At 42.9% G+C, this 144,179-nt stretch overlaps 1 protein-coding gene across 3 annotated transcripts; it reads left to right on the top strand.

Moving 5' to 3' along the window:
• The first annotated feature begins 85,919 nt into the window (after positions 1 to 85,919).
• Positions 85,920 to 132,840, top strand: FHIP2A (FHF complex subunit HOOK interacting protein 2A). 3 transcript variants are annotated; one of them, XM_045024531.1, is made up of 17 exons: positions 85,920 to 86,115; positions 94,135 to 94,213; positions 96,078 to 96,247; positions 99,598 to 99,702; positions 100,060 to 100,182; positions 105,328 to 105,600; positions 106,463 to 106,659; positions 107,922 to 108,036; positions 108,149 to 108,225; positions 108,329 to 108,521; positions 110,004 to 110,173; positions 111,108 to 111,251; positions 113,972 to 114,062; positions 115,641 to 115,784; positions 125,887 to 126,027; positions 128,309 to 128,412; positions 128,498 to 132,840. In XM_045024531.1, exons 1-17 carry the CDS (start codon positions 86,071 to 86,073, stop codon positions 128,601 to 128,603), a joined length of 2,277 nt encoding a protein of 758 aa, XP_044880466.1. In that variant the 5' UTR covers positions 85,920 to 86,070; the 3' UTR covers positions 128,604 to 132,840. The 3 variants fall into 3 exon arrangements, with proteins under 3 accessions (XP_044880466.1, XP_044880467.1, XP_044880468.1); XM_045024532.1 differs by lacking the exon at positions 85,920 to 86,115 and adding an exon at positions 87,276 to 87,338; XM_045024533.1 differs by lacking the exons at positions 85,920 to 86,115; positions 94,135 to 94,213; positions 96,078 to 96,247 and adding an exon at positions 96,460 to 96,548.
• The last annotated feature ends 11,339 nt before the right edge of the window (positions 132,841 to 144,179 follow it).

Genomic DNA, 144,179 nt, shown 5'->3' with positions numbered 1-144,179 from the left:
TGCACTTACAATCTCATAGCAAACATTGCTAGTTAGACAAATTGGAAAGACACTAGAAGGGGCAATCGGCTGGAAGGGACAAGCCTGAAACACTAAAGAGAGCTTAGTGCTTGAATGCTAGAAGCACAGCAAGACTGCTCTTGATGAGATTAATCTAGAAAGATTCTTATAATGCCATATAGCTATTTCTGCACCGGGAGGCCATCTTATTTATCCTGGCCTCCAGCTAGAGCCTATTAAAAGTTATTTCATTAAAACTGTATTACTAAAAGCATCATGTACAGGATGCAACCCTGGACCAAGAAGAGTTCGTATTGCAGTGATTAGATAAAGCCATGTAGTACAGAGTCCTATAAAAATGCATGAAGATTGTGTACTATTGTGACTTCAACTGCTGCCTCGGCTGCTGCCTCACTGAAAGGATCAGGGTATTAACTGCTGAGGACCCTGACAAAATTATATGTTTTGTTTCAGCTAAATAAGGCAGTTGAATATGAAGGCCTTGCAGGCCTCAGAGATGTCCATACTTAGTCCCTCTGACACACAGTAATATAGACAGTTGATTTTCATAATCGGAAATGTACAGTACCAGAATTAGACTCTTCCCCACTGGAAGAGAGAAAGGAACGCCGACCTTATGGTTTACTCCCCCCTTGATCCACATTCACGTGTGTTTATATTAAAACTGGGTGCTTGGAGAGAGGTCTTGCCGAATCAGCTGCCCTTTCTTTTTTACCTGCACTGTGGAGGAGGCGAAATGGGAGCAGCATCCAGTGGCTCTCACATGGCTGTTCCAATTGCTCAGTGCTGGCGCACGACCTAGTATAAATCAGGGAGCATAGATGCTCACCTGTGGTTAAGTGCTTCCCGCTTTCTGCCAAATTTTCAGGTGAAGCGAGAGGAGCACTGGTCAGGATCCTACATGTGGCCCTCAGGAGCACATGGTCTTGAGCACCACAGGTTGAGTATCACTGATTTCCAAGCCAGATTTGGCCATCAGATGAGAATGCCAGGGTCTTATGGAAAAAGTAAATGGAAGCTGCTGTCTCACAGCAGGGGCCTTCAGAGACCAAAGCTATGTATGTCTGGGGAGCGGAACAACTGATGGAGTGGAGACAAAATGATCCCTGAGATTATGGAATGAACCTAACTGCTTCTCTCATGCCAGATTCCATCAGACCACCCGGTCTGACATTTAGCACTTTGCTCTATGAGTAGCTCCACTGACTTCAATGGCAACTACTCACTGAGTAAGATGCCTTATAGCAGTGGTTCTCAACCAGGGGGTCCGCCAGGCAGGACCAGTGTTAGACTTGCCAGGGTCCAGGGCAGAAAGCCAAATTTCCACTGCATGGGGCTGAAGCCTGGGACCCTGAACAACATAGCTTCACGGTGCTCCCTGTGGCATGTGCCCTGGGCAACTGCCCTGGTTGCTACCCCTTAACACTGACCCTGGCTTTTATGTGCAGAAAACCAGTTATTGTGGCACAGGTGGGCCGTGGAGTTTTTATAGCACGTTTGGGGGAATTCAGAAAGAAAAAGGTTGAGAACCCCTGCCTTATAGCATAAGTGAGGTGGAGGAATCTCACCCTTAGAAAAGTGTGGCCTGTGCCCACTCTAGCACGTAGGCTGCAATCCTTCTCTACACCTCTGCCTGGACAGAATGGGTTGGAGGATGAGGATCTGATACCTTCCAGCATACCTGTGCCACAGAAAGCAGAATTTTGTATGGGTGGATACATTATTACAGTAATCCAAGATGTTTATGTGTGTCCTAAATTGAAACAATCAAACCTCAGGTTGCTATTACTGTCACTGGATTCCTTCCTCCCCAAACTGCTACCAATGACTTTCATTTCTCTTTTTTTTTTTTTTCAATCCTATACCCGTGGCATCTCAGCACTTCTCTCCCCCTCATCGTCAATGCAGTTTGTCTCCTGCCAAGCACTGGCAATAGTCAGGATGCAGTCTGTGTTCTCTACACAAGAAACAAACATTTTTGGTGACTCATCCAACCCAAACAGATCAGAAAACAATTCTGAATACTGGCCTTTTGCCACCACTGAGAAAAACTTGTTGTGCAGTTTTAGGAGCAGAAATCAATATTAACCAATGAGATTTGGCTGGCACTTGACTTCATGTGTAGCAAGCCATTTATACACAACGGATGAAGACACCCACACACTGATTCTATTAATTTTTATCGTGAGTTCCATATTTGTTCCATGACAAACAATGGAGATAGTAAAACTATCTGACAAATGGGCAGTCAATAAATGCCAGGAAGGGCAAGCAGCGGACTAACTCAAGGTCAGCTGTGTTGCTTGAGAATACAGCCCAATACAGAGATGCAACCTCCAAATGGAGTTTGCTCTCAGAGGTTTGGAAGGCAGGACACCACCTACGATACATACACCTACGCTGGAAATTTAAATCCTCCTTTCCAGTCTGCCTGAGTATTTGTTTATTCCCTACAAACAGCTTTATACAGATCACAGATTCTAGGAAGCTGAGTTTCCAGCTACCTTTGCTGTAGAGTCACCACTTTTTTCAACTTGGAATTAATTCCAGCTTAAACCTGATTTATTCCTAGGTTTAAATTCATCATATACTTAAAGGTTAACTTCAGATTGTTCTCGCAGCTTCTCAATGCCAGGAAAATTCTCCTACTGATCCCTTCAGACTAAATTTACAACATTCATTCCATTTACAGTGGTCATTCCATTCCCAAGAATCCAGAAATATCTTCCTCCCGAGTGTTACCCACCAATTTAGAGCCTCCTTAGTCCCAGTGCCCACTCCTAGACCCCCCAATTTATGAGAGATCAATTTGTGCCAGAAACCATGAGGTCTGATTTTCTTTATCACTGAAATCTCTTCCTTTCTGTCCTCCCTCCAGTCCATGCAAACCATGACCCAAGAGGCACCAGGATCACTCATCCAACCACCCCAGTTCACGTCCTAATGATCTGACCATGCCACCCTCCTTTCAATTCCTGCACTGGCTCCAGTTATCCAGCACATCAAGTTTAAACTTTTGTTCCACTTCTATTATTAACTTATTTACATTCTAGCAGTTTCTAGAAGCCCCAGTCAGAATTAGGGTCCCCACTGTCCCAGATGTACAAATGAAGAGTAAAAGGCAGTCCCTGCTTCAAAGACCTTACAATCCAATTTGTTCTTAACTAAGTAGTTGAACAAGCTGTACTGCTACAGAAAAACATTCTCACTGTTCTTTAAAACTTGGGCCATGTCTACACTACATAGTTAAGTTGACTTTATGTAAGTCGGCATCAAGCCTCCAATTTAAGCAAGTTGATCTTGCCTGTCCACACTACACTCATTGTGTCGAGAGAGTGCATCCTCACTAGCAGGGCTTGCATTGACACACAGCACTGCACTGTGGGTAGCTATACCATAGTGCACGTAGCTGAGTGGAATTTTGGGTTGGGCTTCCAAGGCCTTCCATTGATGCGGGTGGTTATGGGAACCATGGTGTTAGCCTCCCATGATGCACTTACCTCTCTCCCTCCCTGAAATCAATAGGAAACAAACCAAGCCTTTTTTGCACCTTTTTTCATAAGAATGGGTTATCTGCGCAGACGCTATAGCACAATAAGCATGGACCCCGCTCAGCTGTACACTATCGTTGTGAGCATTACAAACACCTCAAGCCTTATTCTGCAGGATTTACACAGCCGATACGGGAGCTGCTTTGCAGAATAATGTGACGCCATGCAAGAAGCCCTGCGGAAGACAGAGCGGAGCAATTCGCAGTTGCTGGAGACAGTCACGCATCACCTCGACACGGTGGGCTCGGGAAACAAGCACTGACTGGGGGGACAGCATCGTTATGCAGCTATGGGATGATGAGCAGTGGCTGCAGAACTTTCGAATGCGTGAGGCCACTTTCCAGGAACTGTGTAAAGAGCTTTCACCAACCCCAAAGTCCAGCAATACTAAATTGAGAAGTGGCTGACAGTGGAGAAGCGAGTGGCAATAGCTGTGTGGAAGCTTACAACCCCAGACTGCTACCGGTCGGTGGGGCACCAATTTGGAGTGGGTAAATCTACTGTGGGATCTGTTGTGATCAAGCTTACAGGCCATTAAGAGACTTCTGCTAAGAAGGGTAGTGACTCTGGGCAATGTGAAGGACATAGTGGATGGCTTTGAAATGATGGGGTTCCCTAACTGCAGTGGGGTGACAGATGGAACACATATCCCTATCTTGACACCAGACCACCTTGCCAAAGAGTACATAAACCAAAAGGGGTACTTCTCAATGGTATTGCAAGCACTTGTGGATCACAGGGGCTGTTTCACCAACATCAGCGTGGGATGGCCGGGAAAGGTACATGATGCTTGCGTCTTCAGGAACTCTGTTCTGTTTCAAAAGCTGCAGGAAGGGGCTTTCTTCCCAGACCAGAAAATAACCACTGGGGATGTTGAAATGCCTATAGTTATCCCTGGGGACGCAGCCTACCCCTTAATGCCATGGCTCATGAAGCCATACATCAGTAGCCTGGACAGCAGTAAGGACTGGTTCAACCATACATAGGCTGAGCAAGTGCAGAATGGTGGTGGAATGTGTCTTTGGATGTTTAAAAGCTCACTGGCATTGTTGCTTACTAGGTTAGACCTCAGTGAAAACAATATCCCCATTGTTATTGCTGCCTGCTGTGTGCCCCATAATATCTGTGAACCAAAGGGAGAAAAGTTTCCACCAGGGAGGGGGGTTGAGGCAGATCGCCTGGAAGCCAATTTTGAGCAGCCAGACACAGCGGGGCAATAAGAAGAGCACATCTAGGGGCTCTGCGTCTCCGGGAGTCTTTGAAAACCAGTTTCAGCAATGAGCCAGAGTAATGTGACACTTATCTGTGTTGTTCCTTACAAAACTGTCCCCTCCATAGCATTTTCACATCTGTAACCCCACCCCCACCATCTGTTGAATGAATAAAGAGCCTTTTCTCCTCAATCTGTTAAGTTTTACTGAGCACACAAACACACAGAGACAGCAAAGAAAAGTAAGATAGCCTGGGGCAAAGGGCTGATAACAGTATGGGGAGAGATACAAGGAAAGCTGGCTTACAGATGCACTGCAATAACAATCAAAGGTGTGGGAATGAGCACCTTCTGATCCTTGTACCCTTCCCTGGTGTTGAGTGCAAGGGATACCAAACTCCCCACCCACCACCCACCCCACCTCATAAGACTTTGGGTGAGCAGGATGTAGAACTGGGCAATGATGGCAGCAGGTTCAGCATAGGCTGCAGAGGGACTCTAGCATCCAGCTGCCTTTCTTGAACCTCAACATGTCTGGTTGCTCCTTCTTAATCTGCAGCATCTCTTCCTGCATGGCATGTTCTTGTTCCCTGCATGCTCTCCTGTCCCCCTGTCCATGTCCAGGTTCTCGGACAGTATAATCCTCCATGCTCAGAGTTCTGTCTCTGAGGCACGCATTAACTCACGGAACAAGTCCTCCCAAGTCTTCTTTTTACACCTTCTAATCTCGGAAAGTCTCTGTCCCAGTGTGAAAGATGTGCCAACAGACAAGGTTTCAGCTGCAAGAAATGCAAAGCACAAGGGTAGCACTAACAGTGCATACACTGTTTCTGATGCAAGGTTAATTTTTTCTTTATTAAAAAAAACACTCCTCAATACACTTCACTGCAAGCCACAATGTAATCACAGCCGTTGGCTATTGCAAGAGTCAGTTTGCTGCTCCAGCCATGGTGAGTAAGACCATGAGGCATGGGCGAGAGGTCTTGTGCTGCTGCTTTTGTGAAGACATCCTTGAGATCACAGGTTGGAACTTGAGAAAATCCCCCTATCTCCTAGCAACCTGGATGGACAGGCTTGAGGACAGGCACCAGTGTAAAGCCCCCCAAATAGTTTGTTTTTTACAAAAGCAGCACCGGGTTAGGGGGGAAGGGAAAGAAACAGGAAGCCACACACACCCCTTTTTTTTTCTTTGCTGCTTGCAATACATAGTGATCCCTTCAACTACAACCATGGCATATTTGGGAAAGTATGGTTGTGTGACCCAGATTTCACCAAATGGGGGGCGGACTACTTGTTGAATTGTTTGTGGTTTAAGGGCTAGCATTGAAAACTTATCCCGTTTCCCCTAGATGACCCTATGCAATATCATTCTCCTGAGCACGACTGAGGCGGCAAGGGAGCAGATGCTGCAAGCATCTGGGTACAGACCTGGTCCTTATGCTGCAATGCTGTGTGCTGCAATGATGCCAGCAGAGTTAATACTGGAGAGGCGCGGGAAAGTGTCCTACCGTGGTGGATGAAATAAAGCAGCCCTTCCCAGAAACTTTCTGCAAAGGATTGCAGAGTACCCCCATGAAAGCTTCCTAGAGGTCTCCATGGAAGATTCCTGGGCCATCCTTGGGCACATAAACAGTCTTTTTCGGAGAGCACTCTCTGCATAGCTGGAGTGGCCGTCAATACCTACTACACCTCATTTTTTGTTCAAATTAAACATAAAAAATAATAGCATGTAACCCCTACAGTTTGACTGGAAATGTGTACTCATCAGAGGTGCCTTCCCCGGCATCACGCTCCGCTGCCAACTGGTCCTGTGAAGGAATGGGTTCCAGGGTTAAAACCAGTTCTTGGCTGCCAGGGAGAATGGATCCTCCGCTTGCCTGCCTCACATTCTCCTCCTCCTCCTCTTCCTCATCAACAGTGTCCTCCTCATTGTTGCTCGAGGTCTCCCTGGGCTCCTGGGAGGTATCAAGGGAGCGTTTTGGGGTAGTGGTGGGGTTGCCTCTGAGAATCACATGCAGCTCCTCATACAAGTGGCATGTCTGTGGGGCAGAACCAGAACGACTGTTCATCTCTCTTGTCTTCTGGTACACTTGCCGAAGCTCCTTTATTTTTACATGCCACTGCTGCGTTTCCCTGGTGCAGCCCTTCTCCCCCATGCCTCACGCAATTTTGGCATAGATGTCAGTGTTTCTTCTGCTAGATCAGAGCTCTTCCTGCACAGACTCTTCTCCCCACACAGCAATAAGATCCACCACCTCCTACGTACTCTATGCTGGAGCGCGTTTGCAGCCTTGAGTCTCCATGATCAGCTGTGCTGGTGAGCTCTCCGGGCTGATCAAACAGGAAACGAAAATTCAAAAGTTCCTGAGGCTTTCAGAGAGGTGTGGCTGTTTCCTGTGTACCTGGCTGATGTACGGTGGAGTTGAAAGTGTTCTCCAGAGTGGTCACGGCAGAGCACAGTGGCTGGGACACCTCCTGGAGGCCCATTCATTCATATTATACAACACAGTGTCTACACTATCCCCATGTCAACCCATGGATGTCGAATCAAGCGCTACGCCTCTCATGGAGGTAGAGTACTGAAGTCGACTTTACAGACCACTTAGGTTGGCGGAAGGGACTTGGTAGTGTAGACGCATACATTATTAGATCAACTTAACACGGCTTATGTTGACCTAAGTTTGTAGTGTAGACCAGGTCTTAGGGACTGGATGGCTTTGGGAGAGGATGCATATTGGAACCTACAAAAGTTTTTTTTCTCCTGCTGATAACAGCCCACCTTAGTTGATTAGTCGCATTATAGTTGGTATGGCAACACCCATTTTCTCCTGTTCTCTGTGTATCTATATCTTCCTACTGTATTTTCCACTGCATGCATCCAATGAAGTGGGTTTTAGCCCACGAAAGCATATGCCCAAATAAATTTGTTAGTCTCTAAGGTGCCACAAGCACTCCTCATTCTTTTTGCTGATACAGACTAATACAGCTACCACTCTGAAACCTAAGAGATTTAAGCATCTCTGGGAAATAAAGTTACCGGGAGGTAATGAAAAGGGAGATAAGAGGCATATCTTGGGCAACATTTCATGACTCCAGTGTAGGCGATACTCTCTGGTGTGCTATTGCTGAATAATAAAGACACTTAATTTAATAACCGCTGAGATGCACATCCCAGGCCTGTTTGTACTGATAACACTTGTGTACAGCTCAGAGGAAAGAACTTCAGATTCAAATAAGAGAGAATTTACCTTGGGGGTGTGGGCATATGATTCCAAAGCTTTTCTTAAAATAATTCTCACTGTTCTGAGCCCTTTACCTGCAAGTATAGCATGAACTGTCTCATGCAGAGAAGCAGTAAGGGCTTCAAGAACTGGCATTCTCAAACATACATGGGCTTCCCTCGTTGCCAAAACAGTGACCTACAGATTATGTTCTGGATTGCTATATTGTAGACTCTGATGTAGAGGAAAACTGCTAATTTTTCATGTACACAGCACCTTTCACAGGCATCAGGGTGTTCTAGAGAATAAACATACCACACCTAGAGCTCACTGCATCCACCACTGATGTCTTGGCACCCATTAGAATGGCATCAGAATCACTACCCAAGATTAAAATTTCAGGGAGAATTTTGGGAGGCAGAAGGGAATTAACCACATAGGAATTTTATCGGCACATCATGGCTGCTTATAAACAACCAGCGCAGATCCCAGAGTACGGGTGTAACACTCACACCTTAATTGGTGGGCAGCCCCATTCTGCACCAACTTCAACTCCTTATCATCTCCACAATAGCTCTTTACGTTACATTAGTCAAGACATGAGCACAGTCCAGTCTCTGCTTAGCAACTGAGACCCAAAGGGGTCTTTTTGTTATGTGTTTGCATAGTGCCTAGCACAATGGGGCCCTGATCCCTGATTGGGGCCCCTAGGCAGCACCTTGAGACAAATACACAAATAGATAAATGTCATCACCATCGTATTCCATGGCAGTATGACTATGGAAGTAGATCATGCACATTGGTCCAGGAGGAGCTGAGACTCATGTGGAAGCGAGAGTGATTAAGAAAACGCTACATGTTCCTTAGAGTCACCCCATGATGGGGGAAGCTGGCACTGCCCCTTTCCCTGATCGGAGGATTAAAAGGAATCATCTCTGGGGCTATAAAGCTAGTAGTGCCCTTCACCAGCACAAATTCCATTAACAAAAAAGGAAGGAAAGACCTGTATTTTAGGACAATGTTGGGACTGAAACACAAATAAACACGCTCCTCTGACTGATGGAGGAAAAGGAGGAAATCTTTACCAGAATGTTCTGGAGCAACACTTGCATAACAACATAGGAACAGCCATACTAGGTCAGACCAATGGTCTATGTAGCCCCGTATCCTGTTTCTGTCAGTGACCAGTGCCAGACGCTTCTGGCAGTTGGAGATTTAGGGACATCTTTTTTTTTTCCTGAGGCCTCTCTCCTCCCCCACCCCGCAACATGATATAAAAACTCCACGGCTCACCAGTGTGCCACAACAACTGGTTTTCTGTATATCCAGTAGATTAAAAGTCAGGGCCGCCATTAGCGGGTAGCAAGCAGGGCAATTGCCTGGGCCCAGGCCACAGGCCCCGCATAGCTAAGCTGGTCAGTCTTCGGCTTTGGCCTTGGATGGTGGGGCTCAGGCTTGGGCTTCAGCTTTCTGCCCTGGGCCCCGGGGACAACACACAGACGACCTGTAGAATTCGTTGCCAGGGGATGTTGTGAAGGCCAAAAGTATAACTGGCCCTGCTCTCTCATTTATTTTGGTGGCCGCCCTGAAACCTGCTCTCACACCCCCATGCCCCAGGAGGCCCTGGAACCCTGGTTGAGAACCACTAACCTAGAGCATAAGGTTGCATCCCTGACCATCTTAGCTAATAGCCACTGATGGAACTACCCTCCATGAACATATCTAAATCTTTTTTGAACCCAGTTATACTTTTGGCCTTCACAACATCCCCTGGCAATGAATTCTACAGGTCGCCTGTGTGTTGTGTGAAGAAGTACTTCTTCATGTTTGTTTTAAATCTGCTGCCTGTTACTTTCATCAGGTGACCCCTAGTTTTTGTGTTCCGTGAAGGAGTAAATAACATTTCCTTATTCATTTTCTCTACACCATTCATGATTTTATAGACCTCTATCATATTCCCCCTTAGTCGTCTCTTTTCTAAGCTAAACAGTTCCAGCAATTTGGCGGCGGGACCCCAGGCCCCCTGAATCCTCTGGGCGACCCTGACTCACAATCTTAGTAAACTCTTAGAACTCCCAGAGTATGTGGGGCTCAGGGAGGCACCAGGCTTAACAGAAGAGACGCAAAGAGATGTAGGGTTGCACTGTGCTACCACGTGCCCTTATTGTGCGTGCCAGAGGTCAGTTCCCTGACTCCAGAAGCCGCAGGCTACACAAGCACTCCCCTCTCAGCCTGCACTGGCTCCACTGTCCCTCTACACATAAACTCCAATGCCCAAGCACTTCAAGCATCCCCCTAGAGTGTCCAGTCTCTGTTCCACTAGACACTTGCAGAATTCACAGATCCGCTATTCCCAAAGAAACAGTACAGCTCAGGATCACCGCTCAACCCACAGCACTTAGATGGGTTACTTGTTTTCACTATGAAAAATATCAGAGGGGTAGCCGTGTTACCCTGGATCTGTAAAAAGCGACAAAGAGTCCTGTGGCACCTTATAGACTAACAGACGTATTGGAGCATAAGCTTTTGTGGGTGAATACCCACTTCATCATGCGTCTGTTAGTCTATAAGGTACCACAGGACTCTTTGTCGCTTTTTACTATGAAAAGTGTATTTCACAAAGAACACAGACTCCAGAAAAAGCGAGTAGAATGAATAGACACAAATTGTTACATAGAAAATAAAATCATAACATGCTTTCTAGAGTCTGATCTTCACTAACAAGCCATTTTCCTGTCTCATAAAGGACAGCTCACCCGAAGTTTCCTCCCAGCGTTCAATAACCAGACAAGACAAGCTAGCTGGCAGGTTGTCCTCTCGGTGAAGGATACCAGGGTGTACCGCTGTCCCCTGAGATAAAGTTCCAACCATCCACTGTCTTCATTTGTAAAGAGGGTACCCCCTGTTGCTTGTTTTTTTCCTGTAAAGAATCTCCCTTGGAGGCTTTGTAATCACTAGCTTAGCTCTTTGCTCACACTGTAAATAGGCCTTCATTGTGAAGTACACAATACTCAGTTTACATGTAGCCAGACATGCAGATAAGAATGGCCTGACTCAAAGAAGCTTGTTTATCACCTGGTGACCAGTCCCAACTCACAGGCCTTAAAAGAGTTTTCAGCATATATGCATAACTCTTTACATATTGTCACAAATGACTGTAGTATCAGTATGACACAACTTTTCAATAGAGAACTTACATGACACCCTCTAATAAAGTATTATGCAGAGATCAGACCCAAGGGATCCCGCTAACCTTACACACATCTGTGCCTTCTGTCAGCTGGCACCAAGAGGTCCCTGGGACTCACAGCTGCCATTTCTAGACTCACTATCATCCTACATCACTTCTGTCTTCCTTCCGCAACCATCAGAACAGCTAACACCCATTGCTTCCAAGTACACTTCTGTTAGAGCAGCCATTGTCTTTACTCAAGATAAAAGCTTATCTACATTACTGTTGGCTGTTTGGTGGAGTCCCAATCCAGATGTCTTTTGCAGTATAGTATTATAGAGGAGCGGGGTTGTTCATGGTGCTTCCCACGAATCCCAGGCAGTGAAAACTTTGCAGCACTCGGGAATGGCAGTCCCAGCCATACAGCTAGCGGCAGTCCCCCAAGAAGCTACTGCTGAACATGGCTGTGAGTTGGTGAGGAGTGATCATGGTGCCAGAAGTGAGCTGGTTCCAGGACTCTGCATAAGAAAGAGAGGCAGCAACAGCAACTGAAGCAGCTGTCAGGCCTCAGTCCGAGGGCGATCGAAACTGAACACTGTAGATGACTCAAATTGAGATTTGAGCTGGACTTGACAGCCCTCTGCGTCTCATGTGCAGGCGAGATGGGATGATTACTGAACAGGCTACTAGCAAATGATTCAAAAAAGCCTGAATTTTACCGAAGCCTCCAGAGCTGGAGATAGGAACAGCGATCAGGCACCAGTCACTGAGGGTTGCTATTTTCCTTGGTAACTAGGGTTGCCTGGTTTGGGAACTAGAATAACCAGTTTTGACAGCTTACTCAGCCCTCTTGTTTCCCCCTAAATCCTGAATACGGTTTTTAATAACCTGCTTCCTTCAAACAACACCACCCTTTCTCCAGCCAACACAAAGCAAGGAAGTTACATTTCTCGAGGGGAACAAAGTCAGTCACACCGGAGGCAAAACAAACAGAAAAGAAACCCCCACTCCCTTTGCTAAGCCTCTTCCTAAGATTTTCTATAGAAAATTGTAAAGTACATTCACCAATAATTCCTTGGCATTAATGCCAACAAACTTCCATTAGATTACAATTTTTAAAAGTACTCTGCACTCTGACTAGTTTTACAAAAAGGTTAATATTAGTCCAGTAATCTTATATACTTATATAGGCTTGTCGAGTACCTTTCTTTTAAGTACCTTTAATCCATAGTGATGTAAGTACCAAGTCCACTGGAAGATAGTAAATATGCATTGTGCCCTATGAATCTGGTACATTAGTAACCAATGAAGCAGTGCAGCAATGCTCCATATTAAAGGCCACTGGTCAAGTGATTGATCTGATATTTACCTGCCTAGCAAAAGGTCTGCACTGCAATTCTGTGTTAACTGCAGGTTTCTCTGTGCACTTGCAACCCAGAAGAGTTTAAGACAGGGGTTCTCAAACTGGGGGTCGGGACCCCTCAGGGGGTCACAAGGTTATTACATGGAGGGTCATGAGCTGTCAGCCTCCACCCCAAACCCTGCTTTGCCTCCAGCATTTATAATGGTGTTAAATATATTAAAACGTGTTTTTAATTTATAAGGGGGGTCGCACTCAGAGGCTTGCTGTGTGAAAGGGGTCACCAGTACAAAAGTTTGAGAACCCCAGGTTTAAGACTCCAGGGACCAAGTTGTGCTGTCAGTTACAGTGGTGAGATCCCATGGAACGCAGTGGGATTGCACCAGTGAGCAAATTGTGGGGGAAAAGTAGAGGGTCCTTAGTGAATGTTGATGGTCTGGAAGGCAGCACCGAGTGAGGTGCCAGGGTAATTCTTGGCTGGCTCCTTTGCACTGCCAAGCTGAGCCCAGGTCAGCTGGAGCAAGATTGTCTTCTCCTCTCTACCCCCCTGCTCCCTCTGCCCCTGCGTCTCCCATACCCCCACTGCCCAGGCCTCCCCACCAGTTACCCCACTTGCTGCTCCTGCCCCTCCTCCCCTACACATTATCCCCTACCTTCTGCCCTGCCTCTTCACCACCTGTTACCCCCACCTTCTGCCCCTCCCTCCTCCCCCACTCATAACTTCCCCTTCTGCATCCATCCAACACTCTCTACTTCTCCCACTGCACTCTTGCCTCCCACTAGGTCTAACACCCCCTCACCATCTCTAGCCCTGTCCCGACCCTGTCTCTGCACCCCTTCCACTCTGACTCATTCCCACCCTACAGACCGCTCCTCTCCAGTGCAGAGCTCCCATAAGAGGCAAGCCAGGGTCTCTGCCCCCCTCATTTCCTGGATCACCTCCCATTCTCTGCCCTCCCCCTTGTAGGCCCCCTGGTCCTCAACCCACCCTGTCCCTTCTTCCCCCATCTCTTCCAATTCCTAACTCCCCTCTCCTATCTCTCTCCCCAGCACATCACTGGAGGAGGAATGATCAGGACGGGACACAGCAGGACTGCGCCGATCTCAGCTGAGTGCTGGCCAGGGCATCAGGCAGCGCCGCTCAGTTCCTGCCAGGACAAACTGGCTTCTCTAGACAGCTTTGGAGCCTAACCCAACTTTGCCTTAATCTCAGACAAATCAGGGTTACTGAAGTACTGCATTGACTAGTGCATGCAGTCTGTAATAGCAAAGATCCACTGAAAATTAAACAGACACCTTTGCTATTCTTAAATTACGATTCGGACATGACCAATGTCAACATCAATTCCTAAACCTAGCAAGCTTGACAGCAGCCTTTTTGAGTTACAGTTTAATAACTATAGTTAAAACAGGGGCTGTACTAACAGATAAATTCTGTGTAAGGGAATTAATTTTATGTTCACCTTTCTCTAGCCTCGTGTTGTTCTCTCTGTCCTCAAACATCTTTCTAGTCTATTGTACTTCCTGTCAGGTCAATGGGCAAGAAAATAGCTCGGAAGGGCTGACAACAGTATTGTTCCCAGATGGATTTTCCTGAAGAAAAGAAAAGAAAAGAAAAGAAAAGAAAAGAAAAGAAAAGAAAAGAAAAGAAAAGAAAAGGAGCTGGGGCAGGGGAAAACTATAGTTGGTATGAAGCAGCCATAAGAAAAAAAAATACTATTATTTTCCCCATTCAGTTGTACTCCACTGGAATTACTATCAGAGTGTAAAAGCTTTTCCAAACATGGAAGTGCACCAAAAATGTTTCTGACATTATTAGCTTCAAACTCGCTTATGAGCAGAAGGGCTGCAGCATGCCACAAAATCATTCACACATTTCACCACACAGACAAAAATGAAACTGCACCATAGCCACTAACCCTCCCTTGGATAAGGAGAGCGGAACACTGGCTCCAAGGACATGTTGCTGTCCTCTCACTACCCAGAACCAGTCTCTTATTCAATAAGGGATAAGCACTTCACATGCCCACTGTGAGCAAGCTTCACCTACCCAGGAAGAATTTAGAAGAACACTAGGCGATTCAGACATGTAGGCCATAATTCTATTAATTGCGCTTTTCACTATGTGTTACGTATATAGCACTGTAGGTATAGCACAACTGGACAGCTACGCCAAATATGACAAGTTCCCTGCCTCCAAGGGCTCGCACTTTAGGCGCTCAGACTGGTACAGCACAAGGCAAGTAGGACAATATAGTGCAGGAATGCAGTGGCAGGTGGTCAGTGGAACTGGAAAACACAGACATTCAAGACACATTCTATATATGAAGAATTCTTGGTTTATATGATTTAAGACATTCTGGGTATCATCTCTGAAAATCAGGCACTAGGTGCCTCAAGCTGGGCACCCAAAACCTGAGGCACTTAAAATTAGTTGGCACTTTTCAGAATGTAGGCCAAACTGCTTCAAATCCAAAAGTAAAACTGGAAAAAAAGGAGAAAAAATGGTGTTTTGCAACATTCCCTATCAGTTATAACAATTTTACAAGTAATAAAATTTGGTAACAATTTTTCTGATGGAAATGCAACTTTCAAGTGTCCCTTTAACCTCTTCTGTGCTTCAGTTTTCCCATCTCTAAAACAGGGATACTGCTACTTTCCTATCTACCCACCTTAGGATTTTGTATAGTGCCACTTACAATACTATCTAAAGCACCAGAGCATTTGAGCTTGCTCTAATGAGTGTTGTGAGACTTAATGTTTGTAAACTACTTTGAGATCTTCAAAGGGAAGACATGATAAAAATGCAAAAGAATTCTGTAATGTCAGACAGATGGATGGACTGCAGATTTGAACAAATATATAATAGTATTAGACACGATACTCGCTATATGCTTTACAAGAAAAGCACTAGGGGAGTCACAATTGTTTTAATTCTGAGCCACCAATTATTAAAAAAAAAAAGTCAGTAAGTGGCAAATCCACTACAATCTTTCTGGAAGGAAAGAATGCCAAGCTGACAAAAGCACTGTTTAATATCCCAGAATGTTTAGGAGGGGGATTCTGTGGGGCTGCAATGAAGTGCATTCTAACATCAGAAAAGAAGACCTTAAAAATATGAGCATTAGAACTGTACATCTTCATTCATATGATATGATTTTTTTTAGACATGATAGATGACTTTAGTCACTAAAGGCACAAAGGCCCATAAGCAATATCGGCTTAATTTAACCCGACAGCCCAGAGTCCGTAGAATCATCCTCAGCCTTCCTGTGCTTTAATTCCCTAACTGAACCAATCTATTCATTCATTTAGTGGACTTTTTTCCTTTAGGACTCATGACATGGTTTTACATTGGTTTGCTTTGTGATCTTTTAAAACTTAACTACATGTTAAAATATTCATTGGTGCTTGCACATCTGAACACATCAGTGACAAATAAAACAGCTTGCAGAAGTGGCAGATAGTTCACAGGTAATCTTCAACATACACAGCTTTAACAGAAGTCAGCAGGCTTTTGAGTTTACACATGGAAACACTATTTCATTAAAATAAAACGTTAAAATATAGTTAAATAAAACGTTGGGAGGGGTTACTCTGAGAAAGTTGCAGAAAAATGCTGTTTGCATTAAAACTTCTTTAGTGGAAACTTCTGAATGTTCTGCACACTTATACAACCTGTGCTGCAAAGATCCTTTCTAAATGATACCTGGACAGTTTTCATACCTTTCATCTATGACAATGACTCAGAAGCCTAAACTGGAATAATGGAACATTACACTGACACAAAGTGATGAGTAATGAACACCAAGTACACTGTTTTTCTCTAATGCACTAGATCTAACTCCCAGCTAAGCAGGCAACTAATGAATCTTTGACTACAATCCACTTCTCCATCTCTGTCCCCAAGCCGCTTATTTATCTACTGGTGCATTTTGCAAAGTAGTGAAGAATTACTATTCAATAAGGATTAATTTTGCATGTACATGCAAAAAGAAAGAAGGCAGAACTTCCCATACCCGCAAAGCTCATTAATGTATTATAGATTTTGATGGAATAAAGACAAAATCTCAGTTCTGGTGCTAGTTATAATTAGCCATGCCAAAAAGTATCCAGTTCAGACATTTTACATACACTTACAATGAATTAACTCTTTCAGTCCCAACTGTCCTGAGGAGTTGTTCCTCTGTTGCTAAGTTAGAAACAAAATGCAATGACAGGAAGTCAGATATAAAAGCATGATGTAATCTTCAAAGCACCATTCATCCAAGTGGATCCCAAAGTGCTGTGCAAACTATTGAAACAAACAAAACTGAACAAAATTATTTAAACAATCACCCTAATCATGCAGTCACTCTGTGAGTGGCACTCCCATCTGTCCTTATATAAACAGAAAGCCACTTCACCCACCACAAAAATGCAATCACCCCCCTACTCCCCTATGCAATGTTGTAGCTGTTCAATAGCACACATCAATTTTATCCATCACTTTAGGACAGAAAGTGAAGAACACTATCCACTTGATACAGAGGTGGGGGTTATGTAGGATAAATGATAGTGGAAGTAACTTCAGAAGTAGGTATATAAACATGTCCTTCTCCTCCCCCTTCTTTTTACCTAATTGGTAAAAGTTGGAGAGAAGATAACCTAAATCAGTGGTCCTCAATCTTTTCGTCTGGCGAGCGCCAGACGAAGGACCGTGGCAGCGGTGGAGCACCCGCCGAAATGCCGCCGAATTTTGGGGGCATTTTGGCAGCGACGCCTCTCGATGACGTCGCTTGTCGGTGGCAAGTGATGTCATCGAGAGGCATCACCACCGAATTTCTGTGGCGTTTCGGCAGCGACGCCTCTCGATGATGTCACTTGCCGCCGACAAGTGACATCATCGAGAGGTGTCACCGCCTAAACGCTGCAGAAATTCAGCAGCATTTCGGCGGATGCTCCACCACCGGCCAGGACGCAGGTGCATTTAGATGCCCCCGCGGGCACCATGGCGCACACGGGCACCGTGTTGGGGACCCCTGACCTAAATCCTCTGTAATGCATAATTTCCATAGCCTTTCCCCTTCAAAGGAGGGAAAGCACTCCCATGATCAGAGGTAAGTCTACATTTCCAATTCAGTTAGTCCATCTCTAGTGCAAGCAACATTATACAATCAATATGCAATAAAGCCTATGCTGACACATGCACTGATCAGCAACCAAAGGCAAAGGAGGACAAATATCACATTACACAATTCCAACAGGATTTATTTTCTGAAAATTCATATAAACTGAAATTTGCTTATGTATTTTTTATTTTTTCTAAGCTGTTTCTACCTTTAAATTGATTGAGCCTTGAAGTTTAGAATCCTGTTTTAGAGAATTTCTCAATATCGTTAACAGAATTCAGGCATTGCCCAAGAAGATGTGATTCCATCAATGAGATATACTGATTTACAGTGACATACCTTCTGTCCGTACCATACAGAATCTGATCGTTTATTATATACAGCATTCTTCATACAAATGGTGACAAAACACTGTGCAGCCCAAATCCATCATAAGCTAGAAGAAGGTTTAAAAGGGAGGACTACAAAGAGAGGAGATAGCTTATTGGGTCAAGGGGTGTGTAGCGGGGTGGCTACCCCGCTCCTAAAATAGAAGGGGTTAAAAGCAGCCCTGGAGAGGGCTGTGCCTGGGGATGGCTGATTGGGGAAGCAGCTGGGCCACGCCTCAATCAGGCCACAGCTGGCCTGTATAAAAAGGCTGTGAGGCAGAGGCCCAAGAGAAGTCTCTCTCCAGGCTGGGAGAGAGCAGGGCCTGGCTGCCTGCAGAAAGAGTACTGGGAGTGAAGCAGGGCTGGGGAGAGCCAGAGGAGCAGGGGAGCTCCAGGCTGGCAACTCCTCAGGCTGCAGGGCCTGGTCCAAGGACCATAGGGTACGCCTAGACTACCCGCCGTATCAGCGGGTAGCGATCGATTTCTCGGGGATCGATATATCACGTCTCATCTAGACGCGATATATCGATCCCCGAACGCGCTCCCGTTGACTCCAGAACTCCACCAGCGTGAACGGCAGTAGCGGTTGACAGGGGGAGCCGCGGACGTCAATCCCGCGCCGTGAGGACGAGAGGTAAATCGATCTAAGATACTTCGACTTCAGCTACGCTATTCACATAGCTGAAGCTGCGTATCTTAGATCGATTCCCCCCCATGTGTAGACCAGCCCATAGAGGTACTGGGAGGCAGAGGAAGGCAGCAGGTCCGAACCCCCTTGCCTATGATGAGTGGCTTTTACACTGCAGTCTGCCCCAGTGAGCAGGGGCTTGGTGATGACTGGAGTAGCCCAGACTGAGGCAAGGTGGGGATTAGAGGGTTGGGGGTTTCCCAGAGAGGGGAGACCCATGGAGACTGGCAGGGGTATTGCCAGGGGGCAGCCCCCCGGTAAAGGGGCACCGGGTCCAGGAAGGACACAGGGGCCAGAGGTAGCGGGACACCAGCCTGCAGAGGGCACTCCGAGGGCTGGAGAGCTAATTCCCTGAGATGACCAGCAGGAGGCACCGCAGGGGTGAGGCCCGCACCTTTACAGGGAGGAAAGAAAGAACTGGGAGCTCAAGTGAAAATTCTCCAGCTATGATCAGTCACGGGGAAAGGACAGAAAGGGGGCTAAGACATTAAGAGCAGGTGGATATCATGGATGAGCAAAGGAGGAACTTACTTGGTCCTCCCCAACTAGAACCAAATATTTACGGTTAATGGACTTGATCCAAAGTCCTTTCAGCCAGTGAGAATGTTGGCATTGTGAGACACTGGTCATTATGCAATCTCATTGTTAAGAGTCCCAAGCACGATGGCTTCCACCACCTACCATGAAAGGCTGTTTCACAGTATAATAATTCAGATATTCAGCCTCGATTTTTCCCTTTATTAATATCACCCCTTATTCCCAACCTAACCTTAGTTATGATCCTCAGTACTAAACCTAGCTATACAAAATTGGTTTATACCAGCTAACATTTGTAGACTGATTTCCCCAACTAAATCATCAGTTGGCAAAATTATATTTAGTTCTTACAAATCTTTCCTGGGAAATCAGCCTCTGCCAGCCCTCTAGTCATTTTCTCACTCTTCTCTGAAGCACTGAAATGATGGATGAAAGTTCACACTTTCCCATCACTGGTCCCATTTACATCTGACCCTCTTCTTGTGACAAAGTAGCTATGCAAGATGATTTTACAGTACTGGCAACAGACCCCTTAACCTTGCATGGGCATGAGGAATAGCAGGAAGCAAGTCATCCAAACTGGTTGGCAGCTGGAATAAAACTAAGTGGCCTTGAGTGATTTGTTACTGTACTACTGAGGACTATAACAGAGAAGGTTTGTATTTGTTAGACTGTCGTACCATGGGGTTATTTCCTTTTTAGAGATGGGCCCGAACCTTGAACCTACATCTGAACACCACCAAACAAGGGGGAATTAAGACCTAGATCTAAACTTCTCAGCTCCAGGCCCATTTCTGGTTTTAAGGTTGGGCTGCTAGCTCTGTGCTTCTAATATTTTAGATATTATATTCAGATAATCAAGGACACATTCCTAATGTGTCAATGTTTTGGGGGAACCAAAATGTAGGTAGCCATATATTAAACATTTGAATTTGGTGTAAAAGAGATTTAGGGCTATTAAGGCTGAAAATAAAGAAGTTCAGCCTGGATATTGCATTACTTCTTTAGGCTTAGGTGAAGCTTTCCTTTGGAGGCAACATGTATATTTTCCTTTCTCTTCAGAATGCTACAGTGTTCCTAAAGGCAAAGGAAGATAATCCCCAAAGGGCAGACAAAATCATCATGTTCTTATACTTGCATGTATGACGACAATTTTACATTCATCCTCAAAGCACTTTGACTTCAATAGGTGTTCTCCCTAAGAAAAGAATGCAAGATTGGACCTATATGCAGGAATAATTTTACAAAACACTGAAATGAAGCTATCCCTGAGGTGGAACACAGGAGCTATGTAACACATGTGGCAACAATACAGAAGCAACGTAGTATCCCAATGAAACAACCCAAATAATTTTGGTAGGCAGAACAACAAATTAGAATTTCAAGAAAATATCAGGGCTAACAGCTCTATTCTTGAAAAAAAGTATCACAGGAAACGTAATGGCCATAAGTGAACAAGACTTCAGTTATACATCTCAGTTGAAATGTAGCTTCAAAGGACAAATGGAGAAAAGAACAAAAAAAACTTTGAACTTGTCTGTTTCATGCGCTGGTTTTTGCAACCTGTGAGGTTATTTGACAATGGCACATAGACAGCCCAATGAACTACTGAAACTGATTTCTCTTCTATCTTGCAAAGGCTGAGAACTGCATACATTATCTTGTCAGAAGACAAGTTTGAAACTGGTTATAATATTCTGGTATAATGCAAAGAACTGATGCAAAAAGAGAGGTATATTTAGTAGTGCAAATTTCACACAAATCCCCAATGAGAATTCTCCATCAAGACTCCTCATCATGCTCTAGATCAGTGGTTTTCGACCTGTGGTCCACAAACCCCTGGTGATCTTCAGACTATGTCTAAGATTTCCAAAGGGGTCTGCACTTCCATTTGAAATTTTTTAAGGGTCCACCAATGAAAGAAGGTTGAAAACCACTGCTCTGAAGTATACTAGCATTATTTCAGTGACTTTAGTATGAACGCCGTTTGTCATGCTCTCATCAGAGAGGACTGACTGTTGAATGGATTACTGGAAGCTTGCTTGCACCCTGGACTGAAAAGTTCAGAACACCTATACAGTGTTCCACAGGACACTACATAGGTCCAAAATAATAAACAGGAAGAGTGACATTTTAAAAAATAAGCAATAACTCCAAGCACCTGGTAGGAAAAAAGGAAAAGGAAAGTATTTTTAAAATATATACATTTAAAGGTCTCATGGATTTTAAATGATGTTCTTAAAATAAAAAGCAAATGCTTTTCCCTTTAAGGTACTGAGGATACAACATACAGAGCTCTTTAATCAAATTAAAATATTATACTGAAGGCTATTCTTCTAAGCCTGCTCTAGTGACAAGTCTTATACATTCAACATGACACAAAAAGCGCTTCTGCAACAAAATATCTTTCCAGGATTGCTCCTTTGTGATTCACAGAGAGTTCCTTAATCTTTTGAGTCTCTTGTGGAAAACGCTAACATGAGAATGATGGGTGGGAGGGGAGATACTGGCAGGCTAATCTCCCAAAAAAAGCATTGGCCTGGACAGGCTCATTATCCTGTTTGTGGATTTACCTAAGGAAAATACATCTCAGGTTTGCACAGTGTGAAAGGTATAAATATCATGGCACTATGTTAATTATTCTACAGGTCTCTAAAACAGCTTATGCCCTATTATTTATTACATCCATTGCCCTAAGTGTAATAAATATTTTGCCCTTAGATACATCTTCCTTCTGAGGATCTCAAAGAGTTTAATAATAAATTCAGCCTCGCAATGCCCCCTGTGAGGTAGATAAGCATTATCATCCCCCATCTTACAAATGGGACACTAAGGAACATAGGAACCACCACACTGGATCAGACCTAAGATCCATCTAGTCCAGTATTCTGTCTCTGACAGTGGCCAGTGCCAGATGCTTCAGAGAAAGGTGTAAGAACCCCACAGAAGGCATATGTAGGATAACGTACTCTCCACAATAGGTCTCAGTCTGATCGTTTAGAGATTGGCTTTAGCCCTGAGGCACAAGGTTTAATATACCCCTCCAAAAATGTTATCGTTAATTATAACTCTGGATATTTTTGATATCCATATAAATGTCTGATCCTTTCTGAATCTTGCTAACTCTGTGGCCTCAGTGACTTTCTCTGGCAATGAGTTCTACAGCAAATTACATATTGTCTAAAAAAGGATTTCCTTTTCTCGGATTTGAATTCCCCACCTTTTAAACATTATTGAATGTCCCTATGTTCTTGTGTTATGAGGCAGGGAGTCAGAAGCTCCCATCTACCTTCTCTACCATTCATTATTTTATATATTTTTATCATGTTCCCTCTCATTCATCTCCATGCTAAGATAAACAATCCCAGTCACTTTCATCACTCCGCACAGGACAGTTTTTCCTGGCCCTTGGTCATTCTCATCACCCTTCTTTGAACCCTTCTAGTTCTGCATCACTCTTCTTGAGATGGGGTAACCAGACCTGCACACAATATCCCAGATGAGGCCAAACTATTCATTTCTATAAAGGCATTATAATATTTTCTGTATTATTCACCTTCACATTCTTTATGCATCCTAACATCATCCAAAAGTGACTGCAGCTGTACATTGAGCTGTCTACAATGACACACAACTCCTTTGCCTCAGTCGATATGGTTAATTTAGAACCCTATCCGATGTATGAGCAATTCAAGTTCTTCCCTCCAATGTGCATTACTTTGCATTTATCAATTTTAATTTAATTTGCCCTCAAGCTGCCAATTCGCCAGCAATGTTTTGGTCCTTCTGAAATTTTTCAGTCTTCTCTGGTCCTGACTAACCTATATAACTTTGTAGGTTTTACTACACTGGTGCTCCCTCCTCTTTCCAGAGCATTAGTACATTGATTTAACACCACTAGACATACCTATGAAACCTTGAGAACTCTGCTGTAAGCTTTAGCCATGATAAAATTAGCCATTTAATCTTACTCTTTCCTTTGTCTCCTAGCCAGTTTTTGATCCGTAACAATACTTTGCATCTCACCCCTGGACCAGTTAGCTTCTTTAGCAGGCTCTTGTGTGGGACCTTTCTGAAGGCTAAAATATATCAACAGGTTCTCCTTGATCCACTACTTTACTGACACATTCAAAGAATTCTGAGAGATAGTGAGACAGCATTTTCTTCTGAAGAAACCACGCTGGTTAGATCCCATCATAAGGAACATATCGATTTAAGGGGCTTCTCAAGGTCATGTATGAAGTCCACGATTCAGCCATGAACAGAACCCAAAGGGAACGAAGGGGTGAGCTTAAAGACATCTTGCCATTTTATTTACATGGCAGCAACAGCATCATGAAGTAGATTACAAATGAGAATCACTACAGTAGACCATCTCAAGCTGTTAAAGTGTACTTGTGCCTTGCATAACTGCCCAGTCAGAGCCTTTGGGAGTGCAATTACACAGTCAGCTCATATAGGCAACCTAAAAAGAGTAGTCACCTAACAATACATCTGAAAGATCTTAACTCGAAAACAGAGTATTTGAGTCACCATGGAATCAAATCTTTAAAGTATTTTCTGCTTCTACTGTAATTCCTACCCAATAGTAATAAATCTCTGATAACAGCTGCTAAAAGCTTTATATAGTATTTGTAGGTTGTAACCAAGCTCAGTATAATTTTAATCTATAATTATGCATTATCAAATGCACAACGCTAGATAGGCATCATTGCAAAGGCTTAGCCAGACTCTGTTCTTGTTGATCATACGAGAGACGTGTGGCTGGTGTGAAAATGAAATCTTCCAAAGTATCACTTATAAAGAGGCAGTACGGGGAAAAGCAGGCAGTCCCACCATTCCTTGGTATAACCTTGGGTAGGGAAAGCATTTGGGAGATTTTCATCAACCTGTCTTCCGCAGTAATGGATCCCAACACAATACAGGCGAGTCTCATCTTATGTGGGGATTCCGTTCCGCGGTTAGCACGTAAAGCAAAAAACGCATATAGTCAAAATTACATTGAGTTGAATGGCAGGCGGAATCGCCCGCACTACAGGTACAGTATTAAAATTATTTTTCTCTTTTTTTTGGTTTTTTTTGGTTTTGCCGACCACGTAAATCTGAAATCGCGCATGTTAAATGTGTGTAAGATGCGACAGACCTGTAGCAACTGGAGCTAAGCTGATTCCTCACTCTTCCTTCCCACAGGTTATGATTTCAGCAGCAAGGGTGCAAATTCATTGGCATTCATGGAGTTACTCTGGATCTGCACCAGTATAACTTGAGATGAGAAACTGACCAAAAGTGTTTTGATCATCAGCGCAGAATACTATTGTCATTTTGGGTGTTTTAGTCTAAGCAGCTGGGAAGACGGAATAACCCAGTCCCAGCCTATCTCCTGTATTACCTGACTTCTGCTAAAGAAAGCACTGATTAAAGACTATTTCCCAATTATGTTCTTGTATCTCTGGGATATTTACAGTTTGTCCATTGAACTGAAGAGGTAGGAGGTAACTATCTTTGTTGGAAAGCCGAGATAGCTTCACACTGAATAATAAGGGTTTGTCTTCCTCCCCCACATTAACTGCATTTTGTTTTGTGCAGCATTATGCAATGTACTGTTGTAAAACTGCCTTCCAGCTCAAGTTTCCTTACCCCATAGAGAGAGAGAAACTCTTACATTTCTGTCATTGTCACTGAAATTATGTGTTGGCAGGAAAATAGGACAAGTCAGCTGGAGATTTCTAGGCTGTAATGCCAAGAGGACTGAAAGAAGCAAGTTAGTGTTACATGTGTGTGAGACAGAGAAAGAAGGAAGACTGCACAGGGCTAGACTGTTTGGCCAATATTAGGGACACAGAGATGGTTCTTCCTTTCTCCTTATCAAGATATGTAGGAGCCCGGGGGTGGGGGGAGAACAGCTCCCTCCCTCCTCATTGTAATATATACTACAGAAATGCATCATCATCAATAACAATAACCTCCCTTACATTTGCTGCTTCCTGGGCCGCAGAGGCTGGATAGATATAAATCCTGGATTTCTTTGTTTAAATTTTTTATCTAAATGCTGAGAGTTTTTCTGTCTTCTATTTGGAGATCAGCTGCCTGGTTCTGTTCCTCTAAAGCAGTGTTTCCCAAACTTGGTCTGCTGCTTGTGTAGGGAAAGGCCCTGGCGGGCTGGGCCGGTTTGTTTACCTGCCGCATCCGCAGGTTCGGCCGATCGCGGCTCCCACTGGCCACGGTTCGAACCTGTGGACGCGGCAGGTAAACAGACCGGCCCAGCCCGCCAGGGGCTTTCCCTGAACAAGCGGCGGACCAAGTCTGGGAAACACTGCTCTAAAGAAACACAACAGAGTTGAAGAAAGAAAATAATTCACCAACAGAGAAGCAAATATATTGAGTCCCTCCCCTCCCTTCCCTTCTATATTTTCACAGAACCTTACTCTCTCCTCACATGGTATAATGTGTAAATTAAATCGTTCTAAATCAGTCATTCACTCCTCTGGATAGGCCCTACACATTCTCTGTTGTGACTTCTCAGGGCCACAGAAAAAGACTTTCAAGGAATTACTGCTGACTCTTTCTCTCCCAGGCCACTTGTACTGTTTGTGACTATTTGAATTCCTGGAGGTCAGCACTGCTCTTTGTTTCTGTAATAGTTACATACAGCAAAAACAAGGAACTCTGCTGCCCACATAAATCACACTGCCAAACCACAGGAGTAATCAATACACTGGTCAGCAGAACGTTCTGTCAATTCACTAGGATGGGAGGTATGGTACATTTTGCACTAGGGAAAGAAAGAAAGGAAGGAAGGAAGAACCAAGGTGACTGCCAGAAACAATTGCTAGAAGCTGTTTTGGTGCTGGTGGTGGTGTAAAAAGTTTGAAGTTTACAGTCAAGGAGAAAGAAATCTCTGTGAGTATTTTAAACTCAGGCTCATTTACAGGGCCAGCTTTAGGCCGATTCCCCCGATTCCCGTGAATGGGGCCCCAGCGCCCGGAAGAGGGGCCCCGCAAGGTAAGGCCCCAGAAGACAACTGCTGCCGAGGAAGGACCCTCCGCCGAAGTGCCACCAGAAACAGTGGCAACCGATTGAGCTGTCGCCAAATTGCCGCTATCTGTGGCGGCAGCTCAATCGCTGCCGCTGTGTTCAGCGGCATTTCGGCGGCAGCTCTTTCAAATTGGGCCCCGCACGTCCGAAAGCCGGCCCTGTTCATTTACCTCTGTCTAAATCCTCCACATGCAACCATCCACGATTCATATTTGAAGGACAATGTGTGGCTTAGTGCAATGCACACTAACTTACTTTCAATTAATATAAAATCAGCTTCCTCTACCTATTGTGCTAAATAAATTTAAAACCCTGCCTGCCTCAATAGTTATGCTAAGAAATTATCTTGATTTGTGGCTATGTTACCATCCATGGACTTTAAATAGCTTGTGACTGTAATGCATCAATTTCAGCTTTGAGTTTTTATGGAAAAAATCTGTAACACTGGAGTTATAAATCTCTTAATTCTAATTTCTTTTATAAATCATGGTGAAGACATTACAGCTAAGCACACTTAAAGGTAAAGCATCACTTCAGGTCTCAAATCTGGATAAAGTTAGTAAAGAAACTCATTAAAAATAGGATTTTCAAAATTGATTTTCTATGTATTGGGCTGGAGTGGACAGACTTACAAATATCTAAAAAGGATACCAGGTATCTTTTTCACAGTCCTTCTCCTAAATACAATTAATCCCAGTGAGTGCCTCTGATGTGATAGTATTCCCTGAAAAATAGCATGTCTCCTTTAACCGGACTCACTATATATAGACGCATCAAATTGCATTTCAAGGAAAATCACCAATTTTTTCAGCACACTTATCTGATGTGCTTCTAATGCAGGCAGTAGTATACAGGTTTGGTTTTTTACCAGTCCAGGGAAAAGTTTAATTATTGAAAGTAGCAAGACTGGTTGACCTACCAGAATGACCTACCTCCAAATGTGCAGCTAGTTATAAACCTTCTAAATTAAACCACTACCAAGGATGGGCAATATTTGTTTTAGATAACCACGTTGATGGTGTCCTCTTAAAACACTGATGTTAGACAAGGTACTTTAGGCTACTTCTACACTATAAGCCAGGGATTCCCAGCTTGTGTTCACATAGGGTAACTCGACGAGAGCGAGCATGAGTATAGATAGCGGTATAGTCACTACCATGGACAGTAGCAATAGCAGCAGCAGTACAGCTTATTCATACCCAATAGGTACTCACAGGGTTCAGGCAGGTTTGTACTCGGCACTGCCCGTGCTACAGCAGCTACACTACTATTTCTGCTTGCTCTACCAGTGCAAGTACGTGTACGTGAACAGAGGAAATCGCACCCCTAGCTCTGAGTGTAGACATAGCCTTAGAGACAAACTCACTGCACAGGAGGGCCCTGAACTTGTAAAGCTGTACTGACCCACGCAGTCCTAACTCACCTAGGAGTCCCACGGAAATAATGGAATTAAGAACACCGATAAGGTTTGCAGGATCATACAATTATTATGAATTTATATTCGCTGCACTCGCACATTGCACAAACGCCATGTTTTGACTGCAATCAAATTAATTCTGTAGCTCCAAATTAACCCCTCCTTACCTGAATCAGGCTAGAGAATAATTCCATTTGCCCTAAACGTGCTGGCATAAGGGGTGTGTGAAATAGATTAAATATGGGCATTTCATGTTTTACTCTGTCTGCACACGCATCATCATCACTGTGGAAAAGGAATACTACTGCTCCCTTTCAGGTTCAGCATCAAATCGAGAGACAAACACTGGCCACAATTCAGCAAAGCATTTATACCTGTGCCTAAATTTAAGTACATGAGTAGTCCCATTGGCTTTAAACCTCAGACTCTGCTGAACTGGGGCCCAAATGCCATTGCAGATTGTTCTTCAGAAGACAAATTATGTACATCTTTCTATTGATCAACAGAGACCGAGGTCATCAGCTGGTGTAAACCGGTGTCACTCCTTTGAAATCACTGGAGCTAAACCAATGCAGCTCAGGCCCGGAAGTATTACCAGCCTTATATTTAAGAAACGGCTTGCATTGGTTCAAGCTGATCAGTGAGCAGTACTGGGAAAAGCAAGGAAAGCTACATTGAAAGTGACATCAATAGAGCATGCAAGCTGCCCCTAAAGCCATGCCTGAAACAAACACAATGCAGTTTGCTGGAAAAGCCACTGCAGACATTTTCAGTTTACCCCTAATGTGATCTAGCCCCTGCACCTGTTAAATGATAAAAGTCAGTATGAAGACATGCCACTTTTGCAGAGTTTGGGGTATTTTATAATTTATTGGGGGGGCGCACACACATCCCTCACAAAATATGAACAAAAACAAAACTGTGCACATTAATATTAGGATTACACATACTGAAGTGGCTCAGAAAGGGTTGGGTTGTTTTTTTTTTAACACAAGGCATTTCCATTTTTCTACTGCTATTTGTAATGAGGGCAAAGAAAGGAACCTTCTCCTCTGATTCAGCCTGGATGATTAATTACACTGAAGTGGCAGCAGTGCTGCAGCTGTGTTTGCCAAGATAGCATCCTTGGGACTCATAATTAACTCAGAGGACCTTCCAGTGGGAATCAGGGATGAATAGTATGAGTGTTAACTATTAAATCCCCTGCAACTTTCAACACCACTTCAGAATCTGCTTGTTGGTTCTCTGAGCTGCTTGAGCACTCCTTCTCTTCTGGCTCCTGACTAAAATGTGTGGAGAGGCAGCCAAAGCTCCAGGTACTTTGCTGGGCTCACAAAAAAACCCAGAAGAAAGAACCCTTGGAACTAAGACTGCATTTTTGTTACCGCTGTGTTTCACTGCAGCTGGGTTCAATGTACAGCTTTCCCCCATTTCCTTCATTTAAGCAACAAAATCATAGGCAAAAAGTCCACAGCTGAAACCTAAAAAGTGAAGTGTCTACCCCCCCCTTCAGATCTGTCATTCTTGCAGGTGAGTGGCTGTAGTACTGGCTATAAAGCACATCAATACTCATTCCCTTTGTCTCCCCGACAGCCATGCTGTTACTAAATCCTGCCAGTTCTGCCCTAGCAGTCTCTCAAAATTCATCCCTTCTGCTCCATTCCTCAACTAAAACCCAGGCCCCAGTCACCTCAACTATTGAATCCACCTCCTTGACTCCATCACTTCCCACAAATCTATTCTTCCTGCTGCTATAAAATTATCTTCCTCACTCACTGGCTGTGCAGATCTGACCTGGGATCCCTTTTCTGAATTCCCATTTCCTTCCACTTCAAATACCTCCAAGGCCCTGCACAGCTCTGATCTTTCCTAGGTCTTATCTCCAACTGCCCTATACATCCCTCATTCGCATCCTATGGTCTAGGAACTCAGCACCTAATTACTCCTCTAGAGTCTTCTCTCCCACAGCGTTGACAGCCTGCAATGCATCCCCAATGGCTCCGTGTCCTGTGTGTGTCACCCTCCTGTTTTAGAGTTTCAGATTTTGAACCCCCAGGTCTCCAAGACTGAAAGTCGACCACAGAATTTCCACTCATCACAAATCAAAACCTTTTTAAGTCCCTCAAACACAAAGTCATCTGGCTCCCACTCTACCTAATGGCCTAACATGCATCATGCTGCAAAATCAATGCAGCCATCAGCCTGGGCACGATCAGGTGTTTTTCAGCTCAATTTCCCAGAGTCATTTTCATTATTAAAAGCTTTGAAAAATCATGCTTGCCTCCGATCAGCCCACACTGCCAGTCTCCATCTCCCATGATGTTTTCAAACAAGTACTTTTGTGCTCTCTCCCTTGCTGCAGCTCATGCTTGAGGCACTCCCAGTAAACATCCACAAAGCTACCTCATTGCGCCCCTTTAAAGTCCTTCTCAAAACTCTCCTTTGGCATGATGCCTATAAAAATACTTGACAGCAGTTACACTGCTGGTGTGCGCAGACCACTTCCTAACATGATGACTGATGTTGTCTCATTGTTTCCTTGCACTCCCCCACTTTGCCAGCATCCATCTGTTGTCTCTTGACTTGTACTTAGATTCTAAATTCCTTGCGGCAAGGAAGGTTCTCACTCCACCTTTTCTTTGTGTTTTTACAGCACCTAGCACAATGGGATCAGGATCCATGACAGTGATTCCTTGGCATGACAATAATTCAAATGACAACATGATTTTTCCCCTGAAAAGTCATTTACATGACCCTCAGCCTTCTTCATAGTCCAACAGAGCTCCCACACTTCACAGCATTGTGCATTGTTATTGCATTACCTGAAGTAAGAACAGGACAGCTGCAACTTCAGGAGACCTAAAAATACAACCAACTAAAATGGTACCTTTTCGGCTATTTAATATGCTTAATGCTAATCGTAACCTGATAAGGGCAATTGGCAAGAACTGCTGTTTCAGTGGAGTCACCTTGTTATTTTCTGGGCATCTTTAAAGTCCATTCAGAGGAGAAATAGATACATTTTGAAACAGAATAGAAATCAGAGGGCAGCTACATGAACTGGAAGAGGTGTGAAGGAAGAAATGAGGTGAGGGAGAACCTCATTAAACTAAACCTTCTACACAGGTTCTTATACCGCACTCATCACCGTAGTATCTAAGTGCCCTCAAAGAGCACATTAAGCAATGTGACTAACAGACTCACAGACTTTAAAATCAGAAGGGACCATTATGATCATCTAGTCTGACCTCCTGCACAGTACCGAATCTCACCCACCCACTCCTGTATCAAACCTGTGTCTGAGCCACTGAAGTCCTCAAATCATGGTTTAAAGACTTCAAGATGTAGAGAATCTTCCAGCAACTGACCCGTGCCCCACGCTGCAGAGGAAGGCGAAAACCCCCCAGGACCTCTGCCAATCTGTCCTGCAGGAAAATTCCTTCCCGACCCCAAATATGGTGATCAGCTAAACCCCGGGCATGTGGGCAAGACTCACCAGCCAGACACCCAGGAAAGAATTCTCTGTAGTAACTCAGATCCCACCCCATCTAACTTCCCATCATAAGCCATTGGGCATATTTACTGCTAATAGTCAAAGACCAATCTCATTATACCATCCCCTCCATAAACTTATCAAGCTTAGTCTTGAAGCCAGATATGTCTTTTGCCCCCACTACTTCCCTTGGAAGGTTGTTCCAGAACTTCACTCCTCTGATGGATAGAAACCTTCATCTAATTTCAAGTCTAAACTTCCTGATGGCCAGTTTATATCCATTTGTTCTTGTGTCCACATTGGTACTGTGCTTAAATAATTCCTCTCCCTCCCTGGTATTTATCCCTCTGATATATTTGTAGAGAGCAATCGTATCTCCCCTCAGCCTTCCTTTGGTTAGGCTAAAAAGCCAAGCTCTTTGAGTATCCTTTCATATGGCAGGTTTTGCATTCCTCAGATCATGCTAGTAGCCCTTCTCTGTATCTGTTCCAGTTTGAATTCCGTCTGTTATTTAAATTTTTCAGGCATTAAGCCTCTGAAGTGAAACAGTTATATATTGTTTCAGTGAAGAAAAATAAAAATAAAAATATGACATTGTGATACTACAAAATTGGACTCTCTGAAGTTGCCTAGAAACAAAATATGTTACACAGGAATTCACAAAGGAACAAGTCAGCAGCCATTTCAGAAACCTCAGTACAGTGACAGATTAGCATGCAAACTATCCACTTCAAAATGCTCAGCATAAGATGATATGTCCACGTCTAGCTGTTCATGCGTAAAGAGACCGATTCTGACACTATTAGTCATGATGACTAGTATCTTAAATACTAGAGTCCACTGAAATCAGTGGGACCCCTCAGACAGTAAAATGTTACTCATTCTGATAATAACATTGGAGATGGCCCTAAAATGACCCATCCAGACTAAAGGATTTATTTATTTACAGTAGGAATGATTCCATTTTCCCTAGTCCTTACACAGCTGTGTAATGACTAATCATTCGGAAAAAACTTCAAAGGTTCTATGTACAGAACGATCCCATAAGCCTTTGGGATTTTATTTCTGAAACAATTCGCTCCTAATGACATTCCAAACGTCAATGAGTGTAGAGGCTAACACTGTATGCAATGTCAGGGCACAACTGGCTAAAGTGATTGCATTTCACGTCATTGAAAAACTGTATAATTTTTTAAAATGGGGCCATATATAGCAGGTCATATTTATCAGTGTGTTTAGCAATGTTCAGAATAAGGTTTAAGTGGGATTTAGGGGATACGTAGCCCTTGGGCTAACCCTGTGCAAAGGGGTGAATTATACCCTTAATGCAAACACTGCCAGACCCTTTGCACTGAGGTACACAGGTACTAATGAACAGTCAGTACTGCATTATAAATCCAGGCTTTTGCTTCCTTAAAAGCTGCCATTTGGTAGCCCAGTCAGCACAGCTTCGTTTCCCTGCTTCCTGAAAAGATGGAAAGACAATCTGCCACAGCATCTTTATGAAGCAAGCCTCTCTCTAGCTAAGAACTACTAGAAAATACAGCGAGCACATAGAGAAAAGGGAGTGCTTTACTTTGGACGCATTTATTTAGAAGGCAGAGACAGCTTTTTGTCTAAAAAAATAAGCTGGCAAGAAAAACACTGTAAATTTCTTTCCCTCACCTTCCCCTCACCTTCCCCTCATCTTCCACCAGAGCACTAGCCAATCAACTGAGGGGGGAAATTGGTAGCTAATAAAAGCCTAACCACAGTCGTAAGCTGTACACCAATGATACACCAGAGAGCAGAATCGAGCGGGTCTGAAGTTGTGTTTGGATGACCTTCAAACCCCATCTGCTGAATTGTTTTTAGCTTCAAGTTTCAAATGTTAGCTGGCAATAGATCATTGTGCTAGCAACACTTAGGCAATGAAGGCTCCTGGATGTTCTCTATTTACATTGGTTTTAGAGGAGAAAAAACTGAGCTGCCTCATTAAAACTGTAACCTGGAAGTGCACTGACCTTAGGGGAAGTGATAGAAAAGTAAATCAAGTGGGGTTAACCATTTAATAAAGGAGGGCATGGCAACATTTCCACAAAGTACAGCATAACCTCAAAAATAGACCACCGACGGGTTGTCCCTTCAGTTTGCCCTTTGGGTTTTGTGGTATATCAGCTATTGCCTCAGAACTAAAATAAGGAGAAAATGCTCTGCTCTTAAAGTGCCATTCTATGCCGAAAAGGAGCTCTGTAAAATTGCCCACTTATATTTTTAGACAAAAAGCTGAAAACTTGTCTTTGCCGTCTAAATAAATGCGTCCAAAGTAAAGCACTCCCTTTTCCCTATGTGCTCGCTGTATTTTCTAGTTCTTGGCTAGAGAGAGGTTTGCTTCATAAAAATGCTAGGTTCCATATTTATCTATCAATGTGCAGATGGAACTGGGTCTGTTACAAGTAACAATGTAGTTTTCAAACTACCATCCCTTCAAACTCCACCTTGGATTGGAGACTCAAACTGTGCTCACCCATCGCCACCAGTAATAACAACTTTGCTGGCTAAACACTGGCCTAATTTACCCTATTATCTTCAAAGTTTCTCCTTTCTTATACTGTACCAGGCCAGTCCTGAGCGATGCAGCTAGGTCAATCTCATTGTTAGGTGTAGAGCAGGTCTCAGGAAAGTTAAGACAAAGTAACTGAGGGTGTGAAGTTAAAGCACATTAAACCCCTGTTTAAACTGCAAGTTATGGGAACTAAGTTACAGTGTACTAAATACACTTTACTGCTGAGAGTGTCCACGATGGTTTAAAGCACTTTAATTTATGTGCTTTAACTTCACACCTTTAGTTATTTCGTCTTAACTTTGTAGTGTAGATATGCCAGTCTCTCTCTCTTCCCTACCTGAGGCCACTCCTAGGGCGAGTTGATAGATGAGGGGAGGAGTCACAAAAGCAACACACGGTAGCAGATGGGGATGGCCTGAGCCACAAAGTTTGGAGCCGAGGACACATGATCCTATGTGAAAGTAGTTTAAAGAGGGAGGAATACAACTTCTTTCAAAGCAGTGAGATTGCAGACTGAGGGCTCATCTACGCAGTGCTTTAGTCCACACCAGAGTAGTGCAAATTTTAGTCTACGCTCGTGTGATGTCTACTAACTGCCCGTGTGCACCCTACTGGCATATACTAAAAGTTCCCTAGTGCACATTAATGTTGTTCTGTTTCAAATTGTACTGTGTTAACACGGACTAGGGAACTTTTAGCACACCAGGAGGGTCCATACAGGCCAGCTAGCATGCAACATGCTTTTGTAGACTAAAATTTACACTCCTCTGGTGCAGACAAAAGCATCATGTAGATGATGCCTTAGATTTACACCTAGTGCTGCCTTTGTCGTGGATGGTACAGAGACTTGTTGTGGACTGCTAAGGAAGCCACACAAGGGAACCAGGCTACACAGCTGTCAGAATGGGAGGGCATCACAAGGGCTAATGTGTGCTCTGCATTTAGGCCTGGATCCTGGAAGATGCTGTCACCTCAGATTCCACCGAGCAAGCAGAACACCCATTTCTCCTGGGAGTTTGTCAGCTGCCTCCCACACCACCACCCTCTGTTGCCTCTGAGAGTCCGAGGATCAACACACACCATCCCTCTTCACCCGCAACTGGCAGTCACTCTGCCCAGGATTAAAACGAGGCTGCATTTGCTTTTGTACAGTATTTCTGCCATGTTGGGGAGTCATCTCCAATACGGACTCCCTGGTGGGAAAGCTGTGGCAGTATGGCTCCAATGGGACAGTCCCAACATGTACATGTCAAGTCCCGCTCCCGGGCTGAATGACTCCAGGACAGCATTTGTCCCAGATTCCCTGGGGTGCCGCTCTGTGCCATGGAGAGGGCGGGGCTCCTGAATGTGTCCTGTTTTTGCATTTTGAAAAGGTGGCCCTTTGTACCTCTAGCAGATCCTCCGAGTTCCACACAGACCTCCCCCTGTGGGTTTTTCTGCAGGGGTCTGAGTGATTGCAATTTACTCCTTCTAACTGCAGATGGCTCGACTTTCAGACAATGTAGCACTGGCAATGACTTAGCCAGTTTCAGACAAGTACCAGATCAATCCAAACAAAACACCAGGCAGTCTTTCCAAACTTCTGTTTGCATTCACTTTACTCGTAAATTACACAGAATGCCCCACCATTGTACCACAAGGCTACCTTATAGCTGAGAAAGCAAGACAGGATTTGTCCAATAATCTGTACAGCAAATTGATACTTGAAAACCCCAATTCTACCCCAGTGTAACTCCACTGATTTCACTAGATTTACATCAGAGATGAATTTTGCCCCTCGTTCCCACGTTGCTCCATTTTACACACACAATTAAGGCATGTGACTAAAGCCCTGCTCAGCTCCAGATGGCCAAATGTCAGATAAATTAGAATTCAGCCATTGCCAAATCTCTGCTTAAAAAAAAAAGAAAGAAAAAAGAAGCTGGGGGTAACCTGAATTCAGCCCGTGCCACTTCCAGCAGCTCCCATTGGCCCGGAGCAGCGATCCGCAGCCAGTGGGAGCCGCGATCGGCCGGCCCTGCGGACGGGGCAGGTAAACACACCAGCCCGGCCCGCCAAGGGCTTTCCCTACACACGCGGCAACCCCTGTTTGAGAAACCCTGACTTTATGGCTCTTGTCAGCTTGCAGAAGCACATTTAAAGCAGAGGTTATTTTCCAAAAAATCACTGAAAGGCAGAAGGCTGCGGTGTTACTGGCTGATGTATGGATTTTTCATCTGCATAAAACTTGGAGATGCAGGGCCAAACCTTGCTCTCAGTTATAGCAGTGAGAATCCAGAAACTGTCATCAACTGCAGCCAACCTCATCATGCAGTAGCTGATTAAAATCCCTACATAATACATGGACAAATTAGTAGGAATCCTCAGGTTACTGGCAAATTGACAATAGGGCCCTCAGTGATGCAAAAGGAGCAGACTTCAATGCAGTCAATAGAGCTACTCCAGAGTGACATTCAGAGCAGATTTCAGAGTAGCAGCCGTGTTAGTCTGTATCCACAAAAAGAACAGGAGTACTTGTGGCACCTTAGAGACTATCAAATTTATCAGAGCAGAATTTGTCCCATGTTATTCTGAGGGAGGAAGGCTGGTCTTTTGGTTAAGGCACTGAACTGAATTCATGAGATGTGGGTTCAATTCCCAGTTCTGTCTCACCCTCCTGTGTAAATCATATGTGAGAACTTACATACAATGGTCACCTTGCTCTAGAAATAGCAAAGAGATTCAAACCTATGTTCCAGAATGTGTATGACCATCTGAGAAGATGTAGCATGGTCTGCTAGATAAGGCACGAGTGGGTATCAAGATAGCTGGGTTCTACTCTCATCTAGGGCACTAAATTGAGTATTAACCATAAGTTAGCCACTGAAACTCTGCTGTGCCACTGCTTCCTTATTTGTAAATGGGGAATTCTTAACTATCTCTGGGAAGGACTTGGATACACAGCACTTTTCTCCTGTGGGTAACATTGCTTTTCCTGCATCCCTTAAAGCATATTTGATCTGTGTAGTTTCTGAATCTATAAATGTAACTAATAACCATATACATTTATTTCTCATTAAAATGTTATATAAAAATCACACACAAATTAGTTGGGGCCCTCACTGTGCCAGTGAATACATATACAGCAAACTAACAGATTTTAAGGAAAGTCTGCAAAATAAAAGTTCAAAGTGAACAGCTAAACTAGTTGAACCCTTATCTCTAACTGCACAGCACGTTAGAAATGATCACACCATTCCAGCTCCCACAGTTCTTCAAATCATTACCCTAAAACTTACAAGTCCAACTTCAGCTCTCTGGATTTGGCCTGAGTGGAGTTACTCTACATTTACACCAATGTAGCAGAATCCAGCCATTGCAGCCTAACTCATTTTCAGAGAGCTCTGTTACTTGCAGAAAGACCATTTGTGCTCAATGTATTCTCTGCCCATTACTGTCACTTCCAACTGGTCATTCTTCAGCCAAGAAATAAGTTAGATTTTCTATAAGAAATAAAAGGCTTGCTAATTATTTGCTCAAGTGCATAGAGCAGGAAAGACCAAATTGCTGTGTCTGTCTGACCTCCGGTATTCTACACTACTATGCTCTGGTGTCTCCAACATACAGCTATTGATTGAAGCACGAAGCAGATATGACAAAGGAAAGTATTCCATTTAGGAAGGCTTTTAGCTTCAGTTTCCTAAAGGAAATGCAATAAAGCCTTCAGAGGGCCAGGTATAACACCTCCCAGCAGGAAGGCTTTTCTGTCCAGTCCCTCACCGGAGGATGGGTTTAGCTTCCCCTCAGGCTGCAATGTCCTTGCACTCTTCTTCTCAGAGGGGGAGTGAGACTGGAATGGGGCACATGCCTCACCGGAAGCAGGAGCAGTTGGTATGGGAGTCCAGGACTTCCTGCCCCACCAGGCTCTGACCCCAGGCTCTATGAGATTCAGCAGTGCCTGGCACCCTGAAGTGCTCTCGGAGATACCTTCCCTGGGTCCCTTCCTACCACTGTGTCTCTGCCACGGCTCCAAGACCAATATAAGGTAACTAAAGAAAAAGAAAAGCCAACTAAACCATCAGCCCCAACTGGGCTCAGCATGCAGTCCAATGTCCCAGAGGGAGGCTTCTTCAGCACCCTTATCCAGGACCCATCAGGACAAATCTGTCTTCCCCCCTCTGACTGAGCTCTGCTGCTCCCTTATAACCTTCCTCTCCAGCTGGAGCATGCTCTGTGGGTTCAGAGGGGCAGGGCTACCTGGGCCCCATATTGTCGTTTTAACTCCTTCAGGCCGAGAGTGGGGTTTGTACATCCCATCACAGGAAGAGAAGCAGAAGAAAGAAAATGATTCTGAACTTCTGCAATGTTGATACAGATATTGATACACTGTTGATATTTAGAGTGATGCGCTTATTGAACACACAAACATTAGCTTTAGACAATCGTGGATGCATCTGCATTCAAGTCTTCGTATCAAGTTGCCTCACATTACAGGAGTCTAATTGTTGGACAAAGGGGGAAATGAAGATTAATAGACTTTAGCAGCCATCAGTTATTCCATTCCACGCTGCATATCATTGCTTGAGTATAGAATAGAAAAATCAATGAGGATCCTCACTTACAGAAAGTCCAACCAGACATATTAAAATGTATTTTAAACGTGCATTCATCCTCTCCTCTTGGTGCCTGTGCACTTTACTTCCACAGATGTCAGACATTAATACTGCTGGAAGTAAGAGAAAACTCTAAGAGACGTTAACTCTGTCGATGATACATTTGCCACATGATGCATTTCTATGCAACGTCTATGTCCAAGAATTAGACCATCAAGACACACCGGGAAAATGGAGCTGCATAGCAGGAGTGAAGAAAAACATTTTAGGAATATATCTGTTAAGTCTGAAGCTGTTAATAAAGTCATGTGCAATCATCATTTTAGCATTAAAGCAGCAGTGATGGTAATGGTGGGTTATCCAGTTCTGATTATTCATGCTGATTTATCACATTATCTTCCATTTACTAGAGCTCACTATATATTGTGCAAAAAAGAATAACTACTGTATGATGCCCCTTCTCCCCCCCAAAAAAACAGCTTCTGGCTGCATCTTTCGGGTTATCATGGATGTTAGAGATGGAGATCATCCAGTCAGAAGATCATCGAATCCCTTCCTTGTGAGCCAATGAAGGACTGTCCCTTGCAGTATGAATTCACCATGCATTCAGCAGTGACATTTTCATTCAGTTTTTCTGCAATGGCACAGATTGTGTTGCTTAGTACTGAAGTACACTCATGAGCATTGGAGCCACTCGATCTTATTCTAATTTAATCATTTCCTCCGGAAAACTTAAAAATTAGTAGATTTCTTTTCCTAAAGCCATTACAAGGATTCCTAAGAAAAGTTATTTCAGAATACAAAAGAACAGATCATTACACATCTTGAGGCATCAAAAAAACAAAAAACAAACAAACAAACAAAACAAACAAAAAACAAAACCAATCCACACACAATTTAACTTTCTTTTTAAATCAGAGACTTACAGCACATTTCACTAGATAAATTGGTCCTGATCAAAATACTCTCCAGTCCTGTCTCTCTTATTCCAGAGCAGCTTCTCTGTATTCAACACCAATTCTGGTTGTGTCTCTAGAAATTTCTGCTTCCAGAAGGACTCTCACATGCCTTCCCTCCTCCCTTTGCTTCAGAGCCTTCTCTTACTTGCTCATTCTCTCACTGCTCTCAGGTATATACACACACACACACACACGTTATTTCAAATCTAAAGCAGTGTAAGGGAGATCAGAATCAGACCCACTATTGTCAAAGTTAGGGTGACCAGATAGCAAGTGTAAAAAATTGGGATGGGGGGGGAATAGGTGCCTATATAAGAAAAAGCCCCCAAAATTGAGACTGTCCCTATAAAATTGGGACATCTGGTCACCCTACTCAAAGTATGCAAAGCCCTGAACATTTGCTGGAAAGTTTCAGATATACACATAGGTTTATCCTCGGGACTCCATTCCATAAATTCTCTACCGCTATTCTCTCACATGTACACAGACATCTCTCATTCTCAGAAGCTCAGAGAATAAGTTTAAGATTTCTTCACCCATCTTTCAAATGTTTGCAGTCAACACATAGATCTTCTTCCCCATGTTTATCATTCTTCAATTATTTTCTATAATAATTGGAGTCTATCTATAGATAATCAACCAAAGAGTTGGAATTTTTGTTGTTACTACGTCGCTGTAATTCCTGCTTCTTAGTTTCAGCCTGCTGCCTAGTGAATTAGTCCATATAAAGAGTCCCTTCGGCACCATTGCTAATGTTTTCTAAAAATACTTCCAGAGCATCATAAATAGCAAGCTGGATGGAATTCATAAACCCCCTTAGGGGACAAAGTCTTTTTGCTTCTGATAACTATGGAGTGGGGCTAATGCATGGAGCATAAAATGCATCTTTCTGCACTGGTTTGTTTGGTCTTTTTTTGTCTTGCAGAAAGGAAAAATGTGAACTTCTAGCATCCGCAAAAGCTGTCTCTAGGGGGTTGCTTTTCCAACAAGTCATACAACCTCTCAAACCTTCAACATGACAAATTCAGTGGGATTTATCATTCAAAACACAGACCAGGTCTTATCAAAGGAAATTTCAGCTCTCTCTGCATACTTTATAGTACTAGATAGGAAAAAGGACAGAATAACACATAGCATTTTTATAGTGCTTTACACTGCAGCGATCTGCAGAAACATAAATTTACCCTCAGAACCTTCCTCCCTGGTAGATCTCCCTGGATATTTCTAAACATTCGTCATCACACTATCTAGGTGCTGAGAAGGTAGGTAAGGATGAGTTACTATGTGAGCATAACATAAGGAAAACACACAGGCGATCCTTCTCTTTCCACTCCACTTTTCCAGTTCTCCACAGTGAAATCTAACATTGACCACTGTATTACTCCAACTTTTTGGCTGTTTTAACTGTTTAAACAGTGGGAACTTCAAAAGCACCAAAGAAAGTTATCAGGACTTGCGCTCTTGAAGGCACTGTGGCATTTTTGAAAATCTCAAACCATCACCAGAAAGAGGTTTTTTACTTATGTGTTTCTTTTAGTTTTAAAATAGCTGTGCAAACAACAGTTTGGGTTTTTTTAGTTTTTTTGGGGGGTTGGGGTTTTTTGTTTTTGTTTTTTGGGTTTTTGGTTTTCTGGCATTAGTGAAGAAACAATTAGTTTTGAGTTGACCCAAAAACAAACTATTTCAGTGAATCAATAAATTGAAAAATAAATTGTTTAGGGTCAAAAATGATTTGTTTAGATTCTGTGAAGATTTTTTTAAATTTTTTTGCATTTTTTTAAATAAAATTGAAAGAAAATTCCAAAACAAAAAAGTCAGAACATTGAAGTGTTTCACTTTGAAAATGTTGTAACTTTTGGAATTTTTGTTTTTTCAAGATGAATAATTTAGCTAAATCAATATGAATTCATAAATTCATATATTTTTTCCACTGAAAAATTTCACCCCAGCTCTAGTTTTAAAAATAGAAACTGTGCAAATAACTCATCACTCTCCAGTTGCTACTGTGAAAGTTAGATCAATATTAGCTTTCTGCATCTATCTTACGGAGGTAAGGCCAAAGTCTATTTTGAGTTAAATCAGTCATCATTTAGAGTAACTCCATCAAAGCCAGCAAAGTTACGCTAGATTGACTCCAGTAGAACTCAGAACAGAATTGGCCCAGAAATATCAGACAAGATTCTTGACTGTTCAACATTATTTTAAAAATTAAACCAGTTGATAATGTATTGCATTACTGGTCTCCTGCTCTTCTTCTCCAGAAATAATAAAGTTTTAAAAATAAAGGTGTGATCAGAACTGTTTTGTTTGAGGGAAGACAAAAATGTCACAGCTACTCTACATAAATGACATCGTCATTAAAATTCTCATAACTACACTGTATCAGTGTAAAGAAATATTATAATGCTATTATGGCAGCGAAAGTAAATTAACTGATATTAATTACTTATAATTTTAACATGCCATTATCAGATAGATAGAAAGGCTAACATGCCAGATAAGCTTTTTTTTTTTTTTTAATTTAAGCCTTTTTTTGCAGGAATATATAATCTATTTATCCAGAAAGTTTATGGGTCTAAGACGTGAAACTCCTAATGTGTATCATGTATACATACATAATACATCCTCTCTTGTTTAGTTCAAATATCAAAACAGCTGGTAATAGAAAAGAGACAAAATGTTCCAACATTTTTGGACTGAGGTTACTTCAGTTCATGTTACAGAGATCCTTAAATCTTAATCAAATTCTTTTCTCAATTATTCTAGCTTTATCCAGTATTTTAGGAACAAAATAGGGCACATTTTTGTTTTTTGTTGTTTTGTTCTTAGCATCTGTCAATTCAACTATGACTGAAGTTTTATAACTCTTCTTCAGAGATCAAAACCCCAGCAGTTCTGGATTGTCTCAGATGTCTGAACCACTATAAATATTCAGTTTGAATAACCACATTACTTAATATTCTTATTGTCTTCTCAGAATATATTTTTACATGTAACCTTTTAAAAAAAATAGCTTGTCTTGTTCAAATTGTTAAAATTCCAATTTCCATAAAAAAGAAAACTATTCTATAGCAAAAAAGAACTTTTCCCTACCCACCTCGCACTGTTCCCCGTCTCTCTCTCTCTCTCTCTCTCTCTCTCTCTCACACACACACACACTCTAATCTGCACGGAATGCCTGTATTTTTACTCATGAGAGGAATATTAACAAAAATAAGTAACAGGTGACAATATGACAAGAGGTCAAACTGAGCACAATTTCAATGAGGTCCAATCAGTGTTATGCTTTTATTCATTGTTAAAAAACAGCAGAGAAATTTATAGATTTCTTTTATGGGAGCTAGTAATTCTACTGCTTGGATTATTTTAAATTAAAGAAAACAAAACCCATTTGATTTCACATATTGCTAAGATCCAGTTCATCTTCTGCTTACATTCTTCAATCCTCTCTCTTCTTTTATCAGGCCTCCAGGTATATTCATGTCCAAATGCAAGTGTTGCTTTCCGACAAACACTGTAAAATTACATTCTGAATAAAAAAAGTGGACCTAAATATTTTGCCAATGTTCCTCCCAGGAGAGAACAAGTGTCTGAACACAGACACACATGCTAACATTTCACTTTCACACATGCATATGGCTGAAGAACTGGAATAAAGGAGTCAAGATAGCCCTGTAGCCATCAACACTTCAACAGTACATCAGATTTCTTTAACAGACATGAAAACATTATTATTTGAAGTGTGTCTGGCTGGATTCCCATCCACACTCAATCTAACTTTAAGGAGATTGTTGGCTTTAATTATTTAGATTTACAAGAGACAGCCACCATTTTGGTTGACACACCAGGAATCAAGCCAGGGATCTCCAAAGCTGTAAACATGATTCTCTAAAGCTTGAGCAAAAGAGGAGACAGATTCTGGCTGCGGCAGTAATAGACGAGCATTCTCTGGATCACTCATCAACAATTGACTAGGAAGGTTCGGACAGTACATCTGGAGTTCTGGTGGACCAATCAGGGAAGCAGTTTTCCTTCCACATAACCAAGGCAGGAAGGGTTTTTCTCTCTCTCACTTTCATTCCTCTCAACTCGCTAAGTCTAGAGTCAAGTAACCTTCATTTTACATATTAGCTTATTGAAGATAGATCCAATCATGCTGCTACTGAACTCAACGGGATCATGTATCATTGCCTTCAATGGAGAAGTGGCAAGCCCTACAATGGTCTCTTCTTTCTTTGCACCCCAGAATCTTACTCACACTGCAGAGACCTTATACGTATCAGGAATTCCTCTGAAGCTAACTAACCAAAGTGCAAAACTAACAGCGTTGAAGTAAATAGTTTGGCATATGCTCTTTTACATCTTCTGTGCAAGAAGACCTGGAAAGAATAAGAGTTCCTGTAAGCAAACTTTTCACAGCACTAGCTTAGATTTCTCCTCCACTGCAGCCCTTGACAGTTAATCAGGATTCAGCTCTTTTTCTAACTTGGCTGGAGACTGATCCTAGACTTTTCAATGCCAAAAATAGAGTGGAACCTTTCCTCATGAGTTAAAGGAAAACCGCAGTTTGAACAGTGGGTTTGCTCAGGGCCGCCCAGAGGGGGGGGCAAAGGGGGCAATTTGCCCCGGGGCCCTGGGCTCCACAGGGGCCCCCAAGAGAGCAGCGAAGGCTCCCGCCTCCGCCCCTCTCCTGGAGCCTTAGCACATCAAGCGGCGTGTCTCCGTCGGGGCCCCTGAGCCCCGCCCCGCTCAGAGCCCCGTGGTGAGGGGCGGGGCTGCGAGCTCCGGGCTGAGCTCAGCTGCCTCCGCTCGGCGTGAGCTCCCAGCCCCACCCCCTCACCACGTGGCTCGGAGCGGGGCGGGGCTCAGGCCCCGCCGGCCACACGCTGCGGCTGTTCAGCCGAGGCGCTGAGGCTCCGGGTGAGGAGGGAGCTGGGGGTAAGAGGCTGTGGCCAGGGGGGTTGGCTAAGGGGCAGGGAGTCCTGGGGACAGTCAGGGCACAGGGAGGGGGCAGAGGTTGGGGGGCTGATCAGGGGGCAGGGAATGGGGGGGTGGATTATGGGCGTTCTGGGGGGGGTGGCTAGGGGTTGGGGCAGACAGGGAGCAGGGGTGGGGTCTCTAGGGGACGGTGAGGGGACAAGGAGCAGGATGGGTCAGGGATTCTGAGGGGGACAGTCGGGGGGCAGGAAGTGGGTGGGGGTCGGATAGGGGGCAGAGCTAGGCTGTTTGGGAGGCACAGCCTTCCCTACCCTAAAGCTCATTCAGCAGTTTCAGGCTTGCAGAAGAGCCAAGCTGTTAGCTTTTCCATTAGGGCTATGTAGCAGGGTGGATCCCTACTCCGGCCCTGAAGGGGTTAAAAACAGCCCTGGGAAGGGGCCGAGGCTGGAGAAAGCAGCCTTTAGGCTGGGCTGATTGGGGAAGTGGCTGCAGCTGGGGCCACAGGGCCTTATAAGAAGGCCAGGGATGCCAGAAGCACAGACAGTCTCTCTCTGCCTTCAGAGAGAGAAGGGCCTGGCTGCAGGGAGCTTGAGACTGGATACCTGAGTGAAGCAGGGCTGGGGAAAGGCTGAGGAGCTGGGGAGCTCCAGCCTGGAAAGCCCCAGGCTGCGGCCTAGTGAAGGGCTAACAGGTACTGCGGGTTGCAGAGGGCAGCCCAGGGGTAGGCCAAGGCAGCAGGTCCAAACCCTCCTTGCCAGTGATGAGTTGGCTGATACTGCAGTCTGCTCCAGGGCGTGGGGCTATACAATGACTGGCAGCAGCCATACACTGAGGCAAGGTGGGGATAGAGGGTGGGGGTTCCTCAAGGAGGGGAGACCCTAAGAGAAAGGGGTTACTGCCAGGGGGCAGCACCCCCATGTAAAAGGGCACCGGGTCCAGGGAGGGACACAGGGGCCTGAGGACAGGCGGAACACCAGCCTGCAGAGGGCGCTCTGTGCTGGAACAGAGCTAATTCCCAGAGTCACCAGCAGGAGGCGCCGCAGGGGTGAGTCCAACCCGTCTACAGCTACCATCCCTTTCACTTCTCAAATGCCAAATTATAGTGTATATGTAATTTCAGTGCCACAGGGAGATTCATGTCAGGGGAGGGTAGTAGCTTCATTTAAAATTAGCCACTGGGGGGAAGGATCACATGAGAAGAGCAATATCCTTCCCAACCCTACCAAGGGAGACCCCCTCCCCTGCATTCCCTGAGGCTTCAGAGGGGTTAATTCAGTGGTTCTCAAACCTTTGTCCTGGTGACCCTTTCACATAGCAAACCTCTGATGTGACCCCCCCCCTTTATAAATTGAAAACACTTTTTTATATATTTAACACTATTATAAATGCTGGAGGCAAAGCAGGGTTTGAGGTGGAGGCTGACCGCTCACGACTCCCAGTAATAACCTCATGACCTCCTGAGGGATCCTGACCTCCAGTTTGAGAACCCCTGGATTAATTTAATTTTAGCACCCTGTGTCCATTCACATGCATGTGCTATTTTGAGCATTTCAGTTTTGACAACATAGGCTCATCCCAGATTCTGGAACAAGCTCAAATGCTCAGTTTGTGGAGTATGTACATAAGCTATAGTAAAGAAAAACCCACAGTAACCATCTCCAGTTTGTGAGGGACCACATGGAGCCAGTCTCTAGGAAACAGATAAATGCATGGAGATTAAGTCCATTAATGGCTATTAGCCAGGATGGGAAGGAATGGTGTCCCTAGCCTCTGTTTCTCAGATAGTGGAGATGGATGGCAGGAGCGAGATCACTTTACCATTACCTGATAGGTTCACTCCCTCTGGGGCACTTGGCATTGGCCACTGTCAGTAGACAGGATACTGGGCAGGATGGCCTTTGGTTTGACCCAGTATGGCTGTTCTTATGTTCTAACCTAAATGAACCCAAAGTTATGGAGACAGATATGAGTCAAGGAAGCCAGCAGAGTATCAGAAACCTGGAAAAATCTCTGCCTGGATGGGCTCAGGTGTTTGGTTACAAGCTGAGGTGGTTCAAAAGTTTTGGATTTTTTTTTTAAGCAGAATTTTTTTATTGTTTCTTTAAACAATCAAATACAGCAAGCAGCAAATATTTGGCCACACACTTCTGAAACCTCAAACCATATTCAGGTTTTGGCAGACTAATTTCAGCTTTTCAATTAAAAAAAACACAACAAATTTTGAAGGAAAGCAGACATTGTCCGTGATTTTTTTCTGCTTTTTAAAAACCCCTAGTTTTCGATCCAGAAAAAGTTTTGATGGAAAATATTTGTCCAACCCTTTTAATGAGCTTTATGCCTTTTAGCACTAGCTGACGCTGAGAACCGGTGATACCTTGTAAAGAAGTTTTCTCAAAACTGGGTTTGTGCCGAAATGCAGAAGGTTTATTTTTCCCAGGGGTGCCTGTGGAGGGGAGCAAGTGGGGCAATTTGCCGTGGGCCCCACAAGGGCCCCCAGGAGAATATAGTATTGCAATTTTTTTATAGAAGAGGCCCCCAAAATTTCTTTGCCCCAGGCCCCCTGAATTCTCTGGGCGGCCCTGGGTTTGCTGACTTCTGTCTGGATCACTGAAGCTATGTAACAGCCTGATATGATGGCAACAAAAATCAGCTTCACGGTAACAGTAGTTATAGCAGAGTCCTTTTATTGAGCCAAATCCCACAATCCTTGTTCATACAGAACTCCCACTGGAAGAAATCAAAATGATGACATACTTAAAATGATTAAAGTAGGGTCCCAAATATAGAAAAGTAAGTAATAAACATCACCAATATATTGGAGACATTGACATTAGTTCGCCACCTTAAATTAAAAAGTATCCAGTTTTATGACTATATAGCGTCATTTGCCTGCGATTTTTGCAAGCGGGTTCTTTTTCTTCATCTGTAAGAAAGCAGCAAAATTAAACTCCTTATCATATAATCAGAGAGCAAATTTTCCTACTGACTGTTGTGCATATTGTGATTAAAACCACTCACGTCCTTTGACATACTCTAAAGAAGGATCACTTTTAAATGGTATGCCAGTGCGATGCCAGGGGAAAGTTCAAGAGTATGAAACAAAAGAAACGCTACAAGAGCTGGCATGAAAAAAGTGGCATGCACTCCAATATACTGTTTAGTTAATAAAGAATGTTCTCACTACAGATTAACATTATTCACTCAGGTCCTGATTTGGCAGAATGTTTTAAGCATGTGCTTAAATCTAATTGACTCCAATGAGAGTTAAGCACATGTTTAAATCCTTTGAAGAATCAATACCTCACAGCTCACTAGTTTGTTTCTCTTTACCTTCCTTGAAATGAGAACTGAAAAAGTTTGTCTAGTTTCCCTGTGCCTAGTTTATCATCTGCTGAAATGCTATTTTCTGTACTTCCTACAGCAATACCTCCTCAGTGAATCACAGTTGTATAGTACAGATATCCCTACAGCCCATCTCCTATAGCAACAATACAAATACAGAAGGGAGATCCCACCACCTCTCCTTCTGGTGGTAGAAGCATAGCAGTCTCACAAAAGGCTATTAGCACTTCAGTCTTTTTTACACTCACATCAACAGATCCTCTACTTAAAGTGCACACCTCAAAAAAATAGAAGTGTACATAATTTCGAGCAGAGGCAGAACGCATATGCTCTCTTGTAGTTGTAGTGAAGCTACAGGACTCTAAGGTCATGTGATTAATATTGAACACAAACTGGTCCAATGGCATAACTCTAAAAATCTGGGATATCTAGGGTGAAGGGCTAAAACAGGGGTCCCAGTCTGTAGTGGGAGGAATGCATTACTGTATTTCATCCATTTGGTCCAATCTTTACACCTAATCCTGCAAAATACTTAGTCCCTTATTCAAGCAAATGGGACTGTTCACCATAGTAAACACAATGTTCAGTGGAGTTTGCAGAACTGGGCCCTTTAATTGCATTAAATCATCTAAGGATGAGCAAATTCCTTCTTTAAAGCACAATAATGGTTAAATACTTTACAACTGACTGTAATATTAATACAGTATTTGCTACAGGATGGGTGGTTTGGTTTGGTTTTTAACTATGATGTTCAGCTGCCTGGAAAGACATCCCGGCTAAAACACAGAAAATGATAAAATATTAAGCACCAAGAACTGGTCCCAGGATTTTACAAACACAACTCTGCCTTCCACTGTGAGCTTCGGCCTTCAAACTGCATAACTAAGAGGCAATTAAAGTACGAGAATTCAGGAGGACTGGTTTCCATTTTCAATTATTTACAGATATGATTCAAAATGAAGTGTTGATTCATTTCAAATCCATTACAAGCAAAACAACTGAGAAGACAAATCCCAGGAAGACTGATTTCAGAGATTGCAAGCCGCATGCGAGCTTTTGGTATTTTTCACTCAACTTCTAAAAGCAATTTTGCCTGCCTTTCCATCCATAAGCTGATTCTTATTTTCCTTGTGTGCGAATCTATTCAAAGCTGTGCATCTAAAATAGATTTTACTTCATTGTCCCAGTTTCCTCTTATTGTTGCCATTTGCCTCTATACCATTTTTTCCATTCATTTGGGACTAATTTTCATTAATCTCAAAAGAACGTGCAATCAATCTGAAGGGGCGGGAGGTTAAACAGAAGAGCAAACCAAGAGAAATATTAATTTTAAAGTCTAATAGATCAGTAATTCATTCTTCTTTCCCCATCATAACAAATGTTCCACCAGATTTGAATGTTAAAGGGCTGGAAGGATCAGTTCCCAGAGTGCATAATTTGCCTAAGTGACAACACAGGACCTGATTCTGAGTCTATTGACTTCAATGAGTTCAAGATCAAGCCCTTCAATGAGTTCAGGATCGGGGGTGGGGGGAAGAGGAAAGGATAACTGACTACAAGTTTTTGGACAGAGTAAACACGAAGGATAGACAGGAATTAGCTAACCCAGGGATTACAGGATGAAATGAATACGGGGATATTTAGGATGATTGTGTGGGGAAAAAACAAACACAAAAAAACCCTTACAGTGAGTTCCATTAGGCTGCGGAACATTCTCCCAAAGAAAGTGGTGGAGACCCATCACTTGGGGCATTAAATCTAGACTAGACAAATGCCTTAAAACAGCAGTTCTCAAACTTTAGAAACCCAAGGACCCCCATTCTGATTGTAAAAATGTTTGTAGCCCCCCAAGCCACCTGCTCAGCCCCAGGCCCCTCCAGCCCTTCGCCCAAGGCCTAGTCCTCACTGCTCGTCTTTCTGCCCTCTCCACTGAGCGTGCACCATCCCCACTCCTCCCCCTCCTCCCAGCACCTCTTGCACACTGCTGAACAGCTGTTCACCAGCATGCAGGAGGCGCTGGGAGGGAGACGGAGAAGTTGATCAGCGGAGCCCGCGAACCCCCTGGACTACCTTCGCGGACCTCCTGGCGTCCTCGAACCCCAGTTTGAGAAAGACTGCCCTAAAATATACAGTAAGGAACTCTCCTGAAGAGGCAGGGAGATGGACCAAATAACTTAACAGGACTTTTCCATTTATAATTTCTATGATTCTATAACTTATACTTCTAGACCAAGACAGGGCACAAGATATGCTGTAAAAATGCAGCTTAAACCATTTGTGTATGTATCTGTCAGGTTAATGAACATAAAACATTGAGACGCTTTGAGGCTGGAATCACCCCAAGGTCTACCTAGGGCCATCCAACTCATGGGAAGTGCCAGACTGACATCACAGAAAACTAAAGTCCTTTTGTTCACTAACATGGACCCCGGTCTACTAGGAATTGGACAAAGACTGACATTCTACATAGGCCAATACACAGCCAACCTGGGCTGAATGTGAACTGGAACAATGAACTTCAAGGGATCCATATCAAGTCCCCCTAGAACCTTTTCATCAGCGTGCTTACTCAGAAGAACATGCAAATTTAATTCAGCTTGGAGGACCTGGGTGTCTTACCTTCGCCTTCAAAATTGCTATCAGATCCTCAAAATTCTAACTAGTTTTTATTAATTAAATAAAATAATCCATCTCCGGAGCTCATTATAAAGCTGATGTTTGTGAAGTAAAGTGCTCTAAAAATGCTCAGGGTCAGACTGGGCCAGTAAGGCACAAGTCTGTGTCAGGGCACAGCAGAGCGTCATGGTCCCAAGAGAGGCACTAGGACGTATCTCCCAGAGCTTCCAGAGCACAGGGGCAGTGCAGCTGCCACACCACCCCTGAGGAGAGTGCAGCTTGCGCTCTGCTCCATGGAGGAGGAAGAAAGGAAGAGGGCCCCATCTCCTCTCTGCCTTATGCGGGAAGTCTGAGAGGCATGGGCAACACCCAGGGGCTAGCAAGGAAGGGCAGGAACTGCAACCATGGATGGCCACCCCTGCCTTGGGAGAACAAGGGAGGGGACTGAAGGGAAGTAGCTTGCACCTTCCATGCTCCCGTGTACCCTACAAGGGCAAGGCATAAACTATTATTATTCTTTAAACTGATGGCTTAGCGTTAGCACTCTGGGAGACTCGGGTGCAGTTTTTAGTTGGATGCTCTCACTCCCTCGGCTTGCAGAGGCTGAGGGTGCTATGGAGACTGTATTATCAGATATTGGGAGCCAGAGAGGAAGGAGTGCTTTGTATGACTCAACAGCAACCCCTCCAAGGGCCTCAATGGATTAACAGAAGTGGGGCTCTGACAAGTCCAGTCTATTCCTCTTCACCAGAGGATGGTGGGTAGAAGGGATACCTTGAGAATGGGAGGCTGTAAACTAGGGAGCAGGGGTGGGGAAATGGAGGGAATTTGAAGTGAGACACTCAACACCAACTCTCAACTGGTCTTGAACAGATCCACTTTGTTTCTCCATCAGCTTAGTGGCACAACGTGGGTAACATCAGCAACCCCCCGCTTCAGAATTTGATTCTCATTCCTCTTGCAGAGAGCAGATCATTTATTAGAAATTATTTTAATGCTTAAAATATGTGTGGTGGAAGGTGGGGGGCTGCAAGAGATCACAGACCCAGCAAAAATAATATTTAAAAATCAAGCTGGGTCACTGAGGGATGCGCTTTCAACAATGTCTTACAAAGATGCTGCTCCCAGATTAGACTAGATCCTCCAATTTTTTTTCACCCTCCACTTTAAGCACTGGATTTGGGAGTATATTTCATACGTTCCATCATTCTTGAATTGTATACTTTTCCCATCACCACCCACAGCGTTTCCCAGCCTCAGGATTCCATGTAAATGACAGTCAATCGATGGTTAAGCCATGCATTACTTCAAGAGCAATGGCTGTGATTAGGCTGGAGAGAAAAATACCTCTGACAGACAGAAAGACGCTGCAGTCCAGATTGGAAAAGGGGGTGGGAGACCACATTACCACCTGCTGGACAGCTGATTCAATACTAGGCATGTGCAATACTGTTGAGACAATGACAAACCCAGAAGAAAAAAGTCTGTGGAAAGCCCAGCAACTAGGTTTGTGCGGGTCAGCATGTACATCAATCAAAGTGATGCCAGCAGAAGCCCTATGTATATATATGCACATATACATATACACACACACACACTTGTTTGCAGCTGACAGAGCTGGTCTTGAAGCTTAAGAAAATTCGAATAAAAATTATTTTTTATTATAAATAGGAGCCAGCACTTTCATGTTTCCAATTCTCACCAAAAGATCTTCAGTGTTTACTTCAGCAGAAATCCACATGCACAGGAACGAAGAAGGAAGTAATGTGCAGCATGCATATATAAAATAAGAAATGATACTTGGGAGAAACAACAGAGTAAGTTATGCCTTACATCATCCTAAGGGGGGAATTCAATTATTAGCTTATAAGAGTGTAGTCTAGTGGTCTCAGCACAGGACTAGAAGCTAGGAATTCCCAGGTTCTAACTCTGGTTCTGAGACCCAAGGAAAAAATAATTCAAGGGGAAAGTGCTCTATCGGCATGTCATTAAATCAAGTATGTAAATACATTTTATATTACATTGCTTGTTATTTCAAACTAAGCAATTCCATTACTTCACTCATGGATTATGGAGTACTAGGCTAACCATCATAATTGTGTTCTGTGTAACACCCACTCCCATGACATAGTACAACCAGTTGAAAATGCTTCTATATCACTTATCAGGTTCTATCGACATCTAGTTACATTTGTTGTGATGCTATACTCGTTAAGGAGACATAGTTAATGATCAAAGTGTGGTTTCGGGTGTAGTCCTCTTTTTGAACAAGCTACCTTTAGGGATGAAAACGGCTCATGCTGACTCTCTTGGAATCTTTTTTGAAAGATTGGTAAACTATCTGCATTATTTGACCATGGGAAAGCAAACAGAGAGAACTGCACAGCTGTCACACCTTTTCCCTCTAGCCTAACTAAATCCACTACTAAAAAACCCAATCTATTTGTAAAACTTAAACTTTCCCTGGATTCAGACCTCCAGGAGGAGAAGCGTTTTTGACATGTTTCAAGCAATTTGAGATAATATGCACAAGTAGGGCATAAGATAACACTGGGCAGTAATATAACATCTTTCATCCAATGATGTTAAAGCTCTTTGCAAACAATTAACCCCCACCTTGCACTTGTGAGAGAGGAAAAGAATAAACAGGGATAACTTCACAACTGAAAGGCAATCATGTATGGGGCCAAACACAGCAGCTGTTGAACAGTGCACAGCAACACTACATAAGAATTCAGGATAAGAAGTTAATATCTTTGCAAACTGACAGCCTGATTCAATACTCATTGAAATCAGTGGGAGTCCTTCCATTGACTCCAATGGGCTTTGGAACAGGTCCTGAAACTGCAGGGGGAATTTTCGGTAGCTAGAAATGTGCAGGGGAATTTTCAACGGGCCTCCTTTGGATGCTCTGCAGAGGGTTTGTGGCAGGGACAGGAGTAGATGTGGGTGATGGGGGATATGTCAGAAAGGAGGAGAGGAGCAAGGGGAAGCTCATTTACATGGCCCCAGAATCTTCACTGATCTTCCTCAAGAATGAGCTGCTGGGCAAGTGCTCACAAACCCTCTCTGCCAACAAAACACAGAGACTGAGAACTCAGGCTGCAAACCAGGTAACTGCTGTGGAAGATGACAAGATGCAGGAGTCATGGATTGATGCTGGGTATCCAGCCACAGCTTTCTTGAACTCCCATTTTGCGTCACATACAGCTATACTATTCATGGAATGACTATATTGTCTACCTCTGTGGGCTCAATCCTATCCACTTCCTCCATCTTGGCTCTTCTAAAAACCTACAGTGAATCCTATCTGGCTTGTGTGTTGGAGAGAGGGAGGGAGGGAGGGGGGAGTTTACTCTGTGTATTGCCTGTTATCAGAGTACACAAAACAGCAGAGATACCAATGAGAGGCTGCTGCGTGATCCCTTTCATCAGTACCTCTGATAATACCAACTTTTAAGCAGCTTTAGTGGCCTGATCCAATGGCCACTGAAGTCAATGGAGGGGTTGCCATGATGCCAATGGGTATTGCATCAGGACCCTGGATGTCCCCATGGCTCTTCTGAAAATACTATTTAGATACCCAGAGCACACCTGCAAATCCCACTCCATCATTCAAGCTGTTCCAGCTACAGAGCTCTCAGGCAATGTTGGCACAACTGAACAGTAGATCAGAAAATCCCCAATGTGTTCAGCTCCCACTTGGGTCCCTTGGTGGTTTCCCAAATGGCTATTTGTGCCTGCCCCAGTTTTTTGGAAATGTTGGCCCTAGTTACTGTTGCAATAACTGGGCCTACAGATTTACACTAATTGTGAGCTCAATTGTAAATCATACCTGAAAGTTCACAGGATGTCACAATAACCTATAACAAATGCTGATGGGAAAAAGGAATACAAGGGAGACAGAAAGACTGAATTGGTGCAAACAAAAAGGATTATTGATATAATTCTAGGACTGTGGTAAGATCATGCTGAGTAAACAAGCAAAGTGTGGAACCAGAAATCAGTAAAACAAATGTTGGTATGTTGGAAACTAGCCCTAACTGGTGGGCAAAATAATGAGATGATGGGCTATTCCACCCACAATTCCCTTTGTGAAAGGAGGAGACTTTGAGGAGAAAAATTGGCTATTGAGGCAACCGGCACCAGCATGGCTGCCATCCCCACTGTCTTGAGACCTCACACCTTCGACATGGTCCGAGAGAGGGACCCAGCTCCAGCTGAATCCCAAACACTACCTGGGATGAAATGGGATCAGACTTTAACAACAACAGCCCCAGCCCATCTCTGCTAACGTCTTCTCTTTTCCAAAAAGAGGACACTTATTATTACATGCTTTGATACCATCAAAGAGACGATCAAACAAGGAGGGGTTTCCTTCTAAAAATGCTCTCCAGTGAAAGGGAAAGGAAACAAGGGATACTGATAAAATGAAAGCCTTATTTTACATTTCAAATGCTTTACCTGTTTTTCCTTCTTTTCTGTATCTTTAATAAAAGGATAGAGTGATTTTTAACGGTGTGTTTGCCAGGGTACTAAGCAGGCTGAGGTCTCTGTATACCAAACCCCCAACTTGTTTAAAGTTGGACAGTGACTGGGTCTTGTTAACACCTTTGGTCCATATAGTCTATCTAAATTAATACAACATCACGCAATGTGGCATTTGGCCAAAATAGTACCATTAACAAATTACAGAGAGTGCTGCAGGATCTTTAATGAGCTCATGTGGTCACCACCACAGTTTAGCTTCTCCTCTGAAAGCCAGCATCACCGGCATTACATTGCCTCCTTATATCATGCTGCGTATCACAGGGTCCACTCACCGCAGGTGGCACCTCCTCCTTGCTGCTCTGGGGAATCAGCTCTTTCCAGGTCTGAGGCTCGCTTCAGCATGCTCTGTTACCACTCTCTCTCTCTCTCTCTCTCTCTGAACTCAGTGTGCTCCCTCCTTATGAGCTGCCCCACCCAGTCAACTCACTAGGCATATCTCCCCCTTCCGAGGTGTCAAAGTCTTTCCTTACCAGCAGTTTTAGGCTCATCAAGGCTGCAATAGTGTCTACATATGTTATGCCTCTTTCCACGGGGTACACAGGATGGCAAAGGGGGAAATGATTACTCAGTTGTAATCCATCTCCCCCAACCCTCCACATGCTAGTGCTCATGGAGCCACCACAGAGCTGGTGTTGCAAACTTCCTGCATGCAATCCTCAAATCCTACTGCCCCTCCCACCTTCATCCTTGTTTTCAGGACTTTGAGACCAGGATTTTCCTGAATGAGAATTTTTTTTTCAAACTCCCAACATAACTTCACCAGAGAAACTGGATTCCATTAGAATTAGAGACCATTAAAAATGGGCACTTCAAGTTTTCATACTTCCTGAACTAAGGGCTTCACCATACATCATGATTATTTTTAGCCGGTACCATTTATATCAAAGATGGTGTGGTGCTTTACAGACATATGAGAGACATGGTCCCTGCCACAAAGAGTTTACAACCTCTGGCCCCAATGATCCTGTAAGGTGTTTCATGTGGGTCCTTACAACTGCACAGAGATCCATTAAAGTCAATAGCACTCCAAGCCGGCACAGAACCTCATCCATGCAAAGTAGCTTGCAGGTTAGAGGCCCTTGTGTACATAACACCAGGAAAGATGACAAAAAAAAAACAAAGATCTAGGAGAAAACTGAGGACAGGCACATGAGATGCATCACAATAATCATGAAATTGCTTGGTTTGTTAACCACATCTTCATGGTTTCGCAACTTTTTTTTAAATGTAAAGAGCTATTGGGGTGATTTTTAAACTAACATTTTACTTATCTATTATTAAAATTTTATTTTTTTCCCCAGGCAAAAGAGAAGATCGTTAATATCTTTTGTTTGTTGTGATGTGAGTCAGATCCTTAACTTTCTGCTTTCCTTCCCCCCATTCTTCAATGGGCACTAATTTTAACCAAACAAAATCAAAGCACCAAACTCTAGATAGCCATGCCTTTATCAATTCTCAAATCAGAAGCAGCAACATTTGAGATGAGATAGGTTCTGCATTTACTCAGGGCTGAGTTGCTCATTGCAAAAGAAATGTGGAGTCAGACTTTACACACAGATGAGGAAGGGCCTCAAATTTAAGCCTCCTGCCATTAGAAATCATGCAAATTTGGTCTAAAACTTTAAAATGCTCCTGTTAGAGCAGGTGCACATTTCTATAAAAAGCGTTAACCTGCTGTTATTGTCATTAAAAACTGCATAAAGAAACCCATGTTCAGTAGTCAGGCGATGGCTGAGCTGTTAATATGTCATTAATAATAGTAACCACTGAGTTCTGATTGACTATAAAACCACACTCAGCATCACCTTCCTTTTCGCCCTATAAATATATTCATGTCATCTTTAAAAAGGAAAAACATGTAGAAATTGCTCCTCCCTGCACACGTTCCTTCTAGTCCCATTATTTTATGCTTCTAGCTTTTAAATTATTCAAAAACAAAATACAAATCAGGGCTAACAAGGTCTCACTAATCTAGTCCTACAGGTGTAGATCTCTGTCTATTTTTAAAGGATGCTCTGCCGCTTTAAATCTTGCTGCATCGAGCTCTGGCATATTTCCATCACCGAGCTGCAAAATGGTACCAGGCAGGGAGAAGAAAAAATAATTCTCCTCACCTCACCTTTAACTGTCTTCAGCAGCCTGCGATGAGGACCCCCCCCTCCCACCCCACACTGGCTGAATGAGGTGAGCAGGGCACCCGTGTGCAGCAGCAGAGCAAAGAAACACAAACCACCAAGGTCAAGCAAAGCCTATTCGATCAGCCGCATCTCAGAGAGCAAATCTGCAGCAAAGTTTCTGGCGAGGGAGCTGCTGGCACCGTGCATTGCAATGGGCTCGGGGCTGCAGTTCCTCGGGGCTGCCACAGCCAATGCCAACCGCTCCGCACCCCAACCTCAGCTCCATGCAAGAGGCAGGTTCCTCCTGCCCCGAGCCCCGGCGGGGAGGGCGACATGCAGCCCGGCGGAGACTCACCTCTCGCAGACATGGCTCAGGCAGTGGGAGCTGGCGGCGGGAGGCAGCGAGTCTCGGTGGTTAAGGGAGGGGTGGGGGAGACGGGAGATGAGCAGCTGCTGCTGCGGCTGCCGCTGCCGTGGTCCTGCGGGCCAGCCACCCATGGGCCGGGGATGGAGAGGAGCGGGCTGGTACCTGCCTGCCGCGTGCCCCGGAGCAGCAGAGCGGAGCAGGGCGCTCCATGGACAATAGCACCAGCAGCCGCAGCCAATGCAGACCGTGAGCGGCCAGGGCTGGGCGGGTCTTGGCTGCCTCCCTCCCTCCTTCCCTTCCCCCCGCTCAGTGCTGCAGGCTGGGCCGCGACACCCGGCAGCAGATCAGGACATCCACCCTCCAAGGGATCTCCGGGAAGCCGCTCCCCGCAATGCACCTGCTGCCTGGGCCAAGCGCAGAGCGGGGGGAGGCAGCGAGGGGCTCTGATTGCAGAACAGAGCACGTGTGTGTGCGCTCTGGGTGTGCAAGAGAAGGGAGGGGTGTGTGTGCGCGCCCCTGCAGCAGAAGGGATCTGCACTAGTGTGTGTAGTGTGGGCAAGAGAAGGGCACTGCACGTGTCTGTGTGCCCAGGCAATAAAGGGATCTGTATGTGCGAGTGTGTGTGTGTGTGTCTCTAGGTGCAAGAGATGCGATCTGTGTCTGTACTCGTGCAGCAGAAGGAATCTGCATAAGTGTGTGTGCACACACCTGTGCAGCAGAAACATGTATCTGTAACAAGGGATTTCCGTGTGTGCAGGCAGTAGAAGGGATCAGGGCGTATGCCAGAAGTCACAGCAGCAGAGGGTGCACACACCACAATGGGCATGTGCAACATAAACATAGCTCAGTATAAATCCCCTGCAGGTGAGCCTAGAAAAAAAAAATAAAACAAAACCAAAAAAAAGGATATATTAGAAAGCCCCCAAAAGTCTAAAATGTTAACAGAGAGACATGGAAATTAAGCACACCCTACATTATACATATCTAGGTCTCATAATAAACATCTCAGAGAGCTTCCAATTGACTATAAAAGCAGCAGCACTGTGGGCCTTCTATGCCATAAAGAAACCACTGGACAGATGTAACCCTTCAGTAAAACTACTGAACAATATAATTCAGCTCATTCTTCTACATGGGAGTGAAGGTTGGGGCAAAGCCTCAACAGCGAAGTGGGCCTACTGAAAAACCCCTTAGTAACTATACAGCTGCATGCATGCTACACCAACACAGGAAATATAGCAACATTGGCTGCAACACAGAACTGGGTCAATTCCACTCCCAAATTAACGTACATCAAGAACACTGGACTTCTGGTGTCATCTCAACCAAAGCAGCAAGGGTATCCTTCCACTGCAAAGCGCTAGGGTATCACAAGTTAATTTCAACAAAAAAAATCTAATTTTATATATCATCACTACTAACCTCAACAATTCTAACCTGCCATCCAGTGGAGCCAGCTAGCGCTTCCCCAAACCAAAAAAGGCTGAGGCTCAGCACCCAAATCACCAACATATCAGCCTGTGGCAAGAACAAATTGAAAACAACGATCTAGATGGTACAGATCCCTGCACAGAATTATCACACGAGTAAACTACTAGCCTCTGTGCAGTGAAATGAAAACAGTTCAGGCAGATTCTGACCATATACGCAATGAGTGACAATAAACTAGAGATGGAAATCAGGAAACGCAAGGCACAATCCAAATGCAGCAAGGAGACAACATGCGACCGACGTGATAGGAGAGACTGAGAGAGACACACATTCTGCTCCAATATCCAAATTACAAGAGAAGGTGAGAAAGATACATCCTCAAATTACCAGGGACCATAAAGCAATGAGGAAAATCTCAGTGAAATCTGGGAGAAAGGAGAAAGATGGCAGAGACTACATCATGGTATGTAGCAATCTTCTGGATCAGAAATGGACACAGAGATCAAACCCCAAACACAGTGTGAAGTCCCATTCTTCCTAGGCAGATCTGACCTGCCAACACAACTGAGAGTACTCTTTCTTTTAATCTTTAGCAATACGTTTATGCTAGTAGTTTGTCATGTTGAAGGGATGTGCATATGTGCATACATGGTCCTCAGAAAGGATATGTGCGTGTGTACATGTGCACACCAAAAAGCATGTTATGTGTGTGCACAAGAGAAGCAGTGTGTGTGTGCCTGTATAGTACTGCAACAGCTGATGTGTGCATGCTGACATTTGTGCTACAGTGGCTTTTAGAAATGTCTAACTCCATCCTCCATCCATCACCCCCAATGTGTTGTACAATTCAGTTCAATTGTATTCACTGTGTCATCCTGTTTTCTGCAACTGCAAATGCCACTGAATCCTGTAGCAAGAGTGGAATAAATAGCCAGTTTGCATTCCTTCATCTCCATCCCTAAGGCACCAGCCCTGGATGCTGATCTATTGCTACATTAAAGCACAGTGGTGTGTGATCGTGCATTAACATCATCTTCAAAACCAGTTCCCCATCCGCCCTTGTGTGTGCAATCATTAAACATTCCCATTTGCAAGCAACTCAACTTTCCCTTCTTGCACTGCGACAGACAAGATTTTCCTAAACCAGTGTGATGTGATGACATAATTTTGCATTTTTAATATTCAAGGCATTGCCTGTGCACTTCCCTGGATGGGTTTCTAACCAATGTTATCATGGGTTCCCCCATGTGATGCTAAAAAGGTAGCATTAGAGAGGAGTCTCAGCAAAAGGCAGACCTTAGTTTTTTCATGTAGAATTTCCTGTCTTTCTGCTGCCTTTGTAATTGACCGGGGGGACAGGGGAGAGGACAGAGGGGAGAAGCTTTTTTAACTTAAAAGATTTGTTAGAATGGCACATACACAGTTAATTCCACGTTAATTTTATGTGAACTTTCTATCTAAGGTAGGCAGGTGCAACACAGAGACTGACAGAAAAAGATTTTAGAATTCTGTGCAAACACATTGTACCAGCTCAGGTTATTATATATATATATTTATGAACTGATGGTGGTGGGGGTGAAGTACTTAGAACTATTGTTTCTTGAGAATAATGCTGGGTATGTGGTATAACAGGAAAAGGGCATACCATTGTTGATCCGTGGTAAATTCTGTATTGTGTGGACTTGTATTTGAAGCTGGTCAGTGTGTCATTAATGTGCACATATATCATTTTTATTTCTTTTTCATCATGTTTCATAGTGTTAAAATAGTGTTTTGTTTGTATTTTGAGATTGGAAATAAAATAACAGTACTTATTTTGAGTTAAAGTTCCTGTTTGTATTTAATAAGAATGGGTCAGGTCCCCAGCTGGTGTAAATTAACATACCCCTGAAATCAATGGAGCAACACCGATTTACACAGCTGAGGCCCAATGTGTTTATATTTATTATATGGGCAGTGTATAATTTATCATCTTAACTATTCATTCCCTCATTTTGAGCGTTTGGGGTGGTTTTTTTTTTTTAACAATAGCAATAACAGCACTTTTTCAGCTTGCGGGGGTTTTGAGGATAAATACACCAAAGATTGTGAGATGCTCACAATCTTTGGTATATTTATCCTCAAAACCCCCGCAAGCTGAAAAAGTGCTGTTATTGCTATTTAACAAATGAGGAACTTAGGCACAGAGAGAGACTAAAGGCCAAATTTATTGAGGCCCCTAAAGATGCACTTAGGTGCCTGCTGGGATTTTCAAAAGTGCCTAAACAAATTAGGCACCTAAATCTCATTGAAGATGAGATTTATGCACCTAGACGCTCTGAAAATTAGTCCGTAAATGATTTGTCTTAGGTCATACAGGAAGTCTCTGGCAGAGCAGGGAATTGCACCTGGGTGTCACCAGCACAGAGCTCTAACAACTGGATCATCCTTCTTCTCAATGTATATTGTTGGCACTTAGCAATGTAACTGTTTTTTTAAACCATTTTTTATTTTTGGAATTCCCATGGGTTGCTGCGAGTTATTTCTTTCTTTATTTACTACTTTCCTTGTTTTCTTTTGTGTAGGTAAATGAAAATAGTTTTCTAAGGCTTGGTCTGTACTACAGAATTCGGTTGACATAAAACAGCTTATGTCAACTTAACTATGTAAGTGTACACATTACAGTGTTCCTTCTGCCACTGTAACTCACCCGCTGTGTCGACCTAATAAATCCACCTCGGCTAGAAGTATAAGGCTTAGGTTGACATATTTTGGGGGACGGAATATCTGTACAGACACTTCGTTACTTGCATTGCCTGTTAGCTGTCAGTGTGGCTGACAGGCAGAGCCATGACACTGACAAGAATGTCAATTTCACTGCCAGTAGGGTCCCTGTTTTGAAACTGAGCCCCCAAGGCAGTTAGGGGTGTTCCAGCTGTTACCCTGCAGTGCTGACAGTTGGAGCCTCACTGCCCAGTGCTGAGAGCCCAGGCTGTGGGCTCTGCACGCAGCTCAGAGCTGGAGCCTCGCTGCCTGGCACTGAAAGCCCAGGCTGTGGGCTGTACATGGAGCTCACAGCTGGGAGTCCCGCTGCCTGGCGCTGAGCAGATCACACCTGGGAGCCATGCTGCCTGGTGCTGAGATCCTGGGCTGTCAGCTCCATGCATAGCTCCCAGTTTTCAGATAATGGTAATTTCTTAAACATTTCCTTCCCTTGAAAACTTTTTGTTGCATGAACCAATGTCAAAGTGACATCTATTTATCTATACTGTACCTGATCACTGTGCATGCATTCAAACGCAACAGTGAGGCTGACCGGGAGCAGTCTGAAATGTCTTCTTATGTTTTTAATTTTGTGCAGTGATTTCGCTGGGCTGAGACGGGGGCACTAACAAACATTAGAAACTTCACACAATTTTTCAGTCTATGATGATGTCATAATTTCATTATCTCTCTCGTCACTAGAGTGTTCCAGGGGAGTCAGACCTGAAATATTAATGTAAAATCTAAACAGAAAAACACGTGTTACCAACTCGCATAATAGTGAGTCTTGCAATATTAAGCGTTTTTCTTACAGTCCCAGCTGCAGAAATCAAGACATTGCATGAGAATCTCCGCTTCATTCTCAAATAAAAAGTAGGATTGGCAATGCCTAATGTTTTACATTATTTTTACAAAATGCTTTCAGGACTTTAAACATTATAACAAAGCAAAGAAGGGCACAAGTCCAATTTGGGGTTTTTTGCAGGTCATCTTAACTTTTGCATCACAGGATACCCATCTGCAGATCAGGGAAAGGATCTTGGTTCTACATCTGCAATAAACATGCCTCTATCACTTGAACAATAGGAAGAGAACTCTCCAAGCTATCAGCTAGAAGATCCTTGTGTTTGTTCTGCAACCAGCCAATACAGGGCAGCATATTCACATAAGTACATAGACTTCCATTGACTTCAATAGGCTTTGGATCAGACCCTGCTCCCACTGGGGAAAAAAATCTCTATTTATATTAATGAGAGCAAACAGGAGCCCAAAATTATTTATAGCAACAATAGTTAATCAATTCACTTAATTACAACCTATTTTCTTCAAATATAGCCAGCATATGTGTTTAAAAAGTAAAATAATAAGGCTTTCTTGATTATGCAACAAAGAAAACTTAGACAAAAGTCAAATTTCTAATATTGGTAATCTTTTCATGATTTCTAGCTTAAAAGAAGTTTTATCAATTCCTTTCAATTGTTGCAGAAACATTCTTGTATGTCTTTAGAGTATTATTTAACACTGTAAATAATCCTTGGGATATATAGTTTTATGGAGAAAGAATGATACAAAATAAAGCTGTATTTTATTGTACCTGCATTGTCATGAGGTAGTGTGGGCTAATGGACTCAAGAATCCAGGACTGTATACAGAAACATCATGTAAGAGGATGTGTGTACTTCTTTAAAACAGTAGCAGGAAGCCAGGTCGGAGAGGCCTGGGGAAGCTTCTAGGAAGAAGACCTATAATGAAACACTGGGCATGTCTGAACTTACCTCCGTTCCAGCAGGGGTCGATTTATCGCATCTATTGAAGACGCAATAAACTGACCACCGCGTACTCTCCCATCGACTCCAGTACTTCACCGGAGCGAGAGGCGCAGGTGGAGTCAACGGTGGAATGTCAGCAGTCAACTTACCGTAAGTAGATCTAAGTATGTTGACTTCAGCTACGTTATTCACGTAGCTGAAGTTGCGTAATTTAGATCAACCCCACCCCCCCAGTGTAGACCAGGCCACTGAGAGGCGGGGTGGCTTTATACTGTTTACTTTTTTCCACGACGTAAAAGAGTTCCTTGTTCACTGTTAGAAGAACTCATCTATTTCTGGGATTCTTTTCCACCTTCTCATGATACCATGATTATCCACAGTGATAGCAATAGAACCATCAGCATCAAAAAGCAAATGCCCCTGTCACCTGAGCTAAAGGAGTAATTCCATTAGCTGAGAGGACGCAGTGGGGTCTTCTCACTTGGGTCAGCAACTAGAGGAAGACATGATCACCCACACTTAGGCTGCAGACAATATCAGAATATTTCGGGAAGCCCGGATATCTTGAATATTAAGTCTAGTTCTGCCACTGAATTTCTCTGTGGTATTGGTCAAGTCACTTATCTTCTCTGTTCATCAGTTTTCCATTTGGTTAAATGGGGATAATAACAAAACTTCCTTTCCATCTTCATAAGTGTAAGGTGAGGATTAATTTGGTAGTATAATTATCATGTCTCGCTAATTTTGATAGCCATTTACTTTTTTTTTGCTCTGTACTAATTATACTGTTAGCCTTACTTTAAAGTTTATTCTGTAAAGCCACGAATGGGAGAAAAATAAAATCATAATGGTGACCAGTAGATTCAATGGGTTATAAAGGCAAAAAGGATGAACCAGTAAACAATGGCATATTTGAAAGGGGGAAAATTCCATCTCTTTTTGTTTGCTGCCATCTGGCAATTATGTAACCATGATAAAACTCTTTAATATGTGTGAGACACATGAGACTCAGGACATTTTTAAACTACACAATCTTTGTGAGTGGGAATGTTAGCTGAATTATCCTGTGCTAAGCAGATATTAAGTCGCACTATGACACAAATGCTAATTCTTACATAAAATCTAGAAAAATCAGAGCTGCCAAGTGTTAAAAAAAAACACTCTAGGTTCCATCCTGCATTTCTTGTGCTCTCAAATGCCTTTACTGTCAGTGGGAATTTTGGGTGCACACAGAATGCAGGATTGGGTCCTCAGCCAAAGGCCTGGAAAGATGGCAGTTAACAGACAAACCAGCTACTTGAAGCCGTCTTTTTCAATTGTTGCCTAAGAATTGGAAGAAAACTAGACCATGGCTGCCTCACAATTTTCCACTCCCTACTTGGGGACCCCTTAAGAGGTCCTAATCCAAAACTCACCAAGGTCAATGGGTTGGGGATCAAGCCCTATGTAATTTGCCTAAGGTCGCCCAGGAAGTTTGTGCCAAGAATAAGACTCAAGAATCTTGATTCATAGTAATTTTTTCTTCTAGAATAAAGGAAATACAAAATTAACACTGAAGATTGTTGATGGTGATTTTAAAATAATACCTTTTAAGTATGCCTGATACTAGAGGACTTACATCATCTTCTGCACTAAATATATTTTGTACTTGCTTCAACAGTGAAGGCATTTACCGTGTTATGGCCATACAGCATTTAGTTAGTTAAACAGTCACAGTTGGTTAAATGTGCTGACAAGGTCGTACTATAACATAAAATGTAACAGATGTTTCCTAGCACCCATTTCATACTATAAAGATGGTAGAATATCATGGATAGGCCAGAACCAAAACCCCTGATCAAAACACTGCTGAATTTTGGAAAGGTTTGGGATCTGAATCTAAATTTTACATCTGGCCATTCTCTATATGTGGGACCAAACCAAAACCCTGGATCTTAGCACATCCTGACATGGAAATAGTTTTATCAATGTATGAACTACACAGCTTGGGCCCATCTCTATTTAAGATTAGTGTGGCTTAAACCTAGTGAGTGAGCATTTTCATTAGCTCTAACCTCCTATTATAAGAGGTACAGGGGCTTCTTCCCATACTACTGGGGTTTAGCTCTTCCTGGTGTTGCCCTAATTCCTCACATGCTCTTTTTTCATCTTTTATACATGAAAACTCCATACTGCTGGGCCACTCATCTTCTGGCTGCAGAGGACAGGACTCCTTTCAGAGCACATCAACCTCACTTCTTATCAGCTGGATGGGCTGCACTTTGGATCTGAGAGACACAAAGTACTGCCTCTCCTTCTGGGACTGAATGTTGTGTCTCTGTTACCAAACTAAAAGAAAAAAACAAACCTAGGTCTCCTACATAGTAATGCCCAGTTTTACAGCTAAGCCACATGTCTGCAGCTAGACACATGGTCAGCAGTAGGATCCTTGATATTGTGGTAATGGAAATTTCACAAGTGCCCGAGGTGGAGAAATCAGGTGGAGGGGTTGGAAAGGCACAATCACTGACATACCCATCAGCAATATATCACCCAACGTCAGTTAGATAAATCAGTGAATCTGTACGTCTTAGGGCTGGTCTACACTAAGGGGAAAAATCGATATAAGATACGCAACTTCAGCTACGTGAATAACGTAGCTGAAGTCGAAGTATCTTATATCGATAACTTACCCGTCCTCACGGCACGGGATCGATCTCCGGGGCTCTCCATATCGACGCCGCCACCGCCGTTCGCGGTGGTGGAGTTCCGGAATCGATATAAGCGCGTTCGGGGATCGATATATCGCGTCTAGATGAGACGCGATATATCGATCCCTGAAAAATCGATCGCTACCCGCCGATACGGCGGGTAGTGTAGACGTAGCCATAGAGAAAGAACAAGGGCCACCATATTATCCAGGTCAACACCTTTGTATGATATACACTCAGCAAAGCCACTTTCTTATGATCTTTTTATTAACAGAGGTTTAAATGAGTCACAAAGGGATCCCAAACTGCTTTTCTTCTACAGAAATCCAGTTACATTTATTCTGGATATTTTCCCCCTTTCATGCCGTCAAAATCTACGAGGACGTGGATATGCTACATATTTAAGGTGTCAGACCCAGTTGAATTTTCTATGTAATCTCACCCCCTTTGAAAGATGGCCAATGTATGGCAACAAGATTTATCCAATAGGATATTTTCCTTTGCCTAGCACCAATCCTGAGCTCACACAGATTCTACGCTAATTCCCCACAATGCCTTCTGTTATTTATTCTGGAAAGTCACAGTACAGAAATACAGATGCCAATGGATTAATGAATTCTCTTGTTTACCGCACTGCTAAAATAAAATGCTTGGTCATACTGCCCTCTGCAGGATATGTTCTCACACATAACCACTCAGTGACAGACTTGAAGGTGGCAATTTTGCAACAAAAAAACTTCAAAAACAGACTCCAAAGAGAGACTGCTGAACTTGAATTAATATGCAAATTAGATACTATTAACTTAGGTTTAAACAGAGACTGGGAATGGTTGGGTCATTACACTAATTGAATCTATTTCCCTCTGTTAAGTTCTCCTCACACCTTCTATCGGTCATCTCAATTATCACTTCAAAAGTTTTTTTTCTCCTGCTGATGATAGCTCATCTCAGTTGATTGGCCTCTTACAGTTGGTATGCGTACTTCAACCTTTTCATGTCCTCTGTATGTATAAATATCTCCTGTCTGCGTGTTCCATTCTATGCATCCGAAGAAGTGAGCTGTAGCCCGCGGAAGCTTATGCTGAAATAAATTTGTTCATCTCTAAGGTGCCACAAGTACTCCTGTTCTTTTTACATAATGGTTAGCTGTTCTTTTGGCAAACTATGCCGGTTGCTTTACACACTAATGCACTATTTCCAAACACAGAATTTATCTGTGTTCTATTTAGATTCTACATCAGCTGGTGCCAACAAAATGTATTTTTTAGTATGATAAACGAGTTTTTGGTTTCATGGTTATTGGTGCTGAGGAACAAGAAAAAAGGCTACCTTGATTTCTATAACGGAAGCCAAAATACAAAGTTCTGAAGTAGGGATAAATATTCTGGCTCTGCGAGAGCCCAAGTAAACTTGAATATCATGGTATTTATAGCTTATCATGGGCTATATTTTACCTTACTGAGCATTTATGGGACCAAATAAACACAACGTCTGGTCTTCCGATGATATTTCTACCATTTGGGATCAGTTGAGAGTCACAGAATCATAGAACTACAGTGTTAGAAGGGAACAGTCTAAGCCCCTGCCAAGATGCAGGATTTGTTGTGGCTGAACCATCCAAGACAGATGGCCCCAGCCTCCCTTTGAAAACCTCCACTGAATGACATTCCACAACCTCCCTATGAAGTCTGTTCCATTGTCCTACTGTTCTTACCGTTAGGAAATTTTTCCTGAGATTTACTCTAAATCTGCCATGCTATAGATTGAACCCATTGCCTCCTGTCCTGCCCTTTTCTCCATCTTGTTTATGACGGGATCACTGTGATCACCTAGTCTGACCTCCTGTATAACACAGGACAAACAGCTTCTTTGAATTAATTCCTGTTTGTATTAGAGCATATAAAAACATCCAATCCAGATTTAAAAATGGATAGTGACCAAAAAATCCATCACAACCTTGGGTAAATTGATCCAATTGTTATTTACCCTCAAGGTTAAAAATGTGCTCTTTATTTCTAGTCTGAATTTGTCTAGCTTCTGTTTCCAGCCATTGGATCTTGTTATACCTATGTCTGCAGTTGTGGCCCCTAATTCACCTGGTTTAGGGCTTGATCCAACATATAGGAATTGAATTGGGCCCTTAAGGATCAGCTTGTGCATACAGGACTAGAGACTCAGGAACCAACTCACAGGACCACATGTTCTGTGTCTTCTCTGGAAACACACAGTTTGCTGTGAGACCATATGTCTCAGCCCCACAGAATCACCAATAAACAGCCCTCACACTAAGCATGATGCAGTCTTTTGGAGATTGAGGGAATTGGAAGAGGGAATACTAAAAAGAAAAAGAGCAAAAATTAATAAAATAGAAGTGAAAAAAGGAGAAAAAACAGGACTAAGTAGGTACTTACACCCCACCACAGAAGTATCTGAGCCCTTCCCATGAAATTGATGGTGAGATCCCTGGTCATTCTTATTTCTGGTGGGAGCGAGATCTTTAGTTTAGTTCCAGTTCCTGTGAAAGGTTTGTCTCTCAAACTTCCCCTACATTATCAAGAATTTAATTTTTCAAGAGGTACAAAGCTCTTGTGGGATGTCACAGAGGTGAGAGGAGCTCGCAGGGAGTTAGGGCCAATCCCATGAAGGTCTCTGAATAACAAACTGAACTGGACTCGGTATTTAGGAGTCAGCACAGACAATGGAGCACTGGGGAAATATATTGTTATACAGACAGGCTGCTGCATTTTGTAGCTACTGAAGCTTTCTTCAAGCAAATAAATTACAATAATCAAGCCCACCCAGGGGTCATGAATGCACAGCTTCCTGTGGCCAGGTCTGTGTTTAATAGCGCAATCTTCTGTTGCAGATAGGCACCACGTTGCAATACATAAATGCATGTCTTTGATTTGCCCATGCACATTTGGTTAAATGCACTCACAACAATAGCAACCGCCAACTGCAGCCTTACTTTATGAAGATCAGAATCCCGCGTGCTAAGACCTAGTCTTAAAACACCAGCTCATTTCATACAACAATTTAAAAGAGAGATTTCTTGGTGAACGATGAATGTCCCTACTTCTGACCAAACAGTAAAGTTAAGCATGCAGCTATCCGTGAATCATGGATCTCTATGCCCTCTGCTGGTGAAAATGGCTTTTGCTAACATGCCGGGAAATAACTAAGCCAAATTGCCAACTCATGCTACTTACTATTCTCAGACTGCTTGTGCCTGCCTCTAAAGTATTAGAAGTTACCCAACCATTTATCATAAACATACCATCATGCACGTTAAACTTGACAACAAAGTGGATGGTAGAAGAACCAAGGATAATTCTGGCCAACAAACTGGACACAGCTGGTGGAAGCACAGGGCAGCCAAAAATCCTGGGGCTGGCCAGTGGCAGAACCAGAACCCAGCACAAGTTAGCGTAGTTGCAGCACGGCTCGTACACTTGCTGGAACAGTCCCCTAGTGACCATTCTACCAATCCAGGATCACCAGTATATGTTGTGATCTATCCTGCCCCCAAGAAGTCCTTTGTCTGTCCACTTTGCCGAGTGAAGGAGTGGGAAGGACAAAACTGGATTCACTGGGTTTTTACACCAGTCAAGAATTCCCCCGTGTTGGGGGAATCCTCAGCTGCCAATTTAAAGCTGGTTTAAGATCCTTTTGCATTGCTACAGTAGAGTCCAAGGATCTGGCCTAAGGTCTATACTCCTTCTTCTGAAAGATCCTGTGGGCATTGATTCCTAGTGGTAAAGCTATGTATGAAACAGCATCACCCAACACTTACATCATGTAACGTTATGAATAATGAACAGGTTTTTTTAAGTCTGCCAAGATTTGGGGTTTGCTAGATAATTTTACCATCATTAACTATGGAACCACTACCAAGCAGCTCCATTGTACATATTTTAGACAGCTGGTTCAGTGTTAAGATATTTTGATGATGCCAAAATTTTAGCAAACCCAGACTATGTGAAAAAAAATACTGCTATGCATCAGAACAAAGGTATTGCATTGAAAGTAGGACAAACATTCCCTCTTAATTCTGAACAAATGTAAAAGGTACATATTTGTTGAAAATGTTCACGGTCCCATTTCTGCACTTGGACAGTCCTGGAACAGCATAAACTATTCTGCATGAGTTAAATTAGATTGACTCTATCAAGATCAAAGCTTGCTCATGACTAAACAGATTATCAGATGTTGTTTTAGGGATTGACAGATTACAGCCCTTAATCCAAAAATATAAATAATGATGAAACCCTACTACGCATTACAAAAGAAAATCCACACAGCCAGAACAGAGATTGACATTTATTCAGCTCTCAGGTATCTCTTTGCAAGGTCAAGACTGAGACCAAAATTTTCTTCTCTAATATTCATTTGATATACTGTCCTGCTGTCCCTGTGGGTACAAAAGGGCAGTGATTCTCAACCAGGAGTACACGTACCCCTGGGGGTATGCAGAGGTCTTCCAAGGGGTACATCAACTTGTCTAGATATTTGTCTAGTTTTACAACAGGCTACATTAAAAGCACTAGCGAAATCAGTACAAACTAACATTTCATACTGACACTAACTTGTTCATACTGCTCTGTATACTATACACTGAAATGTAAGTACAATATTTATATTCCAATTTATTTAGTTTATAATTATATGGTAACAATGAGAAAGTAAGCGATGTTTCAGTACTAGTGTGCTGTGACACTTTTGAATTTTTATGTCTGATTTTGTAAGCAAGTAGTTTTTAAATGAGGTGAAACTTGGGGGTGCACAAGACAAATCAGACTCCTGACAGTAGCCTGGAAAGATTGAGTGTCACTGATCTAGGGGTCTGACTAAAGGATTCCTGAGTTTCAAACAAAGCTGACAGTGACTCCTTTTGTGGGTTTGGGAAAAACGACAGCTTCATCCTTACTTAAACCACATGCAAATCATTGAACACACAGAACTTAATCCTTAACTTCTCTGCCTCAGTTTCCTCAATTTACCAAACTAACTCAAAGGAGTATTGGAAGACTTAATGGATTAACATCTGTAGAGTGCTTTAATAAAAACTGCCAAGTATTTTTATTTGGAAGGGCAGAATATTGGAGCAAAATTGCACCATGGAGTTCTGGGAGCAGAATTTTTCTCAAAATATTATTTGTATTGAAGGACCCCAAGCACAGAGCACTGTGCTAGTCTGTGACATTCTTTCCTTAAAACTCAATTTCAAAGTTTCTATGGTCAGAATCGTACTCAACAGATCTGCTCCCTACAAGTGCGTATATACAGAATATTTGCTTACTATGCTGTCCAAAAGGCTTTATTACCACTGTTGACTGCTTATAGCTCTGCAGAACAAACAGCTCTGGAAAGTAAATGGATTCTCTTCTGGCTTGTGAAACATCAGTACAGGTATTGGCTAAGTCTAATTGCAGAATGTGTATTACTGGTGATAAATCAAAAGCCAGAGAGCACAGTTTCACTTTCAGATCCCAGAATCAGTTTGCAGGGCTTGCAGTTAAAAAAACATCTCTGGAGTCTTTTCAGAAGACAACTACACTCAGTAGGTTTTTTTGTTTGATTGTTTGTTTTTAATTTTTCTTGGGATAAATGTAGAACTTGATGTCTTTTGGCTGGTCACCAGTAGGATTTTTCCCCAATGTGCAATTGGGCCAGCTGTATTCTGGGTTTTTTTCACCTTCCTCCAGCAGGGATAACCCACAGGTGGAGATAGGATGCTGGAGGCAGGGCCGGCTCTAACTTTTTTGCCGCCCCAAGCAAAAAAGAAGAGCGCCACCCTGCTGTATCCCCCCCGTGAGCACCGTGCTGCCGAAACCCCCGCCCCCCTGAGCACCACACTGCCCGAAGCCCCCACCAAGCGCCATGCTGCACGAAGCCCCGCCCCCTCCGAGCGCCATGCCCCTGCCCCCCTCCAAGCGCCACGCTGCCCCAAGTCCCCGCCCCCCCGAGCGCCACACCACGCCACCCGAAGCCCCGCCCCCGAGCACCACACTGCCCGAAGCCCCGCCCCCCTCCGAGCACAGCGCCGCGCCCCCGCCCCCCTCCGAGCGCTGCGCTGCCCCAAGCCCCCGCCCCTCCTCTGAGTGCCGTGCCAGCCCCCGCCCCCCCCAGCGCCGCGCCAAGCCCCTGTCCCCCCGAGCGCCACACTGCCCGAAGCCCCGCCCCCGAGCACCACACCGCCCAAGTGCCGCGCCGCCTGAAGCCCCGCCCCCCAACCGCCCCGCTGCCGAAACAAACAAAAAACCCTCCAGCGCTGCCCCGACGAACCAAAACAAAAAAACCCCAAAAAGCAAAACCCAAGCCCCGCCCTGCCCCAAGGTGCCGCCCCAAGCACATGCTTGGTCGGCTGGTGCCTGGAGCCGGCCCTGGCTGGAGGGGGCAGAGTAGTGCTCAAAGGGTTATAGGGAATCCTCTTGCTTAGGCTACGACTACCCAACAAGTTAGGATGTGATTCTCAGCTCACACAGACATACATCTTGTCTGAGCTAGCATGCAAAAATAGTCGTGTAGCCATGGTAGCTGTCCCAAGTATGTACCCACGGGGTTCAGGTGGGTTTGTAATTGGCATGGCTAGCCTATGCCACTGCTGCCCATGCTACCACGGCTACACCACTAAGTTCAGCATGCTTGCTCAGATGAGAGCTAGCACAAGTATGTCTACGCAAGCTGGGAATCACAGCCCTAGCTCATAGGGTACATGGAGCCTGAGATGTCTGGCTGGTGTGTCTTGCTCACATGCTTAGGATCCAACTGACTGCCAGAGGTGGGTTGGGAAGGAATTCCCCCCTTCACCCCCGCCAGGTCACATTGGTGGGGACCGTGGAGTTTTTCCACTTTCCTCTGCAGCATGGATCACCTGGGCCTGTCTCATCTGTTCAATTCCTTGCCATTGCAGGGGCTTCAGGCATTGGTGGCACCTCAGTCTTGCCTGTTCTCTGCTTGTAGCACACAACAGTTCAGTGTCCTGAGGACTGAAATGTTTTAGTCTAACTCAAGCGAATGGGCCCAACATAGGCGTAATTGGGTGAAATTTAATGTTCCGTGATTTACAGGTAAAATTACATGATCTAATTGTCCTTCTGGCCTTAAATGAAACTATGAAAGGGAGAGAGGGATTTTAGTCACAATGTAACTCTTACTTGATGGTGAACAATAAAACCTGTATATGAAGTTGTAATGTCAGCTCTTCAGCTGACATAAATCAGTGTGATTGAATTGATTTCAACAGCTCTACTTCCATTTCCGTCTTCTAAGGACCTGACCCAAGAACTTTTTTTTGTTTATTCCCATCTCCTTTTCAGTTGCTCTGTTAGATGGTTTGTTGAGGTGCAGTTTTCCCCTCTAATGTTTGTTTGAAAGATCTGCAAAATCAGCAGAAGCAAGAGATTCTTCAACTGATTGTTCCTGGTAGGAAGAAGTGTTTGCACTAGCAGCTAAAATGCTAATGTTAATATGGGTTCTAAGAAATGTGCCAGTGGTTTCCATAACTGCTAATGAAATCAAGCTTGCTAGGTCCTAGTGTTTTCCTTATCGTTCTTTTGTTACACATGCAAAACAGATACAATTTGCTCCAATACCCGCATCACACTGTGCGGAAGATAAGGGGGGCACAGAAATCAATCAACCATGAATAAAACTGTATTTTTTTTCTTACTTAATATATGTATATTAGGAAAGTCTAAGCAGCACATAAAACTGCTTTGACACCATAATTATGCTCATACATTTTGCAGACTATGACCCAGTGAAAGCAAGAATGCACTGAGTGCTTTACTGGCTACTTGCCACCCTCTGAATACCGTGTTTGGGGTGGGGGGTGATGAGGAATTCATTCAGAAAGTTTAAAGTCTCAGATCATTCTGGAAGCTTAGAACCAAAATGAGCATTAAAGTCACTATTGTTATGGCTAATTGCAATATAAAGAAAAATGTTTGCAACTTTAATCATTTATAATTTATCTTATGCCACCCGTAGGAGATTAGCTCATCATAAAATTTTGCAGCTATAAAGCAGCTTCCAGGTACTGCATTATAGAGGCAGGTGACCAGGGGCGGCTCTAGGAATTTGGCCGCCCCAAGTGGTCATGCCTGCGGGAGGTGCACCGGAGCCGCGGGACCATGGACCTCCCGCAGGCATGACTGCGGAGGGTCCACTGGTCCCGCGGCTCCAGTGGATCTCCCGCTGCTGCGGAGGGTTCGCTGGTCCCGCTGCTCCGGTGGAGCATCCGCAGTCATGCCTGCGGGAGGTCTACCCGAGCCGCGGGAGCAGCGAACCGTCCGCAGTCATGCCCTGCCGGCAAAATGCTGCCCCAAGCGCGCGCTTGGCGCGCTGGGGTCTGGAGCCGGCCCTGCAGGTGACGTCACCACTGATCTGGCAATGTTCTGCCATCCGTAGCACTGTCTGTTCACCACAGCAAACCCAACATCCATTCATTCACCATCACCATTTACATAGTCTCAAGTAACAATAAGGTCTAGGTCTGGAGTGGACAAAGTTCTGTGTGACCTAAGTCTGGAACTCTTGATCCCAGAGCACAGAATGAGACTGCAAATGTTTTGCTGGCAGGTGGAAGATATCTTGGAAAACTGGGACAATTGGTGAAAGTTTACAGCATGTTTGTAGTGCTGCTTCTTCAAGTTGAATCTAAAGTGGTGTCATCCTTCTCAGGCTGACAAGATTCAGATTGCAACACATTATGTGAGCCAGACCCAAAATCCCAGCCACCCCAAAAAAAAAAATCACACAGGAACTTTAATTTCTGAGGGATCCAGTCATTTAGTAAATAACTCCTTCAATACCCCAAAACTGAGTAGAATGTAGTTAACTTTGGGACTAAACTCACTGACTTCCTTTGACATTAGAGACAGTGAGAGCTATACATGGGATATTTCTAGCAGGGCAGGCGGGAAGAGTCTGACAATGCATGCTGGAATTTTCCACTCTGTCATAGGTGCAGTACCCAAAGTCTCTCAGTTGGCATCCAAGTGATCATGAGACCAACTGACTCCAAACAAGAGCTCTGGGTATTCCGTTGCCCTGATTCGAGCTGAGTAGTATCTTACACTCCTTTTGCAGTACCATTGCATAAGAGGATGGTCTGCTTCTATAAAAGCCAGGCAGACCAGAGAACAGTCAGCCCCGGTTTGGGGAGGAGCCAGGCAGGCAGATAGATAGGTGCTAGGCATCACCAGAACTGGCTGAACAGCATTAGGCGATTGGGTCTGATTTTTACCAGCTAGGGGATATTGATGAGGGCACCAGTGATTACAAGAGGGTTGAGTGAACACTCCCCTGTGACTGCACTGCCATGGGACTACACAGGATTGGGAGGCCTTGTGACTGTCCCTAGCTTGAAAAAAAATCCTGATTACTAGACTGCCAGAGCCTATGTTAGGGAGCAGGTCAATTGCTTTATCTTATCACTCCAGGTTTTCCTATTTTGTGTTTGGACAACAAACAGAACCCTGGGATAAGAGCTAGGAACTGAGTTTAGTCTGCTGATTGTTCCCTCGGGCTGGGGAGCATGCCTACCAGGAGTAAGAGTATCAACATGTAGACTTAAGAAACATCCATTATGGCTCTGTAGCAAAGTCTTAGATGGATACAACTGTTACAGGCTACAATGTGATATCCCTCATCCCTCGAGTAGTTCCACTGATTTCAGTAGGGCTACTTGAAGAGGAATGCAGTATTACGTAACATTTGACAGAAAATGTTAGGAAAAGATCATCATCCAAGTACAACTAATCCAATAAAAACTATAGAAACGTCATTCAAACTCTTGATATGGATAACAGCTGCTAAAGTTCTGTAGGGCAGGGAAGAGGATATTTTGCAATTACATTAAGCAATACATGAAAAATACAGAGTTCTTCACTTTCTCCAGGTTGACATTAACAATCTAAATGCATGTGTTCATTGTAACTCCATCTGAGCCTTCCAACATATAAGTTATACGCTCAGGGAAGGTCTGCACTAGAACCGCAACATGGGCACAGCTGCACTGGTGCAACTGCACCACTGTAGCATGTCTGGTAAAGACACTGTATGCCAGGGGTGGGCAAACTTTTTGGCCCAAGGGCCACATCGGGGTTGTGCAACCGTATGGAGGGCCAGGTAGGGAAGGCGGTGCCTCCCCAAACAGCCCCTTCCCACTTCCCGCCTTCTGACTGCCCCCCCTCAGAACCTCCAACCCATCCAACCCCCCCTGCTTCTTGTCCCCCGACTGCCCCCTCCCAGGACTCCTGCCCCCTATCCAACCCCCCTGCTCCTCCCTGTCCCCTGACTGCCCTGACCCCCATCCACCTCCCTGCCCCCTGACAGGCCCCCCGGGACTCCCACTCCCATCCCCCCCTGTTCCCCATCCCCTGACCGCCCCTCCAGAACCTCTGCCCCATCCAACCACCCCCTCCTCCCTGACTGCCCACCAGGGCCCCCTGCTTCCTTACCCAACCCCCCGCTCCCTTACCAGCAGCAGTACCTCGCAGCCACGACACCCGGCCAGGCTGCCCAGTGGGAGCGGTGGGCCAGAGCATGGCCTGCGTGGCTGCAGGGAAGGTGAGACAGCGGGGGAGGGGCCGAGGACTAGGCTCCCTGGCCGGGAGCTCGGGGGCCGAGCAGGATGGTCCCACGGGCCGTAGTTTGCCCACGTCTGCTCTATGCCAACAGGAGAGCACTCTCCTGCTGGCATAATTACTCCACTTCCGTAAGATGCTCTCCTGCTGGCATAGCACCAGCATGGATAGTGCTTAGATCGCTGTAACTTGCATCACTCAGGGCTGTCTTTTTCACACCCCTGAGCAGGGTGGATTTGAATTAAATCACTAGTCAGGAAGACTCGATTTAATCATGGATTTCTACATAAAAGTGCATTCTTGTTGGTTGTTATAACCTTAATACATATTCTTCACAACTCAAAGATAGATGTAGGTTTCATTTTTAGAAGGTACACACTATACATTTCTAAAGTGATTTATTTTGAAAACTTTTCAGATTAGTTTTACAGCTATATCAGAAAATGAATGATTGTTTGGTTATTTTATTTACCAAAGGTAATTGAAGCAGATAGTTCACCTCCGAATGACTTAATAAATATCTCCAGTTCAACAGCTTAATCATTAATATTTGGAGGATTTTCTTGCCATGTTGTATTATGAGAACATCACCAGACATTTAAATTGTTTTATTTAACTAAACCAACAACTTCTGGATTTTTTTCTTCAACAGCAAACATATAATATTTTAACAAAACAAGCATATTAATTTTTGAATTTAGTTAAACATTCAAGTTTTTTAAAAATCAGGTTTGTTTTTGTTAAAATTGTTTTTAACTAAAATAGTTAAATGAAATATTTAAAAAAAATTAAATCAACTATGCCAGCCAGGTCAACATGAGAAACTTAAAATATTGGCTTTCAATCATTGATTTTTATCCACCCTGCCCCGGAGCAACACAAGTTAAATCGATTTAAGCAGTAGCATACACCTGCCCTCAGTAATAGCAGACTGAAAACCATCAACTGAAGATTTACTTCAACATTACATGAGATTTTTTAAAATTTGGCCTCCTTTTTGTACCCACAATTATATGCAGATTCAAGTGAAGTCATTTACATAGCTAACTAATGTGGGCTTCATCAGGTAGTTAGACACCTAAATAAAATCAACTACATCTGCACACAACTGATGAGGCAAAACTGTGCCCACTATTATTTCTGCCCACCAAATTAATCTATTCAAAATCATGCCCTCTTGACTGAACCCCAAATGCATACAAAATCAATTCATGCCATAGAAAAGTAAGGTCAGATATAATTTGTGGCAATGGGAGCATGCAGATTACAGAGAAGAGTATCTGTCTATTACAAATAGATGAGAATATTGCATACACAACTGGATCTGTAACTGGAGCCCAAAAGGCAATGAAGAAAAAAAGACATACATGTGTTTACTTCCTTCTTGTCTCTGTGTTCATTTGACCATCTATACAAACATAAAGCTGCAACTGACCAAAATTTTCAATATTTTACTGATTTAAGTCATTTATTATATGCTAACAGATATAGGATTAGGAGATTTCCAATGGAATAAAAATGTGCTTGTGTCATAAACATACAGCTAAGGGTAGCATAAAATCCCTCCTTTACCTATAAAGGGTTAAGAAGCTCAAGTAACCTGGTTGGCATCTGACCAAAAGGACCAATGAGGGGAGAAGATACTTTCAAATCTGTGGTGACAGTTTTTGTTTTGTGTTCCTTTTTTGTTCTCTCCGGGTCAGTGAGGAATCAGGGCAGGGAAAATACATCTCCCAAAGCCATACCTGAACTAAAGGCCTCTAAAATGACCAATTGTAAGTAATAGGAAGGAAATGCGTTAGATTATCTTTTGTTATAGCTTGTGAATTTTCCCTGTGCTAAGAGGGAGGTTTATCCCTGTTTTTTTTTAACTTTACAGTTTTTCCTAGAGGGGAAATCCTCTGTGTTTTGAATCTTTTTGTTACCCTGTAAGTTATCTTCCATCCTGATTTTACAGAGGTGATTCTTTTATCTTTTTTTAAATAAACTTCTTTTCATTTGATTGTTTTTCAGTGTCCTAAAGACTCAGGGGGGTTGATCTGTGCTCACTTTGTAACCAATTGGTTAGGATATTATTCTCAAGCATCCCCAGGAAAGGGGCTGTAGGAGCCTGGGGGATATTTTGGAGGAGGTAGAACTCCAAGTGGCCCTCTCTGAATGTTTGTTTAAATCACTTGGTGGTGGCAGCATACCGTCCAAGGGCAAGGAAGAATTTGAGCCTTGGGGAAGTTTTTAACCTAAGCTGGTAGAAATAAGCTTAGGGGATCTTTCATGTGGGTCCCCTAGAGTACCCTAGAGTTTAGAGTGGGGAGAGAACCCTGACAGCTTGCTTCAATGGCACACATTCTACATTTGGAATAGGCTTTTGAGCAGCAAATATCTACAGGAACTTTTGCCTCTGAAAATCAGGCCTTAGTTGGAGTCCCAAGATCAGAGGCATCTCTTGAAAATTCAGATTAACCTGACGAAGTCCACAAAAGAGAGTCAATGCCAGTGCTGGGATTAGCACTCCAAATGATTTGCTCGAATTTACACAGCAACTCAAAAGCTTGGGTCTAGTCTTGACTCAGTCTCCCTGTTCCTGTGTAACCTTTCCTTCTCATCGAGTCAATTGTCTTTTTTTTTTAATCTATTGATTCCCCATAGACTCTGCAAAGCTACACTGATATTTTTGCACTGAAAGGAACTCTAATAAGATTGGAATCTTGGTGTCAGGTCAATTTACCTAGATTATTAGCCCCTTCATGTGATAAGAATCCTGTACCCGGTTGTCACAAACTCTAGCTTTAATCAAGGTCTAAATTAGTTGGATGACTAAGCAGAAACAAAACAGCAGACCGTAAGATCTGCTCATCAGGAAAGATCTTTATTTTCATAAGTCTAAACATGATACCCCTAAGCTAAAAATTCCTTCAACCTGGGGATCAATCCAGCCATCAGGGCCTCGGTAGGAAACCCTATCTTCCCAGAGGCATTTCACCTTTCCAGGAGCCCTTTGCAAACTCCTTCCACTGAATACCTGTGAAGGAAGACAGGAAAGGGATGGATGCTGAAGTTAACCCCTTGACACACAGATTCTAGTATTTTCAATTAAAGCTATTTTAGGGATCTAGCTTATTCTGCCTACCCCACTTCAAAAAAAACCTTGATCAATCATGGACTCTATTACTGTTAATGACACTTATTTGTTCAACTGTGACTAGGTCTTAAAATTTTTAATTTTATGCAAATTAAATTATCTCCCCTTCCTGTCAACTCCAACCTCCCCTCCTTCCCCCAAGAAAAACATTCACAAAATACTCCCTGCTGAAGATACAAAGGCATTGCCCTTGTTTGTTTTCAATCTTACCTGTTCAACTACAGTATTTCAGAGAAAGAAAACACACACACTGATCTTCTAAAACAGTAGAATTAAAGAGACACTGACATGAAGTTTGGTCCCCAAATTTGGGTTCTCATAGATATTTTACCAAATTTATTAAGAACAGAAATGCTTTTAGGGTTTTTCAAAAATAGCAATGAAAACAGGTTTGTTTGATTATGGGGGATGTAAACATTTTCCAAACACAACAGCACTGGGGTAATGCATAATACCCAGAAAGTGAAATAAACTAAAAGTGAAACTGACAAGAAACTTGACCAAAGTACAAAAACTAAACAAGCAGCATACACAGTGAAAATCAATTTGATTTTTAAATTCCAGCAGGTTTAAGAATCTGAGATATTAGTGTCGCAGATAAGGATTTAAAAAAAATATTGGCAAGGATTTTCCCTCCTGTGGTAACTCCTGAGATGAACAATGGAGAATTCCCCACCACAGGCACGATGTAGGACAGTTATAGTCCTACAAGGTCCATCCACACTGCAAGCACTGGCATGGGGGACATGCTGGAGTGGGGCAGGAGGGGATGTTTCATGGGAGAAAGAGCGCGGGCCACAGCGTGTAGCTCTACAGCAGAGGTGGGCAAACTACGGCCTGCGGCCACATCTGGCCCGCGGAACCATCCTGCCCAGCCCTGCTAGCCCCCGGCCCCTCCCCTGCTGTCCCCCCACCCTCGCAGCCTCAGCTTGCCGCACCACCAGCACTCTGGCACTCCGCTCCTGCCAGGCAGAGTGGGGACATGGCTGGCTCCTGCCGGGCAGCGGGGCTGCAAGCTCCTGCTGCTCTGAGCGGCATGGCAAGGAGGCGGGGAGTGGGGGGTTGGATAGGCATGGGAGTCCTGCGGGGGGTGGATAGGGGTCAGGGCAATCAGGGGATAGGGAGGGTTGGATAGGGGGTGAGGTCTCGAGGGTGGTTAGGGGCGGAGGGTCCTGGGAGGGGGCAGCCAGGGGACAAGGAACAGATGGGGTTGGATGGGTCAGGGATTCTGGGGGGGCAGTCAGGGGACGGGGAACAGGGGGGTTGGATAGTCGTAGGAGTCCCGGGGGCCTGTCAGGGGGCAGGGGTGTGGATAGCGGTGGGGCAGTCAGGGGACAGGGAGGGTTGGATAGGGGATGGTGTCCTGGGGAGGGGGCGGTTGGGGTAGGGGGTCCCAGGAGGGGGTGGTTAGGGGACAAGGAGCCGGGGGGGGGGGGGTTGGATGGGTCAGCGGTTCTAAGGGAGTCAGTCAGGGGGTGGAAAGTGGGAGGGGACAGATAAGGGATGGGGGCCAGGCTGTTTGAGGAGGCACAGCCTTCCCTACCCGGCCCTCCATACAGTTTTGCAACCCCAATGTGGCCCTCGGGCCAAAAAGTTTGCCCACACCCGCTCTACAGGATTCTGGACATCACTGCCACCCATAGACAGCAGAGGGCAGGCTGCTATAAATTAAGAAATCCCCATGGGGCCATTTCAGCATCTAGAGCAGCTTGGAATCAGGAGGGCACAAAGGTGGCTTAAGGTCACTTTAGCCCTCCCCAGACACAGCAAATTTTGTGGTAAACCTCTAAAATGTACAACCCACAATCCCATTCTTAATTTTATCTTCAAAATATCCCTCTAATCATTCATTGAAAGTCTGGGTGTGAATTTCATCATCATGAACATAAGAAATTATGGTGCAGAGTGTAGAAAGTTCACAGGTATATTAATGTACTTTCATTCTGTCTTACAAAATTTTGCCAGACAAATCTTGAGCTTCTCCTGACCAAAAAGTCAAATTGAGGGATGTTCTTCTGTGATGCTGGCAAATATATCCATTATAGACTGGAGTGGTGCCATCAAGCTTTATAGGATATGAAGCTATATCTTCAGATATAAAATGCTAGTGCATTACATCACTGTCTCTTCCATTTAAATTAATTTAATCTGAATAATGTCCTGAATATTTAGGAGATAAAAAACAGATATTGTTCCAAAAACAATCTCATTCTTGATTCAAATGGTTGACTCTCAGCTACTTCTTAATCCATCTTAAACCAGGAGGCTAAACTCTAATGCACGACATTTACTATTACAGACCTCAGTACCTCACTACAACAATGAAGAATGCCCCACCCTGCAAAATAATTGCATGTCCCACAAAACACAGCACAGCAAAGCTCTGCTCCTATTCCTATTAAAATTGATGGAAAAGTTTCCATTGATTTCAGTGGAAACAGAATCAGTCCTAAATCAGCAGATGAAAATGGGATTATTATATGGTGTGACGCTGGTTCTATGTCCATAACTGAATCATCCCCAGGAGACCAAGGGTATATCTTAAGCATGTCTATACTGAGTTTTTCTGCACTGTCATAGGTAAGTCACTTTTTGCATTATTTCTATGATAGTGCTTTGTACTGGTGTAGCAAAAACCTGCACTCGTTGAAAAAAAAACAAAAAAACACAGTAGTGCAAGGCCTGAGATACCTACATATTTTTGTCTGATAGTCTGAACTATTTCAGGAGCCTACAAAAATGCACAGCTACAATATATGCACTATGGACCAGATTCTATAGCATCAATTGCAGTTCTGCATAGAGAGTGGCTACAGATTCAAGCCCTATGTATTGGAGATTATATTCAGTATTATTCTCACTAACTCGATTTGTTATGTATTGGCTTAAGGGGGTGCTTAGGAGTAATCATAGAATAGTAAGATTCTCTTTTCTTTTCTTAAAGTGAGAAATTCAGAGTTGAGCAGTTCTTGCAGGGACTCATTTTTATGACCATACAACTAATTCTAAGCATATCTAAATGTTCTAGATCTTTTTCAAACTGTTTTATGTGCAAAGGCACTCTTGGAATAATAAGAGGTCCTCAAGCACTTGGAAAAACTCTGTTCTACTTTACCATCTGTCTTTGAGTGATTTATGACTTCATAAATTATGAAGTATGCTTAGAAATACTTTCACTGTTATAAAACTGTCTCCGTGTATATCTTCAAGGTGTCTAAAATGATGAACTGTTTCTTTGTTTGTTCTGCTACCCATATTGATGGGTAAGCCTCACCCAGAAAAAAAAATATTTTTGCACTTGTAAATATCTTTTAAAACTCCCACACTCTCCTAGACACCCCAGTAAAAATATAGGAACTCAAAGAAAGTCCCCAGAAATTCACACTGAAGAAATCATGTACCCTAGATGAGGGGTTTGCAGTATCCTAGCCATATTGGTCCCAGGATACTAGAGAGACGAGGTGGGTGAAATAATATCTTTTATTGGACCATCTTCTGTTGGTGACCTGAAGAGCAGCTCTGTGTAGCTTGAAAGCACGTCTCTTTCACCATCAGAAGATGGTCCAATAAAAGATATTACCTCACTCACTTTGTGTCTCTATATCAGAGGTGTCATTCTGTGCAGGGGTCAAATCCCATATTCAATTATGATCTGTGGGCAGGGTATAAATCCATGATTCCATACTTCCCTCTATGTACAGCAATCTCCCACTGATGTCATTGAGAGGTTAGCAGAGAACCTGGTCTTTTAATAACTAAACTTTTAGGTGGTGTTTGTTCAGAACCGTACACATTCAGCATCGTTCAGTGAGAAAATCTATTCTTCTGTAGGACTACCACCATATCTGCCCTTTATTTCTCTTCCTTCCCGCTCTGCTGTCTATGTTTTTCTCCCTTTTTCCTGTCTCCTTTGTTCTTCCCTTTGCATTTCCTCTTCTCTGCAGCTACTCCCATTTCCCACCTCCCAATTTGTTTCACTCCTACTACATTTCGAAGTCCATCTGTTAAAAGAATCAGCAATTAAATAGCTGATGTTGACACAGAAGCATCATCCCTGGACTTTAGGGAATTAACACTTCAGAGTTATTGTCTGAAGCTTTCTGAAGATGCAGGCAGACATCACGGCATCAGTTACATTCCATTCAATTTGGAAAGTTTCTTCAAAACCATGAGGGCTAGAAATTTACTTCTTTTTTTAAATTAAAGCTGAGACTACATCCTGTAGGTCATAGGCTGTATATTTGACACCCCGGGCTGAATACTATATTAAATATTATTATTATTATTCATTATTATTCTTTGTCTTTTGGAAGCACATAGGAGCCCCTGTCTGGACCAGGACCACATCATGCTAGGCTCTGTACAAACAAATAATAAAATGATGGCCCTTGCCCCAAAGAACTTACTGTTAAAACAGGTCCAAACACACTGAAAAAGGCCTATTAAAACTTTATATCTTAATCTCACATTATGGACACTTTCCAGACATATGATCAAATGGATTAATTACCTCAATACATAAATGCAGAGATACCCTCAACTTCTTTACTATTGCTCATATACAAAACCTACATCTACTAAGAACATACTGTAAAATATGGCTACTTGGGCAACCTAGAAAAGATAAATTTAGTAATCTGAAAATAAAAGCCTCAATAAAAACAAAACATTTTTACTATGCTTTCTTTTCTTGTTATGAAAAAGAAATGTCTTAGCTGTGCTCCGCGGCAGCCACTGTTCCTCAAATACCTATGTACAATTATTCACTTGCAAAAACCAGTTTTGTTTGGTTTTAACTCTCACTTGTCATGTCACGTTAAATTTAGGCCCGAATCACACATGCACTTAGACCCCAGTCCTTCAAAGCTCACAGCAGTAAAGTTAAGCAAATGGGTAAATATCGGCAGGATCAGAGCCTTACACCAGGACTACTCAGCGGTGTGCAGTTAAGCACGTGCATAAGAGCTTGCAGTGGCTCTGATTCTGCAAGCTACTCCATCCACGAGGAGCCCCATGAAGTGACTGGAGCGCCCTGCGGGTACTTCCAAACAAAAGAGTTTGCAAGATCGGAGTGACAGACCTATGGTCCCATTGTCTGACAGAGACCTGAAATTGCCATCATTTCTACACTTTGCTAATACTTTTACTTAACATGTTTCCTTTTACCCAGTTCTCCATCATATGGGAATCTCTGATCTCTATAGGCAGGATGAAAAGGACTCCACCACCCTTCCTCCCAATATGGGATCCTTGGTGTCTATGTGGCTGGGGGAGAAGATTCCTCCCCACCGCAGGCGCACCCACCTCAGAAAAAATAATGGACTCCTTAGTCCCTGTGGAGCTGGTTAGAGGAGATTTCCCCCCTCCCCCCCCGCAAATATGGGATCCCTTGTCTCTATAGGCTGAATAAAAGGGACTTCCCCCCAAAATATGGGGGTCGACAAGGAGATTCCTATGGGGCTAAACAAAGGGGTGGTGCCATTGGGGCTAGAGGTGGGGGGTTCCCGTGGGGCTAAACAATGGGGCTGGTCCCATTGGGGCTAGAGGTGGGGGTTCCCGTGGGACTAAAGGAAGGGGCTGGTCCCATTGGAGCTAGAGGTGGGGGTTCCCGTGGGACTAAACAAAGAGGTTGGTGCCATTGGGGCTAGATGTGGGGGTTCCCGTGGGACTAAAGGAAGGGGCTGGTCCCATTGGAGCTAGAGGTGGGGGGTCCTGTGGAACTAAACAAAGGGGCTGGTGCCACTGGGGCTAGAGGCGGGGGTTCCCGTGGTGGGACTAAAGGAAGGGGCTGGTCCCACTGGGGCTAGAGGTGGGGGTTTCCGTGGTGGGACTAAAGGAAGGGGCTGGTCCCATTGGGGCTAGAGGTGGGGGTTCCTGTGGGACTAAAGGAAGGGGCTGGTCCCATTGGGGCTAGAGGAGGGGGTTCCTGTGGAACTAAACAAAGGGGCTGGTGCCACTGGGGCTAGAGGCGGGGGTTCCCGTGGTGGGACTAAAGGAAGGGGCTGGTCCCATTGGGGCTAGAGGTGGGGGTTCCCGTGGGACTAAACAAAGGGGCTGGTCCCACTGGGGCTAGAGGTGGGGGTTCCTGTGGGACTAAAGGAAGGGGCTGGTCCCATTGGGGCTAGAGGAGGGGGTTCCTGTGGGACGAACAAAGGGGCTGGTGCCATTGGGGCTAGAGGAGGAGGCTCCATGACGGGGCTCCCTCCCAGGCCCAGCAGCGGGGATTCCCCCCGGACCCGCTCTGTGCCGTGGGGGCAGCGGCCCCTGCAGGCCGAGCGGGGAAAGGCGTCTCCTCAGCAGCCGGCGCCGCAGCGCGGGCGGGTGTCAGTGCCACGGTGTCTGTCGGGGAGGGCGAGCCGGAGGCTGCCTGGCTGCGCCCCGAGCCCGATCCCCGCGGCCAGGCCCCCCGCATGCAGCCCTCACCCTGGAGCGGAGGCGGCGGATCGAGGAGCTCTCGCGATCCTCCCGGCAGCGGCTGCTCCAGTCCAGGGACAGGATGTTCTCCAAGCTCACCTCCATCCTGCAGCACGCCGTGGAGGCGGTAAGGCCGCCGGCCGGCCCGGCCACGCCACACCGGGGATCCAGCTGGGGCCTAGTCGGGGAGCGGGGCCGCCCGGGGGGGGGGAGAACGCGCCCGCTGATGGCCCCGTCGCTCCCCTTCCACCTTGATCCTGCTCCGGGTCCCCGCTTGCCCCTCCGCCTCCCCCTGGATCCCGCTGCCGGGGAGGGAGGTGACAGAGGTGGGGGCGCGATCCCCATTGTGCCCCTTCCTGTGCCTGCTGGGGGGGGGCTGTTACGGCCTCTCCCCGCCCCCCTGCAGCCCGGGGAGCGGCCCCTGGCTGGCCTGCCCCCGGGGCAGGGTGGGGGCCCCGGGCGGGTGCGTGGTGACCGGTGTTACCCGCACTGGCCCCTTCCCCTTCACCCGCGGGGCGGGGGAGCACAAGGGGCAGCTGAGGGCAGCCAGGACCCCCTAGGCCCGTGGAGAGCAGTCACCCCGGCCGGGGTCACGGGCATAACCCCCCTGGCCCCGGCAGCCAGCGGGGAGAGGCGAAGATCTCTCCCTCGGGCCTTTGGGACGGGCTGAGAAATCCCCCACAGGCCCGGCCACCGGTAGCATCGTCGTTACTAAACCCCCCATAAGCCCTGTCTCCGCCACCTGCTGCCCCAAAGGGCAGAGCGGTAGAGGTGCATCTTCCTCCCACTACAGGATTTTAGAGCCAGCGGGGAGCTGCATTCCCATTAATAGCTCCCCTTTGCCCCCAGGCAGAGCTGAGGATGCCTTCAGCGGTGGTGATTAGTTATTGTTTCTGGGTGCTTAAAAACATGCTGGGTGCTTTGTAGACCCAAGTAAAAATACAGTTGGGTTAGGGGAGCTGCCAAGGATTTTCTCCTTCAGTGTGGTGTAGCAGTGTAAGGCTTTCCCTACACCAGGGTCTCTCTTTGGTACCCTGCTCGGTTAACAGCCTCTGGAAATTCTGCTTTTTAATACATAAACATTTTTTCTTTTAAATGTATTGACTGAAAAATCAAAGTGGATTTTGATACCAGGCTAAGTCAGTTGCATAGCCTCCAAAAAGGCTGCATTTTGGGAAGTTAAGTAGCAGGGCCTATTTCTCAACCTGTTGCTTTTGCACACTATGTAGCTATGATTTGTTTATCAAGATGGGTTTATTTTATTTTAGCTATTTGCATATAATATTTGTTTTTCACAAGATCCAGATTTTTAAAATAGTTTATGAATTACATACCTTTTCTCACTGACCTGTAAGTCTTAATTTGTCTTTTTTACTGTTATTTTTTATTTATCTCTGAAAAGTGTTTTGAGATAATTGACTATATTGACAACTCTATGAAACCTGTAAGGCCCTGATCCTACAAACACTTATGCACATACTCAGATTTAAGCACCTGAGTAGCCCCATGACTTCAGTGGGCATGATTGCAAGATTGGAGCTTGAAACAATACAGCCTTAGTTTAGATGTTAAAGATTAGCAGTGAAATAATAGGAATAATCATAAAATTTATTAAAGTAACCCTTAAAATGTTCTTAGAGATGAAAACTGGTCTGCCTTAAAGTTGTTAATACCTGATGGGAGATGCATGTTCAGGTGTTAATTTAGGCTGTGATCTCTTAGCTTTATGCATGTGAGTAGTCACATTGATTTCAGTAAGACTGGTCATGTGTAAAATTAGGCTCGTGTTTGTTTTCAAGATCATCTTCTTACTGAGGCTATAGTTTTTAAAAGTATAAAACCACCAATGAGTGAAGTTTTTAAAAAAGACAGTGATTTCCATGAAAACACTGTGTTGGTGACCTGTACAAATACAATAATAAATAGAAGATGTATGTAGGACCAACAAATACTGGATGCGTGAGCCTGGAAACGATATTCATGTGAGGAGTTTCATTGTCTTCAATGGAACTGCTTAAGTGAGTAAGGGGACAGGATTGGGTTAAAGACTTTTATTCTTGCTGGCTCTGCAATGAAAGTTAACTAATAAATATTATTCCCAGAACTGGGCTTACATGATTGTTTACTTATGTGTGCGCCAGTATAATCAAAAGTACCTGTGTTCATTTTAGGGCCACAAGAAATACTAAGAAAAATCAATATGCCTATCAGTAAAGATATTAAAAGACATTATATGCAATTAGAGGATAAAACAAAATTAAATTTAAAAAAATGGGAGGCATGTAATTTTGTGACTGTTATGAACCAAAATGCTCACCTCTTGGCATCCCATTTACAAGTCGAAGTCCTCATCCTGTGTCTCTTATTCCTATGAGTAAGCTCAACAAGTGTTGTGGTGCTAATCACAGTAGTAGGTACTATGTGCAGTAGTATTTGCATTATTAGGATATAAATAGCAAGAATTATAACCATAAGAGTGAAACATGAACTCACAAAAGTGAGAGGGTATCGAGCATGGCTACAACTTTCTCTCTGAGAGGGGTGCGGTACAGTATTCTAACCACAGGACTGAGACCCAGAAATTCCTAATTTCTAATCCCAGTTTTTACTCCTTTGTGGTTTTAGTGCAGTGTGGCCTGGAAGTCAATAAACCCTGGACTATTTCAGATCAAGCAGGTGGGAAGGAAGGTTAGCTGGCTCCAGAGCAGTTTAGAATCACCTTCTATTTGTAACGTCTATGGAAACATGATTTTCAGAACATGTTGGAGCACTAGTGCCATATCCTGCCTCTGGAAGTGATCCATGCCTGATGCTACAGAGGCAAATGTTCTCTACTTTACCAGTAAAGTTCATAGGTACATTCTACAGTGCGGTGGAGAGGGATGATGCTTTCCTGATCTCTTCAGGCATGCAGTTTTATTCACTTTCGTAATGCTCCTGTCCCGCCCTCTAAGTAGAGGAACAATTAACTTTAGAAACACATATTCCTATAGTCTGAGTTTCCAATTTGCAAGGTAACAGTTGATTACCCTTATTATCTTAGCTTTCACATATGAAATAATAATCCAACCACAGTGACTGACTGCAACCTATGGCAAGGAATTCCAAAGGTTGACAGTACAGTGTGTAATCATTTGTTCCAACTGTACTGCCCTTTAATTCATTGATTATCCTCTTGTTCCAACATTGTGATGGGGAAAAAGTAAGGGGCCAGTCGTTTTTCATTTTGCTTTCTTAATTTTGAATATCTCAATCAAAATATCCTCTAGTTTTTCTCCTTTGCTGCCTAAATAATCCTATTTTGTGGATGCTTTCTAAGCACATCTCTTCTGTATCTGCTGAAGTTGTTTATAATACAATCTTTTAAAACTCCTAGTTGTTTGCAGTCTCTTATCGCCTGTAAATCCTACCCGTCTCAGCTATCTTTGCTGCCCTTCTCAATCCCTGCAAAGATGAAGACAGTAATCCAGATGAGGATCCACTATTGTGTGATGTATTACCCTGATAGCATGATCATAACTACAATAGCCAAGTACAGTAGTGCTATCTCAAGACAGAGGCATCCTTGAATTTGATTTTGTGTGTGTGATTTCCTGTTGTTCTGTGTTATTTTAGGTCCAAATTCTTAGTGATACTACAGGTATTTGATAGGGTTGATTGGTGTGTTCCAGAGTATCTGTCACAGGTTTGTTACAAACAGATGTTTTTCCCTGCCATTAGACAGATGTGCTCCCTACCAGTGTATTTGTGTCTGACTAATCCAAAGCATGTTGAATCTTCAGGGCTACCAGGAAGTGAATGACAATGCACAGCAAATGGGGTTTCGAGTTGTTTTTTAGCTGTCTTTTTCCACCCTATACTCCGCACTTCTGTTTTCATAGAAAGAAACTGAATCTCGGTGGGATTCTTGGTCTGTGTTCGAACAAGTATGTGCTCCATTGTTTGTTTGGTCCAGGTTGTGTCAAGATTGATTCTGCGAATTGCTAAGAGGTTGTCTACACTTAAAATGCTGCAGTTGTACCTCTGCAGCTGCGCCACTGTAGCGCTTCAGTGAAGACGCTATTTGTTTCAACGTGAGGGGTTCTCTGTCAGCACTGGTAAACAAGGTCCTTGAGAGGTAGTAACTAGGTCGATGGGAGAATTCTCCAGTGCTGTCTACACTGAGGGTTAGGTAGATTGTTCACACCCCTGAGTGACACTAATTTCCTCATGTAGGTCAGGTTTAAGTCTTTTTAATACTAACCTTTGGGGCTTTTTAGAGATATTTACATCTAGCGAGAAAATCATAAACTTTGAGCATTTGGAACAGTTGTCAATTTCACTTCAAAGCAGGATAATTCTGTATCATTATATAGCTGATTGGCAGTAACAATAGGTGTTAGCCACTGCTAGGGTCTGTAAGTTCTTACGTAATCTCTCTAAATGCTTATCTCTCAGAGCTAGTCTACACTGACAGCACTACAGCGCTGCTACAGCAGCGCTTTAATGTCCCTTGTATGGTCGTGGCGCAGCACTGGGAGAGAGCTCTCCCAGCAGTCTAAAAAAACCCACCTCCACGAGGGGCGTAGCTCCCTGCACTGGGAGCACTGCTCCCAGCACTGGGGTACTGTTTACACTGGCGCTTTACAGGACTTCAACTTGCTGTGTTCAGGGGGGTGTTTTTTCACACCCCTGAGCGAGAAAGTTGCGCACTGTTAATTGCCAGTGTAGACAAGCCCTCAGTTGTAGCTTATTACAAAGGTACCTAATTTGTTTTAACTCCAGTTTCCTTTCTGTTATTGTCATGACAGGTTCCTTCTAGTCTAAACTGACTTTAACGAATGACTAGGCTTTTCTTTTAAAGAATCACTTCAACTTGCTTATACTGCCCCGAATCCTTACCTTCAGCTGTATAAGTACTCAGGGTGAGGTGTTGTCTACGTGATTAGATATAATGTAATAACTCGTGTGTTTTTGAGAGCAGATTAGACCAAACCCTCCCATTATAATTTCCTAATAATTTACCAAGGACTGTGGTGGAGTCTCTATTGCTGGTAATTTTTAAATCAGGGTTGGATTTTTTTTAAAGGTACACTCTAGTTCTCACAGGAAACATGCAGAGAAGTCCTATGACCTGTATTATTTAGGTCAGGCTAGAATCTATATGATCACAATAGTCCCTTCCAGTCTTATAATTTATGAATAAAATAAGAAAGTATTTCTAATGGTAACAGCTATAAGCTAAAGCTGTTTGGCAGCGCTTAGGACTTTGCGGGGGAGGGATGTGGCATACTCCGGAGAGGAGGTAGAGTGGGGAGAGGTGGGCCTGGAGTGGAGCAGGGACGGGAAGAGGTGGGCCTGGAGCATTCCCGGCAAAGTCGGCGCCCGTTCTTCTCCGGGGAAGCTGCTGCTGCTGCAGCAAAGGTGCTTCCTAGCGTCCTTGCCTGCAGTGGGCTGTGCCTGTGTGGGGTAAGCCAGGGACACTTCCCAACCACAGTACAGTACTGTACAGTATATAATGCCTTTGTCTGCCCCCAAAAAATTTCCTTGGAACCTAACCCCCCGCATTTACATTAAATCTTATGGGAAAATTGGATTCGTTTAACATCGTTTCACTTAAAGTTGCATTTTTCAGGAACGTAACTACAATGTTAAGTGAGCAGTTACTCTATATCAATACAAAATGTATGCGTATCCCAGGCCCTAGGTTATACCAGGGATAAAAAAAAATTATGTAGACAAGCCCTTAGTCTAGGGCTGTCAATGGCTTTCACCTGCACTAAATCCTTTCTAGCCTAAGAAAAGAAAAATCTAAAACTTTAAAAAGAAATATTTTCCTTCAGTTTGCTGTCTCCCTCTGAAGGAGTGATTCGTTAGTAGAGGCGTTTCACTCCCTCAGATGCCCTCCTTTCCTGCTCAGCCTGTTATTTTTCTTCCTCTCAGTCTCTTATATTTTATAAGATTAAACCATTTGTGAAAGCAAAGAAAACATCTTAAATAAGAGGAGACAGGAGAGTGTCTGAAAACAAAGTGCTGAGCACCTTGAGCCACAAGGTAGGGATTTCAGGAGCACATAGGCTTAGGGACCAGTCCTGGAGTCCTCAATCAGCAAAACTCAGTGAGGCCAATAAGAATTTTAATTGAGTAAGAACAGCAGGATCTAGCCCTGACTTACCTTTTCCCCTCTAAGAGCAGTCCCTTGAGGGCTGTGTTGAGGCAATTTGTTGGAGAAGAGACAATGTCTGGGAAGCTTGTGGTTGCTGCTGCTGTCTCTGTGGATAAATTGTCAGTGTTGGAAATTGAAATCCTCAGTCTGGCACAGGCTTTCAGAAACACTGAATTCACCTAGAAACAGATGAGTCTAGAATAGAAGTGGAGAGGAAAGTCGCATCAGTCAAGGGTGAATTTTTAATACAATCTATTTTAGCGTTACTTTTGAAAATAATATGTGCCGAAAAGCCCTTTATACCTAAGAAGTGCTCTCTGCAGCCATTTATGAAGCAAAATTTAGTTCTGGCTATATTTTATTATAGAAACCAGTACAAATTAATGGTAATAATGGCTTCAGCCACCCATCCCTGACCAGCAAGGAAAACAAAACCTGACGTGTAAAGATCTGTCCTGTAAAGATCTGTCCTGTATTTTTAGTTACTTCTCTGTTTTTCAGTAACCAAACAAGATGTAGAGTAAAATAAATATTCTGCTCAATATGAGACTTTCAGATGCCTTTTTTTACCTCATGACATTTGGTGCACTAAAATGTTATGAGGTAGAATGTAATGTCAGTGCCCCGGATAGCCTTGGGGGAACAGAAGAGCAGTCAGATAGCAGGGAATGGATAAACAGTGTGTAAATTTGATTGCTTAGTTGACATTTGGGAGTGAGTGTCCTAACGCTGATATGGGCTTATTTAGCCACTGTGCACAGTTACTTTTGAATGTCTTTCATTTCGAAGTCCTGTGTACAAAAGGTCAGTAATATTAAGAACTCTTTCCTTCGGCACATGATGTGCTGTTCATATATTGGATTTTGCGTTTTTAGCCAAGATAAATGTAAACTTCATTAACTAGAGAAAAATGTTGGCTGTATAAAATTTTCAAGGGTATGCAAAGGTCTGAGAGCCCTCCATTTCCATTGGCTGATTGGGATTTGAAGCGACTCAGCACTTCATGGAAATAGCCCTTAAAAGGGGAAATTGGAAGAAATGATTTATGGTTAGAAGCCTCAAATCTGAAATACCTAAATGTGAAGAATCACAGATTCCAAATCCCATTGGGGTGACAGCCCTGGAGTCTTCTAAGGGGAATATAATGAGCTCCATGGAATTTGGTCCTTTCCAGTAAGGATGACCTTCCCTCCCATTATGGTGCAACATTCTACCCAGTGATTATCCACCTGGCTGCGGCATCCTTTCCTCCAGAGTAGCTGCATTTCATTTTAGCAGTGTGTGGGTGAATTGTTCTAGGGCTCCTTCCTAAGAAAAATTCTGTATAATGAAATATAATATAATGAAATAGAGCCTAAGGTTGATAGGTTGAAGGTATTGAGATTTTTGTTATAAGAGGTTCTATTCCGGTTGTGAATGGCTGTGAATGCCATGTCTTATGTTTGGGCCCACCAGCTGTGTGCCATGGAGAGCTGGGTGGCCATGATACTGTCTCCCCTTGTCTGCAGCTGCTCTTTGAAGTGCTCAGTCTCTTAATTGCAAAGAAGAGCCAGGAAGGCTATAAAAACAGCTGGAAACCAGAAGGAGGAGTCAATCTCTAAATGAAAGGGGGACCTCTTTCAGGGACTGGAGCTCTTAGTAGCCAATAAGAGAGGAACATCCTGAGGAGAAACGAGGGAAACAGCTGGCCAGTGTAGGCAGGGGAGCAGAGGGAGCAAGTGGGAAGAGGAGGTGACATGAAGAGCAGAAGCAAAGGAGTGTGATTAACGTTCTTCCTAAAAGACAAAATACTTAGAATATTCCTTTCCTATGTGAGCAATTCCTTTAGTTGCCGGAGTACGTTGTATAATCACAAGTGGGTGTACAGGTGTCCATGAGACAATCTAACTATTAAGATGTGGTCCATGCTTAGGGAATAAGGATAGAGTCTCCTTCAGTCCTACAGGAAATATATTTTGATCATTTCTGATTTAGGGTATTTGTTTCGTTTTGTTTCCATAGCTTGCACCATCCCTTCCGTTACAAGAAGATTTTGTTTACCACTGGAAAGCAATTACTCATTATTACATAGAGACCTCAGGTAAGAGAACTTTTTATTTTTTGCATCTTCACTATGGAAAGGGGCAAACTGGAACTACTTCAGTGCTGTTTAAAAGTGAAGATTGGGAAATAGCGAAACTGTTTTCGTTAAGCGAGTTCCTCTTTCTTTTTCCAAAGTAACAAAAAGCATTTGTTTTAAAATATCCTTTATCTTTGATTTACCCTTGACAAAGCACCTTGATAGAGAGTGAACAACAGCGGATGTAATACCCCTTTCCCTGTGCACCATGTTGAGAATTGTACCTTTTAAGGTCTGGCTTCACCTGTTCAGTTCACTCTAAACAGACATCTGCAGAAATGTAATCCTTCTGGTAACCCTTCTCATTTCTGTTGCATTGCCTATTTTCCTTTTCTTTCCAAGGTTTTACCACAAGTCTTCACAGAATAACTTTGCAGTCATGTACACTAGAACAATCATTTCTGAAGCCAGTCAGGCTTTCATACAATGCTCAGTACTGGGCATCTTTCTGTATTTTATCTTTTTTAATTTTTTTCTCAGATTGTCTCTCTCCTTACGTTATTTTGAGACTGCAACTGTGAAAGTTCTTACAGATTTCATCCATGTGTGACAGAATCAAACCAAAGTTAATTAAAACTGTAGCATCTGCCTTCTGCTCTTCTTCATTTAATTTAAATGCTGGCTGTTCAGTTGAATTATGGCTGTATTTGCTTAATGTAAATCACATTTCCACCATTCCAACAAATACATAAATAATTGTCCTCCTAATCACTTGTTCTAGTCTGTTGTCTTTAAAGACAAATATCACCATGCCCTATGTACTCTTATCTCTGCAGGCCTATTAGAGTGGCTACTGAATGATGTGTTCACATCCTCAGGACTTCTGATTTCTTGTTTAAATCAATATGTACTCTTAAGAGCTGAAACTTGAGACTGCCAGCCTTTGACATGCTTTGTAGTGCTTCCTAGCATGAAACTGACGAGATGATACGTGGAAACTGACATATAAGCATGTGTGGTGCAAAATAAAAATAAATTCAGCTTTGGCTTCTGTACTAAATATTTATTTGCAAAAAATCCAACCTTCCATTCTTGCTGATACCTTTCCCTCACCATCACCTTCCTCCAAATGAAAATCTGCAAAAAGATCTTGAAAACTGTGCGTTAGGATATGCTACCTTTTAAATCAGTGGAAATTTTACCTTTGACTTCAGTGGGAGCGGGATTAGGTCTTAGAAGTCTCACTTCAACAAGTCAGTCTAAGCTAACTGGTGACAGAGAGAGAACTGAAATTGCTCTGAGGTGGCAATTCTCTTCTGTGGCCTTGTTTCCTTTTGCATCAAATGATGATTATTTTTAGGCTATTGCATAAGAAGTAATGACTAATTCCACACTGGGTTAGTTGTCCAATTAAAATATGGCAAAATAAAAATTTGTTTCTAAATTCCTAGAAACACACCAGTGCCATACAATACCTTGGGTTAATACTTGTTTTCAGTTACGCTGGTGCAAATTCAGAGTAACTCCATGGCCGTCAGTGTAACAGATCAAAATCTGGCTCTTTTCCTTTATAGAGATCTATGTATCTTTGTATCTATTTTGAGATACCTTAAAGAGACCCGATTTTCAGAGGCATGTGCTCAACCCTCTGGAAAAATCAGGCCCCTTTAAGGTGTCTTAGGTTAGGCATCCAAAATTTCTGTTTCCCTGCTGAAAATTTGGGCCAGCATATTTATGTAGATGTGACAAATCCAGTTAATACTCTGTTATTTTGAATAATAAACATAATGGTCATGTTTTAAACCAAATTTTGTAATTGAACTCGAAGGCAAATTAAAATTGTGTTTTTTATTTTTATCATTTTAACTGAATATTTTTTATTTAGATGACAAAGCTCCTGTGACTGATACCAACATTCCTTCTCATCTGGAGCAGATGTTGGATATTCTAGTTCAAGAAGAAAATGAGAGGGAATCAGGAGAGACAGGGCCCTGTATGGAATATTTGCTTCATCACAAGATCTTGGAGACATTGTACACACTAGGGAAAGCTGATGTAAGTATATCTCAGGCGGTGGGCAAGAGCTTCATCCTTTGAGGTACTTAGGACCTTCAACTGACATAATTCTAATGGGATTGAGGATGGTCAGCACCTGGCAGGATAGGACCTGTAAGTTCTATGACATCTTGCTGCTGATCATTTGTTTCACACTGTCCAAGAATGTTGCTGGAGTTCCAAAGTAACATGAGCAAATGAGTGGTCATTCAAGTCGGCCAAAGTGAAATAATATGGTCCATTGATTAGAGCACAGGATCTGGGTGTTGGAAACCTGGGCTCTGCTGTTGACTATGTGACCGTGAGCAAGAAATCACTTTGGCTCTCTGCCTGAGTTTTCCTACCTGTATATGGGGATATTAATACTCGCTCTCCTTTGTACAGCATTTTGAGATCCTTGGGTGACAGATGTTTTATTAAGTTTGTTGTTTGTTTTTCTGAAAACAGTTGTACAGATTACAGAAGCATGCTGTCCCTGATTTAGTGCTCTGAGCTGCAAAAGAAATTCAAATTACCCTCCATAAAACAGTCACTCAGGCACTGTGCTCTTTAGATAACTTAATAAAGCAGAATGGGTGAGATTCCATACGGCAGTGGTTCTCAAAGCCGGTCCGCCACTTGTTCAGGGAAAGCCCCTGGCGGGCCGGGCCAGTTTGTTTACCTGCCGCATCCGCAGGTTCGGCCCCACTGGCTGGGGTTCACTGCTCCAGGCCAACGGGGGCTGCGGGAAGCGGCGCGGGCCGAGGGATGTTCTTCCCGCCGCTTCCCGCTGCTCCCATTGGCCTGGAGTGGTCAGTGGGAGCCGCAATCCTCTGAACTTGCGGATGCGGCAGGTAAACAATCCGGCCCGGCCCACCAGGGGCTTTCCCTGAACAAGCAGCGGATCAGCTTTGAGAAGCACTGCCATACAGCATCTCAAGTCCTCTTTGCTCTGCTCCAGTGGTGCAAAGGGGATTTAAAGCTGCCTTAAGGCACCACGCAGAATTTCCCAAACTATATTTCCATTTCTGTGGTCCCCTCCCTGGCACAGGGCGTGGGACTAGAGCGCAAGGCGCTCTAGCAGTCCTGGCTGGTGGAACAGCCCCTTTGGGGATGTAGCATGAGATAAACCAGCCCTGAGTCTGCTCTGATTTGTGCCAGGCTAGTTTTATGGCTGACAGCCTCCACAACTGGCAGGGTGTGGGGGACCAAAAGGTGTGTAAAGCCTCCTGTGCTCTATGCCCCATTCTGAGTCATGCTATACTGCACTTCAGAGCTTGGCCCTATATATTAAAAAGCCTTTTCAACTTCCTAAAGTTCTGAATTGCATGGGACCAATATATATTTTTTTAATTGTAGAGAACTGAATGGCGCAGGACTAGCAGTTAGACGGGGATAGTTAGCACATAATTAGTACTTTATGCAAAAGATGAAACTGTACAAACATTAATTACACTAGTCACCTTAGAGCCTTTCACATCTATGTCACTGATACAAATCTAGCCCAGCTCAGTAGTGACCAGTTGGTGTTTAGTTTTCATGGCTATTCTGTGGCCTGTCTGAAGTGTGTTTTGGGATCTCAGTCCATTTCCCAGTAACAGGAAATGTCCTCAAAAACTGCCACCGTCACTGTTGGTGCCCTTCTTGACAGCCTTATGTACTGAAAGGCCAAGGATTGGCTGGACCATGGAGACTCAATTACTCTTTCATCCCTCATGGTAGTACTGTCATGTCATGATGAAAGTCCATCAGTTGGGCAGTGTAAGAGAACTTTCACTTTGAAGATAAACAGAGCACTTCATTCTCCAGGGTTGCCAGTCTTGCACCTTTCACACATTCACTTGATGTTTCTTGTCTTGTCTGGTTGGTTCTTACGTGTATAGATAGTTTTCAGTTTCTCTGAGCATGGGGGGCAGCAATCTCTTCCTTCTGGGACCACCTTTCTCCCAATAGTCCTATCATTATGGCAGCTGTCTTGCAGCCTGGTTAATGAGGTGCCATAATATGGCTGGGGTATTTCATTATTAGAAATATAGTTGGTTTGCTACAACCACAAATTCTGTGAGGAAAACATGATGCGGTTGAGCTGTGTGAAATGCAAAACTGGCAAAGTGCTCTAAGAGTCAAGAGAAGTCATTACATTTACAGTAATATGTCTGCACAAGTGATTCTTGGACAGCATGTCATTTATACTTTACCATTTGTGAATAACAATTCATATTTTACCATGTGTGGACTAGTTGACCTTTTGAGGTCCCTTCCAGCCCCTACAATTCTGTGATTCAGTACACCTGAAATAAATACATGGTTCAATGTGTGCAGGGTGTTGCAGTTAACTCCAGTTAGGGAATACTCTCACTTTGTTCTATGTCTACCCAGCAGCTGGGAGGAGTAAATCTCAGTTTGGGTTGATATATACATGCTAGTTCTGCTTGAGCTAGCACCTACAAATAGCAGTGTGGCCACGGCAGCTCAGAGCAGCCATCTGAATACAATCCCACCTGACCACCTGTGCACATACTGGGGCGGCTAAGCTCTGGGGCCACACTGCTCTTTTTAGGTGCTAGTTTGAGCAAAGCTAGTGCATATATGTCTAAACCCAAACTGCAGATCACACCTCCCAGCTGCTATGTAGACATATCCTTAGGCTTGTTATATTATTCTACCATCATGGTATGTCTCCACTAGACTTTTTTAACTCAAGCTAATTGATTGTCCGTTAACTAACTAAAGTTAACATGTTTGGTCATGCTTCTCTGAATACACCTCAGATATTAGTGATTTTCTTTAGGCTGAGCCCTTGGGTAGATTACAAGCTTTTTTTGTCATGGAACAAACATTTGTGGAGTGTCCAGATTAGCATGTACAAGAGTGCTAGGTAGTTCAAGTTAACTGGCAGTCAGTTAACTCAAATTTTAAAAAACCCTCTAATGTAGACAAACTCTTAATGGGGTGTTAAGTGTGATGGTTTTACTTGCGGTAGAGCTTGTCCTAAGTTGTTGATTATGATGTTGGGCTTCTGTAGTGGCATAAACTTTCCCACAACCCACTCTCTGTGTTCTGTTATAACTGAGTTGGCTAGGCATATGCTCTGGGATGTTAAAAGTACCAAGTTTTGTGAAAATAAATACAGTTTAAAAGCATGCATTCAATTAATTAATTTAAAGGGTGTCTTTTTTAATTAAAAATGTATAGTTAGCAAGACCTAATATTTTCAGTTGTTTTGGATCAACTATTCAAGTTGATCTGTTCGTTTATGATAAAGCTGTTCAAAAGGATGTTAATCTTATTTCAATTTAATCTCATCTGTTTTGGATGATGAGTTTGTATGTTGTTTATTTAATCTTTGTTATATTTCTGTTGTGGTCTAGTGTCCTCCAGGAATGAAACAGCAAGTTTTGGCTTTCTATACCAAACTTCTAGGAAGAATACGACAACCTCTTCTGCCACATATAAATGTATATAAACCAGTGCAGGTACGGTTCAAGTTTCAAACGAACATTTATGTATGACAGGCTTTTTGGATGTCAAATGTAATGGTTTCTCTCTTGTGTGGGGTTTCTGTTTGGGGTTTTTTGTTTTGTTTTTGATCCCCTAATGCAATAACCAATTACCGATTGGGACCTCTGAGTGTTACTGCAGTGCAACTAGTAAATAATAATATCTCGTTTATACCGGTGTAAATCCGGAGTAACTCTGTTGAAGTCAGTGTACCTTATGTCATCAGAGAACCGCTTTGAAAAGAGAATTCAGCCTAGAGTGCCTACCAATAGGCTGTTGGGTTTCTTCCACTTTTAATTGTCCACTTTTCTTTTTTTTCCCCCCACCCACAGAAATTAATCAGACTTTGTGGTGAAGTGCTAACAGCACCAACAGAAAATGAAGAAATTCAGTTTCTCTGCATAGTATGTGCAAAGCTGAAACAGGATCCATACCTGGTCAACTTCTTTCTTGAGGTATGTTTACGAGTATATTTCAAAACTGTTATATTATAATCAAAAACTTCCTGAGAAATGGTGGGAGCAGATTGGTGCTGCACTGGCTGCTTTCAATTAACTGAGGGCTGGTCTGCACTAGGGGTGGGAGGTTCAAACTAAGATACCCAACTTCAGCTATGCTATTTGCGTAGCTGAAGTCGAAGTATCTTAGTTCGACTTACCTGGCCATCCTCACAACGGCGAGTCAACTGCCGCGGCGCCTCCGTTGACTGTGCTTACTCCTCCTGCCGAGGTGGAGTACGGGCATCGACACATCAAACGCTACCCGCTGATCCACCGGGTAGAATAGATGTACCCTGAGTGGCATTTTCTTTAAAGTATTCAAGGGATTTTCTTTTATTTTTATTTTCTATTAGAGAAACAATCTCATTCTTTTGTGTCACAGCTTCATTCAGAGCTCACATATTTTTCTGCTTGAAACCATGCCTAATGCAACCTTTAGAGGGCACTCTCCAAATTAGAAAACCAGCATCTTAGTCAGTCAGTGGGGAAGTAACAATGTCGTGAATGTAACATGGGAGCCCTGCATTCAGGAGTGAAATTGGACTTCTTGCTTTGTTCTTTCCCTCAGGCTGTTGGAGAATAAGTTACTATCCCATGAGACTTTTAATATACCTTGCAAAGTGCTGAGGGCCTTGGAGGATTGGGCCCTTAGTTGGTAGTGATGCATGTGGTCTGGAGTGCTAGCCTGAATAGCTGCAGTGTTGACTGACATTAGAATGAGAGAGTTTAACAGCAGGAAGATTTGGAAACTTCAGGATACTACTGAATTTCAAAGGGAGTTCTAGGATCACTGAATTTTGTCTAAGAGCTCAGACCAAGCCTTAAGAGATTATTGGAAGCTCCAGTGCTTCTAATCATAGTAGCCCATGGCAGTCCTTTCCACAACTTCTAGCGGAGAGTTATTTTCACACAGGACATTTTAGATTCGTTTCACTGGAATGCAGAGTTTTGATTCTGCCAGTCCATTCCCCTGGCCTTTCAGAGGCTCTAATTTGTAACTTGGTATCCCTCTCAGACCTTGGAAGACCTCAGAGGGTAAATTCCCAGTATGCCATCTGATACTTATCTTGCAAATTCCATTAAGACATAATTTGTAGCTGAAACTCTAGTGCGTCACTCCAAAACTGTACCTGCAGGTATATCTAAATATAGTATCCTGCTGGAAGTTTCTTTATGGAACTGTGCTGTATCTCATCTGCTTCTAAATTTGAAAAAAAAAACCAAAAAAACAGGCAGACACCTATTTGATTCTCTGTTTAAATTATACCTCTACCCCGATACAACGCTGTCCTCGGGAGCCAAAAAATCTTACCGCGTTATAGGTGAAACCGCATTATATCGAACTTGCTTTGATCCGCCGGAGTGTGCAGTGCTGCCCCCCCTCCCCCCCGAAGCACTGCTTTATCGAATTATATCCGAATTCATGTTATATCGGGTTGCGTTATATCAGAGTAGAGGTGTAACTGCTTTTTTTCAGTTTTTCACTAGCGTATTAGTTATTCTATTACAGACATTTTCAGCTGTGTTGCTTAACAAGCATTAGGATCAGGGACTAATTGCATAGCTGCATCTCTTGGGAAAATAAATTTGCTAGGTGAACGACAGTTGAAGTAACATTCTGTAAACCATTTTTGAATCCTACTTAGATCTTGTGGCAGTGAGTTCCATATGCTAAATATGTGTGGTATAAAAAAGTTTCTTTTCATCAGCTTTAAATTAGTTACCACTTAATTCATTGAGTGTCCCCTTGTTTCTGTACTGAGACTGTCTTTACTTCTTTCCCTTCTTACTCATTTCCTTTCTGAATAGTTCGTACCTTTGTAATCTCTCCTGATATGGAAGGTTTTCCATGCTGTTGATCATTTCCACTTTCCTTCTCTGGACCTTTTCTATTTCTGCTGTATCTGTTTGGGTGGTGGTGGGGTGACCAAAATTGAATACAATATTCAAAGTGAGGCTGTACCATCAGATTATAAAATTACATTATATTTTCAGTATTCCCTACCCCTTTGGTTACTGCAACCTAACAAGCTGTGAAGTGACTTAACGATAAGGTGAAGTTTCACCACTCTCAGCAGAATTGACCCCCCCAGTGTTTATCTGTGTCATGAAAATATACCAATGTATTTTTAGATTGCCTACTGTCTGTTGGGTTTTTTGATCAGGCGGTCACTCAGAGGAGAGCTTTGCTAGAAAGCATTGAATATGTATTTTATGTAACCTTTTCTATTAAGTGATTTAGGATCCTGTCCTGCACTCTTGCAGGAGGCAGGTGAGCAGCTAGACTGCAGAATTGCATGACTAGACACATGCAAACTTAAATATCCACAGAAACTCTGAATGCATGTGTTCTGATGTACAGAGGCTGACATTACTTGCACCTATCAGAAATAACTGAGTTTGAACATAGCACATCACTCTAAGGGTTCACTTGTGGAATTCAAGCCTTCTCATACAGGGGTTATTATTCTTCCCATTTATAGACAACAAAAAATAGACTCTAGGATTTTTAGAGTAATTTTAGTTTTAAGGATAATGTACATTAACATACTGATTGCTTTGCATCCTTAGGCCTTTCGCAGTGTAGAAGAAAAGACCACTTGTAGAAAAGACAATTTTGTGTTCTTTGAAACCATAATCTTTCCGACATACCCAAAAATCATACTACTGTTGTACCATGGAGTAGACTATAAATTGTGATCCTTGGGTTACCTCCCCTAGGACTTCAGTATATTAGTGCACAGTAGCAATGGAGAACAGTGTCTCCACAAGGAATGTACATCAGCTAGGCAAGTATTCAGAGAATTTTTGTAGTTTGCTATCTGACTGTCATGTATTTATTCCCTCCTGGTTTGTATGTACTAAAAGCTGGTAACCCAACTGGTGACTCTTTTAAATGTTTAATGTCTGTGCAGTATTTGAGATAACTGTGGTCTTATCATAGATGCCATAGGATTTATAGTCCTGTTATTGTGACCACTTGAAAAATTGGTCTTAAGATGAAGTCTAGTGTAGGAGTCTAATACACTAATTTACTCATCTATGTCTGTGCCAGAAAAACAGAATCCTTACCCCACAACCAATCTCTCACTTGGTCTTGTAGAACAGTAATGTAAATATATCTTTTATTTGCACAAGACAGATTTATAGAAAGAAGTCTCGGTCACATTCTTTCAAGGTAACAAAGCAGATGGAGGAGGAGGAGTAGATACGCTGGAGGGTAGGGATAGGATACGGAGGGACCTAGACAAATTAGAGGATTGAGCCAAAAGAAATCTGATGAGGTTCAACAAGGACAAGTGCAGAGTCCTGCACTTAGGATGGAAGAATCCCATGCACTGCTATAGACTAGGGACTGAGTGGCTAGGCAGCAGTCTGCAGAAAAGGACCTAGGGGTTACAGTGGATGAGAAGCTGGATATGAGTCAACTGTGTGCCCTTGTTGCCAAGAAGGCTAACGGCATTTTGGGCTGTATAAGTAGGGGCATTGCCAGCAGATTGAGAGACGTGATCATTCCCCTCTATTCAACATTGGTGAGACCTCATCTGGAGTCCTGTGTCCAGTTTTGGGCCCCACACTACAAGAAGGATGTGGAAAAATTGGAAAGAGTCCAGCAGAGGGCAACAAAAATGATTAGGGGGCTGGAGCACATGACTTATGAGGAGAGGCAGAGGGAACTGGAATTATTTAGTCTGCAGAAGAGAAGAATGAGGGGGGATTTGACAGCTGCTTTCAGCTATCTGAAAGGGAGTTCCAAAGAGGATGAATCTAGACTGTTCTCAGTGGTACCAGATGACAGCACAAGGAGTAATAGTCTCAAGTTGCAGTGAGGGAGGTTTAGGTTGGATATTAGGAAAAGCTTTTTCACTAGGAGGGTGGTGAAGCACTGGAATGGGTTACCTAGGGAGGTGGTGGAATCTCCTTCCTTAGAGGTTTTTACGGTCAGACTTGACTAAGCCCTGGCTGGGATGCTTAGTTGGGGATTGGTCCTGCTCTGAGCAGGGGGTTGGACTAGATGGTCTCCTGAGGTCCCTTCCAACCCTGAGATTCTATGATGATTCTATGTCCTACAACTTTCAAGAAAGTTTTGCATGAGTACTAGGTGTCCAGTGATAACTTGGCCCCCACTCCTTCCCCTCTATGAAATGTACTAGATTTTTTTTTAAAAATCCAACAGAAAAAATACATCATTTGAGAGTAGCTCACAAGTCTTACAGAAGCTTTTTTTCCACTCTGAAGGCAAAATCTCTAGAAGTGAAGAATCAATTTCATTTTATGATTGAATTCGGAAATGGTGTTTCCATAGTCACAGAGATAAAATGGATTGAGGTCTTGACCTGAAAAGCCATGTGCTAGTGTCAAAAGGTGTCTGCATAAAGTAAATATGAAATTCATATTGGAGATTGGACAAATCAAATAGTATCCATTTCAGTTTGATATAAAGAACAAGGCCATCTCTTTTCATTTGTCTTGGACAGACTAGCACAGAAGCAGCCTTAAAAAGGATTAGTATAGAGTTTGGGAAAATTTTGATAAAGTACAAAATGTGTTAAATTTAAATATTAAGATGCTTCTGAACCTATAATATAGTACACAAAGAGCTACAGTAGAACCACAGAGTTACGAACCCCAGAGTTACAAACTGACTGCTCAACCACACAACTCATTTGGAACTGGAAGTATGACATCAGGCAGCAGCAGAGACAAAAAGAAAAAAAATCCAAATACAATAAAGCACTATGTTAAATGTAAAGGACTAAAACAATAAAGGGAAAGGATTAAAAAAAAAAAGATTTGACCAGGTAAGGAAACTGTTCCTTTGCTTGTTTCATTTAAATTAAGATGGTTCAAAGCAGCATTTTCTTCTGAATAATAAAGTTTCAAAGCTGTAAACTTTTGAAAGAACAATCGTAAAGTTTTGTTCAGAGTTATGAACATTTTCAGAATTATGAACAGCCTCCATTCCCGAGGTGTTCGTAACTCTGAGGTTCTACTGTACTTGGTGTATGTTACATAAACCTTTATGTTAGTAAATTTCCGCTTTAGGTCAAACAGCATTTTGTTCAGTATAATCTTCTGTCCTAATGTAATGCTTTTCAGAACAAGTTAAAAGTATTGGCTTCCAAAGGATCAGCAATTGTAATTACAGAAGACATGTTAAAAGGCCAAGATTCCTTGATGACAGACACAGGACAGTCCATTCAACCAGAAGAAATATCTAATACTGCTGGAGCGGTGCACATAGAGAAGGAAGATGATCTATCCACGAGTCTGGATGAGCTAAATGTCACTTCATCACCTGAGGCCTCAGCTATTCGTCTAAACCAAGACTATAATTTAGTGAATTCTTTGCTAAATCTCACAAAAAGCCCAGTGAGTCATTTTCAATTCTACTCAATGTGGTAAAATGAGTAAAGTGTTTTGGATGTTGCTGGAAGGGAATCTTTTACAATAGGGGTGTGTGTGTGTGTGTGTGTGTGTGTGTGTATAAATAAAATCATTTAATTCTTAAGAAATCAGATAGCTTTTTTGGTAGACCATTTCTTTTGCAAATTTCCAGGTGAAAACAAAACAAAAAAATTCTAGAAAGTGAATTGACTGCAATCTGATATTCATTGGGATCAAATAATTTAAGGATGTTGTATGCTTCCAAAGCAAGTTGAGTGGGTTAATTATATCACAAAGGAATATGTAAAATGGAAGAAAGGGCTAGTTTAAATAGCATCAATTAAACCAAAGTAATAAACCAAACACACTTTTTGTAAAAGCTTCAATAGCTCTGATTCCGTCTGTGAACTTGATTTCTTGTCAAAAACAACCACTATGGGTCTGATTCAAGTCCCGCTGATTTCAAAGGGATCATTTAGAATTAACTTCAAGGGGAACTGGATGAGTAAGGCCATGTTTACTGTAATGGTGTCGAGAACCGAAAACTTGACACATCCCATAGTTGTAAAGTGATGTTTTACATTAGATTAGGCCCAAGCCAGTGTATACTCCTTAGCACTGGTTATATAAACTTGTGTGTTATGCTGACCATGTCAATAACCCTCTTCAAAAGAAAGATTCTAAAACAAATTTAGTAGAAATAACTGTTCTAATTTCTGAACACGGAACATCAAGAAATCCATTCAGTCCATTTTTTATTCCGTTTGAAGATCCTTTGGTTTCTGTTGTTTGATTTCAAATGAACATCATTCCTGATTTATTTAACTCTTCCCTGTCTATTTGACAGGATGGTCGAGTAGCTGTAAAGGCATGTGAAGGCCTCATGCTCTTAGTAAGTTTGCCGGAGCCAGCAGCAGCCAAGTGCTTGACTCAGAGCACTTGCTTATGTGAATTGCTGACGGACAGGCTCACCGCACTCTACAAAGCCCTGCCTCCATCCGTGGATCCATTAGATATTGAATCGGTCGAGGCAGTTAACTGGGGGTAAGAATATTGTTTCTGGTTTTAATATTTTAGACGACTTTGTACCACATACTGAAACTAAATTTCTGCCATTAGCTAAGACCTCTAGTACAGATAAGGCACCATGCAAGCAGTTTCATTAACAGAATCCAGATACAATATAGTAGCACTCTTAAGACTTGAGACATACATTGCACTGATTATTGAGTTATGAGCAGATTCAGCTGCTAGTCCATGCACGGTCAATCATCTGAGAGCAGCTCTCCCATTGAATTAGATTAGAGATCTGTCTGTGGTATAACTGCAGAATCAGGCCTTGGATTATTTTCCTGTTTGAATGTCAAGGACATAGGAAATTAGTGTACAACTTTTTGGTGGGTACAGTGAGCACACGGATCCAAGAGAAGCAGGAAGTATCTGTTCGATGAAGGACTGTTGTAACATTTTGATAGTAACAGTCAAGAGGGCAAATGCAATTATTGTATAACTCATCAACATGGGGCAAAATGTTGTAGGCAAAAATAGTAAGCCCATTGTCCTAACTTCTTGTCTGTTAGACTCTAAAAATACTTTTTACTTTGGAATTCACTTCCCTACCCCGCCATACTCTGTCTTCGTCCCAGTACTTGATCATGGTCTGTAAGTTTCTACACAGGGATGATGTATCCGATTTGAAAAAGTTCTTTAGCAGCCAAAGGTGATATAAGATCCAGTGGCTGGAAATAGAAGTAATTGAAAATAAGATGCAATTTTTAATAGGGTAGTCCACTGTTAGAACAGCGTACCGAGAGATGTGGTGAATCCATCATCACTTGGAGACTTCAGATTGAGATTGACTGTTTTTCAAAAAAATATGCTCTAGTTCAGCCCCCAACTATGGAGTGGGCTTGGTGTAGTGTTCACCTATGTAGTAGGGAAGAATAATCCCTCTACCTCAGGAATGACTAGGTCAATTTCTATGGTCTCTGTTACGTGGGAGGTGAGATTAGGTGACCCTTCTTATTTAAAAACCTGTTAAAACATTCTAGGTCCATCCATGTAGAATTCTTCTGCTGGCCATACCAAGTATACTTTAGCATGCCATTGAAATCAATAGACTAGTAATGATAGTACTAAATTTTATTTCAACTAGATAAAGAAAAAAAAACTGGTCTTAATGCACTCCTGCTCCCATTAAAGCAGATGGAGAATGTTGCCATTGAATTCAGTGGGAGTAGCATTGGGCCCAGTGTTCTTTAAAGGTATCTAAACTAAATATATATATTTTCTCTTGTGTCCTCCAGTTTGGATTCATATAGCCACAAAGAAGATGCATCTGCTTTTCCAGGGAAAAGAGCCTTGATTTCATTTCTCTCCTGGTTTGACTACTGTGATCAACTCATTAAAGAAGCACAAAAGGTTTGAAATGTTTGCTGGCATAACTATGAGTAAATCCAAAACTAGTTTGGCAAAAATATTGTTCCACATCTCTGGAGTGTGTCAGGATAACATTTTGTGGCCTGTGTTTTAGACTACTGCTGTTGCTATGGCAAGATCTGTACGGGAACGATTTTTTGTCGGTGTCATGGAACCCCAGCTGATGCAAACGTGAGTGGTCTCTTTGCCTGTGGAACAGCGGGATAGAAAACAAGTCAAGTTGATATTTTCAGTTGGAATCCAGTAGCTTTCTAACATTAAACTTCTTGTTCAGTTCAGAGATTGGGATCCTTACATCAACTGCACTGTTGCATCGTATTGTCCGTCAAGTCACTTCGGATGTGTTGCTGCAAGAAATGGTTGGCTTTATACTTGGAGGACACAGAGAGCCAGAAACCCTGACAGATATCAACAGACATCCATTGCGACACAGGTTAATCGAACACTGTGATCATATTTCTGATGAGGTGAGAAATCATCATGTCAGTGTGTCTAAAATGCTGTTCTGCTGTGAAAAGTGACTGCAAAAATGGCATTGTGAGGTCCCATGTTTATTGTGTGTCAGTGACTTCTAGCTGAGTTTTACAGGAAAAAAGATGGCGGGTGGGAGGGTTCTAACTGCCAGCCCTACAGAACTTCCCTTGGGAGGTGAAACTCGGTGTTGTCTCTGACTAGCACATCAGATTCTCTGTGCCATATTCTGCCATCATTTGTACCTGTGTATGTCCATTTGGGGTTGCTTGTATACATGTCACTGAAGATAGATTCTGGCCCTGCATGGGCAGTTGAGTTTGTAGTTCTATTGATGATGCATCATCCCCTCTCTCCCTTAGTTGTGCTGGTTCTGGAATGCGGTCAGATAAAAAGGAGTAAAAATGTATTATTGTCACTAAAGTCAGCAGACTATACACAGTGCAGATGTGCTGACTAAGAAGTGCCATCGTTCCTTTTACGCCCTGATCCTTAAGCTGTTCCATGCAGAGCCATTTTGAAATCACTTGACTGCAGCGAGGCTCCCTCTTGGAACAGCTTGATGAGTCGGCCTTTTCAGAATAGTGCCACACATCACAAATGCTTGTGTTTGTTAAAGTCCTGGCTTTGTGCTTTCTGTTTTTCACCACCCCTTATGCTTAGAGCAGCCTCTCAATTTAAATAGTCCAAGCCCCTGCCCTCTGCTTCAGAAAGTCCTCCCAAACCTGCTTGAGCTAAGAATCTGTGCCTTTATGTGTCTATTTCACCTACCTACTTAAATGCAGCAGCCGATGCTTACAAACCAAAAGTTAGGTGCTTAAACTTGTATTTAGGCATCTAAATGAATGAACTGAATATCAGATATACTGAACACCACTCAGATCCTACTGAAGTCAGTGGGAGGTACAGGTGCACAGTATTGCTGAAAATCAGGCCACTTTTATTTAGGTGTCTAACTTCAGCCATGCTAGTTTGAAATTTTCAGCCTATAATTCCAGCCATAAAATCCCCATGGTACTCTTTGTCAGTTCTGTATTGTATCACTAGTGTTTTTAGGCCTTGATCCTATATTTGGGTCTACACAGGTGCAGGGGCCTGCCCATGTTGGTCTGGTTGTAGAATTAAAGCCTTAGATTGTTAAGTTCTTTGGGCAGGGTTACTGTTAGTTTGGCACAGTTCTCCTCTTTTACAGGGCTGTGTCTATCTGATGCTTTATAAAAGATAAAGGTTGTCATGGATAAATGTGTATATTCTTTCTGACTCTTGTGTAGTCTCTTCATATACATTAATAGATCACCCAGTATGATGATGATCCAGTCTTGACTGGGATATTTGGGTTTGGCTGTTATATGAAAGACTAATAAAAACAATCTCCCATCATGCATTAACACAGCTACTCTTAGTAAGCTAAGAACAGTGGTTTAAGGAAACACTGCTTACATTTATTTGAATCCTTTATTGTTTTTTTTATGTTGCAGATCAGCATAATGACTTTAAGAATGTTTGAGCATCTTTTACAAAAACCTAATGAGCACATTCTTTACAACTTGGTTCTAAGAAATTTAGAAGAAAGAAACTACACAGAATATAAACCACCCTGTCAGGAAGATAAAGATGTGGTGGAGAATGGACAGATAGCAGGAGCAGTGTAAGTGTTTCTATTGTATAGGTGAGGGACTTCACGATGGCTGAGTACACCTTTCACTTTTTATTTAAAAATAAATTTAAAAAAAAAGCTTTAAGACCAGTTTTTCTTTCTTTATCTAGTTGAAATAAAATTGAACCCAGATAACGTTTAGTTTTCATCATTTGCCCTCTGTGTTAACAGCATTGTAAAGATTTAACCATAGTCAATGTAGATTAGTTGTTGCACAGTTTACTCCATGAGCAGCTTATGTATGTGATTAGAACAGTGATAGATGATTGTAAATTAGCAAAAGTGTCTTTCTTACATTTAGCTATTTGCATAGGCTTAACTTTAAGCACATAAACAATTCCAATGACTTCAGTGGGATTGCTAACATACTTAAGGTTAGTCATATGCTTAAGTATCTTGCTGAATCAGGGCCACAGTATCTTTAAGCTTCATAGTGTTTCATATGTAATCCTTACAAACACCCTTTTGTGCTTGGTATATAAGCATTATCCTCTTTTTACAGGTGAATGAGGGGGCAGGGAATTGGGTCAAAGAGATTAAGACCCAGATCCTCAAAGGTATTTAGGCTCCTAACTTTCATTGAAATCAATGGAAATTAGAATTAAATACCTTTTCAGGATCTGGGCCTAAGTGATTTGATATGCCGAGGCATTCAGCATCAGAGCCAGAACCAGAAGTTCCTGGCTCCAACTCAGACCACTAGACTATGCTTCTCTCTCTCTTTTTTAAGTTAGTCATCAATTTATAAATGTTGATATTTCGTCATAATAATTCAGTGAAGTGGTATGTAAACTGTGATAATCTAGAATGTGTGCAGGCTGGACAGAGAAGAAAAATAGAGAATGTGCCTTTGATTCAGAAGGCTTCCTGCCTTCCATAACATTCTGTGAATTATCTTGTGTCTCTGTCTAATGTAAACTTACAGAGACCTGGAAGAAGATCCGTTATTTGCTGATCTTTCTCCGGATAACACATTGTCGAATCAAGAGTGGCTAAGTGTTTCTCCTCCCATCAGCCCAGAACATCCAAAAAACGATGGGAAGACTGAAGTTCATAAAATTGTAAATAGGTGAGTTGAAAAAATAATTTAAAAAAAAAAGCTGTTTTGTGTGTAATTTATATCAGGGATGTTGTTAGCATAGTGCTGATGGTCTGTTTAACTTGGAGGAATGATGCACCAGAAATAAACTCTTTCATTCAGTAGGCTATTCCATAACTGCTAGTGTTTATAGAAAGAAAATAAAATAGTTCAACATAAACCAAAAGAGAACAGAAAATCTTTCCAGCCTGAGGTCCATCCTACGTCTTTGGTCTCTGGAGAGGGTTCAGAGAAGAGCTGCAAGAATGATTAAAGGATTAGAAAACATGCCTTTATAGTGATAGATTCAAGGATCTCTACGTTGCTTAACAAAGAAAAGGTTAAGGGGTGACTTGATTAATCTTAAGTACCTATATGGGAAACAAACATTTAATAATTGGCTCTTCAGTCTAGTAAACAAAAGAATAACATGATCCGATGGCTGGAAGTTGAAGCTAAACAAATTCAGACTGGAAATAAGATGTAAATGTATTACAATAAGGATTATTAACCATTGCAATAATTTACCGAGGTTGGTGGTGGATTCTCTGTGACTGCCAATTTTTAAATGAAAATTACATTTTTAAAAAGATACGCAGTAGTTCAAAAGAAATTACTTTGGGGAAGTTCTATGGCCTGTGTTATCCAGGAGGCCAAACTAGATTATCATAATGGTCCCTTCTGGCCTTGGAATCTATGAATCTGGATGTAAAGCTATCCCTTCTCATTGACATTCATTCTGTTCGGCATCATAGAATATTAGGGTTGGAAGAGTCCTCGGGAGGTCGTCTAGTCCAACCCCCTGCTCAAAGCAAGACCAACACCAACTAAATCATCTCTCAAGCAGCCTCTCTGACAGGGCTTGGCCATAGTCCTTCCCTGAGGGAAGGGGAGGGGAGAAGCTGAACTATAGTTAACCCATTGCTCACTGGGGACCATGTCGCACCTCTGTCCCTTGTAACATTTGGCTGTGCACACTGGACTGCAATGTGTCCAAGAGGGCAGACTTTCTGATCTAAGCTATTTAGCTGTTGTGATTTTTTCAGTCATTAGCATGAAAATTGGAGTTAAATGGTATTTGGTCAGTTAATACATGTTAGTGAGGCAGCACTGGTATTTTGGTGCTGACCTGCCTACATACCCAAAAATAATCAGTCGTGTGAGAGGCAAGAAACAGACTGAGGCCAGTGGATATGGAATTGAATACTTGCTTTCCCCCCCCCATATACTGTTGCATCCAGTTTATGGTGGACATTGTTTTTTGTCTGTGCTCCAAACCATCTGCTAAACTGCCCATTTATATTTCCATCAGTGGAATGGAAATTTTCCAGGTATTTGCAGTGCTTTGATGGAAGAATGAACTTTTTTTTTCTTACATAATAAGATCCACGTGGCAGATTTCAGACTCCTGTATTCAGAACTCCCATTGGTGGCAGTGGTAGTTCCATGCATGTAGGGAAAGCTGAACATTGGATACAAGATTTGTAAGCCACATTTTCTTAGACTGTCCAGAAACTGGGTAGTGAGAGCCACCATTTCCTGTTTGTGCTACATTCATGATAATTCTGTGACCGCCAAAGTAGTAGTTTTTGTATAACAATAAATGTCAGCAACAGGAACACATTATTACAGATAACCATGTAAATTCTTAACTCTTCTTTCATCACAGCAAACTAACAAACTAATTATTTATTAACTAAAAAATATTAGTAATAACTTTTTCATATGAAATCCCTTCCTTTATTTGATTCATTTGCCAGTAGACTTTCCATCTAACTCTGCTTTGAGAGGGTCTGCTTCTAAGGGGGTTAGAGAGGGTCCCATACGAGGAAAGATTAAAGAGGCTAGGACTCTTCAGCTTGGAAAAGAGAAGACTAAGGGGGGATATGATAGAGGTATACAAAATCATGAGTGATGTTGAGAAAGTGGATAAGGAAAAGTTATTTACTTATTCCCATAATACAAGAACTAGGGGTCACCAAATGAAATTAATAGGTAGCAGGTTTAAAACTAATAAAAGGAAGTTCTTCTTCACGCAGCGCACAGTCAACTTGTGGAACTCCTTACCTGTGGAGGTTGTGAAGGCTAGGACTATAACAATGTTTAAAACGGGACTGGATAAATTCATGGTGGCTAAGTCCATAAATGGCTATTAGCTAGGATGGGTAAGAATGGTGTCCCTAGCCTCTGTTCGTCAGAGGATGGAGATGGATGGTAGGAGAGCGATCACTTGATCATTGCCTGTTTGGTTCACTCCCTCTGGGGCACCTGGCATTGGCCACTGTCGGTAGACAGATACTGGGCTAGATGGATCTTTGGTCTGACCCGGAACGGCTGTTCTTATGTTATGTTCTTATGAGACGGATGTAGTCTGATCTTTAGCAAATGCTTGGAATTGGTTATGATTCTCCACTTTTGCCTCCCTGCTTTCAGAAGTCACTAGCCCTCTATTGGCTTCTTCACATTCAGTGCTAGATATACAAACGCTTATGCACCCAATTCATTAGCACAGGCAGTAGTTAAATTGATAGACATGCTTCAGTACGTTTCATAGCCCTTCTTCCTCACACAATGTTATGGGTAACCCCCTCTGTCAACTTGAAGAGATGGGTCATTTTTGTATCTACCACTAATGTACTGAGAATGAAGAAATATTGTCCTGTCATTGTAGGACTAGATTTATTTATTAATGTATTTTTGTTCCTTTTTAGCTTCCTCTGTCTAGTACCTGAAGAAGCCAAATCATCATACCATGTAGAGGGCACAGGTTATGATACCTATCTCAGAGATGCCCACAGACAAGTATGTCACACACCTATAGCCTTTTTCTTTCTAGTTTCATCTTTTCCCCCCTTCATTAGCCAGTGCTCTGGGTTTTGAATTGCTTGTGAGAATTTACAAATGATTTGGGGACATGTACAGTTCTACTAAATAATATCTGAAGATAAGCTAGTAATGGGAAAGGTGAAAATTCAGTTGCCTTGGACTAATCAGGAGTTTACCTTCAGAGATTTTTAATTGAGTTCTGAATCCCCATTACACAGCTTTAATGGGAATTATAGATGACTTTAAATGCATTAATATTCCTGTAACAAACCTGTGCTACAGATTCGTTCATAAATTGCCTTTGCATTTATCTGCATTCTTCTCCAGTAAAGGACTGCCTGGAAAGATCTTTTATAGAACTTAGTGGATGTTAAAATGCTGCAGAAGAGTTAAAACAACCCAGTGCTTTAAAATAATGATTCAGTGAGAGTAATGTGCAACCTAAGGCATGCAGGTTTGATGTTGAGAATATTGGTGGAAAGGGAAAGTTTTAATGTTGCATATTTTGAAATAACAAACATAGATTTTATTTCTAAAAACATGATCTAACGTCTCCTTGGTCAGAGGACAATCAGCATTCGTTTGCAGCCTTCCTCATGAAATCCTGTGACTCTCCTGTAATGGAACAAAATTGGGCATACAGGGTAAATAGGGAGTGGGGGTAGAGTAACTGGAACAAAAATACATGCAGTGGTACTCTGAGGATTTCCTACTCTCTGAATTTTGATAAGCTCACATTCAAATAGAAAGCTTTGCTTTCTGTGCTTCCTTTATGGTTTTAGCCACAGCAGTTCCTGAAAAGAGAGAAAAATGTGAAGGAAAAAAATAGCAGGAACAGTTGCCTAAAATTCTCATAATGTTCTAATTTTGGATGCAGGAAAGGGCATACTGTCTTCTCTTATTTCTTTCTTGCCTTGGGGAAAGGAGGATTCTGGGAGCCATTTAGAAGTAGGATTGGTTTCTGCCTCATATTCTCAATGATATGCATGGTCTCAAATTATTCCACCCACAAAAACATAACCCTCCACATTGGTGCAGTTACACACAAACAGCTGCTCTGCCTCCTTGAATCTGCGCTTGGAAGCCCGGTGGAAGATGCACAAGTACCAATGCTGTGTGCACTGAAGAAGAATTCCTGGGTCTGATTCGTCCCCCCCGGTACCAGTTTAACTCTATTGACTTCAGTGGAGTTACTGATGGTTTAGGTTAGGTGAATCACACCCAGTGTCTGTAAGTAACTGTGACTGCCCAATTTGTGTAAAGCAAGTGGCTAGTTTAGGTCTCAGTTCTCCCCTCTGTGTGCCTGTGTAAGTCCCCCATAATGTTGCACACATGAAGAGGAAAATAAAGTGCCTGAATGAAGGCTGATAATTTTTGTCATGGATGTTTTCAAAATGGGAATATTCTGAGAATAGGAGTTCTCAGATAGCTGCCATTCACACTCTCAAGTAATGTAAGTTATTAAAAGGAAATAGTTTCCACAGAGGTTTGTAGCTTCTTGCTTTTTTCCCTCTTCAATTGTTTGAGTATGTGTTGCTGACTCTTTCTTCCTAGTTTCGGGACTATTGTGCAATCTGTTTACGATGGGAATGGCCGGGGTCTCCCAAATCGTTGGAAAAGTGCAATTTAGAAGCATCGTTTTTTGAAGGACATTTCTTGAAAATTCTGTTTGACAGAATGGGCAGGATTCTTGATCAGGTAACAAAACACATTGTTATGATTCGTTTCTGATGCTTTCATCTCTTATAAATGACTGATCTCCATTTTTGTGCAACATTCCCACCAAATTCTCTGTAGCTTGACTGCACTAACTAGTAGCTGTAAAGTTGTTGGTTTTTACTAATATTGGCAATCTTGTCAACATGCTGAGAGAGCATTATCTATCTTATCCTTGCTGCAGAGCTCTCTAGATTACTAAATACTGAAGTGATTGGCACTTTATCAATAGCAAGCGTAGATTACGACATTCTCACTTACACTGAACACCATAATTATCTGTGTTAACTGCCTGTTTTGTGTTCTAAATGGTTTCATGAATGATGCCCTACACTGAATGTCGTTTAAAGCTACAGATGATTCGTAGAGTAGAAATGTCACTGCAGTATAAGGAGGGCAACATGATGCATAGGATTTCCTGTTGTCAAATTAACAAAAGCACAAGTCCTTCTTGCATGTTTGTCCTTCCAGGAGGAGGTGGGGTGTTATGAAGGAATAAAGGATAGGAGAAGAACTTTTTAACTATCTATAATGTTCCTTTTTGTTTTATAACTACCATATATACTTGTTCATAAGCCAAATTTTTTTACTAAAAAAGAGAAGCACCAAAGAAGGGGGTCATCTTATGAACGGGTATAGAGAGGGAGAGGTGGGACACAGCCCCTGTCCCCAACAGAGGGAGCAAGGAGAGGCAGCACAGCCAGCAGAGCCAGAAGGGAAGAGGCGGGGCCAGAGTCTCTCCACTTCTGGCCTCGCTGCTCTTCCCCCCCAGCCTCCAAAGCAGCTGCAGCATCGGGGCTGGCAGGCTGTGGCTGTGCCGCTTGGCCCTGCCCCCCAGAGCAGGTTGTGGCTGTGCCACCTGGCCCACCGGAGCACGCTGCGGCAGTGCCGCCCGGCCCAGCCCACTGGAACATGCTATGGCTGCGTCACCTGGTCTGGCCCGCCAGAGCAGGCTGCAGCCGTGCTGCCCAGCCTGCCAGAGCAGCTCCAGCCAGGCCAAAGACATCCTCCCCTGGCCCTCCCCAGATAAGGTGGGAAGGGATGGGATGGGGAGAGTGTGGGGGTCCCGGGCTAGGGGTGGGGTCATGTGGGAGGTGGTCACAGAGGTTACTCCCCTGACTCCCAGCTTCTCCCCCCCCCCCCCCCAAATTTTCGCCACCAGTTGCTGTCCCGGCCTGTCAGGGTAAGCAGCTCGCGCTAGGACACTTTGTTTACTAAGATTTACCTCCATGCCTGCAGACGCTTGAGGTAAACAAACCATCTTGGCCCGCCAGTGGCTTATCCTGATGGTCCAGGAGCCAAAGTTTGCTGACCCCTGAATTATAGGTTCGGCTTATGAAATTTTCCATTTTTACTTATCCATCTTGGGGAGGGGTCAGCTTATAAATGAACTGGCTTATGATCGAGTATATACGGTACATCGTCTTTGTGAGTATCAGTCTCATTTGTTCTATTTTGATTTTTCCAGCATTTATACATGGCTATACAGGTAGCCCTGTAAATTCTTCAGTACATAGAGTATTTTACAGTCTAGATCGCCTATATTTTAATAAACTTTACTGTATAATATTGTTCTCAAAGCATTGTGCAGCAAATTAAAAGCCAAACTGTATTACTATATCATCCGCAGTGTTTCCCACAGGTTTTTTCAGGGTGGGAATAAATATTCTCCTCATACCAATGGTGCAAGGAAATTTCTAGAGGGTACTTTTTCTAAGCCCCTGACGGATCACTTTAAAAATAGGTCTCTCCACCATTTCGCTATGTACCAATGTTAAAAATGTAGTTATCAGAGTTGAACAAATTGGCTGTGTATTTGACTGGCGCTTCTTGCTGAAAAAACGAGTCTAATACATGAGGTCCAGATTAGTGTAGTGGAATTTACAGAATATAATTCTGGATAGAAGAGAAATCCTTTTTGGTTAACCGTATTTCACTTTTTCTATCTTAACACCCTTCCTCCACTACCAATCGCTCTTCTCCCCTCCCCCCTTTATATTCATCTCCTCTCCTTTCTGCCTTTTTCTCTCTTCTTTGTGGCTGCATCTTCACTTAAAAAAAACAACAAGTTGTGTTGATAACTTGACATGCAGTAGCATATCACTGGCAATAACTAATTTGAGGTAAAATCCTAGTGAAGACAAGACTGTTTATAGTTTGTACACAAGTTAGTGGGTCGATTCATGTAAAAACTATAAACAGTCTTGTCTTCACTAGGATTTTATCACAAGTTAGTTAACTCCAGTTAGCTGCCTCAAATTAGGAACACACCCTTTTTTCCTAGTTAAGACAAGGCCTGAAACCTAAATTATTCCCTCGGTACTGCTATGTGGGATGCTTTACAGGTGATGTTGCTGTAGATGCATTGAAACTTTACAGGCGAAGCATATGATATTAGAGACGCAAGGTGGGTGAAGTAATATCACAGATAATAGTCTTCTAAGCATGTGAGACTATTCAGTTTCCCTCTGCAGCGAGCTCCAAGCGTAAAACTAGATGCTGCTGGTACCAGATCTCCTGTGAGGGTGTACCACTTTTGGTCGGGGCAGAAGTAGACAGATCAGGGATCATGGCAGAAGGGCAACCGTGCACAGCAGATCTGCCATGGGAGAGTGCTTTGAGAAAAATGCGGTGTGATGATAATTTGTAAAACTCAGGAGATTGAAAAATAACGCTGAAACACTTTCATCGCTACACCACTCTATCTAGGGGTTGTGTCATTTTCAGTTCTGTCTGCTCTATCCGGGCACAGTATGCCGAGGACATGTTTTCAGCCTTAACATTGGTTTTCCTTGTTTTGTTTTTTTTATAGATCAGGTTTGATGCTTAATGCATTACTTAATACTGAATGTTTTCCATGTTAAATAGGATTGGTATGAATCTCAAAGCAAGTAAACCTATGTGTACATATATACCGGGAGCTATTGAACTTTAATATTCCAGTCCTTTGACCTAGATCACTGCAGTTTGGGGGCTATGAGAAATTTTACATTTCGAAGGAAATGGGGAAATGTTCCTCTAGCATGTGGATTTTGTATCTGTCTGACCTCTTTTATCTGGATTAAGTTAAAGAACATTGTGTGTGCTCCCAGGGTCTTGCTTCCAGTAAATATATATTCTGCGTGTTATTAACTAAAGCAATACTGGTTTTAAATAACAGATCTGAGTGTCATCTGCTTTTCCGAAAAGCTAATCTTATACATATGAAAATCTTATCTCAGTGATGAGACATAAATTGTAGCGAATAAAGGGACCAGAATATATCCCTAAGGGATATCAGAGGAACAGATACCTACTATTAAAACAAAAATAGCATCTGTTATTGAAGCACAATGTCAATTTGATATAGTACCTGTCAGCATGGCACAATTTCTGAGTTAGTCAGGCAAGATGTCACGGTCTGTGGTGTTAAAAACAATACTTGACTCCAAGAGAATTAAAACAAACTGCCTCAGTCCACCAGCAAGAGTGAATTGCTAAAGCTATTTCCTACCAAAAAGCCCACACTTAAAGCCAAATTGAAACTTTCCCTGGGGATAATTCATAGTGAAGTGCTAATGTAACCAAGTGACAGATTTGATATGGCGTATGGTTATTTAAAGGTCCACATCAAATGACAAGTTTAGCAAAATATTCAGTTCTGCTTACAGGTTGTGTTAGTCTTCCTTTAGGCTTTGTTATCATAATAAATTAATTAATCCATAGCTTTTATTTAGCACTCTTCACGAGTCGATATCAAACTGCTTTACAAAGGAGGTAAATATTGTTTCAGTTTCAGGGGTAACTGCACCTGAATACCCCCTCCATGATCCATTCCAGTAGCTCCCTGGCAGGTCTCAGAACTCCAGCCGTCACCTGTCTCTGGGCAGGGACCATGGTCCCATTCCCGTCTCGCCCTGGTTTTTCAGGCTGCACAGTCCCTGCCTTATACTCGGATATCCCCAGCAAGTGGTTCTGCCTAATGGCCAGCACCTGTGCATTGCTTTCTCTCCAAGGGCAATGAACAGTGTATCACACAGCTCGTTCTCAGCAGAGTGCATTTATTTTTAAGAAAAAAGCAATAAAAGTCCCTGCATGCTTACTAAAAGCTTACCAGCGGTCACCCCCCATTCCAGCAAGGGGCTCTGAGAAGTGTCGGTCTCTCCAACCCTTCAGCAAGCGCTAGGATCCCCCAAGGTCCTGTGAGTTTGTTGAACCAAAAGGAAGACCACAAGTCAGTTCAAGATCATCATTTTCTATCAAAAGCCCTTTTGTTGTTTCCTAGTCTCTTAGGGTATTTCCAAGCTGCAGCTGGGACCGAGCCTCCCAGCCCAGGTAGACAGACTCGCACTAGCAAGGCTTGAGCTTGCACACTAAAAATAGCAATGTGGACATGGCACCTCTCAAGCCCACCTGACCCCCTAGACTTGAGAGTCCGAGCTCCAGCTCAGACTGCCATGTCCACACTGCCGTTTTTAGTGCACTAGCTCAAACCCTGCTTGCACAGGTTTGCGTGGGTGTTCACTCCCAGATGCAATGTAGACACACCTTGGAAAACCCAGCCTGAACCAGTATATGCAAACTACCCCAAGGGGTGCTGCTTTTTTGGAGTTGTCAACAGTCCCAAGAGTAATTACCCCTTACTGGTTTTAGTTTCTGGAAGAGCTGTGGTAACTCTTTCCCAAGGAGTAGAACACAGTCGTATATAAACCATCTATAAATGTAATACAGTGGTCCCCAAAGATACTGGATGCCATTGCAATATGTCACAAGTGTCATTATCTTCATTAATAGATGAGGCAGTTGAGGGACAGAGAGGTGAAGTGACTTGCCCAAAGTTCCCCAATCCGGCCAGCGGCAGAGCGGTAGTAGAATAAAATCCAGATCTCCTCAGTCCCTGTCCAGTGGGTCTGTCCACTGGACCACTCTGCAGCCCCTTGTTAGTAATATACAGTATGCTTGCAAGAAGCTAGGCTCTTTGTTTCTTAAAAACTTATCTGGGCCTGTGTTTTCTTCCCTTCCTCCAGTTAGAAAGCTTTGTTTGCTGTAGAAATGGGTTGGATTGAGCGGCTTCTGGCAGGTATATCATAGAAGCAGTTCTCCGGTAGGCCCATTTGTTCCTGACACACGTAAATTTTCATTTAAAATATTACATTTGTAGCTCTTGTGGTTGTGAAAAAAATAATTTTGGCTCTTTCTTGATGCACCTACCTTACTGAGTCTGCTGACAAGGAGACAGAAACAATAGCTCTGTGAGACGAAACTACAGCCCTTAGAGGTCCAGCTAGTTCAAAACTCAGCAGTCTGTCTCTGTCTGAGCAGCCCAGCCTGCTGAGAGCACATCACTCCTGCGCTTCACTGTCTCCTCATTGAATACTGGGTTATATTCAAGGTTTCAGTCCTCTTCTCTTCAGAGCCCTCCATGGGATTCATTGGCTCAGATGACCAAGGACTTCCCACAGCAGCTCTATTCCTTGGCAGCAATGGAACTGTCAACCTCAAGAGGGAGATGCAGGCACTGGAAACTTGTGAGCTTTGACAGTAGCTCGGCTCACACTGTGGAATTTGCTTCTTCAAGAAATCAGGGTGAACATAGAGCAGGAACATTTGTGCCTTCAGAATGACATGTAAATCACACTTGGATTTGCCTGTCCCACAAGAACACCACCTCCAGATTATAATCCTCCTAATACCTAGCTCTTACACAGCGTCTCCTAAAGCTGTTTGCAAAGGAAGGCAAGTACCGACCAGTATCCCCATCTTACAGATGGAGGCTGATAGACAAATATAATTCCCATTGGCTAGGGTTGGAGAGAGAACAAAGAAGTTTGTACATTTATTTCAACTAATCTGTAAGGTACTTGAATCCCCCTTTGAATGGCATGTGATAAAAACATAGAAGAGAGGTGTTAACTGGTCGCTCACACTTCAGTGGGGTATTATCTCTGAAATATAATGATGACATTTAAAATGTCAGCATTAAGTATTCCACTGCCAATCATTTTAGAAAGATCATCCAACTGTTTTGAGATTTTTGTGCTGAGTTAGAATATCCCCTCTCTCCCAATGGGATTCCTGCGTGGAGATAATCACTAGCTGAGGAATAAGCACCAGGAACAAATAAAAGCTGTGATAAAGATACAGGCTTCATGGAAATGGATTCGCTTTGTGGGTTGAGGGAATCCTCTTAAAGCTACCCATTGATTACATCCTTTTCCCTGAAAATCTTTCTTATCAAGGAAGGCAGGAGCTTCCTTCAGTACTTGATAGTGCTGCCTTTTGCATTTGGTTAGGGTTTGTTTGGGGTAAAAAGATTACTAGAAAGCAGCACAAAATACTTCCTGCATGAGGGACTGGTCATGGAGGTTTCCTAGTCCCACATCCAAACCTTCTACTCCAACTTGCATACTTGGTGCTGTCACTAGATGGCCTGGCTACCTGTGGGTGTTTTTCCTAGTACAGAATAAAAGTGAAAGAAGATAAATACAGTACAAGCCTTAAACATGGTTTTGTATTTCACATTTTCCTGTCCCTGTCTTTCTAATATGTGTGTCAATGTAGTTAGTAGTCATTGAGGAAAAGTCAACAGCACTTTAATCTTATTCTAGAGAGATTCTCTGCTATTTCTTTAATAGATACTTCTTTAACGGCTATTCCCAAAGAATGGGACATAAACTGTGTTCTCACCTGGGGATCCTGAAATTCTCAACCTCATTTAACCCAAAGCTGAGCTCGAACTACAAAGATTTTTGGGCACTGATCCAGCATTGAAATCAACAGCGCTCCATGCAGGTGCAGCAATCTTCCAAATAATATTAATCATAAGACCTAGCTCTTTTATAGCACTTTTCACCAAGAGATCTTGCATATGCTTACAAAGTAGGCCAAAGTATCATTATCAACATTTTACAGATGGAGGCTAAGGTAGAAAAATAATTCCCATTGCACGGTTATTATTATTTATCATTTGCATTGCATATAAAATCATCTCTCCCTTAAATTAGAAACGGGGCCATAGGTATGATAGCTGACTTGTGATTTCAGATTAAAATAAAACAAGTAGTTTGAGTGCTGCCTGAAAACAGAGATGACAGTGATTTTAAAGTGTTTATCTAAAATTCAGGCTGAAAGATGCCCACTAGAATGCAAAATGCTGATAATGGCGTGTATTTGTTGGAGGATGCAGTCTAAGATGACATCCATATGTTAAACAAGTTTTAGAGAGAATTCTGAGACTTCAAACTGTATGTGGTTTTAAAAAAAACAAACCCAAAAACACCACCTTCCAGAGAAGAGTATTTAAATCCACGAACATTGAATGGTATCCAGATATTTAAATTATATATTGTGACGGGGCAAGGCCAGATGGCTATAGTAAAGTAGTGGGAGACAGATGTATTAGCCACAGGCTAAACAAATCCCTGTTACCAAGATAAGCAAATGGCAGCTGCTCCAGGTCAATTAAGACATCTGGGGCCAATTAAGATCTTCCCAGAAGGCAGAGAGGACACCTAGGTTGATTGGGACACCTGAAGCCAATCAGGGGCTGGCTGAAACTAGTTAAAAGCCTCCCAGTTAGTCAGGTGTGTGTGGTGGGTCAGGAGATGTAGGAGGAGGCCGTGCTGTTGGAGAGACTGAGAATGCAAACCATATCAGGCACAAGGAAGGAGGCCCTGAGACAAGGGTGAAGTAGATACTGAGGAAGTGGGGGCTGCTGTAGGGAAGTGGCCCAGGGAATTGTATGTGTCCTGTTTCTAAAAAGTCAGCTACCATAGCTGATACTGTTAGGGTCCCTGGGCTGGAGCCCAGAGTAAAGGATGGGCCCAGGCTCCCCTTTTTCATTTCCCCCCCCCCCCCGATTAAGCACGGAGACTGGGAGACAACAGAGACTGTACAAGGAAGGTTTCAGAGTAGCAGCCGTGTTAGTCTGTATCCGCAAAAAGAACAGGAGTACTTGTGGCACCTTAAAGACTAACAAATTTATTTTTATTTTAGCATGAGCTTTCACGAAAGCTCATGCTAAAATAAATTTGTTAGTCTTTAAGGTGCCACAAGTACTCCTGTTCTTTGTACAAGGAAGGATAGCTTCTTACCTCCCTTGCTGGCTGATGATGAAAATGGCTCAGTAGGCTGCGACCCTTGCCTCTAGAGAGAGATGGGCTACGTGGAGGGTCACACTGAGCCTCTGAGGCTAGCAAAATCCACTAGGAAACGCGGGACCCATGGAGACAAGATCAGAACTTTGTCACAATATGTAGGCACACACTGATCTTGTCTCCGTGGAAAACACTCCATTAAACATCCTTTTAACCTTTTATTAATGATACAGCAAAGAGAAAAAAATGCAGTTTCTGTTTCTGCTGTTGACTCTCACTTGCAGTCTCACCGCTGGACAAACACAGGCCCAGCACATGGTCTTATCAGCCACTGGGAGACCTGGCAAACTTGTATCAGCATAGATCAGTTTAGGTAGGGCATTGTTTTTAGCTGCCTGTTTCTGGTCACAGGCTTACAACACTGTTGCAAAATATGCAGTTTTGGCTGGCTGAGCCAGAGTCTTATTAGACAGAAGGCAAAAGGAGAAGTGTGGGGAAGGAAAAGAAGACACTGGGGAGGGTGGTGCGTGACAAGGTCTCATGCCCCAAGTACTATTCGGGATTGAGCTGGAGCAGGTGGCGATGTCATCTGGCTCCCTCTCTAACTGGGTTTGGTCAGGATTAGGATGAAGATCCATAATCCCAGGAGATGGTGGCGATGGCAGCCATGATGGTAAAGCTTGTTCTAGTAGCTAGTTTTTATCCCCAAAGTCTCTCTCTTGAAGAGCAGCGAAGGGGAGTGATGAGAGTAGAATAGCCCATCCCCTTATTCTTTTGTCCACATATTAGGCTTAATTTCTGACACAACAATTTTGGTTCATTGATCTCTCACTATTTTTGTTTACCAGTTATTATCTTAATACAGGTATTGAGTTATATCAGAAAGCCTTTTTGTTTGGTCTAATTTAATTTGTCTTGTTTTTGTACCTTTTCCCATCAATATTTGTTGTTATAGGTTATTGTGGCATTTTATTAACTTTCACTCACTTTGTACAGTTGAGCTCACAATTAGGGTACATTTGCAGGCCCAAGTATCACCATACTCCCTCTAGTTTTGACAGCAACAGCTTCTATAACCAGCCTCTGTAATTGCTACCTCAGCACGTGGTTATTGTTAGTTGTCTCCTGACTTTCCTGAGAATTCTCACTAACTACGGGGCAGCTGGTAAACGCTTTCACTCCGTATCATTCTGTGATTTTTCTGGTGGGTTTCTCGACCACTTTGATGGTCTGCTACACAGTTAATGCCAACAGTACTTCTGTAAGTGATAACTCCGCAGCCATTCATTCTGGGGGTTTTTCCCACTGCAGCATGATCCTACCTTGGCAAGTGTTGTGAGCTTTGTCCAGATACAAAACGTAGATATCAGTGAAGGCCTTGGCAGAGCTATAAAGATCCCCATAGCAAATAAAAACAATTAAAAAAGGATTTTCAAGTGTGAAGTCACACAATGAAAACACATGTAAACGTTGGCAATTATAGACTTTCCATTCAATAGCAAAGAGCTTGAGTAGTAGCCATTGCGAACTGGTCACATTCCTACCCTATTGTTTCTTTTATGTAGAAATCTTTTTGACAGTAATCATTTGTTTATTATTGTGAGGAAAATTTTAGTTTAGTTATTTATCTACCTATCTTAGGTCTTTATATGGCTTCCATTACCATGTAATCTGTTGCTCAGTTTCTTCTGTTATGACAATTTATTAGTGATCAGATCTCAAGAGCATGTATATACTGCAGCTAGGGCGTAGCTACTTTCAGTCCATTACACTTCTGTAGCCAGCCTCATCTCCTGCATCTGATATATTAGGTAATGATGCAGCTTGCAAGAGCGGGAAAGTCCAGGGCTGATACACCTCAGGTGTGTTGTGAGTCTGTTGTGGGGATGAGAGGATTTGGGCCTGACTTGATACCTATGATTTAGAGGAAAGTAGCTGCATAAGCATGGGGTGGATGAAGAGGGAGTCATAATGAAAATAACAAATAATGTCCTCTTGTCTGTTCGCAGCCATACGATGTAAATTTACAAGTTACATCAGTGTTGTCCAAACTCTCCCTGTTTCCCCATCCACACATCCACGAATACCTTTTGGATCCCTATGTAAATCTGGCTTCAGGCTGTCGATCTCTGTTTTCCGTTATTGTCAGGGTGAGTAAATGACCATCTAACATTTATATGTAGCTACAGTGGTGATAAACGTAATAGCTTTGTAATGAATGCAAAAGGAGGGTAATTTTGGTTTTTTTATGGCAACTGTCTGGTCTGTTGAAAGGAAAATACTTTTTTTTTTCTAAAGCCCTGAATATGGATTTTCATACCAAGTAACACTGGAGAATACACTTTTCAGTAAATCTATTTACTTTCCATTGGTCTCTGAAATTCTTTTACTTGCCATGTTTGCTGAGTTTCAAAGATGTGGATGTAAAATGATTTCTTTCAAGGGTTTGCCTTTAATCCTGAAATAAAGTTGTTTTAATTCTGAATGGATCCTGTTGGAATCATTGACATGGCAGTGTCCTGTAATGCCATAAGTACAGGCATATGTCTGCACTAGAACTGGATTGTGAAAGAGCTGGTTTTATTGAGGCACAAGTCAATTACATTCCTGAACATGCTGTGCTTTTGGATGGAATGCTACAGCATATCATCATCTCCCCTTCAAGCCTGATTAATTCATCCTGTCCTACCTGTAACCCTATTGCCAATCCATGTCCACTATAAAATTGCTATACTTCCCTCAAGTCTCCCATATCTCCCATATCTCCCTCTGATCTCATACCTCTAATACCGGGTATGATGAGGTCTGCAAACCACACTCAAAATACAGGCAGGAACATGTTAAGAACCCTTCCCGCCTGCAGACAGCAAAACCAGCTCCACCGGGGATCCTCTGAGAAATGTCAATTATGAAGAGACCTGGTCCCCAGTGGCTGTAGCTAATCACTGCAAGCCCACATATAAAGAAAGAGGAAGAGGATGAAAAGGAGCTGTGGCAGAAGAGCTTGAGACGTCCAGGGAGCAACAGCTCTCTGCCAGAGGAGCTAGCACCATGTTACCGCTGAGAGATTTAGAACCCCCTGGAAGCACAAGGGAGGTAGATGAGATAGAAGCCCTGAAGGCCAAGGGCTTTTTGACTTGTTTATGTGACATTTATGGCCTCTGGCTTCTTTTACTTGATTTGATTTAAGCCACTGTTGTGTGGTCAAACACCAACGTAAGCTGCTCGAACTGGGTTTTTGCACACGATGGTGTCCATCACCCCTTCTGCAGTCACTAAAGCCAATAAGCTATTGGCTAGTTTCCTATACCAATATTTTTTAGGGATCCAAATTAACCACCAATATAAGTGTGGAGTCAACAGAGTTCCACCTATTCATAGAGTAGTGAATTGGGCCTGCAGTTATTGGGACTTCAAGTCTCCATTCATCAATTGTTCACACATCTCTAAATCCTACTAATATTTTTAGTCCTTATGCACCAACACTGTCTAGCAACTAGGTTACAAATTGGTTTACGAGTCTGTACAACCCAAAGGTGCATGATTTTAGATTCAGAAATCCCCAAGTTCAGTTCCTCCACCCATCAGGGGCATCGTGTTATGTGAAGATGACTGTAGTATGATGGCTGCCACCCAAGTGCTTCCTCATGGCCTCTGCAGTGCCCTGCCCCTCTTTCCCCTTACTCAGGGCTCTCTAAACAAAGTCAGGGCCCTTCATGGGGTCTGGGTTTTTAATTAAGTTAACAAAGTTGCCAAAATCAAACACACAAGAAATCTCCACCCACCCTTAAACAGGGCATAGCCCTTCCAGGAAGACTGTCCCTTCCTCAGGGACCACTTTGGGAGACCCTCTCTCCCTGCAGCTTCACTCTGCCGTCCGCTTCTAGCGCTGCTCTTCCTTTGAGCTCTTTGCTGTCACTCACAGGCTTCATCTGGCCAGGGCTCTGAAGGAGCCAAACTTGCTCCTTGTAGCTGCTGCTCCTCACCAGTCCCAGGTCCACTCAGTCGCCTCTTTCCTGAGCTTTCTCAGGTTACTAACCAAGCTTCCTGCCTTGGGAAGTCTGACCTATACAACCGCCTGCAGCTTCCTGCTGCCTGTTTTATTGGAAGCATTTGATTCCTCTCAGCTGAGGCTCATCTTGTAATCAGCACTGGCTTAGCCCCAGGCTCTCCAGCCCAGGGGCAAGCTGCCCGGTTGCCATGGCACTCTGAAATAACATAAGGGTATGCTGTAGATGGCTGGCAAACTAGATCAATCTGAGCCTGAGGATTCAGTGGCAGAAAGGTTCTGAATATCCCTCACCCATGTTGGGCAATTGTAAAGATGAATTAACAACCTTGTAAGTTGATCAATATTTGAACTCTCATTGGCTGTTTCTTTATTTGGCTCTCACTTCATATACTACTACTTTGCCTCTGTGTGATTTGCAGGTTGTTGGAGATCTTATGGTGAGGATCCAGCGCATACCGGATTTCACTCCCAAACTTCTGCTGGTCAGAAAGCGTCTGCTTGGATTGGAGCCTGAAGGGCCCATGTAAGTAAATACATCGCAAATCCTCCACACAAACCGTTTTTGTGTGCGGCTTCTCCTTAGCTCCTGTTGTTTTTTTCTTTCCCAGTATTGACCACATGACGTTGCTGGAGGGCGTGATTGTACTGGAAGAGTTCTGTAAAGAGCTAGCCGCGATTGCATTTGTGAAATACCATGCCTCATCTACACCCTAAGCAGCCACTTGAAGTGACTGGGCTACAAAATCGAGTGTGTTTCAGTCAAAAAAGACTATTGACTCTACCAAACAAGAAGAGAGAGAGCCTCCTAACAAAGAGCTGATGTAAATTGACAGTTGTTATGGATGGCAGTGGAGGGTGAGTTCTTGGCCACTGTTCATGATTTCTTGGCGCACTCTGCACTCTGATGGAGATGTAATCAAATGGACATTGAATCCAGGATGCAATCAAAGGGACTTCAGGGCAGACAAAACAACATTTCCAGTCACTGTTTGAAGAACTGAAAAAAATGTCTGAAGAGCCACAAACTTGAGAACTTTGGTTACCAGGCCATTGTTTTAACAACATTGTAGGTGGTAAGGATTTTTTATATGCTCTGGGGCTCATATACTTAAATTGTCTTATGTGATCGCTATTACTTTTTAAAATATCAAGCTATTTCTCTAATGTTTTCATGTCATAAGTTTTTTCTCTTCAGTTGAAAATATGAAAGGAAAAGAGTAAAGCAGCATGCCTGTACTTATGGCATTACAGGACACTGCCATGTCAATGATTCCAACAGAATGGTATCACATCGGAGAGAGGATGAAAAGACCTGCTAATGCATATGTAGTATGATATGATCCATGTGGGATGAATTCTACTTTTGTGAATCTTCTTATATTGTAGTGAATTCTGGGCTGGTGAATTCTGATTCATCACTGTGTTATTCCAGTTTTAGACTGATGTAATTCCTTATATTAATGAAATTATACGTTGGTGAATCAGGGCCTGTATGTAGACAACGATCATATCCTAAGTATGCATGTTTCTAGTGCTGTGCTCTTTGTCTTTCCAAATGATTTCTCCTGAGTTCAGCTGTGTAACTAGACTTGCGTTAGATTTTTGTATGTGAGCTCCAGTTTGTTTGATCCATGTCATCTTTACAAGGATGCTATTATACAGGTCATTAATAGTAGTTGCTAAAACCAGTATTTTTTTAAATGCTATTTAACATTGATTTAAGAATATTTTGTGCCTTGAAAATTGGCAGTCTAAATGTTCTGTTATTTTTAAAATGTTTTATTGCTTGTCTGAACGTAACCATAGTGTCCAGACAAAAGAGTGACTGACACCATTTTGGGCAGCAGTAAAAGGGATGATACAATATTTAGGACCAAAATTCTCCACTGGTTTTCACAACACTGGGATGCAAAGATGTTTCCCCAGTGCATTCTTTGCAACGTCAATTCTACCAGCCAGAGCAGGAATTTCCATTGCAGGCCAAGGATACTCTAGCATACTTTGCTACTGTTCCTCCTGAATAACTCCAGCTAGCACTTGCTGCTGACATCATCATTGAAACGCTAGCAGGCTGGGAGGGCTGGATGTGCTCCTTAACCTTCATATCACTCTAGGTGATCTCTGTAGAGAGACCTGCCTGCCTGTTTACACAGGACAATACCTTCATATTGACACAGTAGTACAGGCAGACCAAGCAGGATTGAGCCCTTAATCTTCATATTCCATTTCTTTGTCTTTTTTAATATCCTGTTGGACAGTGAGTGTCAGTTTCTGATCTCATTTCACTGTAAATCTGGACTAATTTACAGGCAGATAGAAATGTGGAGTACCACTCCAAAAGAGAAAAAGCATTGCCCAAAAGTGGCTGTGGCCAGGGAGTAAGATGATTCAGTCGCTCCCTACAGGTCCTCCCATCAACAGAACTCTGGCACTTCAGCTAGATTGAAAGATGTTCTCAAGAGTGGGTAGCGGCAGGAACCTGGGATTTAGCAGCCATATGCACCAGCTTTGCTGAATGTGGCCCAATGTTTTCATACCAAAATAGCTTAGTAAAATAGAATTTAAGAAAGGATACTTTCTCTTTATTCCCGTTCTTTACATGGGTATTTGGAAAGTAGCAAGTGATATTTTGTACTTATTTTTTTTCAGTGCAATGTGTACTACAAATGATCCATTTTGAGAAGCTTCATTAATATAATGTACCTGCCTGTATACACAGTATAAAAAAGTATGTATGTGTGTAGATTTATGTTTAATGCATACATTTTTGATAATTTAGGCCCCAGTTCTGCAAAGCACTTAAGCATGAGCTTAAAGTTAAGCATTTACTTAAGAGCCATTTAAACTGAATATGAGTTAGGAAAACACTTGAAGTTAAGTCAGTGTTTAAATGTTGTGCTGAGCAGCAGTGGAGTTATGCATGTTCTTAAATGCTTTGCTGAATCAGGCCTTTGTTGTTTTAGGTTTTAGCTTGAGTTTAATTACACTTGCTGCAAAATTTAATCCTGTTTTCATTATTTATTTAAAAAAAAACAACCCTCTGATATTTAGAATACTCCTAAAGTCCCATTCACAATGTAAACTCTAGCAGACATAATGTATGAAAAATGAGTGAGGAAAAAATCCACATTAGAGCATTCCAAACCATATGAATCAGTTGCTGCTATCGGAGCTAATTACACAGTAAGGGATTGCATCAGTTAGTTTATGCAAGGATAACTGCATCCGAAGAAGTGGGTATTCACCCACGAAAGCTCATGCTGCAAAACGTCTGTTAGTCTATAAGGTGCCACAGGATTCTTTGCTGCTTCTACAGAACCAGACTAACACGGCTACCCCTCTGATACTTGCAGAGTCTGTAGTTTTTAAATGCAAAATGATTGACCTAGCTAGAAGCCCAATTGTTTAATGCTTGCAGTTGAACAATAAGATATCACTATAAATATTCTTTAAATTCAAGATGTAATTGTGTAGCATTCTGTCTTCAGTGTGTTTAGTAGCCATGGTGATATTATTTCGCAAATCAAATATTATTCAGGCCACAAATTATAAAAAGCTTATCCGTCTTGATAACAAGTGAAGCAATGCTAGGAAAAGCTTGAGTCCTTCTGGTTTGTATAGGTGCTGCTTACAATAATTACCATAAATTGCGACAGTGACATTTATTTTTGTAAAAGCGATTGACTCTTCCTTAAGAGATGGAAATAGTTTAGTTTTATTTCTTGGTTTTTATGCACTTTTATTTTTAAAGGTAAAAATTAGTTGAACTCCATATTTTTACTTATTGAATCTATGCATGTCATTGAGTGGATCTGTGTGTGTGTGCGCGTGTGCATGCGTGCATGTGTGGTTATTTATTACCCACAAGTGGACACCTGAGAAACATGGCCTGATACTCAGAAGTTCAGAGCACCTGCAGATTTTTCCGGTGTCAATGGGAACTGCAGGTGTTGATCACCTTTGGAAAAATATGGCTAAGAGTATTATTTTGAAATATTTGAGGGGAAAATCCTGGGATAATTTTGGTTAAGTAAGCAAATTCGAACTGCATTTTTACCCTGATGCACATTTTTGTAAATAAGGACACGTTTTTATTTTTCTGCCATTTATTTTATGTATTTGATTTAGACTCTGATGTAGAAACTTTTGTAATAAGCAACATGCTACATCTGCTAGAACAGAAGTTTGTCCTTAGTCTATTTCCATTATGATTGTAATCTTCCTAGTATTCAAATCTTGTCTATGTAATGTTCGTATAATGTATTCATTCGTGCAATACGGGAGCTGTGATTTGATACATAGCTTCAGTCTGGTTGTACATCACCTATGTATCTGTAAGGACTGAAATCCTGAGCTTGCTTACACTATTGCTAGTGTAAAGATTGTTACACTTGATTTTACAGGGCACAAGTAATCATGGAATTGCATTGTAAATACATGGTAATTTCCTACCATGCATTGCTGTATGAATACACCATTACCATTCAGTTATGAAGTACATCATTATTTGTCTTAGAGAAATGTTACAATGAAGTACTATGTAAAATCTACAGATTGCATGGTACTTTGGGTTGTATGATAAATCCAGACATATATAATGCATATCATACAGGGCTTTCCAACCGTGATCACTAATATTATTTTCTGTGCCCTGTAAAATAATTTACTCTCTATATATACACTTTTTATTTTGCCTCCTGCCTTGTTTACATTAAACAGAGGATATTCAGTAAACCTTTTTTATTGAACTTTATGTCGGTCACTGACTGACAGTGTTGTGCCAAGGTTTAGCAGACATGGGATATGCAACAAAGGAACTGTTGAAACAGCCACATTTCTATAGGTAAAGTACTAACTTTTACAAAGGAGGCTCTGATAAAATTCAATTTTTGTGCTAAAAATGCATGCAGGATTAAAAGGGATATTCTAAAAATAAATTAATTTAAATGAAGTGACTTATTTTTTCAGAGTTCTAAATAAGTTTTGTATTCGTGTTTAGAGGAAGAAAATGGCACAGAATCATTGAAGTGATGATGATGATCTTGCTTGTCTTTCATCCTGAAGGATTTTCAAGCATGCTACAAACTATATAATAATCACGGCAGCCACATCTGGGGTAGAGCACGTTGGATGTGGAACAGAGTACACTACTGTTTAGGATACAAAGTGAAGCAGTATACTCGCTCCCACTTAAACTGGAGGTAAAATAAGAAGACAAAATGTAATCACTCAGAACACAAGCTAGTGCCCCCCTACTTTTGAGAAAAGTCCATTAGGAAGTTTAAAGATTGCAAGTGGTCAGGACCCCTGGTCTCATGCCACCCCAAGAGTACAATGCTCTCTATCACAATACGGGTCTATTGACTCTGAAACAAAAATGTCACCTAACGTGAATCACTGCCATTACTTCCTGAAACTTATGATTCCAGGCTTCCCCGATGTATGCTGGGGTGTGTTTGTTTCTTCCTTCTACTGAAGTTTCAGTGAAGGCTATGGCTGGAGAAGGGACACCAAATGGGGTGGGCTTATGTTCTGAAGTGGTACGGAGAATAGTAATCTTTCTCAGCCAGCTTGGCTGGTGGGTCTTGCTCATATGCTCAGGGTAAAAATGATTGGCATTTTTAGGGTCAAGGAGGAATTTTTCCCTAGGGCATCTTGGCAGAGACCTTGGGTTTTTTCACTTTCCTCTGCAGCATGGGGCACGTGGCACCTGCTAGGATCATCTGGGTATATCTCACCAAATAAATTCCTTACCATTTTGTCTTCTCCAACATTGGTCCACCTCAGTCCCTTCTATTCTCGGCCTGTGGCACACAAGAGTTTGATCTCCTGAGGGCTGTAATACTTTAATATAATGCAGTTTGCTGGCTCCATACAGGGGTAACTGGGTGGAGTTTAATGGCTGTAATATACAGGAGGCCAGACTAGATAAAGTGATGGTCCCTTCTAGCCTTGAACACTGTGCTGTTAACCTTGTCTGGCCAGGTTTAGCTTCTCAGGTCTAACAATCCCAACTCGAGTTGGTTTGTGGTACCCATCTCCATACTAATGTATGTGGCATTCAGTGTTTGAAAGAGGTGCTTGCTTTGCTTTATTTTCTTTGTCAGATACTTTCCCTTGAAAACGCCTTCAATTTTAGTTGCATTGCAGTTTCCATTAGCTTAGTAAAATATCTTTTATTTCTTGGGGTCCATCTTTATTTTTTTATTCAGTCAAGATGGAGAAATGCCTTTTGTTCTGTGTTTGTACAGTACCTAGCACAATGGGATCCTGTTCCATGACTAGGACTCCTGGAAGGACAGTAATACAAACAGTAAATGCTCACGTAGTGTTAGCGGTTAGATGGCAATGCTTGCATCACCTGCCATAGAAGTATCTTGATAGAGCTTTTTATGGACTCGTGAAGTCTCAGGCTTTTTATCCTAGGTGTTGAAAGTTTGCCATTTCCTCCGAATCATTTAATTTCTCTGTGTGCATGAGGCTTTCAAAGATTTTACCATTTAGGGATGATTGGTTTCTCTGGCAATGAGGAAATTCCTTCAAAACACTCTTCTTAAACCTCAGTTCTTTCCCATGATTTGCTGTTGCTTTGACATCCTCACAACATTCCATTGACATTGAAACGCAGGATTACAAACTGATGTATTGAGGCTTTCTAGTTTTGATGAACTATGAACTAGTCTTCTGCTTCAAGACTTTGAGTCTTTGCATACTTTTTTTTTAAGTCACAGTAGCCCATCCAAGTGCGGCCTCTACTATAATGCTATTAACCTGTTTCATGGAATCTGAATAAAACTCAGTGCAGGTATAGGATCTATTGGATCTATCGGATTTGTTAACACATCCGGCGCTAGTGGTGTCAAAGCCTCAAGAAGTTTTGCTGATTTGAAATGTGAAGCAAGTGGGTTAAGGTAGATTAATGTTCAGAGCACTGAGTCTGGCATAATTTGTATCTGTCCTTTGGGCTAAAACCATGTGCTGCTGATGAATCTTTTTTCCACTAAAGCTTTTTTGTTTGAAGGATGACTACTTGGAACAGGAAAGCTGAAGTGCAAATCAGAAATCAAGTGAAGCATATGGTGGATTAGAACCTTCAGGTGTCCTAAGTGTCTGGGGAGTCTCAAAAGGAAGGAAAGTGTGAAAAGCTGAATGTTACAAGTTTGGACAGATGGCTGGCCCTGCCTTTGGAGTCAGAGATCTGTAAGGATACAAAGGTGCAGCTAACTGAAATCTTACAGTTTGCCATCTATCCAAGTGGCAGGACCCATTCCCACTGCCCTTAGATTCATAGATTCTAGGACTGGAAGGATCCTCAAGAGGTCATCGAGTCCAGTCCCCTGCCCTCATGGCAGGACCAAATACTGTCTAGACCATCCCTGATAGACATTTATCTAACCTACTCTTAAATATCTCCAGAGATGGAGATTCCACAACCTCCCTAGGCAATTTATTCCAGTGTTTAACTACCCTGACAGATAGGAACTTTTTCTTAATGTCCAACCTAAATCTCCCTTGCTGCAGTTTAAGCCCATTGTTTCTTGTTCTATCATTAGAGGCTAAGGTGAACAAGTTTTCTCCCTCCTCCTGATGACACCCTTTTAGATACCTGAAAACTGCTATCATGTCCTCTCTCAGTCTTCTCTTTTCCAAACTAAACAAACCCAATTCTTTCAGCCTCCTTCGTAGGTCATGTTCTCAAGACCTTTAATCATTCTTGTTGCTCTTCTCTGGACCCTCTCCAATTTCTCCACATCTTTCTTGAAATGCGGTGCCCAGAACTGGACACAATACTCCAGTTGAGGCCTAACCAGCGCAGAGTAGAGCGGAAGAATGACTTCTCATGTCTTGCTCACAACACACCTGTTAATGCATCCCAGAATCATGTTTGCTTTTTTTGCAACAGCATCACACTGTTTACTCATATTTAGCTTGTGGTCCACTATAACCCCTAGATCCCTTTCTGCCGTACTCCTTCCTAGACAGTCTCTTCCCATTCTGTATGTGGAGCAATTTGCATTTGTCTTTATTAAACTTCATCCAGTTTACCTCAGACCATTTCTCCAATTTGTCCAGATCATTTTGAATTATGACCCTGTCCTCCTAAGCAGTTGCAATCCCTCCCAGTTTGGTATCATCTGCAAACTTAATAAGCATACTTTCTATGCCAACATCCTTAGCAGGATGGTTTTTGTGTTATGTGACTGATGCTTTTTTTTGAGCTCTGTTTCATGGAATTGTTCATTATTTTCAAGAAATGCTGCTTGCTGTATCAAATTCAATATACTGCTATAGAACGACAATTATGACATTGAGTATTTTTAATGGATAACGTGGTCTCATCTTGCTGCTTCTCCCTTTCTGCTCCATGGCATCATAATTAAATACGGGTTCTTTCCCCTGGTGTAATACACTTTCAAAGTGAAAAATATTAAAACTCCTGGAAACAACAAGATGTGGCCCCTACCGAAGTACTGTGTAACAATGTGTCAGGTTGTAGGACCCTGTAGAAAAATACAGAGCTAGTCTGCTGACTCACCCTGGTAGCCAGATGAGATGGATCTCATTACCATCAAACAGCTCTGAGGAATAGAAGAGCTAGAAGAAAGGGAAGAAGGTCCTTCAGAGAGCCCCAAATCAGCCCACTTTGGAGTTAAGGCTTATATTTGTAAGTATAATTCTGTCTTAGAAATTTGTTACATTAATAATTAAAGGCAAACTCCAGGAAGTCTCTGGGAGGTGGGGAAGAGATGGAGTGTTGTATTGGTGTGTTTCAAGGGGGTGGAGATGCCAGCAGCCTACAGTATCTCAATCCCCAGTTCACCAGAATGAAACTGCACAACATTCAGGTCTTCCTTATACGTGATAATTCATAAATGTCTATGCCAAAATAGAACCGGGCTGCGAAGAGGAACAAAAAATATGAGGCCGGATTGATTGATTGGAGAGGATGGGTTAAATATATTTAGCCTGGCAAATTATGACTACAACGCACGGTGCATATAAATCTTCAAATATATGAAGGGTTAAACACCAAGAATAGAATTGTCTAGCATAATTTAAAGGAGTTTAATGAGTAATAGGATGACATTAATGACAATTGAGACTCAGTATCAGTGAAAACTTCCTGACAGTGAGATCTGTTAGCCTGTGGAACAATCTCCCAAGTAGAGTGGTAGAAATCCCATCACGTGACACATTTTAAAATCAGACTGGACAAAGCGCTATTAAATGTACAACAGAAATCCAGCCTGCATTGGCAGGGAAATGAACTAAACCAGTCTTACATCTCAAGATTCCAAGCTAATTATGGGTTCCCGAATAACTTAAATTGGTTCTGCCAGAATGCAGGGGCTGGATTCTTCTGCTTGAAAAATCTCTTGTAAACCAAACAGTTCTCTGTAATCTGAGTAAAGCAAGTTCTAGTCCCCTAGATGAGAGACATGTGAGTAATAACCTCATTCCAAAAATTGCACCCTTCACAGATAGCGGGGTGGGTTATTGCCTGATTAGCCTTGCCAAGGAGTCCTTCATGCTGTGATGTGTTACAGGAGAGAAACAAATAACCCAACTCCTGAAACTTCATTATCCTTTTCTTGAGAAAACCCATTGCTACCTCCCTCATCTCCGTATCTACAGGAAGCCTCTGTCAAGTTTGTATTTCTTAATTTGAGTTTATTTTCTAGGTCATGAATTGTTACTTCCTGGGGTTTTCATTTTCACTGTTAGCAGGAATGTCCATCAATAGTGTATTTGTTTCCACAGCTTCAGTTTCCCTCTAAGCTTCCTGTATGTAAGTATGAGAAACTTTTCTAACTTTCGTCTTCCTGTCTTCTGAGACACGCTTCCTGTTCCCTTGCCTTTTTAATAGGGTTGGCACCTCCAAGACTCAGGAGGGGATCCCTTGAGGACTGAGGTAAGGGGTTTTTTCTATCATCCTCTCCCTCCTGATGAGCCTTAGGTCTGTCCTGCTTCCCAGTGCTGGCAGGAGCCACGCAGTAGTTACAAGATCACTGTGTGGCTGCGTGTGCATGCAGCTTCTGAGGAATGTTGGTCCCAAATGAAGCAAACCCAGCATATTAAATCTTTTCACTGGCCAGGCAGTACAAAAACCAGCCAGGCCAGTTAAAAATTAAGCCAGGTGATGAACTCTGCTTGTTAAATTCATCTCTTCAAATTTCTCGGAACAGCTTCTCTCTGTCTCGACTACCACAATCAGTTGTTATTTCAACTTAGTAAAGCAGTGAGCTGACAGACCCAAAAAGGGGCCTGATGCTGTAATCTGATCCATGCCTGCAGACGTTGGGGCCTGCACACAGAGTCATAGGCTCTGCCCACACAGATCCAGTTGCAGGCCTAAGGTCCTATCCACAGAAGTGAAACTGGCTTGGATTCCTGGGGTGAAATCCTGGCTATAATGAAGTCAACGGGAGTTTCCAACTCATTTCTGAGCTTTTGGTTGTATTTCAACTTTCTGACAAGGAACAACTGCAGAAATGATGTAGGAGGAAAGAATCAAGGTGGCAGAAAAGCACCACCCATGACCTTAAAACAATCTGTGAATGGAAATTGGCCTGGGAGGTTTTAATTATTTTATTATTATTATGGCTGAGAAAATGTTGAGATTGTCTAGGTTTGGGGGTTGGTTTTGTTTTTCATGGAAGTTTGTTAGTCTGCTTGTTTTACACTTGGAAGAGAGGTCTCGTTTTTCCTGTAGCACAGTGTGACTGGCTGACTGAACTAGTAGCATTATGACGTCACAGGAGGCACGGAAGTGAAATTTGAATAACTGAGAAGAGAGAGGGTTTTTAGTCAGACTGTTCAAAACTTTATGGTGGTTTTTATTTTGGTTTTGTTTTTTTGGTAGATTTGTTTTTTAAGTAACGCCTATTTAACTCAAATACCTGACAAACATTGTTAAAGATTCAGTCACCAGCACCCCTTTTAGGTCTTGTCCACGTAGGGACATTTTTTTCAATGTAAACTAAGCTGTGAAGTTAAACTGATCATAATACAGGTTGTGATAGGGTGGGCTCCACACACTGGCCCTGCAAGAGCTGAATTGGGCCAGGAGGGCCCAATCAACTAATTAGGCTGCAAACAAGGGAGCCTTAGGAGGCAGCTAATTAGAGGAAAGCTCAGCTATGCAGGAACAGATGCTTACAATAGAAGAGGCTGCTAGGAAAGGTTGCAGTCACTCCCTGGGAAGAAGGAGTTGGAGCAGATATATCCAGAGAAAGGGGAGGAACCAGAACAGAAGGAAGCAGTCCAGGGAAGGAGCAGTGAGGTCTGACAGAGTAAAGACCAGTACTGCTGGGTTGAGGTCCCTGGATTGGAACCCGGAGAAGAGGGTGGGCCCAGATTCCCTTACCAGCACCAAGGGCGTGGCATAAACTGGTGGAGCAGTGAACCTGTAGACTGCCTGGGTCACTATGAGAGTCAGAGAATTGAAGGACTGAACCCCAGAAGGGAGGAAACGCTAAACAGCATAGATGGAAGGCTGCGTCGTGAAGAGAACACCCGCAGCTCCTGAGAGCGAGAGAGGGGCTGCAGAGGAGAAGCTGTCAGGATGTAACTGCTGCAAGGGGCGTCAGCCTGACCCAACTAATCCCCTGAACTGTCAGGAGGCAGTGCTGTGACACAGGTATAACCCTCCTCTGGACACTCATACTGAAATAACCATGGGCTTGGCTACACTTGCAGATGTGCAGCGCTGGGAGTTACAGCTGTCTTCGTACAGCTGTGTAGGGAAAGCGCTGGAGTGTGGCCACACTGACAGCTACCAGCGCTGCAGTGTGGCCACATTTGCAGCGGTGTTGGGAGTGGTGCATTATGGGCAGCTATCCCAGCGTTCAAGTGGCTGCAACGTGCTTTTCAAAAGGGGGGTGGGGTGGAGTGTGACAGGGAGCGTGGGGGAGAGAGAGAGAGAGAGTGGATTTTTGGAGCCGACACTGTGTCAGCTCCCTGCCTTGCAAATTCTGACCATTTCCCCGACGCCTCATTCACTCTTAAATGCAAACAGCCTGCAGACCAGATAAGCAGCTGCTCTGACGGACTCCCCCCCCCCCACCGTGCTGTTTCTCTCCTAAAGCAAACACTAGCTGTAGACATTCATCCCCCTGCCTGCCTCATTCACAGCAAACAGGAGCTGTGTTTGTTTTTTAGATAAGCAGCTCCCGGAGCCCCAAGTTCACAACAAAACAAAGAGAGGCATCATAACAAAACAAAGAGTTCTTTAGTTAAAAGCATTATGGGAAAATTCTGCTGGAGGCCAATTACAGCGCTTTTGGTGGCCACACTGGCGGAGCAGCGCTGCATCACCAGCGCTGCAATAGTTATACCCGAGGCAGAGCAGGAGTACAGCCAGCGCTGCAGCCAGGGAGATGCAGCGCTGTATGTGCCTTGCAAGTGTGGATGGTGTGTAAGTTGCAGCGCTGTAAACCCACCACCAGCGCTGCAACTCTCCAGTGTAGCCAAGCCCCATGTCTGCCTATGTGATTATACCTGTATAACTATACTGGTATAGCTGGTAAAACTGTCCTGGCTAGATAAGGCCTTACAACAAGGACAGACAGAGAAAGCTTCCATTTCACTGCTGTGGCCCTCAATCAAAATCAGGAAAAATAATAATAGTGGTACTCTGTAATTCATCTGTTTACATTTTTAGCCCTTTGGGGTAAGGTCAGTCTCTCATTTTGTATGTACAGTGCTGATTATAGTGCTGATTGCCGTTCTGATCTCGGTCAGGTTTACTTTAATTAATCCATAATAAGACTTGGTATTTCTAAGGTAAAAAACAAATAGGAAAACAAAACTTGCTAGACCTTATCTATACTTCCTAACAAATCAAAAAAAGGGGCACAAACCCCATGTTTATTTTTAACTCATTATACCAATTTGGTCTGCTTACCCGCTTATTGTCAAACTTCTAAAAGAGGCTGTTTTTCTTGTTGTTTTTTTTTAATGCATCAACCAACTCAAATAATACACTTGAAGTATTCCTTTAATAAAAACCATACAAACCCTTACAAGATTAAATGTGCTCTGGTCACCTAGTCAGAAGGTACCTTAGTTTCAAAGCCACTTGCTGAAAGTTATTAAATTCCTGAAGTGAAGTTTGACAAGCAGAGTTCTGGCTGGTTCTTTAAAAAGGATAAGCTGTAACATCAGTATTTATATAATGCATTTCTGTGCTGGTGGAGACAGAAAGCAAAAATTGACTCTCAGAGGTAACTTTAGACTACAGTGTAATTGACATTGATTCACTGAGCTCTGAGCGGCTATAACATACATCTGATATTTATCCAGTAAATCACTGTTTGTTTATCTTAATTTCATTTCAGGGGAAGCAAAGAACATGGGAACTGTAACTAATTCGATACTAGATTCTAGACAGAATCCTCAGTAATTGACACCATTAAAACCTTTCCTAAGTTTACTTAGTGCCCATATGGCTTCTGTTACTAGATTCTTGCTGATTGGTCACTGTGTCTTGTTCCCTTTTCCATTTAACTCCTTTTTAATCACCTTTATTATTATCCTTGCATGACAGTGATATAGAATACCTGGTTCCCAACAGAGCCATTCTGTTCTGTGTCAAGAATGCTAACTTCTTGCGTGTGTGTTCTTGAGTAACTTAAGTGGTAACTTAACGCTTGGTTTGAGGGCTGGAGAACTTTGACCATTTATACCATCTGTAGCAAGTGATGTAGCAACATCTAGTGATCAACTCTCATACTTCTGGGTGAAAGATGATGAGGGTTCAGGAAAGAATTATTTATCATTAAGCATGTACATTATGGATTTTTTTCACCTTCCTTGGGTATCTGCAGCATCCAGTGCTGCCTGCTGCCACATGAGACACCAGACCAATGGTTCTGTAAGGATTTGTCTGTGTTATGAACCTAAGGCTAGCAGCTGCTGATGTGCTAGTAATGGTCAGGTGCTGCACAGAAGGACCTGTAATTAGTTTCCAGTGACAAAGTAGCAACAACCCTACTTTTAAAGGAATCTCTACTGTCAGACAGTGGTAATGTCCTGGTCTCTAACATTTAACTCTAAATGAGTACCACCCCTTTGTTAATGTGAACCGTGGGAGAAGCAATAGATGACTTTTAAATCTGTCTGCTTAGTTCTTCATACACATGCCTATATCTGATTGATTGCTTCAGAGGCGTCTTGACTTCCAGCTCATGATTGTTTTCTACAGAAGCTTTTCATACTGATGAACTGAACATCTGTGTTCATGAGACGTTTATCTGGGACTTCACAGAACTCTCACTAGGTGCCACGGTTGGACCGAATGGGCCTGGACAGCAAACTACCCTCAGATCCCTAGATATGCTCTATCTAAGAATGGCCCTACTGGGCCAGATCAATGGTTCATCTAGCCCCGTGTCCTGTCTCCTGACAGTGGCCAATGCCAGATGCATCAGAGGGAAAGAACACGGTAATTTATCGAGTGATCCATCCCCTCTTATACAGTACCAGCTTCTAGCAGTCAGAGGTTTAGGAACACCCAGAGCATGGGGTTGCGTTCATGACCATCTTGGCTAATAGCTGTTGATGGACCTGTCCTCCATGAACTTACCTAATTGTTTTTTTGAACCCAGTTATATTTTTGGCCTTCACAGCACTCTCTGTCAATGAATTCCACATGTGGACTGTGTGTTGTGTGAAGAGGTGTACTTCCTAGTGTGTGTTTTACACCTGGTGCCTATTAATTTCATGGGGTGACCTCTGGTCCTTGTATTATATAAAGGAGTAAATAACACTTCTTTATTCACTTTCTCCACACCACTCATGATTTTATAGACCTCTATCATGTCCCCGTCCCCCCCCCCCGCTTAGTTAGCTCTTTCCTAAGCTGAACGGATCCAGTCTTTATAATCTTGCCTCATGCATAATCCATACCCCTAATCATTTTTGTTGCCCTTTTCTGTTCCTTTTCCAATTCTAATATATATATTTTTTTAGTTGAGGTCACCAGAACTGCACTCAGTATTCAAGAGGTGGGCGTACAATGTATTTATATAGTGGCATTATATCTTCTATCTTGCTAGCTATCCTTTTCCTAATGGTTCCTAACATTCTGTTAGTTATTATGACTGCCGCGCTATATTGAGCAGATCTATCCACAATGACTCCAAGATCTCTTTATTGAGTGGTAACAGCTACTTTTCATTCCATCATTTTGTATATATAGTGGGGACTATACTTTCTAATGTGCATTACTTTTCATTTATCAACATTGAATTTCATCTGCCATTTCATTGCCCAGTCACCCAGTTTTGTGAGATCCCTTTGTAACTCTCCAGTCATTTTTTACCTTAACTATCTTATTTTATATAATTTTGCTAATTTTGCCACTTCACTGTTCCACCCCCCCCCCCTTTTCCAGATCATTTATGACTATGTTGAACAGCACAGGTGTCGGTATAGATCTTTGGGGGACTCCACTATTTACATCTCTCCATTGTGAAAACTGACCATTTATTCTTACCCTTTGTTTCCTGTCTTTTAACTAGTTACTGATCCATGAGAGGATCTTCCCTCTTATCCCATGACTGCTTACTTGGCTTAAGAGCCTTTGGTGAGGGACCTTGTCAAAGGCTTTCTGAAAGTCCAAGTTTGCTATATCAACTGGATCACCCTTGTCCACATACTTGTTGACACCCTCAAAGAATTCTAAAAGATTGGTAAGTTCCAGATTGTGGCTTATCGCTGGGAAAGCTTGCGCCAACGTGCCCCATGCTATGGGTCAAGAATTTTATTTTCCAGCCTGAGAATTCCAGTGCCTTTCACTACAGAAGAAAGTGTTTCAGTGTCTCCTTCCTCTGATAATGGCTTTATAGTTACATAGCACTGTTCATTCCAAAGGCTCCCAAAGAACTTCACAAACGTAGCTCAGGAGTCTGGGCAATCCAAGTTGGTGGAGTTGAATGAGGTCTGTCTTGGTTTCCTCAGAGCATCCATTAAGTTCCAATGAGTGAATCTGTTCTGGATGCTCAGCCTCTGCCATTACCTTCAGCTGCCTTCAGTCTCACAACGTGTATATTCCTTGCTACTAGCAATATCAGAGCAGGCATGAAAACAATAGTGAGAAACTTACCAGAAAGCCAAAATAATAACTGACACACACATTTTAAAATTAAACAGTAATTTAAATGTCATTTGATCAAATGTACAAGGGTGAATTCTTCCTTTTGCCGCGAGGAAGAAGATTCTGGTATGTCTGCCTACTGCATGGCAGCTGTCTGTCTTTGTGATGCTCCCTCCGAGTGTCCGGAACCA

Source organism: Mauremys mutica, chromosome 7 (assembly GCF_020497125.1).
Source record: "Mauremys mutica isolate MM-2020 ecotype Southern chromosome 7, ASM2049712v1, whole genome shotgun sequence".
Lineage (NCBI taxonomy): Eukaryota > Metazoa > Chordata > Testudines > Geoemydidae > Mauremys > Mauremys mutica.
The sequence above is the reverse complement of the archived record's forward strand: the minus strand, read 5'-3'. Positions and strand labels throughout refer to the sequence as shown.

What these genes read in the sequence shown, in the direction of transcription:
- FHIP2A (XM_045024531.1), top strand. Translation starts at nt 86,071, where the DNA reads ATGTTCTCCAAGCTCACCTCCATCCTGCAGCACGCCGTGGAGGCG. An exon ending in TGCAGCACGCCGTGGAGGCG is followed by an intron (nt 86,116 to 94,134) that starts GTAAGGCCGCCG and finishes TTGTTTCCATAG; the next exon opens with CTTGCACCATCCCTTCCGTT. An exon ending in ACACACTAGGGAAAGCTGAT is followed by an intron (nt 96,248 to 99,597) that starts GTAAGTATATCT and finishes GTTGTGGTCTAG; the next exon opens with TGTCCTCCAGGAATGAAACA.